Consider the following 144179-nt stretch of genomic DNA (forward strand, 5'->3'; position numbering starts at 1 on the left):
CTTTACTTCTTTTCTGATTTGGATTCCTTTTACTTCTTTTTCTTCTCTGATTGCTGTGGCTAAAACTTCCACAACTATGTTGAATAATAGCAGTGAGAGTGGGCAACCTTGTCTTGTTCCTGATCTTAGTGGGAATGGTTTCAGTTTTTCACCACTGAGAACAATGTTGGCTGTGGGTATGTCATATATGGCCTTTATTATATTGAGGTAAGTTCCTTCTAAGTCTACTTTCTGGAGGGTTTTTATCATATGTGGTGTTGAATTTTGTCGAAAGTTTTTCTGCATCTATTGAGATGATCATATGGTTTTTATCCATCAGTTTGTTAAGATGGTGTATCACATTGACTAATTTGCATATATTGTAGAATCTTTGCATTCCTGGAATAAACCCCACTTGATCATGGTATATGATCCTTTAAATGTGCTGTTGGATTCTGTTTGCTAGTATTTTGTTGAGGATTTTTGCAGCTATGTTCATCAGTGATACTGGCTTGTAGTTTTCTTTTTTTGTGACATCTTTGTCTGGTTTTGGTATCAGGGTGATGGTGGACTCAGAATGAGTTTCGGAGTGTTCCTCCCTCTGCTGTATTTTGAAAGAGTTTGAGAAGGTTAGGTGTTAGCTCTTCTCTAAATGTTTGATAGAATTAGCCTGTGAAGCCATCTGGTCCTGGGCTTTTGTTTGTTGAAAGATTTTTTTTTTTTTAAAGAAGATGTTGGGGGTAGGAGTTTATTAATTTATTTATTTTTGCTGTGTTGGGTCTTCGTTTCTGTGCGAGGGCTTTCTCTAGCTGTGGCAAGCGAGGGGCCACTCTTCATCGCAGTGTGCGGGCCTCTCACTATCGCGGCCTCTCGCTGCGGAGCACAGGCTCCAGACGCGCAGGCTCAGTAGTTGTGGCTCACAGGCCTAGCCGCTCCGCGGCATGTGGGATCCTCCCAGCCCAGGGCTCGAACCCACGTCCCCCGCATTAGCAGGCAGACTCTCAACCACTGCACCACCAGGGAAGCCCTGTTGAAAGATTTTTAATCACAGTCTCAATTTCACTGCTTGTGATTGGTCTGTTTATATTTTCTATTTCTTCCTGGATGAGTCTTGGAAGGTTGTGCTTTTCTAAGCATTTGTCCATTTCTTCCAGGTTGTCCATTTTACTGGCATATAGTTGCTTGTAGTAATCTCTCATGATCCTCTATTTCTGCAGTGTCAGTTGTTACTTCTCCTTTTTCATTCCTAATTCTATTGATTTGAGTCTTCTCGCTTTGTTTCTTGATGAGTCTGGCTAATGGTTTAACAATTTTGTTTATCTTCTGAAAGAACCAGCTTTTAGTTTTATTAATCTTTGCTATTGTTTCCTTCATTTCTTTTTCATTTATTTCTGATCTGATCTGTATGATTTCTTTCCTTCTGCTAACTTTGGGGTTTTTTTGTTCTCCTTTCTCTAATTGCTTTAGATGTAAAGTTAGGTTGTTTATTTGAGATGTTTCTTGTTTCTTTTTTTAAAAAAATATGTATTTATTTATCTTTGGCTGCATTGGGTCTTCGTTGCTGTGCGTGGGCTTTCTCTATTTGCAGCGAGAGGGGGCTACTCTTCATTGCAGTGGCTTCTCTTGTTGTGGAGCACGGGCTCTAGGCATGCGGGCTTCAGTAGTTATGGCACATGGGCTCAGTAATTGTGGCTCTCGCAGCTCTAGAGCGCAGACTCAGTAGTTGTGGCACACGGGCTTAGTTGCTCCGCGGCATGTGGGATCTTCCCGGACCAGGGATCGAACCCATATCCCCTGCATTGGAAGGCAGATTCTTAACCACTGTGCCACCAGGGAAGCCCCTGTTTCTTGTTTCTTGTTTCTTGTTTCTTAAGGTAGGCTTGTATAGCTATAAACTTCCCTCTTATAACTGCTTTTTCTATATCCCATAGGTTTGGGTTGCTGTGTTTTCGTTGTCATTTGTTTCTAGGTATTTTTTGATTTCCTCTTTGATTTCTTCAGTGATCTTTGGTTATTAAGTAGTGTTGTTTAGCCTCCATGTGTTTGTATTTCTTACAGATTTTTTCCTGTAATTGATATCTAGTCTCATAGCATTGTGGTTGGAAAAGATACTTGATATGATTTCAATTTTTAAAAATTTACCAAGGCTTGATTTGTGACCCAAGATATGATCTGAATATTCCATGAGCACTTTAGAAGAATGTGTATACTGTTGTTTTTGGATGGAATGTCCTATAAATATCAATTAAGTCCATCTTGTTTAATGTATCATTTAAAGCTTGTGTTTCCTTATTTATTTTCATTTTGGATGATCTATCCATTGGTGAAAGTGGGGTGTTAAAGTCCCCTACTATGATTGTGTTACTGTCGATTTCCCCTTTTATGGCTGTTAGTATTTGCCTTATGTATTGAGGTTCTCCTATGTTGGGTACATAAATATTTATAATTGTTATATCTTCTTCTTGGATCGATCCCTTGATCATTATGTAGTGTCCTTTTTGTCTCTTGTAATAGTCTTTATTTTAAAGTCTATTTAGTCTGATATGAGAATTGCTACTCCAGCTTACATTTGATTTCCAGCTGACTAGATACGGATAAAGACAGAGGTTTGTTTTGCGTCTATATTGGAAGAAACTACAGTATCCTAACAACATCAGGGGAGAGAGTGATGGAATGTATGAGCAGATACGGGACATAGAGGGTAAAATGTACATAGCCTGTGGGGATGGGCATCGTGGCTAGCCTGGCAGAGCATCAGTTGTCCCAGTTTACTGTTTCCTTTGGCTTTATAACAAAATACCACTGTTTCCTAGGTCTGTTTGTTCATCATTGCATCAACATCACACTGTAACTTTGTAATAAATCTTGTAGTATAGAATCTCCAACTTTGTCCTTCAAATTCGCTTTGACTATTCCAGGTTCTTTCCTTCTCCACATAAATTTAGAACCAGCTTACCGATGTTCACAAAATACCTGCTGGATAGTTGGAATTACATAGACTATATAAATAGATTTGGGAGAACTGACATCTTAACCATTTGAGTCTTCCAGTTCCTCTTTTCTTTAGTCATTCTCCGATATCTTTCAGCAGTGTTTTAAAGTTTTCTTCTTTTCTTTTTTTTTTTAACATCTTTATTGGAGTATAAATGCTTTACAATGTTGTGTTAGTTTCTGCTTTATAACAAAGTGAATCAGTTATACATATACATATGTTCCCATATTTCTTCCCTCTTGCATCTCCCTCCCTCCCACCCTCCCTATCCCACCCCTCTAGGTGGTCACAAAACACAGAGCTGATCTCCCTGTGCTATGCGGCTGCTTCCCACTAGCTATCTATTTTACGTTTGGTAGTGTATATATGTCCATGCCTCTCTCTCGCTTTGTCACAGCTTACCCTCCCCCCCCCATATCCTCAAGTCCATTCCCTAGAAGGTCTGTATCTTTATTCCTGTCTTATCCCTATGTTCTTCATGACACTTTTTTTATATCAGTTCAATAACTTATTCTTATGTATTTGATATTATTTGATGCTATTGTATATGGTATTGATTTTAATTTTATTCTCCAATAGTTTTTTTTATTAGTATGTGGAAATGTACTATATCGAGCTTATAACCAGCAACTTTGCTAAATTCTCTTTTTAATTTTGATAGTTTGGGTTCTTTTAGCTTTTCTAGGTATGCAGTCATGCCATCTGTGAATGACAGGCTTACTTCTTTCTCTTTCCATTATACCATTTATATATTTTTTGCCTTATTGCATTGGCTAGGATCTCCTCTATGATGTAATTAGAAGTGGTTGTGGTGAATATCCAGGTATTGTTTCTGATCTCAGGAAGAAAATTTGCAATAATTTTCTACTACATGTGATATTAGCAATAGTTTTTTATAAATAACTTTTTAAAGGATAGTCCCTTCTACACTTCGTTTGCTGAGAATTATTTTTAACCATGATATGTTGTTGATAAAAAATGCATTTTCTGCATATAATTTCTCTTATTCTATCAATTTGGTAGAATTAAAGCTACAAAGGACAATATTGGGACAACTGAGGAAATTTGAATATGGACTATGTATTAGAAAACATAAATCAATCAAATTTGTTCATTTTGGTAATAGAATTATGTTTATATAATTAGTTTTTAGGAGGTATATGCTAAAGTTTTTATATCTAAAACTTATTTTTTAAATTATTCTGTGAAAATAGTATCTATCTCTATATTAAGAACATAAAAACATACACAATTGTACTTATCTATATACAAATATGGTAAAATGCTAACAGTTGGTGAATTTAGGTGAAGGGTATATGGGATATTCTTTTTCTTTTACTATAGGTTTGGAATTTTTCAAATAAAATTTGAAGAAAAATAAGCAGGATTCAAATATCATGATCAATTGATTTAATATTGAACATTTTACCTTTTCCATGTCACTGTAACATTTACAAAACCATTCATATATTAAACCCAGAGGAAACTCAATAAATGTCAAAACTGAATTCAAACAGACATCATTCTCTTTTCATATGAAAGGAACTGTAAGTAAAAACAATCTCAAATGGTTAAGTAAAATCTGATCATTTTTGGATTAAAGTTTAGATGAAAACTTTAATTATTCAGAAATTTAATGATTTGAAATTCATATTATATCTAGATATGAAAGACAGTCGTATAAAATTATACCAATTCTGACAAGCCAGTATTAAGAAAAAAATTCGCATTTGAAATACTTTGTTTTATTGTTAGATAAGAAAGAATAAATAATGAGCTAAGCAAAATGTTCTAGGAAAGTAACAACAAACAACGTTTTTGCTTTTGCTACTTTAAATTGCTGTTTTCCTAACTATTATCATGCTGCATGATATTCTGTAGCAGATCCTCTAACAATGGACTTCTTGTGTTTCACATTTTTACTATTACAAACAATGCAGAGCAAGAATATTGGCTAAAAATTAATTAGAAATAAAAGGTCAAAGTATAGATAAAAATTGACACTGTATGTGAAATTTAATGTTGAAGGATATATACATGTAGTAGCACCATCCCTTTTGGCACACCCTAACTACCAATAATGGAAAAGAAAGAAAGCATGACAAAGATAATCATGTTAAATCAAATGTTTAATAAAATGGTCCTGTTGATTAGTTTTTGATCAGATTGTTTTCTGATAGGTTGAGGCAGGGGAGATAGTGTGCTACCTACCAAAACAAAAGCAGATTACAAAACAGTACATATGTCTTCATATTTTATATCACATTTTTTTTTCCCCCTGGTACGCTGGCCTCTCACTGTTGTGGCTTCTCCCGTTGTGGAGCACAGGCTCCAGACGCGCAGGCTCAGCGGCCGTGGCTCACGGGCCCAGCCGCTCCACGGCATGTGGGATCTTCCCGGACCGGGGCACGAGCCCATGTCCGCTGCATCGGCAGGCGGACTCTCAACCACTGCACCACCAGGGAAGCCCCACATTTTAAGAGTGGCTGTAATTGTCATTTTTAAGAGTTTTAATGAAGTATCATTGACATACCATAAATTGCATATATTAACATAATACAATTTGGTAAGTTTTGACATATTTATATACCCTTGAAACCATCACCACAATTTCTTTGTGCTCCTTTGCAATCTCTCTTTTCTGTCTTTCCCTGCCCTCCCCTCCTTCTCTAGGCAACCACTAGTCATCTGCTTTTTCTCTTTTTCTCTAGAATTGTATACAAATGGAATCATACAGTATGTATTCTTTTCATTATCTGCCTTTTTTCATTCAGTACAACCATTTTGAGATTAAGCCATGTTGTTGCTTGCAACAATAGTTCATTTCTTTTTAGTGCTGAGTAGTGTTCCATGGTCTGGATGTTTACCTGTTCACCAGCTGATGGACATTTGGGTTGTTTCCAGTTTTAGCTTATGAATAATACTACTATGAACACTGGGAATACGGTTTCTTCTTTTTCCCCCTCCTTTTTTTTTTTGGCGGCACGCGGGCCTCTCACGGCTGTGGCCTCTCCCGTTGCGGAGCACAGGCTCCGGATGCGCAGGCTCAGCGGCCATGGCTCACGGGCCCAGTCACTCCACGGCATGTGGGATCTTCCTGGACCGGGGCACGAACGCATGTCCCCTGCATCGGCAGGCGGGCTCCCAACCACTGCGCCACCAGGGAAGCCCCTCCCCCTCCTTTTTCTTCCTCCTTCTTCCTCCTCCCCCTCCTGCTCCCCTCTCCTCCTTTGTAAATACAGAGGTGTGGAATGGCTATGTCATAAGGTAGGTATATATTTAACTTTTAAAGAAACCATCAAACTGTATTCAAGTGGTTTACCTTGTTTGCATTCCACCGTCAGAGTATAAGACGTCCAGTTGCTTCACGTCCTCACCAACACTTGGTAGGGTCACAGTGTAGTCATTCTAATAGGTGTGTAATGATGTCTTACTATAGTTTTAACTTGTATTTGCTTACTGACTAATGATGTTGAATACTGGTCATTTGCCTATATACCACCCTCCAACAACAGGAGAGGACAGAACCCCTGGGAGCTGTAGACACAGGAGAATTCATATCCCCTTGCAGGCCTTACTGAGTGATCTTGAGAAAGCCTGGGGCAGGGAGAGATCCTGGAAAAAGCCTCCATCATGGTGCTGGTCCATCTGTGGCTATCAGGGTTTCTGTACACTCCTGCTATCCCACTGTGGGACTGTAGTAACTTGTTAAGAATTTCAGCTGAACACTTCTTACCAGCTTGAATGGTTTCCAGTATACACCCCACATACACAAATGCTCGTGTCCTGTCTTTTATTGGACATATCTGCCTTTCTTTGGATTTGGGTGAGTCAGTAGTCTGGTGGTCAGCTTTTTGGTGGGGTTTTAACAGCTGTGATTTTGCAAATTATCTAGCTTTTTTTAAAAGAAGGAGCACAATCTTTCCATCTTTTTACATCCTAATCAGAAGCCAGAAGTCAATAAATATAATTTGGATGAACGTGCGTGTGAAATGAGGAGAGGATGAGAGATGTTTTAAAGTCATATTTCATTACCAATGTTACTCTCCAAAGTTACAAATATGTTAGAAAAAAATCACTTAAGTGGGAGTCTAAATACTTCACACACCCAAACATTGGAATTTTTATAAAAGACCACTTTATCAAACAATCAGCACTGATTTTATAAAACTCTATGGCAATAATTGAGGCAGGATCTTTCACAGTGGCAGTATTTGGTGATGGAATAATCAACCCACATGAAAGTGACTTTTAGTGATGTTAAATTAATTCAATTAATTAGTCTGACAAAGTGCTGCTTTCTTGCTAGTGATGTGGAGTTTTAAAAACTCTGTTAAAATAATTGCATTGTAATTATATGTGCACATGGTAATTCTCTCAGTTCCTTATGCTCTTCTGTTTTTATTGAAGTATAGTTGATTTACAATGTAAATTGTATAATTTACAATGTAAATTGTAAATGTAATTCACAATGTAATTTCTGCTGTATAACAAAGTGACTCAGTTATATACATATATATATACTTTTTCAGATTTTTTTCCATTATAGATTATTATAAGATTGAATATAGTTCCCTGTGCTATACAGTAAGTCCTTGTTTATTTATTTTATATAGTGTGTATTTGTTAATCCCAATTTCCTAATTTATCCCTCCACCCCCCACCCCTTTCCCCTTTGGTAACCATAGGTTTGTTTTCTATGCCTGTGACTCTATTTCTGTTTCATAAATAAGCTCATTTGTATACGTTTTTTTTAGATTTCTCATATTAGTGATATCATATGATATTTGTCTTTCTGTCTGACTTACTTCAGTTGGTATGATAATCTCCAGGTCCATCCATGTTGCTGCAAATGGCATTATTTCATTCTTTTTAAAGGTGTATATATATATATATATATATATATAATATATTATATATATATATATAAAACCTCTCCTTTATCCATTAATCTGTTGATTAACACTTAGGTTGCTTCCATGTCTTGAGTGTTGTAAATAGTGCTGCTGCGAACGCTGGGGTGCATGTATCTTTTTGAATTAGAGTTTTTGTCTTCTCTGGATATACGCCCAGGAGTGGGATTGCTGGATCATATGGTAACTTTATTTTTAGTTTTTTAAGGAACCTCCATACTGTTCTCCATAGTGGCTGTACCAATTTACATTCCCACCATCAGTGTAGGAGGGTTCCTTTTTCTCCACACCCTCTCCAGAATTTGTTATTTGTAGACATTTTCATGATGACCATTTTGAACTGTGTGAGATGATATCTCATTGTAGTTTTAATTTGCATTTCTCTAATAATTAACAATGTTAAGCATCTCTTCATGTGCCTGTTGGCCATCTGTATGTCTTCTTCAGAGAAATGTCTATTTAGGTCTTCTGCCCGTTTTTTGATTGGGTTTTTTTTTGATATTGAGCTGTATAAGTTTGTATATTTTGGAAATTAATCCCTTGTTGCTCACATCATTTGCAAATATTTTCTCCCATTCTGTAGGTTTTCTTTTCATTTTGTTTATGGTTTCCTTTGCTGTGCAAAAGTTTATAAGTTTGATTAGGTCCCATTTGTTTATTTTTCTTTTGTTTCCATTACTCTAGGAGACAGATACAAAAAAATATTGCTGTGATTTACGTCAAAGAATGTTCTGCCTGTTTTCCCCTAGGAGTTTTATAGTATCTGGTCTTACATTTAGGTCTTTAATCCATTTTGAGTTTAGTTTTGTGTATGGTGTTAGATTATGTTCTAATTTCATTCTTTTACATGTAGCTGTCCAGTTTTCTAAGCACCATTTATTGAAGAGACTGTCTTTTCTTTATTGTATATTCTTGCCTCCTTTGTTGTAGATTAATTGACCATATGTGTGTTGGTCTTCTGGTTTTAAGAGACAAACTTTAGGTACAGTTTAATCTAGAACAGTTCAGGTCTCATATTATGAGTAAATAATATTGTGTGTTACAGGGCTCACAAATATATAAATGAAAGTACTACTTAAGTTTTAAAACTCTGTACAAATATAAGAGTTTAGCATAATGATGACTGCCTAAACATAGAGGCTTTTTAGTTAGAAAGTTAACCATTCCTTAGCAAAATAGTAGGAAAACTGACTGAAATCTATTTCAGGTCCCAAATAAAACACCACCACAGGAAGATTTCTCAGATCCTCCAATGACTGTTACATAACACATAGAGAAATTTTAGGAAGTGCGTCTTCCTTCTGAGATTACTTTTCTTTGTTGAACTATGTATACCTCTCTGTTACATGTTGGCACAATTTCTTATCATAGGTAGGTTTGGAGCCCAGCATATAAACATTTTATTTTGGTGGAAGGAATTGCAATTGGCAGAATACGGGTAGGGCTAACAAGATATGTCTTTTTAAAGAAATTAAAATGTCACTGCTGAAACTATAAACTGAATATAGTTTGCCAATCATTGGAATTAATTCCTCTCTCTCATCTGAACTGGCACCTGCTATTAGGTGCAAGGCATGAGAAATGTTACACATTACAACTGACCTTAAACTAAGCTAATCCACATTGACTGCTGTGCTAGGCTTAAGAGAAAACTTAGCAAATCCATTAAATATTAAGTTTGGGACTAATCCTCAGTGTTTTAGGTGGCTAAAATAATTGAATTAGCCAAATGTGCATATAAAGTTTGCAGTTATTAATAATATTTATGAGACAGCTTTTACACAGTAGCAGAGTTTTAGGGAAGGTCATTCATAGCCTTCCCCCAAAATAAGAAGGAAGGATCCAGGACAAAGCATCCTGTTCGGCTCACCCTCAACTGTACCCGGTTAAAATTGTCACTGAGTTCAGCACAGAAAGGGAAATAACAAAACGTGAAGACTGAGAGAAACTTGGGTGACATTTGTGAGAGACAAACCTATTCTTTCCTTCAATATATATTCCTTGAGCATCTCCTTTGCAGAGGTGGTGAATCGTAGAATCCTTTCCTCCTTTACCTAGTAAGGTCACCCTGCCCCTTTCTTCTGTTAAGCCCTTTCCTCCTTGTTGCCATCCTAGGCTTGTGTATCACGGTGCTCCCTCCTCCCAACTTTGTTAACAGAGTTGGTTGTATGTAGCAGACTCTTCCTTAAGTTTACTCCAGCCCTCTAAATACAGATTTTGATTTAGAGGTAGAAAATGACCCTAAACTTGACCTATGAGAACTCTAAGATTTAAGGAACTTTCACTTGGAGACGATGGAGAGACACTGAGCCCTGACAACATTATTTCTGATCCTGGATTCACTCATCTCTGGAACCAGATGCACTTCTGGATTTTCCTGTTACTTAGGCCAAAATTTCCCCTTGATTCTAAATCTGGTTTCATTTGGGTTTCTGTCTCTTGCAACAAATAGACTGCTGATAAGTAAACTTCTTATGAGTCAGGCACTGTTCTAGGTGGGTACTGGAGAAACGATGGTGAACAAGACCCAGAGCTTGTATTGATGGAGCTTCCAGTCGTGGTGTGTGTGTGTGTGTGTGTGTATGTATGGAAGATGCTGCAGAGATTGCTAGAAAGAATGGCCAGAGATCATAATCTACTGATGGCACTTTTCATGGTTCTGACTCTTCCCCAATTTACTTGGGCTGCTGAATCTGAATCTGTGAGGTATTTGCACTACATACGTACGTTTCCAATGCTTGTTTGATTAAGGCAAGTTCTCACAGGTGTTTCATAGGTTTGATCACGAGCCTCTGCTGGGGAAGTCTTGTTCTCCTGCTGGAAGGATGAGTCCAACAGAGAAAAATATAAGACTGTGTGACCAAGAATCTGTGATCAGGAACTATGGTGGGATGATGGAAAATATAATCACCAAATGTAAAATCAGGATGGAGTTGGTGAATGGCTATAAAGGAAAATCACCCCTTTTCCTGTGTTTCTGTGGTCTTACTACTCAGAGGGTCCTCTGTACTCCAAATAAACGTGTGTGGACTTTCCTACATCAAGCAGTGCTGGGACACCCGCTGGGTACCCTGCAATTTAACTCAATTCTGACACTATCTACCTGGTGATAGCGTCAGATTCCAGAGGCCAAGGGCTCAGTTCCACAGTCTGCCCATCCCTCCCCCTCCTCCACTCCAGATGCCAATCTTAAGTGCAGGTGGTCACCTGTGCTTCTGAAAACCACTATAAACTGAAGATTCCCACAGCCCCCTCCTCTGTTTTGTCTTTTTTTTCAGGTTGGTGAATGATTTTTTTTAAAAATCTGTATTGGGGTATAATTGCTTTACCTCTCCCCTGGTTTGATTAATATGCTAGAGTGGCTCACAGAACTCAGGAAAACATTTTACTCCCTAGAGTACCAGGTTATTGTAAAAGAATGTAACTCAAGAACAGGCAGATGGAAGAGATGCATAAAGCAAGGGATGGGGAAATGGGCATGGAGGTTCCATGCCCTCTCCAGGTCACTGGTTTCTTCACATCTCCACCTGTTCAGCAACCTGGAAGCTCTCTGAACCCATACTTTTGAATTTTCATGGAAGCGTCATTAAACAGCCAGGGTTGATTAAGTCACTGGCCATCAGTGATTAATGAAACCTCCCCAGAGGTAGGATGTGTGTTAGGAGAGGGATGGAGTAGAGATGGGGCTGAAAGTTCCAAACCTCTAATCACAAGGTTGATTTCTTTGGCAAACAGCCTCCATCCTTAGGGGCTTTCCAAAAGTTACTGCATTAACATGAACTAAGGTGTGTTTGAAAGGGGTTTATTATGAATAATGAAAGACATCTTTCAGGAAATTGAGGGTTTTAAGAGCTCTGTGGCAGAAACAAGGTTGAAGACCAAATGTATACATTTCTTATTATAAATAAAAATATCACAATGGTAAATTGGATTCTAATGGAAAACATTAATAGAATTTAGGAGAAAAGAATGGGAAAAGTTGGAAGAAAAGAGGACAGAGAAAACTCATATTTAGAGATTTCAATCTAAATTATAATCAGAATCCCAGAAGGAAAAATAGAGCAGATGGAAAAATCAGTAGCAATAATCATAGAAATAAGAGAAATTGACCTGAAATTCACCTGAAACACATACTAATCTACTAATGAAAAAATGGTCACCAAGTGTTCAACAAAATTAATACATATGCACCAACACCTAGAACTGTGTTTCTTCAAGTGTGTTCCACAGAACAATATTTTTATTTGATGCTTGTTGACCTGAAACAAACAGACAGCCAGATACTTCTCCAGCAAAGATGGGTTTATTCGGGGTTGGCAGAGAATTGGAATTCAGGGTCTACAACCAAGGCGAGCCCCACACAGGAAGGGAAGAAGACCCCCCTTTATAGGGAGGAAAAGGAAGTTGGGAGGGCTATAATAGACAAAGAGTCCATGGCTTTTCACTGGCTGAGTCCTTGCCAGGAGAGAAGAGGGGTCTTTCTTGTTCCTGTTGGGCTTGGTCAATGTTGCAGCGTGTGAGGGCTCCCCCTTCTGGTCTCCCAGCTCTATTTAACTGAGGTTTCTGTTTATTAGTTTTTTACATGCTTATTTGGAAAATGGTTTCATGGCCTGAAAAGTGTGAGAGATTTGCATAATATAATGGCTTCTGAAAGGTTCACATTGTATATTTGCTAGTTAAATGAAGTAATCAGAAAAAACAAATTTATAAAAATTCAGAAAAAGTCCAATTTATTTTAACCCAGTATGTCTCTAATTTATATGACCACTTTCCGGGGGTAACACTATCAACAAGTATTGTAATAGTGTTGCATAGAACTTATTTTGATGAAACAGTGGTGTAGACATTTCCTGGCTACACTGTTAACTTTCCATATATCTATATATCTCTATCATCTTGATCTCTACTATCTCTATTTCTGTCTCCATCTATCTCTACCTTCTACACAAGCATCCAGGAAGGGTTTTTTAAAAAAAATATAGATGAGTTCAAACATATTTATTTATTATTTATTTATTTATGTATTTACTTACTTATGGTACGCGGGCCTCTCACTGTTGTGGCCTCTCCCATCGCGGAGCACAGGCTCCGGACGCGCAGGCTCAGCGGCCGTGGCCCACGGGCCCAGCCGCTCCGCGGCATGCGGGATCCTCCCGGACCGGGGCACGAACCCGCGTCCCCTGAATTGGCAGGCGGACTCCCAACCACTGCGCCACCAGGGAAGCCCCAAACATATTTATTGAAGCTGAATAAATGAAATGCCAGAAGACAGGGCCATTTTATCTACAGTTTTTTTTTTTTTTTTTTTTTTTTTTTGCTGTACGCGGGCCTCTCACTGCTGTGGCCTCTCCCGTTGCGGAGCACAGGCTCCGGACACACAGGCTCCGCGGCCATGGCTCGCGGGCCCAGCCGCTCCGCGGCATGTGGGATCCTCCGGGATCGGGGCACGAACCCGTGTCCCCTGCATCGGCAGGCGGACTCTCAACCACTGCGCCACCAGGGAGGCCCTTATCTACAGTTTTTAAAGACAAAAAGTTGACTAAAGTGAGAGTTATTCTTAAAGATGCAAAGACTTAGCCTGTGTGCTATCCATATAGTCATTCTGAAAACGACTATGGCGTAAGAACTTAGACAACGTTAGAATTGGGTCTAAATTATTATTGCAGTTATGGTTATAAAATAATGCAACAATTAAAACGTAACTCTTTTTAAAAAAAGTTTTATTGGGGTATAATTCCTTTACAATGGTGTGTTAGTTTCTGCTTGATAACAAAGTGAATCAGCTCTACATATACATATATCCCCATATTTCCTCCCTCTTGCGTCTCCCTCCCACCCTCCCTATCCCACCCCTCTAGGTGGTCACAAAGCACAAAGCTGATCTCCCTGTGCTATGTGGCTGCTTCCCACTAGCTATATATTTTACATTTGGTAGTGTATATATGTACGTGCCACTCTCCCACTTCATCCCAGCTTACCCTTCCCCCTCCCCGCGTCCTCAAGCCCATTCTCTACGTCTGCGTCTTTATTCCTGTCCTGCCCCTAGGTTCTTCAGAACCATTAAAAAGTAACTCTTAACTCTTAAATGATTAGAAATAATTTAAGAATCTCCAGATTATTTAAATGGAGAGTAGGAAGTTGTGGGAAGGGAAGTGCAAGGGATAAAAATGTGCTAACTTATAATTTTATAAGATGAAAGTCAATAGATAATTTTTCTTGATATGATTTGGGAAAATAAACTAAAGTGTTTAGAATTTAAAAATATAAATATTCATAAAATAAGAAAATGGAATGACTATCTTCTAAACCTATGCATTAAAAAAAAGACAAAACGGGACTTCCCTGGCAGTCCAGTGGTTAAGACTCCACACTTCCAATGCAGGGGCCATGGGTTTGATCCCTGGTTGGAGAACTAAGATCCCACATGCTGGGTGGCACAGCCGAGAGAAAAAAAAAAAAAAAAAAAAGACAAAACACAGAGAAAAGAGTAAAGTGGAGACATCGAGTAGTTATTTCTAGTTATTTCTGAGATTATGAGTGATTTTTTCCCCTTTTCTGTCATTAAAACTTGTTGCATTTTCCTTATACTTGACACAAAATTTATATTCAGTAATTGCAAAAGAAGTAGATAAGTGTATGTATAATACAAAAATATGTTTGAGCATTAAAGTCAACGAATTTTGGCAATATATATCAAGTCTTAAAGTTTTTCATACCCTTTAAGCCAGTAATTCCACTCTAAAAATCTATTCTAATGATTACATCTGAAGCATGGACAAAGAATATAGAAGTCAGTTCATTTCGTCTTTTTAAATGAAGATATAAGTTATACAAAATGTTTTAAAAATTGCCTATTTATATTTCACCATTTTATTGGCTGAATTTGTGGTGGAATTTGGAAGAAAGTATTCTTGCAAATGAATTTATTTGTTTTTTAAATGTTTTTCTTCCCATTTTTTATGACAATAATACATGTCCATTGAATAAAATTACAAAACATCATAAAAACAGAAAGATGTGTCAATGCAGTTATAGCAAAGGACACTTTGCTATAGAGTGGTTAGGTGTGGTTAGGTGCTATGCATATGGCAGGAAATGTTTTTCAAATGAGTGAGTCAGTACATCAGAGAATAGGTTCCGGCTGACTCACAGGTTTAGTGAACTCCTCATGGCTTGGATTTATGATATTTCAATGAAAATGAACATTTAGCATTTATTATCAATAGTTATCCAATATTTCAATAGTTATCCTCTTACAAGCAGTTTCCGTGCAAACATTGTGATATAAATAGGCCTCCCCATAAAGCATATAAATAGCCTTTAATAAGGAAATGAATATTTTATAGCTCAGAAAATTTTATGTTAGTAGTTTTATAATAGAGTGAAGTTAAAATGGATAATGGGGGGACTAGTACCACTCTGTTTTATTCCTACATTTTTAAGAACTGCTCTACAGCTGCTGAACGGCTCAAAGTGTCTCAAGACATTTGTCATTTAGTGTGCTGTGTAAATGAACCCTGGCACAAGCAATAACCGGGAAACTTGAGAATGTCCCGCGGGAGGCAAGACAGGCTTCCTGGTACCAGATGGAAGCCCAGGAAACAGGGGAATCGCAGGAAGCGGCCAGAAACCTGGAACAATCAAAGACATTGGCAGGGGCTCCCGGGGCATCTGTTGCTATTACTTCAGAAGGACAGGGTGGAGACAGGAGGGTGTCAGTCAAAGTAAATTCCTCTTAGGAATTCAGCCAGAAATTTAGATCAGGGAGAAGAGGAACAAGAACAGCCAACTGATGGAAGCTACTAGAGGGGAGTGTGTTAGTCATGAAACGAGAGGATGTAATACCTGAACTTTCCAGGTTTCCAGAGATGTTGGTGGGGCCACTTTAATAAGAAGAGTCCTGGGGTTAAGGTCTCAATGCTAGGTGGTCACTTAAAGCAACATGGATGCTGAGACTTGCTAGGAGCCACAGGATGAAGGAGTGGGGTTTTGGCTGTGAGATCAGGCAGGAAGCCTAGGCATGAAAAAATGAGAGCAGTTATCTTTCCTCCTTACTTCTATACCATAACAAACACGGATGGCCTGGAAGGTTTGTTAAAACAGATGGTTGGGCCTCACCCTGAGCTTCTGATTCTAGGGTGGAGTGGGGACCGAGAATTTGCATTTCTAACAAATTCTCAAGTGATATTGATGATGCCTGTCTGGGACCCACAACTTGAGACCAGCTGCATAGCAGATGCCATGTTATGCAGGAGACTGTGAGGAAAAAGCAAGGATATCAGTCACGAAGTAGATAGAAATGGAGTGAAATGCAAACACATTGGAACCCCCCTGGAGGACACTGAATTCTCATTGGTATCTCTTGTAAAAAAAAAAAAAAAAAAAATGGTGCAGATTTCCAAAGAATTTATGTAGATACTCTACTTCAGGGAGGTGGAGCATAACTCCTCCACTTCTTAAGTGTGGGATGTACATAGCAACTTCCTTCCAAAAGGTACAGAATGGAAAGAGGCTGTCTTAGTCCTTTTGGGCTGCCATAATAGAACACCATAGAGTGGGTGGTGTATAAACAACAGACATTTATTTCTCACAGTCCTGGAAAATGGGAAATCCAAGACCAAGGGCCAGCAGGTTTGGTGTCTGGAGAGGGTTTCCTGGATGTCTTTTCCCTGTAATCTGTAAATAACAGTAGTAATAATAATAATAAAAATTACGGAAACCTCAGTTAAATAGAGTTGGGAGGCCAGAAGGGGGAGCTCTCATACCAATGAGGATAGCAGAACCAACAGGAAAAAAAAGAGCTCTCTCCTTGCCTGGCAAGGACTCAGCCAGTAAAAAGCCATGGACTCTTTGTTTGCTATAGCCCTCCCAACTTCCCTTTCCCCTCTGTAAAAGCGCTCTCCTTCCCTGTGTGGGCACGTGTGCATACATGGGGTTTCAGACCCGGACTAACAATTTTCTACTGATCCTAAATAAACACGTCTTTGTTGGAAAAAATATCTGGCAGTCTATTTGTTTCAGGCCAAGGAGTCTTGCAGGGTAGAAGAGATGAGGGATCTCTCTGGGGTCTCTTTTATAAGGACACTAATCCCATTCATGAGGGTTCCACCCTCATGACCTAATCACTCCTAAAGGCTCCACTTCCTAATACCTTGGGGGTTAGATCTTTAACATGAAGTTTTCTGAGGGGGGAACATAAATATTCACTCTCTAGCAGAGGGGAAAAAGAGTTACTTTACTGTGGAGAAACTGGATAACTGTTCAGCCAGGTGCTTGTGGTCAATGTCATCAGTGAGAAGTCATGTTGAAAGGCACAGACCTTTATGTGGTAGGTTGACGTCCAAAATAGATGCTGAGCACATGAAAGATGAGGATGTGAGGAGAGCAGTGAAATTCCCTTTTAAATTTTTTCAATACCCTTAACATGTGATGACAGCATATTTATTTCTGTGGTCTTCTTTTCCCAAACACATAATCACAGTCTAGGCATGAGAAAAAACCATCACATTGTAAAGATCCCAACTGAGGAACATTCTGCAATATATCTGACACATACTCCTCAAAACTGTCAAAGTCATCAAAAATCAATAAAGTCTGAGAACTTGTCACAGCCAAGAGGAGTCTTAGGAGACATGATGACTAAAGGTAATGTGGTGTCCTGAATGGGAGCCTGGAAGAGAAAAAGGACGGGAGGCAAAAACTGAGGAAATCTGAATGAAGCATGGACTTTAGTTAATAATAATGTATCAATATTGGTTCATTAACTGTAACAAATTTACCATGCTAATCTCAGATGATAATAATAGGGGTAACTGAGTATGAAGTACATTGAAACTTTCTGTACTACCTATGTAACTTTTTTTTTAACATCTTTATTGGCGTATAATTGCTTTACAATGTGTTAGTTTCTGCTGTATAGCAAAGTGAGTCAGCTATATGTGTACATATATCCCCATATCTCCTCCCTCTTGTGTCTCCCTCCCACCCTCCCTATCCCACCCCTCTAAGTGGTCACAAAGCACCGAGCTGATCTCCTTGTGCTATGCGGCTGCTTCCCACTAGCTATCTGTTTTACATTTGGTAGTGTATATATGTCCATGCCACTCTCTCACTTCGTCCCAGCTTACCCTTCCCCCTCCCCGTGTCCTCACGTCCATTCTCTATGTCTGTGTCTTTATTCCTGTCCTGCCCCTAGGTTTATTATGTAACTTTTTTGTTCTGAAAAATGTATGTTAAAAATATATATCCGAAACTTGGAAATGAGGCAATAGAAAGTGGTACACCATATTCCTCCTTGAAAGGGCACAGACCTTCACCTGGCAGGTTGATGTATAAAATAGACTCTAAGCTCATAAGAAGTGATAATAGGAGGAGGGCAGTGAAATTCTCTTTTAAATGTGTTCAGTACATTACATTTCATTTTGTGCTATTTATCATCATCCTTGGAGAACTTTCTCTAATCATCTTATGAGGGATGGTTGTGTGTTTCCTGAGTCACTGATTTTTTTTAAAAAAAGTTTATGGATAGTATGAATCATGCAACAGATGTGTGATCCACCCCAAGCAAATAAGCAGGGCTTTTCAGCATGCACACTGTACTCCAATAATAATCCTTGTTTTATGATACCCTTTTTCTCACATTTTCTTTGAATTTATGTAAGCCACATTTACTCTGTAAGTCAGTGAGTAAATAAATATTTGGTTTGCCTTTCTATTCTTCTGCTTTTCAAATTTTCCATTTAATAAATACAACTGATAAATATTGCTTTTTTGATCCATTTTGAATTACATTCAAAGGAAACAACTTTTACAAGACCAATTTCTATTTTTTCTCTTCTAAAAGATAGTACTTCCCTCAACACTGCTAGTTCCTTAAATTACTATCTTATTTCTGCCTTTCTACCTCTCCAAAAATTCTCCAGAGGATTATTTTATTCATCACACAACTAGTGTGATCTCCTTTTCACCCATTAAAATACTTTTAATGAAATATTTCAACGGCCAAAAAACCCTCATTAAATGCCTTTGGAGGATGGTAGGAAACCAACTAATTCTTAAGTAAAGGGTAAGAATTAAGCATTTACTTTTCCTTCCCGTGCGAAATGTGCCTAAGGGTAACCAAATAGTTGATGAGAAGTTTTTCTTTAAATAAGAGTTTCAGTTAATAAATGAAAAAGGAGTGAAAGCATTATAGAATCACAATTTTATAACCTCTAATTAATTAAAGGATTAGAAAACAATAATCAAGTACTGCTAACATCACAAAAATAGAGAAAAACAGAAATTATGTACTTCTTATGGAAACATACAAAGCCACTGATGGAGTATTCTTGTCAAACATCAAACTGAATCTGATCAGTTCTCTAGATGTAATAACCAATTAGAGCAAATACAGGGGACAGAAGAACAAGTAAAATTGGATGGGATCAGAAAAATTGACTGTGGGGAACCCTACAGGATAGATGATCACAGTTCCTCAATATAGAAATTGCAAGGGAAAAATAAGTGGAGGGAAACCTATGGATTAAAAGAGATTTAAGATATTTTTGTCTTTCTGACTTAATTCACTCTGTATGATAGACTCTAGGTCCATCCACCTCACTACAAATAACTCAATTTCATTCCTTTTTATGGCTGAGTAATATTCCATTGTATATATGTGCCACATCGTTATCCATTCATCTGTCGATGGACACTTAGGTTGCTTCCATGTCCTGGCTAATGTAAATAGAGCTGCAATGAACATTGTGGTACATGACTCTTTTTGAATTATGGTTTTCTCAGGGTATAGGCCCAGTAGTGGGATTGCTGGGTCATATGGTAGTTCTATGTTTAGTTTTTTAAGGAACCTCCATACTGTTCTCCATAGTGACTGTATCAATTTACATTCCCACCAACAGTGCAAGAGGGTTCCCTTTTCTCCACATCCTCTCCAGCATTTATTGTTTGTAGATTTTTTGATGATGGCTATTCTGACTGGTGTGAGGTGATACCTCATTGTAGTTTTGATTTGCATTTCTCTAATAATTAGTGATGTTGAGCATCCTTTCATGTGTGTTTTCTTTCTGTTTCTCTCTGCCATTTTGGTTTGGTGGCTTTCTATGATATTTTGTTTCCTCCTTTTTATGTTTTGTGTCTCTGCTCTAGATTTACATTTTGTGGTTACCATGAGGTTTGTACAAAACGTCTTATAAACAAAATAGTCCTTTTTCTGCTGATAGCATCTACTCTTCATTTACCTATATGGGTTCCATTCTTTTCCTCTTCCCCTCTTGTTTCCTTGTTGTCTCAAATTATCCCTTTTTATGTTGTGAGTTTTTTACTAAATGGAAGTAGCTCTTTTTCTGCTTCCTCCCTTTAACCTTTATGACTTAAAGTGTTTAAAGACCTATCCTAATAAAGAGTTTCAATTTTCTGATTCTGTCTATCTGTTTATCACATTACTCACAGTTTCGTGTACTTTTTTTTTTTTTTTTTGGTGGTATGTGGGCCTCTCACTGCTGTGGCCTCTCCTGTTGCGGAGCACAGGCTCCGGACGCGCAGGCTCAACGGCCATGGCTCACGGGCCCAGCCGCTCTGTGGCATGTGGGATCTTCCCGGACCGGGGCACGAACCTGTGTCCCCTGTATTGGCAGGCGGACTCTCAACCACTGCGCCACCAGGGAAGCCCAGTTTCGTGTACTTTTGCCTTTTTGTTTCTGGTAGCGGAGCTCTTTTAAACATCTCTTGTAAGGCAGGTCTAGTGTTGATGAACTCCCTCAGCTTTCGTTTGTCTGGGAAAATCTTTATTTCTCCTTCATATCTGGATGACAACTTTGCTGAATAGAGTATTCTTGGGTGACAGTTTTAATCTTTCAGTATTTTGAGAATGTCATTTCACTCCCTCATGGCCTATAGAGTTTCAGCTGAGAAATCTACTGTTAGCCTAATGGGGGTTCTTTTGTAGGTCACCATCCTTTTTCCCCTAGTTGCCTTTAAAATTCTTTGTCATTGACTTCTGACATTTAATACAATGTGTCTTGGAGAAGGTCTTTTTGCATTGAGGTATAGGTGTTCTCTTAGCTTTTAATTCCTTCCCTAAGTCTAGGAATTTCTCAGCTATTCTTTTTTTCTTTTTTTTTTAAAATTAAAGTATAGTTGATGTACAATGTTGTGTTAGTTTCTCCTTAAATGAACTCTCTGCTCCCTTCTCCCTCTCTTCTCCTGCTGGGATGCCCATTACCCTAATGTTGCTTGAAATTTCTATAAGAGTTGGATAGCTCTTGTCGGATTTACTCAATTTTTTATACCTTATTTCTCTTTCTTCTTCTACTTGTATCATTTCTAGTTTTCTATCTTCAATTCCACTAATTCTTTTATATGGCCTGCTCCATTTCCAGTGCTTTCTAATGCATTTTTCATCTGGTCTATTGAGTTTTTCAGCTCCAGAATTTCTGTTTGCTTCTTTTTTTAGAGTTCCAATCTCTTTGGTAAAGTATTCTTTCTGTTCATTAATTTTATTCCTGAGCTCATTAAACTGCCTTGCTGAGTTTTCTTGTAGCTTGTTGAGTTTCTTCATGACAGCTCTTTTGAATTCTCTGTCAGTTAGATTACGATGTTCTGTGACTGAAGTTTGGTTTCTGTAGGATTGTCATTTTCTTTTCATGGTACTGTATTACTGTGGTTCTTCATGGGGCTTGATGTGTTGCTCCTCTGCTGGTGCATTTAAAGTAGCAAACACCTTTCTACTTGATTATACTGATTCAATAGGTAAGAAATGAAACACCTTGCTTTTGTTTCCCAGTAAGTGATGCTATAGCCCAGGCTTTTGGTTTCTCTTACCTCAGCTGCCTCTAGTTATACTTGAGACTTAGCACTTTTCACCCTCCATTGCCTCTGTCAGAGGTGTCTCCCCATGCCCTTGTTATCCCTTATTGTGCTCCATGGGTGCCTTGTTACTGCCAGTGCTGCTGGTGTTTGCCTCCAGGGGCACCAGGATGGTGGGCTCTTCTGTCATATCCAGGATCCCTTGAGTTGCAGCCTCTGCTTCTTGCAGGAGGTGGGCAGGTTCGCATGAGTGCTTCTGCTGTGTCCATTATTGTAAGGTTCATGGGCTCTGCCACTGCAGGTGGTGGGGGACAAGGGGCTGGAGTCATGGGTACCTCAACAGCTGGAGGGATGGAGTCCCAGGCCCCACTGCCACTGCTGCCCAGCTACCTGTGGCTATGGGTACCACTGTGGCCAAGAGGCCAGGGTCACCGTGCACCACCTCCCCTGCTACCACCAGGTTCTCTAGGGCTGTGGGCTCAGCTGCCATGGCTGGAAGGCTGGAATTGCAGGCAGCTGTCCTCCGGATTCTGCCTCACTTAGGTGTTCCAATCCACCCAACTTTAGATGTACAAGTGTGTGAAATTCTCCAGCATCTTGCTGTTTTGGGCAGTAGCACCTTTGCTGAGTTGTGGATGTTTTACTAGTTGTAGGTTGAAGGGGACAAAGGGAGCAGTTCTTTCCACCACGCTGCTGACGTCACTCCCAGAAGGTTTAATGTTAGTTAAAATTTATCTATCCTTTTTTTTTTTTTTTTTTTCTTTTTGGCGGTACACGGGCCTCTCACTGTTGTGGCCTCTCCTGTTGCGGAGCACAGGCTCCGGACGCGCAGGCTCAGCGGCCATGGCTCACGGGCCCAGCCGCTCTGCAGCATGTGGGATCTTCCCAGACTGGGGCACGAACCTGTGTCCCCTGCATCGGCAGGCGGACTCTCAACCACTGCACCACCAGGGAAGCCCTATCTATCCTTTTTAAATGATTTGTTCTTTTATAGATTTAATGAATTTAAAGAAAATTCTAAAAGGGGATTGAGACAATTTATATTTGTCTTTCCAGACTAGAAAAATCCAAAATAAGTTTTTTTGGTTGTGGTATTTTGCTGTTTTAATTTTGCAATTATAGTGCAAACACTCTTATTCTTCATGATATGAGAGAATTAATCAAGTAAAGTTTTGGATTTATTTTTGGCTATGAATTTCTCTATCAATAGCAAGTAGTATCAATATATCTAGTATTTGTTCAGCACTGATTATCTCAAAAGAGATAGACTATAGAGATTTGTCTTCAGTGGCTTTCCAATCCAATTGAAGGGGGAGGATAAGATTATTAACACAAAATAACTATGGAACGATGCAAGGATTAATTTGTGTGCTATGATGAGAAAAGCAGATATGCTGTGGATAAGAAAGGAGAGATACATAGAACTGAAGCATTTATGGTATCCTTCATAATATTGCTGGGATTTGATCATATAGATGGATTTGCTATGAATCAGAGAAAGGTGAACACATGGTGGGGTAAAAACCGGTGACAGTGATGTACAGGGTCTCTTGGTATATAAATTGGGACACCAAATACCACGAAGTAGAACATTTGAGACAGAAACCAAGCCTGGATTAATACCATAAACTCGCACCTAGCACAGTGTGGGCACATAGTGACAACTAAATATGTACCGTATTAGTTGAATCATTAAAATAATCCATTATGGGGAGAAAGAGCCGACCTTGGATTTTGACTGCCAGGCCAAAAAAGTTAGATTTTGTGTTGTATGTGATGGGAAGACTTTTTTTTTCTCCTACACTTACTAGTAGCTAACACATTGGTCATATCCTAGGTTAGAAACATGGGAACAGTTGGGTTTGCATCTTGATTTTTCATATGTAATCAACTTTTATCTTTTCCTACTTTGAAGCAACTTAAAAATTTTTCTTTCTTTTCTGTCTTCTCACTGCCAGTACTCCAAGTAAGACCACTATCCAGTCACAGCTGTAGTACTGTTGAAGGTTCCTGGTGATCCTCCAGATCTGTCCTATATACACTTCCTAGGCTAAAATACTGCCGGCATAGCTTCACTATTGCTCGACAATATACAAAAGCTCTATACTTCCTTTAAGGTACATTTCAATCTTCTTGCTTCTAAAGTCTATATTGTCTATTCCTTATTTCTATTAGTTTTCCACATCTCCCTGCAGAACCTCTCCTTTCAGTCATTATGTTTATTCTCAATGTCCCCAGATCATAGGAAAATTTATTCTAGACTAAGTTAATTTAGTCATCATAATATCTCAGTGTAGAATGCTGTTCTCCTTTTCTTCTAGTTAGTTACACTTATCTCATCATTTATTAGTTTTTTCAGCTGGTGCTGCTTCAGTCAAGAAAACAAAAATAATTTCAGAAGGCTTTATCCCATTTCCCTAAACCTAAGTCGTAGGTTTGACATAATTATAGAGTGCTGTTCACAAGATAATTCTTTTTTCAGTTTCATTGTGGCACTTTATCTTCGTCCTTTTTATTCACTATTAAAAATAACATCTATTTTTTCCCTACTGATTACATATGTTCATTGTATGAAAGTTTGAAGTTATAGAAATGCATAATGAAGAAAATAATCACCTATAATTCTGCAACACACTGACTTCCATGGAAATCACTTTTTTGCTTTTCTGTATATTTTAAGTATGTAAGTATGCATCCCTAAATGTGAGTTTAGTTTTTACCCATTTTGAACTGTATATAAATGTAAAGTCACAATATATAGTCTTTTCTAATTTCTTTCCCTCAACACTGTGAAATTCATCTATGTTGTTGTATATAAGTGTAGTTTATTCTGTTTTCGTTGCTGTTAAATATACCAGTGGATGAATATACCACAATTTTTGTTGATGGATATTTGGGTTGTTTCCAGTACTATTATGAATGTATGGAAATTATGGCTAATATAGCTAATTATGAATAGTATTGGTATGAAATTCTTATACATGTCCCTTGGGTGTAAAGTCCTAGGAGTACAGTTGCTGAGTATCCTAATTCTTAAGTTTAAGAGGAGGGGATGGGGCAATGAAGGAGAAAATGAGAAATAGATCAATTTTGAACTTTTGCTTATTGACAAAATAGATTAAGAGGAATAATACAATTTTATTTCACACGTAAAAAAATTTTTTTGAATACTTTATCCCATTTCCCAAACTCCCTGATCTAATTAATATGCAGATTTAAGATATGTAAGGAATGAGGTTCTTTTCCATGTCTTTGTATCAATCATATATCATAAAGAAATAAGTAGTGAGTGGGTGAACAGAGCTGGATTCATCACAGGAGCTTAATATGTTGATTTATGACTGAGCAGAGGGCAGAAAACAAGTCAGCCCCACAGAATTGAGGAAGGGGAGACTTGCACCCACTATTACGCACTGCAGTTAACATTCTATAATAATGACTATTCCACTGCATGAATGGAAAATTCCCATTTAAATATTTATTATATTCTCTAAGAGCAATACCGTAATTGTTTTGAATCTTTCATTCCAGTAATTTTCCCCACTAAGTTTACCATCCCTTTTTCCTTCCTCCTCCCTGATATCTGGAACAGCTTATTGTCGTTCTCATTTGATGTCACCTTTCCTTTATTCCTTTCATTGGTTTAAACTCCATAACTTTTATATTACCTATGATAATCTTCTATCTTTGTTTTTTCTTAATATTGAATATCAGTTTAGCCTGGGTGGTAAAATGTTTCCAAGGGATTAAAAAAAAAAGTTTTGCAATTTTCTTCTGTCAAAATTTTAACTCATTTTCCTTGTTTTGGGAAGGCAAACACTGTAATAACCCAAAGTGAAAAAAATGCCAGCCTGTAATTTACAGACTGTGACTGAGAGTGCTGATGAGTCATGCTGAATAAGGACAATGCTCCTGTCTCATCTCAGCTGATACCATTTCCTGTCAGTCCTCACAACTCTCTCAGTAAAGGTTTGCCTAACCCAGCATACTGTAAAATGTCATCCTAGGTGCAGCCTAATCGCAAATTTCCTTTCTGCATAGGAAACAATGGAGTTTCAACTTAAGCCCTCATCTTATGGGCAGCTTCTTGATAACTAAATGTTCACTTATAAATTTGTTTTCAAAACTCACCTGCTCACTCTTGTGGAGGTATCTAACTCAGTAAAGCATTACTCAGTGAATATTTATAAATATGCAGGAATGCTGCTTACCACTCATTTCTTGGCACCTCCCTGGAGAATAATAAAAATGGTCAGCTATTGAGACCATGCACAGTGCGATGGTAAATACCGTGTGTGGTTGTGAAGCTTTGACACTTAGCTAATAATCTCTCATATCCTTTTGCAGACATCTTTACTCAACAGGGCAACTCTGGAGCATCTAATATCTGAGGAAAAAACCAAGTATTTTAACATTGTTTTTCTAATTATTCAAAAACACATACATATTTTATTTTATTTTTTACATCTTTATTGGAGTATAATTGCTTTACAATGCTGTGTTAATTTCTGCTTTATAACAAAGTGAATCAGTTATACATATACATATGTTCCCATATCTCTTCCCTCTTGCGTCTCCCTCCCTCCCACCCTTCTAGGTGGTCACAAAGCACTGAGCTGATCTCCCTGTGCTATGTGGCTGCTTCCCACTAGCTATCTATTTTACATTTGGTAGTGTATATATGTCCATGCCACTCTCTCACTTTGTCACAGCTTACCCTTCTCCCCTCCCCATATCCTCAAGTCCATTCTCTAGTAGGTCTGTGTCTTTATTCCTGTCTTACCCCTAGGTTCTTAATGACATTTTTTCCCCTTAAATTCCATATATATGTGTTAGCATATGGTATTTGTCTTTCTCTTTCTGACTTACTTCACTCTGTATGACAGACTCTGAGTCCATCCACCTCATTACAAATAGCTCAATTTCATTTCTTTTTATGGATGAGTAATATTCCATTGTATATATGTGACGCATCTTCTTTATCCATTCATCTGATGATGGACACTTAGGTTGTTTCGATCTCCTGGCTATTGTAAATAGAGCTGCAATGAACATTTTGGTACATGACTCTTTTTGAATTATGGTTTTCTCAGGATATATGCCCAGTAGTGGGATTGCTGGGTCATATGGTAGTTCTATTTGTAGTTTTTTAAGGAACCTCCATACTGTTCTCCATAGTGGCTGTACCAATTCACATTCCCACCAGCAGTGCAAGAGTGTTCCCTTTTCTCCACACCCTCTCCAGCGCTTATTGTTTCTAGATTTTTTGATAATGGCCATTCTGACTGGTGTGAGATGATATCTCATTGTAGTTTTGATTTGCATTTCTCTAATGATTAATGATGTTGAGAACTCTTTCATGTGTTTGTTGGCAATCTGTATATCTTCTTTGGAGAAATGTCAATTTAGGTCTTCTGCCCATTTTTGGATTCGGTTGTTTGTTTTTTTGTTATTGAGCTGCATGAGCTGCTTATAAATTTTGGAGATTAATCCTTTGTCAGTTGTTTCATTTGCAAATATTTTCTCCCATACTGAGGGTTGTCTTTTGGTCTTGTTTATGGTTTCCTTTGCTGTGCAAAAGCTTTGAATTTTCATTAGGTCCCATTTGTTTATTTTAGTTTTTATTTCCATTTCTCTAGGAGGTGGGTCAAAAAGGATCTTGCTGTGATTTATGTCATAGAGTGTTCTGTCTATATTTTCCTCTAAGAGTTTGATAGTTTCTGGCCTTACATTTAGCTCTTTAATCCATTTTGAGCTTATTTTTGTGTATGGTGTTAGGGAGTGATCTAATCTCATACTTTTACATGTACCTGTCCAGTTTTCCCAGCACCACTTATTGAAGAGGCTGTCCTTTCTCCACTGTACCTTTCTGCCTCCTTTATTAAAGATAAGTTGACCATATGTGCGTGGGTTTATCTCTGGGCTTTCTATCCTGTTCCATTGATCTTTGTTTTTTGTGCCAGTACCACACTGTCTTGATTACTGTAGCTTTGTAGTATAGTCTGAAGTCAGGGAGCCTGATTCCTCCAGCTCCGTTTTTCGTTCTCAAGATTGCTTTGGCTATTCGGGGTCTTTTGTGTTTCCATACAAACACACATACATATTTTACAAAAGAAATGATTAAGAAAATGTGCCCTGCTAGCTTCCAGAGCTTCTATTCTTCTTTGCTCTGTGGCTCAGTCTGACTTTTGGCAACTGAGTGCCTGGAAGGAGGCCCTGGATGCCAAGAGATGAGTGGGGAACAATGGATAAAATAGTCCTCATTTACTTACATTAAGAAGTGGGCATACTTATCTTGGTCATTTTTTTTTTTTTTTTTTCTGATGTATAGGTTATCTTCTCCATCCTTTTAGGACTTTCCTGGTCAAACAAACAGAAATATGCACCCACCCTCCCCAAAGCAAACCAAATTTCAGTAATAATAGTTTTAGTAAAAAAGTGTGTAGCATATTCACATATCTGTCTTCCTCGACTTAATGATGGGTTATAAACCCACAATAAGTTGAAAATGCTGTTAAGTCAAAAATGTATTTAGGGACTTCCCTGGCATTCTAGGGGTTAGGACTCTGCGCTCTCGCTGCCCAGGGCCTGGGTTCAATTCCTGGTCGGGGAACTAAGGTCCCACAAGCTGTTCAGTGTGGCCAAAAAAATTAAAAATTAAAATAACCCCCCGCAAAACATTAAAGGCCTTTGAATTAAAAAAAAAAATGCACTTGATAAACCTAACCTACCAAACACCACAGTTTAGCTTTGCCCACTTTAAACGTGCTCAGAACACTTCCCTAAACCTGCAGTTGGACAAAATCATCTAGTGGAAAACCTATTTCATAATAAAGTGTTGAAGATCTCCTGTAATTTATTGAATACTGTACTGAAAGTGAAAAACAGAATGGTTTTATGGGTACAGAATGGTTGTATGTGTATCGGTTGTTCGCACTTGTGATTTTGTGGCTGACTGGGAGCTGTGGCTGCCTGCCTGCTGCCCAGCATCACAAGAAAGCATTGGACAAGTCTATCACCAGGAAAACATCAGAATTCAAAATTCGAAGTATGATTTCTACATAATGTGTATCACTCTCACACCATTGTTTTTTTTTTTTTTTTTTTTTTTTTTTGCGGTACGCGGGCCTCTCACTGTTGTGGCCTCTCCCGTTGCGGAGCACAGGCTCTGGACGCACAAGCTCAGCGGCCATGGCTCACGGGCCCAGCCGCTCCATGGCATGTGGGATCTTCCTGGACCGGGGCACGAACCCGCGTCCCCTGCATCGGCAGGCGGGCTCTCAACCACTGCACCACCAGGGAAGCCCTCACACCATTGTAAAGTCAAAAAATTGTTAAGTCAGGGAACACCTGTAGTGAAGTCTTTTGCAGCCATTAATAATCACATTTCCCAGGTATATTTAATGATGTTCAAAAATGTTTACCTTGAGTAAAAGAAGCATTATCTCAATTTTGTAAATATATATGTTAAATCCTACCTTTTGTTCATATGCATGCATAGAAAAAAATTATGAAAGATATCCAATGTTGACAGGAGTTAATTCCATGTGGTGGGATTGATTATAGGGGATTTAAATTTTTTTTTCTCATGCATTTCTTTCTTTTCTAAAATAAGTATGTGTTTTTGAATAATTAGAAAAACAATGTTAAAATATTTGTTTTTCCTCAGATGTTAGATGCTCCAGAGTTACCCTGTTAAGTAAAGATATCCCTAAAGGACAAGTGAGCTTATTAGCTAAATGGCAGAGCTTTATAGCCATGTGAGGCAGCTACCATCAAAAACAGAGCTCTTGTAAGTCCACATGTGAATCCTTGAATCAGTTTTGGGAACCACTGCGTTACGTGTATAACTTTATTAAACTTTTGAGAGGGCCAAGTCCCAAATTCATGGAGATGTTCAAAGGGGGGTTTGGAGAAAAAAAAGAAACCCTAATTGCTCCACAGCTTCATCCACGTTGCCTAGTTTGTTGAGAAATTGGTATAAAACAATGTAACTATCCAACTGGGGGCTACTCCGAGACTAGAAAACATTTTCTTTCCATGAAAGCAATACACAGTTCTACACAATCTTGCTACACACACTTAGTACCTTAAAGATGGTGACAATTCATATGAGTCTGTTGTGTCCCAGCTGAAGCTTAGAGCTTCACTGATTGCTCAGTCTCAGAAACTACCCTTAATGGAAATTTTTGGATAACATTATCTTCACCTTTTCATCAGTGGCTTTTGTTTGTTTTTCTAAATTATTTTAATGCTTCTCTTTTATAGTTGTCTTCTACTGTCAGCTTCTTCTAACTCTTTTTGGAAGTTAAGAGAGATACAAGCAACAAATATACAAGCATATGCTCAGTATTACTTGTTTTGTTTCTTGTATATAGGATGTATTTTTATATAATGATAGCCTGTTCCATAAGAATGAAATAAGTATAAAATATAATATTTTAATTTTTCCAATTTGGCTTTGGGTATTCAATTTTTGCATTAAAATGTTATCACCATTTTAAGTTCTTTTGATCCTTTAATTCACTGCTGTTTTATAATTTAAGGCATACATAAATTAGTTTCTCTAGTTTGCCAAGAACATTTGGAGCATTAATTTGCATTTTTATTGGTTAAATAAAAGCAGAAATTAAATTCTGCTAATGAGTTCTTGATTTATAGAAATGAGCTGTGCTATAAGAAACACAGATTTGTGTTTGGAGCTTAATGTAGAGAAGGTAAAAATTTAAAGAAAAATTTATAGCTTTTATATTATTGAAATATACATATTGTACGTTTTTATGCACTCTATTTGCTGAAATTTGTGACATCCTAAAGTATAATTAAAGAGTTGTTAATTTAGATATTTAGGTATGTCTTAGTCATCTCAGGCTACCATAACAAAATACCATAGACTGGGTGGTTTAAACAGTAAACATTTATTTCTCACAGTCTGGAGGCTGGGAAGGTTAAGATCAAGGTGCTGGCAGATTCAGTTCCTGGTAAAGGCACTCTTCTTGGCTTGCAGATGGCTGTGTTCTTGGTGTGTCCTAACATGGTGGGTGGGAGGTGGGGAGTGAAGAGAGACAGAAAGAGAACTTGGTCTCTTTACTTCTTCTTATAGGGACACTAATACCATCATGGGGGATCCATTCTCATGACCTCACCTAATTACCTCCTAAAGCCCCACCTGCTAGTACCATCACATTGAGCGGGTGGATAGAGCTTCAACTGAAGAAGTCTGGGAGGACCCCAACATTCAGTCTGTAACAAGGTACTTATGCTCTAGCGTGGGGACTCTAGTCTTTTTGACAAGTCTACATAGCACATATCTAAGTGAAAGAATCATTGTGTTTGTGGGAGTTAGAGTGATGAGAGTTGTTTTTTTGACATAGTGTGGACAAAACCCTTTTTCTTTCAGAAATACCCTTGAAGAGAGAAGGATCAGTAGATTTTAAGGGGCAATTGACCATAATGAGCTTCAAGATCAAGGTGAGAGATAGAAATCCCCTTGACACTATCACTGAGCAACTGAATTAGCCATTGAACAACTTAATATTGCCCAATTGAAAGACTCTCTCCACATGGATGAGATAAGAAATGGTCTTATCTAATCCTCTAATGAATTTGTTATTCTGTTATGTGTAGCCCAAAACATCTTAAATATTACACAAACACACAGTCTGTCTTTCTCTCATTTAATAAATTAATTTTTTCTAAAACCAAAATCCTAACAAACATAGTATTTCAGGTTTTGTCAACCCAACAGTGGATCATGGACAGATTTCTGCATGAATAAGTTTATTCCTACCCATTATTTAAATGGTTATATAATATTCTATCGACTTAATGTGTGTATAATCAATCCCCTAACTTTGTGTATATAGGTCACATTATATTTTTCACTAATATAAACAGCATGTAAAACGTGATTCAGGTGGCTACCTGCTGGCATGAATACATGCTTATTTACTTTGCATCTATTTCAATAAGTAGAAATGCTAAGGCATATAATTGTGATGTTAAAGTAATGATTCTTGAAAGGATTATCTATATTCACTGTTTTCTCTTTAAAAAGAGAAACATCCTTTTTATTTCCTGGACCACTGAATTTTGATTTCCGTCTGAAATTTTTCCACTGAAGCTCTTCTTTCTAAGGCTAACTTGATGACGTCCCAGTTTTTATCTTACTGGGACTCATTGTGGCATTTGAAATTGTTGACTACTTCTTGAAGTTATTTCTTTTGCTTTCTGTAAACCACTTTTCCTTGTTCACTTTCTGTACTTTGGATTGTTCTTTCTAAGACTTCTTCCTTGGCTTTTATGCTACTCTCCATATTTTACAATGTAGAGAGCACCAAATGTTCATCTTTGGACTTCCATTCTTTTTACTCTTTTCATGCTGTACCTTAGGATGGACAGGTGTGGGGCTTATGTGGCATGTCAGCCTTCAGATCTCCTTCTTGCCTGGGGAAGTCCCCATTTGTATGAGTGATGAGGTAAGATCTGGATAAAGAGGATAATCCCTCTTCTACACACTGATAGACAGGACATGGATGAGTGACCTCGACTTAGCAAACTTGGTGTTTAATTCTGGGTCTTTGAGTAAGTGGTGTAAAGGTGGAGGAATGGTGATAATCTATCCACGATGCTAGAAGTGGTATTCAGGGGCAAGGGCGGTGTCTTGTTTTGACATTAGGATCTGGCAGGATTGGAGGTGGTAAAAGATCATTGCTTTTATTTCCTCTTTCTTGGGCCTCTGTAGTCCCCTTGGTTCTCGCCCATTTTTCGATTTTGGTTTTCCAAACTCCAGTGAAAATTGTGAGTCCTTGATAGAGGTTCAGCAAGGTCCTTTTCTTATTAAGTTAACTAGAAATTCTTTTGCTTATATTCAAGAACTCTTACTGGAGGAATTCCCTGGCAGTCCAGCGGTTAGGACTTGGTGCTTGCACTGCTGGGGCCTGGGTTCGATCCCTGGTTGGGGAACTAGGATCCTGCAAGCTGTGTGGCGTGGCCACAAAAAAAACAAAAAAACAAAAAAAACTCCTACTGGAATAACACAGACTTTTATTGGTGACTTTATCTATACCCATGGCTTAAACTACTACTTGTTGATGACTTCCAACTCATAACTCCGTAAATCTCTACTGAGTTCCAGGTCACTGCATCCAAATGTGTACTGTATATTTGTATCTAGATACCTGTGGACACCACAACTTGTTAAAAAATGAACTATTTATTTCTCTTCCAAATCTTCTCTGTTCTTCTATTCTCAGTCTCAGAAAGACAAGGGAAAAGAAGTATAATAGAGAAGAATAAATATTGTCATAAGATAAGCGCTATGAAAAATAAATCAGGGAAAGGGTAATTGAGAATTTTGAGGAAGGGGGTAATTAACATTTAAAAAGAGTAGTGAATGTAGGTCTTACTGGGGAGTTAACACTTAAGTAAAGACCTGGAGGAGGGAAGGGAGTTAGTCAAGCAGATGTTTGAGGAAGGAACATCCCAGGCAATGAGACCAGTCAGTGCCAAACCCCAAGGCATGCTTGCAGCGTGTTAGGAATAGCAAGAAGGCCAGTGTGGCTGGTGCAGAGTGAGTGCAAGGGACAGTATTAGGAGATGGAGTCAGTACTTGAGGAACAATAGCAAAAGGTGCTGAACAGAGAAAGTGACAAGATCTGGCTTGAAGTTTAAATAGGTTCTCTTTGGCTGTCACCCAGGTGGAATTCTGGAAATTACTTTTGACTCTTCCTTTTCCCTTAACTCATGTTTCCAAACTACCACACTAGCCATTCCAGTTCTTTCTTCTTAACATCTCTTGGTTTGGCCATACTCTGCATCTCCACTCCCACTGCCTTATTCACCTAGCCCCTCTTTCCTAGAGTAGTGCAATGGACGGACAGTGTGATGTACTCTTGCTATTGCTGTAGTGAATGAACGCGTTTTATGATATGTTTCCGTTTCAATAGTACTTTTTCATGTATGCAATTGGAATTATCTTGTATTTTCCAAAACATGAAAAGAAACAAGGTCATTAACTGCCACACTTTGTGTGTCATCCTTGTCAGAGTGATGAGGTGATCCACTGACACTTAGAACATACTGGGAAAAAACTTACTCAGATTTCTGATCTTCTTGCCTATTAAAATAGACAACAAACAAAGATGGTCTACTTTCCAGAGGAAAACTCGTCTCTGTGTGCCATGTGGTTTTCAAACTATATAGTCACTAACACTACAGAGTTCCGGTTTATCTCATAGCACTTCTAAGGGAGGTATTCTAATATAATATCTTAATTTATGGGGTTTTCAAAAGGAAACAGAGTAGCAGAATCTCAGATTTAAAATTGTGGCATTGGTACTCATAGCATATTGTAAGAATACATTATAAATGTCATTAATTTGCCTTCCTTATTTAATTAGAAGTCTTAGCCTGTATTTCTTCCCTATCTCCTCAAATTTATATTTTCCCTTCTTTGCAGCTGAACTAGTCTAGTTAAAAGGTTTTAGCAAAATTGTTCACTGTTGTCTCAACAAACCTTAAGGACAACCTCTTGTGTTTGAATCTTCTAATCTTATATACAACATAATATTCATGGGAATAAGGACAGTCTGGGGTCGATAATCCATCAATCAAGAGCCATTCATCCAGGGATTCCATGAGTTAGTGCTTTGAAAACATATATTCATGTTCTCTCCTTCTCTACCTCCCCCTGTGTTACTCCGTCTCTCAGTCTCTCTCCTTCTCAGTTTCTCTCTTTCTGTCTCTCTCTTCCCTCCCTACCTTGAGTCCACTCCCTTTTGCATTTGTCTTTCATCTTCCACGCAGCTCCAGGTGATTTTCCTTGTATGTGGCATTCTCTTTTCCCAGAATGTCCTTGTTTTTCAAGACCAAACTATTTATCCTTTAAGAATACAGATCTTCCTCAATTTATGATGAGGTTACGTCCCAATAAACCCATTGTAAGTGCAAAAATATCATAAGCTGAAAACGCATTGAATACACCTAACCTACTGCACATCGTAGCTTAGCCTTGCCTACCTTAAACATGCTCAGAACACTTCCATTAGCCTACAGTAGGGCAAGAGCCTATTTTACAATAAAGTATTGAATATCTCATGTAGCTTCTTAAATTTTGTACTGAAAGTAAAGACCAGAAGGGCTGTATGAGTATAGAATGGCTGTGAGTGTTATCAGTTGTTGACCCTCGTGATCGTGTGGCTGACTGGGAGCATCATGAGAGAGGGCAGGAAAAGATCAAAATTCAGAATTTGAAGTATGACTTCTACTGGATGAACGTTGCTTTTGCACCATTGTAAAGTCGAAAAATCCTAAGCCGAAACATCATAAATCCCAGACTATCTGTAAGATCAGACTAAAACAATTATTCTTCCATGAAGAGTTCCCAGCCTTACCTGCCCACTGCTGCTCTTTTGCCACATCTGGGGCATCTTTCTCTATAAATACTTGGTCATGCCAAATTCAGATCTGCTTCAGGAGAATCTGTCTTATTCATTTCTGAAAGCTCACTCTGTATCCTGGCTCAGTGTATGTTGGTCAAATAAATGAAGTGTTAGTGAAGAAATTTCGTGAATGGTTGATTATCCAAATTTTAGTATTGTCAACAACTATGGCAAATTTTGATTTCTAAAATGACTTTTCTTTGCCATTTAACTTGATTTTAGATATCTTATCAATTTCTGTGGTGTCATGGAACACAGAGTAATTTTGAATACAGATATTTAATATGCTTTAATAGAAGCATACTAAAGGTAAAATTAAAGGAAAAAATGTTCTTGCTTCTAAATTACTGACTCATCAGTCTTCTGCATATACTCTCAGATCTGTGGTCTGGCTTTATTCTCAGTAAATGGCAGGTCTGGGACTCCCAATCTAATATCCTAGATGAGGACCAAGCTGATTTGGGGCACAGATATTTTGCTATTATAGTTTTTAATTTCTCTTTCACTTAATTAAGTCCAGTTTAAGATTAATTTTAGAATTTATTGATTGTTGACCCCTTAGACTTATTATTAAAATAAATTTAGAATTTATTATCTTTAATTCCTTGGAATTTATTGTTTTTTTTATTACTTAGATAAAAGCCTACGTGCCAGTCTTGATGACACTGATTTATATTCTAGAGTGCATGTGCTCCAAAGAAACTTTTATTGTGATATTCCCACACAACCAAGGTGCAAGGAATAGAGCCTTGAAGATAAAATTCCAGAACTAAGTGTTATAAACAGGGCTGCATCTTAGATCTCCTTATTTAAAATTTTTGTTTTCAAAACTCAGGCCAGTTTTTAGAAGAATTGAATATATGTTCGTCGCCATATTACAGCAAATGTTTATTTCTTTAAATTACATATTTTGAGTACTGGAAAAGATTCAAACCAGCATGTTACATGTTCTCCAGCAGTCCATCTTTTAAAAAAATTAATATTTATTGGAATATAGTCACTTTACAATGTTGTGTTAGTTTCTGCTGTACAGCAAAGTGAATCAGCTATACGTATACATATATCCCCCCTTTTTTTGGCTTTCCTTCCCATTTAGGTCACCACAGAGCATTGAGTAGAGTTCCCTGTGCTATACAGCTGGTTCTCATTAGTTATCTATTTTTTTTTTTTTTTTTTTTTGGCATTACGTGGGCCTCTCACTGTTGTGGCCTCTCCCGTTGTGGAGCACAGGCTCCGGACGTGCAGGCCCAGCGGCCATGGCTCACGGGCCCAGCCGCTCCGCGGCATGTGGGATCCTCCCGGACCGGGGCACGAACCCGTGTTCCCTGCATTGGCAGGCGGACTCTCAACCACTGCGCCACCAGGGAAGCCCAGTTATCTACTTTTTATATAGTAGTGTCTATATGTCAATCCCAATCTCCCAGTTCATCCCACACCCCCAATTCCCCCCTTGGTGCCCATACGTTTGTTCTCTATGTCTGTGTCTCTATTTCTCCAGCAGTCCATCTTACTTCACAGATGAAATGGCCTTTCATGTATGTAGGAAAATAAATCAAATTATTTGGTTTTATAGCTACATATGAACTTTGCCAGTTAGATATCTGGTAGCTAACATAATGTATATGGATTTATTCCTAATCAGTAGCCCTGAAAGGTGAAAGACCAAACTTTAAACTTGGTTTCAGGTACCTTTTTTGCAAAGTAAATGTATCTACTGGCCTAGCAGCTTAAAACAACCACCATTTAATAATTTCTCAAGACTCTACATGTGGGCTGGGCTCCACCAGGTGGTGGTTCTTCTCTACATGATGTTGCCTGGCACTGGAGTCCTAACAGGGCTCTCCTGGGCTGGAATCTCAAGGTGGATCACTAACATGACTGCTAGTTGGTCCTGGCTGTTGACTGGATCACCTTGCTTCTCCTCCCTGTGGCTTCTCTTTGTGGCTTGGTTTTGTCAGAACATGGTAGCTACATTCCAAGAGGATGTAAGTGGGAAGGTGCCCATCTTCTTAAGGCCAGGACTAAAAAGTTCTCTTCCATTGCATTCCATTGGTCACAGCACCCAGGTACAGGAGAGGCCTCTTTACAGGGCAGGTGAAATCAACTCTACCTCTCAGTGTGGAAGTTGATTTACAATGTTGTGTTAATTTCTGCTGTACAGCAAAGTCATTCACACACACACACACACACACACACACACACACACACACACACACATATATATATATATATACATAAAATATATTCTTTTTCATATTCTTTTCCATTATGGTTTATCTCAGGATATTGAATATAGTTCCCTGTGCCATACAGTAGGACCTTGTTGTCTTTCCATTCTATATATAATAGTTTGCATCTGCTAATCCCAAACTTCTAATCTATCCCTCCTGCAACCCCTCCCCCTTGGCAACCACAAGTCTGTTCTCGATGTCTGAGTCTGTTTCTGTTTCCTAGATAAGTTCATTTGTGTCATATTTTAGATTCCACATATAAGTGATATCATATGGTATTTGCCTTTCTCTTTCTGACTTATTTCACTTAGTATGATGATCTCTAGGTCCATCCACGTTGCTGCAAATGGCATTATTTCATTCTTTTTTGTGACTGAGTAGTATTCCATTGTATATGTGTACCACATCTTCTTTTTCCATCTGTTGATGAGATATTTAGGTTGTTTCTGTGTGTTGTCTATTGTGACTAGTGCTGCTATGAACATAGAGGTGCATGTTTTTGAATTATAGTTTTGTCTGGATATATGCCCAGGAGTGGGACTGCTGGATCATATGGCATTCGTTGTGTTATTTTGGATGGATTATTTAACTTCACTAAGCCTCAGTTTCTTAAATTTATGAAATGAGCATAATAATATTTGTTTTTCATAGGGTGCTGTGAGGCTTAAACAAAATGATACATGTAAAGCTCTTAGCACAGGGCATGGCACAGAGTAAGGATCCAATAAATACTTAATTATTGTTATCAATATCATTCTAAGTAGGTCAGTGAGTACCAAAAGGAGTAAACCCATGACCTTGGATTCTCTGAGCTCAAACTCACTATTAAATTAGATCACCAGAAATCTACAGTCTTGGATTAAATTACTGAAGTCCCTGATTGAAGTACTCTAACTATGATAGAATAGGATACTTTCAGGTTGAAATCAGGTGTTTATATAAGAAATGGGCAGGAAGGAAGTTTCATATACATATGTTCCAACCTAACTTTTGGAAGCAGTGTTCACTGTGGGTCCAGGCTAAGGTGGAAACATACGTTGGAGCTGTGTCTCTTGTCTGTTGCTTTCCCACTTGCCCATAAAAATTGCTTCCCTCCTGGATGGCCTTTTTGCTTGTCTGCCTGATCCTCTGTTCCCTGTTCTTTCTTGTCTCCTTGTTTCTCCATTCACTGGGTCTTTCTTCTCTGATTCTTACCTACTTGAATACTCAGGCCATGATACTGAAACTTACCTGGATGTGTGCTTTAGGATCGCTAATCCTGCCCAGGCCCAGTGTATCTGTCAATTAGGGAAGCAGAACCACTATGAAGGTTATGGAATAAGGGACTTTTAGGAATAGATTTACTGGAAAAAAGTGGGGAAATAAGTATCCAAAGGGGGAGTTAGAGGGTTAAAAAAAAGTTTCTAACCAGTTCTTCTGAAACATTGGGAGGACAAGTTGGAACTCACAAAGGACTCTGGGAAGCCAGGCAGGGCCAGCTGCTGGGATGGGACCTTGGAGGGGGTCTGGTCCGGTCAATAGAAGGCTGTTACCTCTGTGTCTGGTGGTGGTTCTGGGGTGGATGTTGATAAGCAGGCTGGCAGGTGGGAAGAAGAGATGAACTTGGATTGGAGGAGAATGGGGAAGAAGCTGGAACCCACCAGCACCTCTGCTTTGTCTCTCCCCACATCTATCTACACTGACCTTTGGGGAGTCTGGGTGCTAGTTCACTTCCAGCATCCAAATCTCAATTTTTCTTTGGACCAAATATAAGAAATCCTATAGGGAAGGGGTTCTGGGCGATTTGGCTCCAGTTTAGCCAAGTGCTAAGTACCATCCTACTTAACTTTTATTTTTTCTCATCTGTATATTTTCATGTACTCAGAACCCATCCCCAGGCTTTGCCCTGTGGGGCCCATACTTTCCTAGTGAGGAAATTGAACAATATGCTTCTGGTTACAACTAATGCTAGTTATGTAGCTCATCTTGTGTTTCTTCATCCTTTGACTTCCAGGGAATTCAAGTAAAATTTTGTGCCAGGAAACAGTAACTTTTTTTTTTTTTTTTTTAGTACTTTCCTCTCTATGATTTGTTCTCATAATATGGCTTTATGTTAAAATTTTTACTTTGTATATTTGTTATTACATATTTAAATATATAAAGATATTTATATTTTAAAATTCTTTACTTTTAAACATAGGTAATCACATAATTCAAATATCCAAAATTATAAAATGAATATACAGTGAGACATCTCCCTCTCATCCTTGCCTCTATGTATTGAATTTCCATTCCCCCATTTCTTATTGCTCTTGCCAGAGTCTTTTAATGTCTATAGAAGAATAGATTTATTTTAAATGTGTATATATTTTATAACTACATACATACAAAATAAATACCTACAAATGTATTTTATTTCCACCTATTTTTTACTCACATGATAGATTGTCAAGTATATATTTGGAGACCATGGGAGACCTTTCCATATATATATATATATATATATATATATATATATATATATATATATATATATGTATGCACATACATAAGAGCTTTCTCTTCCTTTGGAAGTAGGCTGAATGTAAACCATAAACTGATACATGATGAGTCAACTATGAGACGTATTCCAAAGTTCAATCAAATAATTTTGTTTCATTTGTAGTGTTGAGTGGTATATACCATCATTTTCCTTTTCCTCATCACAATGTAATTAGCTATATATTTTCCTCTAGAATCAATGGCCATTCATTTATTGCTTCTGGCTCACTCATTATCCCTCTGCCCCAGTTCTCAAGTCAATCCTGAAATATGTAAGATCCATCTTCAAAAGTAAATGGTCTCCAATGACTAAATCTCCTATAGGCACAGTTGTCAGTGTGACTGGGGTAAATCCTCAGAACCAAGGAAGGCTAGCCTTTCTCTTTTTTTTTTTTTAAATTGGAGTATCATTGCTACACAATATTATATAAATTACAGGTGTACAATATAGTGATTCACCATTTTTAAAGGTTTTACTCCATTTATAGTTAGTATTAAATATTGGCTATATTTCCTGTGTTGTACAATATATATATATATATTAACATCTTTATTGGAGTATAATTGCTTTACAATGGTGTTAGTTTCTGCTTTATGACAAAGTGAATCAGTTATACATATGTCCCCATATCTCTTCCCTCTTGTATAGCTTACTTTGTACATAATAGTTTGTACCTCTCAATCCCTTACTCATATCTTGCCCCCCCTTCCCTCTCCCCACTGGTAACCACTAGTTTGTTCTCTGTATCTGTGAATCTTCTTCTATTTTTGCTATATTCACTAGTTTGCTGTATTTTTAGATTCCACATATAAGTGATATCATACAGTATTTGTCTTTGTCTGACCTATTTCACTTAGCATAATGCCCTCCAAATCCATCCATGTTGCTGTAAATGGCATTATTTCATTCTTTTTTATGGCTGAGTAATATTCCATTATATCTGTCTATCTATCTATAAATGTCAATGGAAATTTAGGTTGCTCCCATGTCTTGGCTATTGTAAATAGTGCTGCTATGAATAGTGGGGTGTGTGTACCTTTTCAAATTAGAGCTTTTCTCCAAATATATGCCCAGGAGTAAGATTGCTGGATCATATGGCAATTCTTTAGTTTTTAAGGGACCTCCATGCTGTTCTCCATAGAGGCTGTATCAATTTACATTCCCACTGACAGTGTAGGAGGGCTCCGTTTTCTCCACACCCTCTCCAGCATTTGTTATTTGTAGACTTTTTGATGATGGCCATTCTGACTGGTAAAGGTGGTACCACATTGTAGTTTTGATTCGTATTTCTCTAATAATTAGCGATGTAGAGCATCTTTTCATGTGTCTTTTGTCCATCTGTATGCCTTCTTTGGAGAAGTGTCTACTTATGTTTTCTATCCATTTTTGATTGGGTTTTTTTCTTATTATTGAGTTGTATGAGCTGTTTGTGTATTTAGGAAATTAAGCCCTTGTTGATTGCATCGTTTGCAAACAAACATTTTCCCTCAGTCTGTAGCTTGTCTTTTCATTTTGTTTATGGTTTCCATTGCTGTGCAAAAGCTTATGTGTGATTAAGTCCCATTTGTTTATTTTTGCTTTTATTTCTATTGCCTTGGGAGACTGACCTAAGAAAACATTAGTACGATTGATGTCAGAGAATGTTTTGCCTATGTTCTCCTCTAGATGTCAGAGAATGTTTTGCCTATGTTCTCCTCTAGGCGTTTTATGGTGTCATGTCTTATATTTAAGTCTTTAAGCCATTTTGAGTTTATTTTTGTGTATGGTATGAGCGTGTGTTCTAACTTCATTGACTTACATGCTGCTGTCCAGCTTTCCTAGGGGGCTTCTGTTCATTGTACAAGAACAACCCTAATTGGTAATACAGGTAGTATAGTCATAGATGATACTAAATGGAGATCTATTCCACATGTAATTTGAACAAACAGAGCCTCAAATCAAGGACAGTATGAGCTGAGGATTTCAGTTAAAATAGAAACAGATGACTTCATGCTTATATTCCAAAATATTCTCTATTAATTGTGTATGTACTTGGAAGATGATGTGTACATTTTATAGCCAAATTTGCCCTTTTTATGATTTCCCCTCAATGTTTACTTAATTATAAGCAATAGTTTTTTTATATGCTATCTATAGCAAACTGTTCCCTTTAATTATTCAAAATATTATTTCCTTCTTTATGCCCATTCAATAGAAAGATGAAAGTGATGTTTCTTTATAGAAGGCACAAAATTTGTAAAGACATATCTTTCTTTTTTTTTTTTTTTTTTTTTTTTTTTTTTTTGCGGTATGCGGGCCTCTCACTGTTGTGGCCTCCCCCGTCGCGGAGCACAGGCTCCGGACGCGCAGGCTCAGCGGCCATGGCTCACGGGCCCAGCCGCTCCGCGGCATATGGGATCCTCCCAGACCGGGGCACGAACCCGTATCCCCTGCATCGGCAGGCGGACTCTTAACCACTTGCGCCACCAGGGAGGCCCCAGGAAGCAATTTTTTAATTCATGGCATACAATTAGAATTCAATGAGGAAAATCAGATACAGTGATTCCAAAGTAAAAGAAGTACCTTGATTTTCCAAATCCTCAGCTTTTTGTTAGCACTCTTATAATTGCTGTTAAAAAAAAAAAAAAAAGGAATTTAGTTCTTACAAGTGCTGTGAGCTAATGCCCTTGTTAGCTGAAAGGCATGGGCCTGGAGTCAGATAGTGACTGTAAATTAGTTTAGGCAGGTCTCCACTAGCAATCCAGGCTGTATTCAAGACTCAGTGAATTTCAGCTGGCCTGTTCATTCACAGGGAAGTCTGGTTTCCAGACTTCCTGGAAGGCTAGGAAGATATACCTGAAGTGCTCACGGCTTTCCCTTCTGCATGCTAATTGAGTGCAAAATCACAGGCTGGGCTTGCACCACAAAGATGCTGGTTCTCACAGCAACCCTTTGCATTTTCTGGGTCCAGCTTCTGTATAAAACCTCGAGGTGTGTGATTAAAATCCTCCTTGGGGAAAAGAAATGTCAGACAAAAGTTACATGCAGAGAGCAGGTTTGAAGAGTAGCGGTGGGTCAAAGATGGATACAAGGGAGAGGCAACTTGGATTTCCTCCAAGTGCAGGGGTGAGGACTCCACAGATCGGGCTCCAGGTCACCTGCTCTTCTCCTCGTGCGGTGGCTTTGTCACCCTCTCTCCAGTCAAATCAAAAATTGTTTTCTTCAATAAGGATTTTATGTGCAACAGATTTCCCCTAAACACCCAGCACTGTGATGACGGCTGTCATGGGATAGCAAAGAAATCTTAGGTGCAGCGATTAATCCTCAAGTACATTGCAGGCTTGTTGAAGAGATAAGACAACTAAAAAATCTGATGAGACAGGTTGTAATAAAATATTTAAATGATGTAGGCTGGATGGAATGTATCACAGGAATTTAGACATACTGTTAGATGAGTTGTAGGTGATGGGGTTATAGACTAGACTTTATGGGATTTTTGTGTGGAGAGAGGATGAATAAATAGGGTGGTTGGGTCCCTGTCCCTACATCCCTAACGTCCAGCCCACTGATCTTGCCTCCTGTGAACACAGCCCTGGCCCAGTTTCTGAGCCACCCTGAGAGGAGCATTTCTGAGGTTTTATCAGCTGCAAGGTTTTCAGATCTCCTTTGCTGCTGAGCAGGTCCAGAATATGATGTCCTAGTGATATCTAGAACACTCCCTTATTTCAAGGTTTGCATATTTTGTGTGTTAAATTGTGTCCCCTGTCCCCATCTGTCCAAATATGTTGAAGTCCCAACCCCTGGTACCTGTGAATGTGACCTTTTTGGAAATAGGGTCTTTGCTGATATAATCAAGTTACCATGCGATCATAATGGATTAGACTAGACATTAAATCCAATGACTGCTTTCCTTATATGAAGGAAATTTGGACACCGAGACACATAGAAAAATAAAAAATGCCACGTGAAGAGACAGAATGACACAGGGGAACACCTTGTGAAGACAGAGGCAGGGATTAGAGTGATGAAGCTGCAAGCCGAGGACTGCTGGCCACTGCCAGAAGTGAGGAGGGAGGCAAGGATCCTTCCCTTGAGCCACTGGAGAGAGCATGGCCTTGCCAGTACCTTGGCCTCAGACATCTAGTCTCCAGAACTGAGAGAATAAACTTCTGTTGTTTTAAGCCACGCAGTTTGTGGTAATTTGTTATGGCAGCCCTAGGAAAGTAATACATATGAATTTTGAGAACAGTCAAGAGTTTACTGCAAGTTTTTTCTAGCACTAACCTATTTTTATTACCAAGATTTCTTTTTGGTGGCTCTTTGCAATGATCACTTTATATACCATTGATGAGGTCAGGAACAATCAAAACAGTAGACTAGTTAAAGGAATGATAGTTTCTCTCTACAGTGTTTGCTACGTAATCATTAAAATAGGTAGAGAGATATATTTCAAGTTATGGAAATGATATATCTTTGAGTGGGAAAGGTAAGCTATTAAACAGTATGTATTATAATATTTCTTATTTTAAAATATACATGTATATAAAGATACTTTTATAAGTGTGGAAAGGAATATGTCAAAAGGCAAATAGTGGTTACCTCTGGGTCATAGGATTATAGGTAATTTCCATATTCTTATTTACTAATATTAATTTTCTATTTTTCCCAAAGAACAGTTATTGTATGATCCAAAGTTATTTTAAACATTGTTTCACAGCAAAGTAATGCAGTTTATACTCAGCTGCATCTTTCATGTGCTAAGCTTTTCTCTTTGGCTTTGTTTTAAGCACAAAACTATGCCTTAAATTGGATTATCTTTTACTTCCTCCAGCCAAAAAACAGGATATCCACTCTACTTGTAAAACAAGATTGTTTCAGTGACCAAATGAGAAATATCTGATGGAAATATAAGCATGCATGTCATTTGCTGTTGCTATTTAAACTCGGAACATTTGAAACAAACAAAATTATGCTTGGAGCCTTCCCTGTTAAATTGGATTATGTCGGCAATCATCTTCTCTCCTTTTCTTAGAAACCACTACACAATGAATTGTTCCTGAGCACAGATCTCATGGAATGAACTTCCTCAAAACCTGAAGTATCATTTCCCAAGTCCTTGATCTGGAATTTGGGTTTTGCTAAGACATGGGCTCAATCTACTTCCATTTATTTCTCTGCAGGAGGGAACCCCCCCGACCCTGGCAGGACGTGGGCTCACTGTTCAATAACCCACCTTTTGCTTTTGTTTCTTTATCTTGCTAGAAGTCTCCTTTCCAAGCCTCCTTTCTCACCACAGTTATTTTTTTCCTCTTTTTTAAAATTGAAGTATAGTTCATTTACAATTTTGTGTCAGTTTCAAGTGTACAGCAAAGTGATTCTGTTATACATCTATCTATCTATTTTTTCAGATTCTTTTCCATTATAGGCTATTACAAGATATTGAGTATATCCCCCTGTGCTATATAGTAGGTCCTTATTGTTTACTTATTTTATATATAGTAGTGTGTATATGCTAATCCCAAACTCCTAATTTATCTCTCCCCTCCACATTTCCCTCACCCCTGCTATTCCCTTTCCACCACAGTGGTTCTTAACCTCTTCTGAGTCATGGAGAGTTGAGAATCTGCTAAAGACCATGGGCTCTTTCCTAGAAAAATGTTCAGATGCATGAAATATTCACGTACAATTTCAGGGCCTTTCCATGCTCCTTGAAGTTTGCTTTGTTCCCATGGCCGCTGGGTTAAGACCCTCTAAAACTGACTCTCATCCATTGTAGCACTCAAGTCACATGTAAGTTCCCCTGCTGCCCTGAGATCTGTCTGTCTCGGTCGGTCCAGATCACATGAATCCTTTCTCCTCATACATTTTTGCCACTTATGTTTGGTAGGACTTAGTACTCATATTGCCTTATCCCATTTGTAATAAACCCTGTGTTTGCCTCGATTCTCTCCTTGAAGATGAGGACTCTCTATTATAACTCTTTATATTCCCTACAGTGTCTGGAGAAAATGTCCTTACCCGTGACAGCTTCTTTTCAAATATTTGCTAATGCAAAATTCCCTTCATATCTAATTTTTCTACTCTAAGTTTGTAATTTTATTTTTGAGGTTTTAGATATGATTTTACGATGAAGCCCAAAGATTTGATAAATGTATAATTTAGATATTCATGTAGTAGGGTGATATAAACATCTAGTTTGGATGCAAATGGACCAGGGTTTAAATACTAGCCTTGCCAGTTACTAGCTTTATGAGCTAAAAATCTTCTTAATTTCTCTTAATTTCCTTTCTATGTGTAGAGAGAGTAATATGCACACAGTTTACACGGTAAAGATTAAATGACTATTTAAAGAAACTTGCACAGTACCTCATGTGAAGGAGGCTCTGAAAAAACAATAGCTATTATGATTCTTTATAAAACATGCAGTTTCATTTTGCATTATGCAGTTGCTCTTTCTGACTGGTAAGGGGGGAACGAAGCTCATTTTTTTTTTTTGTATTCCCAAGATCACGTCCAAGAATAATGTTTATTTCCAAAAGCTAAATACATTTTCCTAGGCTGTCTCTAGTCATTTAGTTATTAAAAAATCTTCAGACAATACCTGGGTATTCATATTTCTTCATTGAAAGGAAATTATTTTCTTCCCATCATCTGGCAAGAAGTGAAAGTCATATTCCCTTTATTATTTTTTTAAAATTTATTTACTTATTTATTTTTGGCTGCATTGGGTCTTTGTTGCTGTGCATGGGCTTTCTCTAGTTGCGGAGAGCGGGGGCTACTCTTCATTGCGCTGTGCTGGCTTCTTATTGTGGTGGCTTCTCTTTGTTGCAGAGCAAGGGCTCTAGGCACATGGGCTTCAGTAGTTGTGGCTCGCGGGCTCTAGAGAGCAGGCTCAGTAGTTGTGGCGCACGGCTTAGTTGTTCGGTGGCATGTGGGATCTTCCCGGACCAGGGCTCGAACCCGTGTCCCCTGCATTGGCAAGCGGATTCTTAACCACTGCACCACCAGGGAAGTCCCTTATATTCCCTTCTTTAATACGAGAGACAGTACAACACAAGAAAATGAGATGAAAGCAAAAGCTGACTAAAACGTACACTTTATTGGCTTAACTCTAAATATTTCTGTAACATACTTTTTAGTTCCACAAGTCATTAAAAAAAAAAGGGAAGATTTACAATGAAGTGAATATGGTACATGGAAGTTAAAATACCAATAAAGCTCATGGGGCCTTGACTACTGTACTTTGTCATTGTTGTTTATGTATCTGAATACATTTTATTTTTTGGTAACAGTTCAGTCCCATTACAGAAACTAAACTTTGGAAGAACATGCATAGAAATAACTTTGTTTTTTTTTTGGAATTGAGCCACAGATGCTGCTCAGTGTGCATGACTTTTGCTTTGCACACAGGGATTTCCTTGTCAAGGACGCCAGTGTAAGCTGGTGGACAGGACTTGATATGAAGAACTCGCTTCTCTGGGCATGAAGTCATTGCACCAGCCCAAGTCCAAGGACATTCTTTGGTGCTTCCGTGGGATTCAAATAAGGAACAGTGAGTTCCCCCATCAGTCTACTGGTGTCCTTTGTTGTCACTACCAAATCTAACCTTTGAAACTCCCGTTGTTTTTAGTGTTAAAATTAGGAAAGGAACTGTATGAAAATTGACGAGCTACAACTTCACTCGTGTTTGTTCTGTTTCTTATAACAAGCATTCTGATAAAGCTAATAGGGCCCAATTTTGATTCTCCAGATAGGGCCTGTGGAGTTGAATCAGGGTCACTGTGTCAACTCCCCTTTAAGTCCCTGTGATTTTTTTTTAAATTACATTATTTTTATTAAAAATTTTATTAGTGTATAGTTGGTTTACAATATTGCATTAGTTTCTGCTGTACAGCAAAGTGAATCAGCTATACATATACATATATCCACTCTTGTTTAGATTCTTTTCCCATATAGGTCATTACAGAGTACTGAGAAGAATTCCCTGTGCTATACAGCAGGTTCTTATGAGTTACCTATTTTATATCTGGTAGTGTGTATATGTCAATCCCAATCTCCCAATTTATCCCTCACCCAGCCTCTGCTTTCCCCCCTGCTAACCATAAGTTTGTTTTCTACATCTGTGACTGTATTTCTGTTTTGTAAATAAGTTCATTTGTACCGTTTTTTAAGATTCCACATATAAGTGATATCATGTGATATTTGTCTTTTTCTGACTTACTTCACTCAGTATGACCATCTCTAGGTCCATCTATGTTGCTGCAAATGGCATTACTTCATTCATTTTTTGATGGCTGAGTAATATTCCATTGTATATAGATACACATATATCTGTCAATGGACATTTAGGTTGCTTCCATGTCCTGGCTATTGTAAATAGTGCTGCAATGAACATTGAGGTGCATGTATCATTTTGAATTATGGTTTTCTCTGGATATATGCCCAGGAGTGGGATTGCAGGGTCATATAGTAATTCTATGTTTAGTTTTTTAAGGAACCTCCATACTGTTCTTCATAGTGGCTATATCAATTTACATTCCCACCAACAGTGCAAGAGGGTTCCCTTTTCTCCACACTCTCCAGCATGTACTGTTTGTAGACTTCTTCTAACCCGTATGAGGTGATACCTCATTGTAGTTTTGATTTGGATTTCTCTAATAATTAGTGATGTTGAGTATGTTTTCATATGCTTTTTGGCCATCTGTATGTCTTCTTTGGAGAAATGTCTATTTAGGTCTTCTGCCCATTTTTGGATTGGGTTGTTTTTTCATATTGAGCTGCATCAGCTGTTTGTATATTTTGGAGATTAATCTCTTGTCAGTTGCTTCATTTGCAAATATTTTCTCCCATTCTGAGGGTTCTCTTTTAATTTTGTCTATGGTTTCCTTTGCTGTGCAAAAGCTTTTAAGTTTCATTAGGTCCTATTTGTTTATTTTTGTTTTTATTTTCATTACTCTATGAGGTGGATCACAAAACAACTTGCTACAATTTATGTCAGAGAGTGTTCTGTCTATGTTTTCCTCTAAGAGTTTTATAGTATCTGGCCTTACATTTAGGTCTTTAATCATTTTGAGTTTATTTTTATGTATGGTGTTAGGAAGTGTTCTAATTTCATTCTTTTACATGTAGCTGTCCAGTTTTCTCAGCATCACTTATTGAAGAGACTGTCTTTTCTCCATTGTATATTCTTGCCTCCTTTGTCATAGATTAGGTGACCATAGGTGCTTGGGTTTATCTCTGGGCTTTCTGTCTTGTTCCATTGATCTATATTTCTGTTTTTGTGCCAGTATCATACTATTTTGCTTACTGTAGCTTTGTAGTACAGACTGACATCAGGGAGCCTGATTCCTCCAGCTCTGTTTATCTTAAGATTGCTTTGGCTATTCGGGGTCTTTTGTGTTTCCATACAAATTGTAAAATTTTTTGTTCTAATTCTGTGAAAAATGCCATTGGTAATTTGATAGGGATTGCACTGAATCTGTAGATTGCTTTGGGTAGTATAGTCATTTTCACAATATTGATTCTTCCAATCCAAGAACATGGTATCCATCTGTTTGTGTCATCTTTGATTTCTTTCATCAGTGTCTTATACTTTTCTGAGTACAGGTCTTTTGCCTCCTTGGGTAGGTTTATTCCTAGGTATTTTATTCTTTTTGATGCAATGGTAAATCGGATTGTTTCCTCAATTTCTCTTTCTGATCTTTCATTGTTAGTATATAGGAATGCAAAAGATTTCTGTGTATTAATTTTGTATCCTGCAACTTTACCAAATTCATTGATGAGCTCTAGTAGTTTTCTGGTACTATCTTTAGGATTTTCTATGTATATAGTTATCATGTCATCTGCAGATAGTGATGGTTTAACTTCTTTTCCAATTTGGATTCCTTTTATTTCTTTTTCTTTTCTGATTGCTGGTGGCTAGGACTTCCAAAACTATGTTGAATAATAGTGGTGAGAGTGGACATCCTTGTCTTTTTCCTGATCGTAGAGGAAATGCTTTCAGCTTTCACCATTGAGAATAATGTTTGCTGTGTGTTTGTCATATATGGCCTTTATTATGTTGAGATAAATTTCCTCTATGTCCAGTTTCTGGAGATTTTTTATCATAAATAGGTGTTGAATTTTGTCAAAAGATTTTCTGCATCTATTGAAATGATCATATGGTTTTTGTTCTTCAGCTTGTTAATGTGGTATATCACATTATTGATTGGCATATCTTGAAGAAACCTTGCATCCCTGGGATAAATCTGACTTGATCATGGTATATGATCCTCTTAATGTGTTGTTGGATTTGGTTTGTTAGTATTTTGTTGAGGATTTTTGTGTCTATGTTCATTAGTGATATTGGCCTGTAATTTTCTTTTTTTGGTAATAGTTTTGGTTCTTAGTATCAGGGTGATGGTGACCTTGTGGAACGAGCTTAGGAGTGTTCTGTCTTCTGCAATTTTTTGGAAGAGTTGCAGCAGGATACGTGTTAACTCTTCTCCAAATGTTTGATAGAATTCACCTGTGAAGCCATCTGGTCCTGGACTTTTGTTTATTGGAAGTTTTTAAATCACAGTTTCAATTTCAATACTTGTGATTGATCTGTTCATATTTTCTGTTTCTTCCTGGTTCAGTCTTAGAAGGTTGTACCTTTCTAAGAATTTGTTCATTTCTTCTCGGTTGTCCATTTTATTGGAGTATAGTTGCTTGTAGTAGTTGCTTGATCCTTTCTATTTCTGTGGTGCCCATTGTAACTTCTTTTTCATTTCTAATTTTGAGTCTTCTCCCTTGTGATTAATTTAAAAAATTTCATAATCATTTTTTATTGAAGTATAGTCGATTTACAATGTGTTAATTTCTGTTGCACAGCAAATCGATTCAGTTATACACATATATACATTTTTAATATTCTTTTCCATTATGGTTTATCACAGGATAATGAATATAGTTCCCTCTGCTATACAGTAGGACCTTGCTATTTATCCATTCTGTATACAATAGTTTGCATATCCTAACCCTAAACTCCCACTTCCCTCCCACTTGGCAACCACAAGTCTGTTCTCTATGAGTCTGTTTCTTTCGTAGATAAGTTCATTTGTGTCATATTTTAGATTCCACATATAAATGATATCATCTGGTATTTGTCTTTCTCTTTCTGACTTACTTCACTTAGTATGATAATCTCTAGGTCCATCCATGTTGTTGCAAATGGCATTTCATTCTTTTCATGGCTGAGTAGTAATCCATTGCATAGATGTATCCCATCTTTTTTATCCATTCATCTGTTGATGGCCACTTAGGTTGTTTCTGCGTCTTGACTATTGTGAATAGTGCTGCTATGAACATAGGGATGCATACTGATGATGGTTAATTTCATGTGTCAGCTATGACTGCCTCGTGGGGTACCTAGACATTTAATCAAATACTATCCTGGGTGTGTTTATGAGGGTGTTTCTGGATGAAATTAGCATTTGAATGGGTAGATTGAATAATATTCAGGTTTCAGCTCTTCCACAAACAGGGAATATGTTCTATCACTGGTGAGAAGCCAGGAGGAGACTCATTTCCAAGACTCCTTCCTATGGAGAGTTTCCAGCACCTGTTGACTAGATTTTTTGAAGAAGTTAATAACATTATTGTAGACCACCCAGATTTCAAACTCAGTGTATCATTCTAAACTTGAGACCTCTTGGGAATTCCCTGGTGGTCCAGTGGTTAGGACTCCACCCTTTCACTGCTGAGGTCGGGGGTTTGATCCCTGGTTAGGGAACTAAGATCCTGAAAGCCATGTGGCATGGTCAAACAAACAACTTGAGACCTCTTGATTCTTCTTTCCTTTTCTTTGGACTTGATGTTCCCTTGATCTATTTTACAGTGGCAACCACAGACTTTTAGCCTTGCTTTTATGAGAGGCAGTGTTGCATGGTGGTTATGAATGCAGACTTGGATTGCCTGTGTTCAAATTCCAGCTTTATCATTTACTAGCTGTGTGATTTGAGCAATTTACTTGACTCCTCACTGATTCCATTTCCTTATTATTACTTTCTATCAGTACAAATAAGAGGGATATATCTTACAAGGTCCATACTTGGAAAGAACTTAAAACAATGTCTGGCACACTCCATAAAGATGAGCTAGTATCACTCTTCTGGAAAAGGTCTCCTATTTTCTAGACCCATAATATCTTTCAGACATCTCTTACCTAGCTGGAGTTTTGATACTTCCTCTCCACCCCCATCATCTCTGCCACTTTGCTGCTGCTGCCCTCGGGTGACATTTATTCTATTATGGTCTAATCTTGATGGGTCAATCAAAAAGGGAATATATTTACTATCACACTAAAATCTTATTTAGACATGGTCTTTCTGTTTTCCAGCAATGGGAAAAAAAGGGTCAGGGATCAGTTTTACCACATGCCTTTAATGAAGAAAATCGTAGAATCCACATTTCACAATCCTCAGGCTGGCACTTTAAATTATTCTGCCTCTCAGAATCTTTATTAGTATTTGTTCCTTAGGGGCAGACACTGTGTACTGCTTTTATATTTCCAGATAGGGGTGAGAAATATAACATCGCTGCATTGTTCTTACTGAGCATTTGTACAGATGAACAAAACAATTCTGATAAGAAATCAGAGAAGAGAGTAAAGCTAAACGAAAGAAAGAAACTAAATTCTTCTGAAGTAAATGTCAGTGGCTCTGATCTTATTTCAAACCTTCAATTACTGTTCTGCTGTTTCATTTATGGGGGAATGTCTGACAGAACTACCCGTGGATAATACAATGGTAGGTTTTTCTATTTTGAGTGTCAACTCAGGCACACTCTTTTAACCATGGAACGTGTGCAGTTGACATCCTCAGTAATTGTATATGTTTTTCATTCTTCTGTGATAGTATTCCTCTTCAAATTTCCATGATTCCCAGAAATACTTCTCAACTATCTTGATCATTTACCCTTCCTAGATAACTTGTTATGGGCTGAATTGTCTCCCCCTCCCCCAAATGCATGTGTTGAAGCCCTAACCACCGGTACCACAGAATATGATTATATTTAGAGATAAGACCTTTAAAGAGGTGATTAAGTTGAGATGAGGCCATTAGGATGGACCCAAATCCATTCTGACTGCAAATCCATTCTGATTGGTATCCTTGTAAGTAGAGGAAATTCAGACACACAGAGAGACACCAGGGGCTGGTGTGCATAGAAGGAAGACCATGTGAAGAGGCAGCAAGAGGTTGGCTCTCTGGGAGGCAAGGAGAGATACCTCAGAGGAAAAGAGCCCCGCCAATACCTTAATCTCTAACTTCTAATCTCCTTGATCACCTTCTTCTATTTGTGATGAAATATATTTCTATTGTTTCAGCCACCCAGGCTCTGGTATTTTGTTACGGCAGCCCTGAAACACTAATACAGTGCCCTATTCATGAAATTGCTAACTCTTGCACAGATTCAACTGGTCAGCCAAGCTCTGTCTCAGTTCATACTCAGCCTTGATGACTTACCTGGGCAGAGCTTCCAAGTCCAGATAATCCCACAGCAAGATACCAATGGCTACATTTTGCTAGATCACATCAACTTTCTGGAGTCCACCTCCCACAGTCAGCAAATCTTGAAGAACAGGCGAAGACCCTGATTTATTTAACTTTCTGATTTTGGGGGGTAGCAGTCTAAAATGACCATATTAATTTAAGCAGATTTTGATTATGTTTCCCTTGATCTCAAACACCACCTTCCCAATGCTGTTTTTACCTAACTCTCAAATGTCTAGAGATATTTGCAATGGATCAAAGAGCATCTGTTCTGAATTGTTTGAAGAAGCCAATGGCATATGTGGTAGTGTTTTAGGGCTGCTGTAACAGAGTACCACAAACTGGGTGGCTTAAAACAACAGTAATCTGTTCTCTTACACTTCACAAGGCTGGATGTCTGAAGTCAAGGTAGCAGCAGGGCTATGCTCTTTCTGAAAGCTCTAGGGGAGAATCTGTTTATGCCTCTCTCCTAGCTTCCAGCACTGCTGGCAACCTTTGATGTTCCTTCACTTGTAGACACATAACTCATCTCTGCCTCTGTCACCATGTAGCTGTACGTCTCTCTCTCTGTGTCTCTTCTCTTCTTCCAAGGACACCAGTCACATTGGACTAAGCGTTCCCCCTACTCGAGTATGAGCTTACCTAGTTATGTCTGCCACAGCCCTATTGCCAAATAGTCTGAGACTTCAGTAAGAATGAGAAACCAGGATAGCATTTAAAAAGAGCAGATACCCATCCCAGATATTGACAGATGATTGACAAGATCTGAGATACTTTTTCTTTGCAGTATTTGAACAACTGTGAGTCTTGTTTCTCTAACTCTAGGTTTGGAAAGATCACAAAAAGCTAAACAACAAAGACTGGACAGAGAATGAGGCAGCATTTACAGTTAAGAAAACAGAAAAGAATTTGTTCAGGAAATGACTGTAGAAAGTCTTCTGTAATCTCCTTATTTAAAAAAAATTCTTTACACATGAATTATAAAAGTTAGCCCTCGCTGAATTGTTCAGGCTAATTATTAAGGTCAATTTGGTAGCATTTACCTGCTAAGTCTTACGTAAGTGGCAGTGCAAATCTCCACTGACCTGTGGGTGACATTTTTTCCCCAGCGTCAGAGGCCTGGAGCAACTCATTGAAATTTTCTGAGCCCTAGGACTCTCCCTGAGAACTACTAACCCATCCTTCGCTAACTGAGTTAAATTCAGCAGATGCTACTGGAAAGTTTATTTTTCTTTGCAAAATGTTAAACTAGTTCTAAATAGTACATCTTAATCCTTATCAAAATCATTCATCTTGGACAGTTATTATACTTGAATGTCTTCTAACTTAGAAACAGCCTTCCTCTGAGCCAACATCTACCTTAAGCAAACAGAGTTCAGGGATCATAGAAATACTTTAAGCATGCATATAGAAGTTTTTCAGTGGCCCCTTAAAATAACATGCATTTGCTAGCAAACTGTTCACTAGAACTTTCCTCATCACACATACAAATAACTGTCTTCAGTTTCTGTTACAGAAAAGCCTTCCCCAGTCCAACTCATGGAATGGTTCTTGTAGCAGGGAAGAGACAAATCTGACTACATGTTGGATTTGTTTCTTTTACTTTAATCTTTGCTTCTCATTGCTTTTGTTCACTAAAAGGATACTGTCTATACATAAAGGCCTGCTTTGGGGAACCCTGCCCCTCTGCCTGAATGTTAAACCAAAGTGCCTTTGTTCAGGGAAACATCCGGACCCTGTCCAGCGGTGGATGGCTGCAAGAAGGAAGAAATGAACACATCCCCTCCCTGAGGCTGGCCATTCCAGAGGATATTTGCAAAACTTATGGCCTTTTTACTTTACTTCCTCATCTCGTCTCCCTCTCTGTGCTATAAAAGAAACTGGCATCCAAACCCTGATAAGATGGTTATTTAGAGACTTTGGTGTGCTGGCTTTCTGATTAAAGTCATCTTCCTTACCTCAGCACCTTGTCTCCGATTTACTGGCCTGTCGTGCGGCAAGCAGAGAGAGCTTGGACTCGGTAACATTTTCATTGCTTGGTTTCCTACTTTTTTAGTAGCCAGCCCCCTTCCATTCTATTAATATTTTTCCAGCCATTCTCTAATCCATTCTTTTGGACAATGTCTATGCTTAGCAATTACTCTTTTTAATGGGTACTAACTCAGGCAGAACTGAACTAATGTACCAATATGCTTTCACCAGAGGGAACCTGGTACCACTATATTCCCTCTTGTATCACCATGTCACATAAACTGTCCTTACAATATCTACTTCCTCATTCCTCACTGAAATCCGACATCTAATCCAAGTGGGCAACAGAAACTACCCTCCCACTGTGTCACTTAATGCTGTTGAAGGTTTGCTTCATTCACGTCTCCACACCATATTCTTTTGGTTCTCCTGAGCTCTTAGTTTTCTCCTCAGCTATCTACTCTCTATTTCTCATGCTCTTAAATAATGGCTCAAGGTATCCATTAGTTCAACATGTATTTATTAAGCACCTACAATGTATCCTGTATTTTACCGGATACTGGCAACAAAGCAGAATAAGACATACACTGTCCCAATTCTTGTGGAAATGAGAACTTCTAAGACTCGGCACACTTCCTAAGTGATTTCCCATAGCTTTAGTTACTTCCTATGAATTAATAATTCCTAGATTAACATATCAAGTCTTGCACAAACCACTATTGAGAGCTAGACCCATACTTATACGTGCTTGGAAAATCCTCTAATTCACTTGTCTCAAAATTAACATATTTTTAGTATCTACCCTAATAACACCTATAGTTAATGGCACTATTAACAAAGGAAGCAGTCCCCTAAATTCTACACTCACGCTAATCTGCACATATCTGTGGCTGTCAATTCCACCTCCAAAATAATACTCCAGCTTGCTTCCTCCCATTAAGAGATTAAACTCTACTGCAACTGTTTACTTTCAAGCCTTCATAATCTGTATTTTTGCAATTGCTTTTAAACTGGTCTCTCATCTCTGGGTTCAATTTCTTCTGATGACTCCGTATCTAGAATCAGAATAAAGTCTAAATTGTAAAAAGGACCTTGAAATATAAAACCAACCTACATCACCCATTACAAAGCAAAAACAGTCAAACAAACCAAAAAAATAAATAAAACACCACCATATTGAAGGTGGGAAACAAATGAACTATAACCTGTGAGAAAATTTTTGTGACACATAAAATGGGCAAAAGATTAGTATTCAGAAAACATAAAGAACTGCATATCCACAGGAAAAAAGTAGCTTCATATGAAATAGTAAAAAGAATTGGCCAGCAATTTCAGAGAGGACCACCAATGACCAAAATCATATGAAAAGACATTCATTCTCATGGGTAGTCAGGGAGACAAACCACAGTGATTCCATTTCACCTTTCCCATATTAGCAAACAATTTAGGCTAATTAATGCCAAGTACATTTGCATAAGAAACAACATAAATCCTCACCTCCGCTGGTGGGAGTATAAATTGATTTAACTACTTAGAAAAAACAATTTCCTAGGAAAATTGACCTTGTGCATAACCTCCTTCCCTTCAGCCACTCCAGTGTATACTTTAAACTCTTGTACATATGTAAGAAGATCATGAATTTTTCATAGAAATTGAAATAACCCAAATGCACATCAACTGTAAAATTATGAAACTAATAAAACTATATCCTTACAAGAGAATTCTACTCCTTAGAGTATATCCTTACAAGGTAATTTCAAAAGCATATTATTTATCAATTAAAGCAAGTCACAAAAGACTCCACATAATTCCATTTATGGAACTTCAAAAGCAGGCAAAAGCAACACAAATTTAGGGTTATGCACTTGGGAGATGAACACCATATTTAAGCATTCTGGTTAACTCTGGGATAGAGGAAGGAAAATGCAATCGGGGGAGCAGATAGGGTATTTCTAGGGTGTGGTAGTGTCCATTCTGATTTAAACTCTATGCAGGTGATTCCATTTAATTTGCTATAATGCCAAATTTTTCAGTGGAAAAAAGTAGATCACCAGCTTCTGTTCTCTGTATTTCCTGTCACCCTAAGATCTACAGCCATGAGCTATATGCCAGTTCCACAACAAACACACACACACACACACACACACACACCATGGTTTACTCCCTTTTATGACAATTTTTCATTATCCAAAAAATTATTTACTTTCAATCTGCTCTGATTTTGCACCTGCTACTCCTTTTTCTTAGAATGTCTCTTTCTCCCCATTTTCTCACTATTGGGGAAGTTAGTTTAAATGGCATTGTCTCTGTGACACTTTTCCCAATCCCAGCAGGCAGGGTGACACATTCCCTCTTTTGACCTCCATTGCACTGTTCATTTTGCTTTTACTGCTTTCCCTAAATCATGTTAAAGTTATTCATGTGGCTTCTTCATATCATGAGTACAGAGATATTAACTGTTGTTTCTCTTTATAAAATTCTCATTTCTACTCTGGCATTTGTGCATGCAAAAATTATTTTATATGAATGAAGAGAAATGAAAATTATTGCAACATCTGAAACATAATATCATCAAGTTCTTTGCTGCATAGTGATACAAAATTCACTATTATTTACAGGGGAAACTTGTAAAATACACAAGCAGTGTATTTAGAATAACAGAAATAAGATTACAGAAACATAATGTCAGGGACCAGAGTGCTTGGCAAAAAAAAGAAAAAAGAGTTAGGAGATACATGATCACAATCTTACTCAGAAGACAGAGGGAAACTTGAAAAGGTCAGAGATTTGGTACTTTCAAGTACACAATTACTGCTTTAAAATAATGGCTCAAGACATACTCAAAGATGACAAACTCTAGAACATTTTCCATAAAGACTGGGATTGAATTTTTGATTGCTTAAAAACTAAAACAAAAAGAAAAGAAAAAGGCATAAAAGAGTGTATTCTTGAGGAAGGCAGTGAGTAGTGTTGAGATAGTATCGTGTTTACAGGGAATGTGAGTCCCCATCAGCAGTAGAAATTACAATTTGCCCAAGACCAAGAGAGCAAGTGTTTCCAACTCTAATTCTAAAGGAATACTAAAGAGAAGGAATTCTAAAGGACATTCTACACACCTTCAGTGGAATGGCTGATGCTTACCTCATCACAAAAAATCAAAGCGTCAATTTTATGATGTAGAAAATTGAATAACTTTTACATAATGCAACACAAAAGTAGGACACTGGCTTAATGGTTGCCTTCCACTATATGACAGTATTCCAGCTCCTAGAATTTACACTATTTGATTTTCCAATATTGTGTCTATTTAATTCAAAAGACTTTGTTTCAGGTGACTTAACAACCCACCTTCAAAACCTGAAGATTTGCTACAGAGGAGGATGTTTATTTTAATTTACATTTATTATAAAAGCAATTCGGAACTAGAAAGTTCCCAAGTATTTCTGTAATGGCAGCATTTTTAAGCACTCTCTTTTCATAGGAAACAATACTAATTTGATACATTTGTTTAAAAGCAGATTTGCTGCTAAAAGAGTACATCTTAAAAGTTCTCATCACAAGAAAAAAAATTGTAACTTATTGTGTGGTGATTGATGTAAATGAAACTTATGGTAATCATTTTGCAATATATATTTATATCAAATCATTAAGTTGTACACCTAAAAGGAATACAATGTTATGTCAATTATATCTCAAATAAAAAATAAAACTTAAAAAAGGAGACCAAAAAAGCAATCTGTTTCATGAAATCATGTGATATTTTTAACATCTCTGTTGGAGTGTAATTGATTTACAATGGTATGTCAGTTTCTGCTGTATAACAAAGTGAATCAGCTATACATATACATATATCTCCATATCTCCTCCCTCTTGCATCTCCCTCCCACCCTCCCTATCCCACCCCTCAAGGTGGCCACAAAGCATATGATTTTAAACAGAGGTAATTTACCAGTGATAAAATATGAGACCTATAAATGTCTTTTAATTCATTCCCTTTACCAATCTACTTGTCCTCAACATGAACAATATGCTTCAGTATACTGAGTAGTAATGAAAAGAAAAACCATAAGTATGAGTATATTATGCTCAGCTGACTTCCTCAATGCATTTTCCAGTGGTATCTTGCTTTTGGTAGCATAGATTAGCAATGAATCCACACCAGGCAAAGGATCTTCTTATTCATAACATAAAGTGTGCATTTGGTGTGGGGACACACAGCATCAGTGAAGGCCTCATAAAATAAGGGCTTGCTATTCTTTAGGATTTCAGTCAGTGCACATTAAAAAAGTATCTGTAGTTGCTAGCACTTTTATAGCCTCTCAGTGGACGTTAACAGTGGCCAGAAGGGACTAACTTTATTTTGCTTTTAAAAGAGGGCATGAGGGCTTCCCTGGTGGTGCAGTGGTTGAGAATCTGCCTGCCAATGCAGGGGACATGGGTTCGAGCCCTGGTGTGGGAAGATCCCACATGCTGCGGAGCAGCTAGCCCCGTGAGCCACAATTACTGAGCCTGTGCGTCTGGAGCCTGTGCTCCGCAACAAGAGAGGCCGTGATAATGAGAGGCCCGCGCACCGTGATGAGGAGTGGCCCCCACTTGCCGCAACTAGAGAAAGCCCTCACACAGAAACGGAGACCCAACACAGCCATAAATAAATAAATAAAATTAAAAAAAAAAGAAGGCATGAAAACACGTCCACCAAAACTCATGGACCACATCTATAGAGCTAATAAGGGACTAGTTTAAAAAAAAAATTCAACACCTTATTGACAAGGCTCTCAGGGAATTTAACCAGGAAGTTATTCTCTTTTCCTTTCTTAGTTCTTTTTCTTTTACATTCTGAGACTTATAATCAACAGTTCAGTTTGATCCACTGAATTTTAGCCACAGGATTAATTTCTAACATTCTCACTGGAGTGCCCAAGAGACCTGTGGCCAAGAGCAATTTGGTGTAACTACTCATATCATCAAAACCTCCCAAAGGCACACTTGCTTGACTGCTCAAGACCTGATAAATAAAACAATCTGCCTTAGTTTTAAACAGTGATGTTTTGACACTCCATCCAAATGGGAGGTTGGATCATTCAGCACTCTAACTCAAAATATTATTCCATAGCTACAGACAGCTTCCCAAACCCCTACATGCCACAGACACATTAAAAGGATGACCAAAAGGCTAAGTAGAATAGATATGACAAATGCTTACCTGGTATTGTACAACTTCCAATAGAGTTGTAGGTAATTTGTGGCTGCTTGATAAATATTTAGTAACTACTGGTGCATATATTTGAACTTAAGATTTAAAGAGAATACTATTGATGTGAAATATGCAGAAAACTTGTCATGCCCTGTCTTCATTGTAGTTTATATGCTGTGTTGGGTTCACTGATTCATTCTTATAGAAATTTTGTCTTAGTTTGTTCTCGGGCTACTGGTGGAAGGGCAAAAGGGTCCATCTACATTAAAGAAATGTAGGCACCTAAATTTAAGTTCACTGTTAATGTAACTGAGTCAACCCACTGATATGTAGACTATCTCCAAGGTATACTTTATATCCAGCTGGGATATAAAACATTAAAAGTATTTTATAAGATGTGATGATAAAATAATAAAAATCATTCTTCTTAAGATAGTGTCAGTTTGCTACACGAGAAATTTGAAAGCTGTTTTCTTACCTCTCTCATATAATGGACAGGTTGGAAGAACAAGAGTTTTACTAAATTTATTTGAGCAATTTGGTCTAATTTTTCTGGAAATGTGCACAGCCTCAAAGATTCAGAAGTGTTTCACATTAGTTAGAATTCTGGATTGCCTGACTTCTACTTTTAAAAGATGGAGTAGAAGTGCCTTTCCCTATTCTTCCCACTAAGAACAACTAAAAACTCTGGACATCTTATATATATAACAAGAATAAGAAGACTTTGAGAGGTGGAGAGAAGTCAGACCAGCTAGTGATCTTGGGTCCCAAGAAATGACATAGTGGTGAGCTTCCTGGGATTTTGGTCTCACGTATCCTAGATTTGGAGCTGAAGAAGCAACTCAGAAACATGGATGAAATTAGACGTTTATAAAGCCCCAACAAGGGACTTCCCTGGTGGTCCAGTGGTTAAGACTCCACGCTTCCACTGTAGGGGACCTGGGTTCGATCCCTGGTCGGGGAACTAAGATCCTGCATGCAGCACAGCTGGCCAAGAAAAAAAAAAGTTTCTCTCAAGCCAATGTACCAGGAAAGTGGCTGCCTAGCAAGAAGGAAAACTTTTAGACAATCACTCGTCCCACATCCACAGCACCAGCTATAATGAGTAATAAAGAACCCTCCTCCTCCCTGCTGCTGGATGTTGTCAAGAAAGCCTAATGGAGAGCCAAGACTTCCACCACCATCCAACACTAACAAGGCCAGTCCCTCTCCAACCCCCTCCCCCTCCCCCCTAGTTAAAAAAAAAAAAAAAAAGGTACCCCTGCCCACTTCCAGCTGGGGTGGTATCAGCTGAGGCCTACTGAGGAGCCAGAATTCCCAGCCCTGTCCAGCAGTAATGAAGACATCCTCTTCCCATCCCACTCCAAAGCCCTCATGCCATGGAGGCCAAGTGGAGAATCTGGACCTCTACCCTCACAGGCAGTAAGCCCTTGCTGCACCGCGCCCCTCATTCCCTGCTGGAGGGCTGTCAAAGGAAGCCACATAAGACAGAAGATGTAAATGAGATCCAGAGTTCCATGCCATAATACCCTTACAGAGAACCACGAAAATCACAACTTAAACGAGCAAGAGACAGTCAACAAATGCCAACACCAAGATGAGGGAGATGCCAGAATTTCCTGACAAAAATTGCAAAGCAATTATTATATTGAATAAAAGTGCTTCAAAAAGCAATTACCAACACACTTGAAACAAGGGAAAAAATAGTCTCAGCAAAGAAATAGGGAACATAAAGAAGAACTAAATGGGACATTTGAGAAGTGAAAAATATAACAATTGAGATTTTAAAAACACATTGGATGGGCTCAAGAGTAGAATGGAGAGGACGAAAGAATTAGTGAACATGAAGGACAGAAGGATATATCCAATCTGAACAACAGAGAGAAAACATACTGAGAAAAAATTAATGAACAGAGCTTCAGGGACTTGATGGACTTTAAGAAAACATTTAACATTCATGTCATTGGAAATACAGAAAGTGGGGAAAAAGAAGATTTGGCTGAAAGATATTCAAAGAAATAACGTCTGAAAACTTCCTCAGTTTGGTTCTGTAAACACTTTTCTTTTCCCTTATATGACAAATAACTGATTTAACTAGATTATTCTAATTTCATTTGTTCCTTTTGAAGTTAACCTCACCCTGTCTCAGACATAATATTTTCATGGTGTTCTTTCTCCTGCCTAAGCCTCTTTGATTCAAGATGAGCTATGCTTATGGAATAGATACAAATAAGAAAGTAATGTTTATGGAATACATGCAAATTAGAATGTAGAAGTCTACTGATAGACAATAATATATTATAGAAACTTAAATGGATTTGGAAGTACAAGAAAAAAACCTAAAACAAACAGAAAAACCAAGGCAGAAGTAATGATGTAGAAATAGCATACCTATGGCTCGGAAAAAGTTGAAAATTTAGAATTGCAATAAAACAAATATGAGATTGTTATTTCTACAATATCAAATAAATGTCTTTACATATTTTTCACAATTTTGACCAGCTGATTGGATGTTATATATAGTAACTCACTGAAAAAACTTGTTAAGGAGAAAATAACAAGCACAAATCAATAATAATAATAATAATAATAATAATAAGTATTTATTGAGCTTTTCCTATTACCAGGTACTCTTTTAAGTACTTTTATTTACCTAGTCCTTGCAACAACGCTATGACATACTATATCCTATTTTATGGATGAACAAGATGAGGCAGAGAAAGCTTAGGAATCCCTGCCATGATTACAAAGCTAGTAAGTGCCAGAGCTGGTAATCCAGGCAGTCTCACTCCAGAGACTGCAAATATAACAGTAAGATATAACGCATCTTGAAAGAATCAAGGGATATGGAACACCAAAGAGCATTTTTAAGAAATCTTCTCACTAGTAAAGATACAAAAAAGTTTAAAAAAAATATATCTGCTTTAAAGAATAACTCAAATATTATCATGTGTTCATACCCAAGTAATTGAGAAACACATTACTGGATCTAGTAGCCTAGAAATATCAGCTATAAAACTGTAAAGTGTCAAAGGGGTAAACAATGCTTTCTTTTGCCCCTCAAACTCTTACTTTTGAAAGCAGGTATGTTGCTATTCATTTCTTCAGGTCAAACATGCCATGAATATAGATAACAAAGAGACTAATACCGCATGTAGCAGCTCCTAGGATAATTGATGATCATTTCCAAAGTGACTAGGGAAATTGACAGAGGAACTCTTTTCATAAAAGGTATTATTATAAGGTTCATCTTATGACAGTTGCAACATTCTGTTATATGAAGAAACATTCTATGCAAATTTACTCTTGAGACTTTTAGTATTCAGGGATGCTGCCAGTTGAAGAGAGAGAGCACCGTTATAACTTATTACCCTATAGAGATGTTCTCAACATCATATGACAGAGTTTGTCTTCAAGAAAATGGCCTGTATCCAACCACAGAAGAATTTAGGATTTTCATGTGTTCAAAACCCTCCATGAAACTTATTTTTTTCCTCTCTAGTTCATACTAAAGTGTGCATGACTAATAGAATTCAAATGTGTTACTTCTCTCAGATATATCTTCCTTTTTGCTAGACCAAATTTTGAAAAAAAAAAAACCTCTAGTTAAAATAATGAATATACCAATGTGAAATGTAAGACACCAACCAGCAGATAAAAGAGAAATTGGGGGAATATCTCCAGGAGCCCTCAAGTCACAATTTCAGAGCATTCATGATTTTCTGTGTAAGGTCGATATACATACCATATAATTGAGCTAGAGGAGTATTTTCCAAGAAAGATGAGGCAAGAATAAGAGTAAATCCTCAGAAAAAAAAAAGAGCTATATTAAAGTTTACTGAATTAGAAGAGAAGACACAGAATAATTTTTGAGTTCTTTGTTGTAATTTGGTATTGACACATCTTGTGATTATGCAAATCATTGTTTTCTTCATGCATTATCTGAGAAATAAAATAATGGTGGTAATGTCGATTTAGGAACAGTGGATAATACGGATAAGTCATCCACTTGTTCAGCAAAGACTTACTGGACACTTTCCTATGCTAAGAAGTTCATGAGCTGTATATATGTATGTATATATAACTGAATCACTTTGCTGTATACCTGAAACTAACACAACATTGTAAATAACTATACTCCAATAAAATTTTAAAAATCCAACAAATCACCCTTAAAAAAATAAAAGGCAAATATAAGATTTAAAAAAAGGGAAAACAAACAATCAAAAAGAAGCAGCTCATGACCAAGACGAGCAAAGATAAGTAATTGTTTAAAATAGAAACTTTAACAATGTGATAATCTCTATGGAGAAAAAGATGTATATGAAGTGCAATGGGAATACAAATAAAAGAGAGATGAATTCTGCTGAGTTGCAGATTCAGAGAAAACAGTAATGAAGATATGACATCTGATGTGTGTTCTACAATGTCTGCTGATTAGACAAATTATGGAGAAGAGTTTTTCTGACAGAATAACGTGGGGAAGGGCATAAAGGCGTTAAAATCCTTGAAGCAGCTTTAGAATCATAAATGACAACGTAGTGTGATGGAAACACAGGGAGTGTCCGACTCAGGGCAAAAGGTTGGAGATGAGAATAGAAATATAGGTTGTAGGCACTTATTTAATGAAGAGACTAGTGTTCTCTGATGAGCAATTCGATCTTGATTCTGCAGTTGTTGGAAAGATCATTCATGACAGTACAAAACAGATAGAAAACCACAGTCTGCAGGTCCAATCTGGCCCACCACCTGTTTCTCTGCAACCTGTGAGCTAAGAATAGTTTATATGACTTTAAAGGGATTTTTAAAATGGAAAGAAGAATATTTTGTCACATGAAATTTAACTTCAATGCCTGTAATGAAAGGCTTAGTGGGACACAGCCATGCCCATTTCTTCACACATTGTCTATTTCTGCTCTCATGGTACAATGGCAGGGTTGAGTAGTTATGACAGAGACTATAGGGCCACAAAGCCTAAGGTGTTTACCATCTGGCCCCATATAAAGGATGATGTGAAGCAGAGAAGAAACTGAAATCGGGAAAAACGTTGTAAGAAAGCTATTGCGATATTTATGGGAGTTGGAGCCTGTACCAGGGCAAGTGGCGGGGTGGGCTGGAGGAAGCACGCACTTGAGAAACTTGTAAGTACCACAGTCATCACGACTTCTTGATGGATTGGTCAGAAAATGAGGGAAAGAGTTGAATCAATGATGACAAAGGATGCCTAGATAGATATTGCATGGACCACAAATGTATAGATAGCAATGACATATCCAAACGAAACACAGCAAGAAGAAGGACTGATTAAGGAAAAGAAAAGGAAGAAAATGAATTTAATTCTGTATATGTTAAGTATGGAGTATTTATGGAGGCATCTTTCTTTACCTTTTATTCTTTGCATATCAGGTGAATCAGGAATTGTTAACCAAATTTGTCCCTCTCTCAGTTATAAAATCTTGTCACTGGCTGACAAGGTCTGGGCTCTGCCAGACCTATACAGTGTCTCAACCAAGATACCCAGGGCTTGTCCATTTATAAAGGGTTTCTTTCCTACCTGGAGCCTGTCTACACCCTAAATTGAGGTGGCCAGCTGCACAGAAGGCCAGAGCTTCCATGCTGATCTCTCTCCGCTGTAGGCTGGCTTCAAGTAACTGGTTTTCAGTCCCTGCTCCATAAAGCTGAAGGGGGTCTGGCTATGAATGAACATTATGGGTGTGGATTCTGACCAAACCCAACTTTGCACCTTATTCATATCAGGCGCTTCCTCTGGGTTGTGCCACACCTGGGGTTCTGCATTTCCCTGGAACCCCAATTTTTCTGCCAAATGACATAAAACACCAAGATACTCTATATAATTATTACCTCAATTGCCAACTTTAAATCTACATTGAAAGATGACTGTTTATTCAATTTCAGCATTTTTTTCCTGTTTTGCTCAATTACTCATTACTGAATAAATACTTTCCCACTGATTATTATAGGTAACTAACTACATTTCAGGTTTCATTGGACTATATAACTCAGGAGTCCAAGAAAACTTTCTGACCCCAGCCTCATCTCCCTGGGCTTGGTTAAAAGCCCCCCCTCTGTGCTCTCATAGTTCGCTCTGTACACGAGCAGAAGGCTTCTTCACCCTTCACGCATTTCTCTATACCTGTCTGTCTCTCCCACTAGACTGTGCACAGCTTTAGGCCAAAGATGAACCCTTTTCTGTCCTCAACACCCAACAGGTCCTGACAGGTAGACACTTTCCTTTTTTTCCCCTTTAATTAATAACAACAACCATCATAACTAACGTTCTCTTAGGGCTGACTATGGATCCAGCTCTGTGCTAAGCATTTTTCATGCATCCACTCATTCAGTTCTGAACAAGAACCTTATGATATAGGTACATTCATTATTTTCATTTTATATATGGGGAAACTGGTGTTCCAATAATTGCATCCTGAAGCAACATGCCAGAATGCCTCTCTTGTTATTGCCATTCTAATTAAGAAGTGGGATGGATGGACAGAAGGATGGACAAACAGGTCTACCTGGGAACATAATATATGAAACATATATTATAGAATATATGGAAAGTTATAGAATATGGATGAAATCTACAGTAATGAAAACATGTTTACTCTTTTCAATGCACTTGAGGAGAGAACATGAAATGGACACAAATAATCATAATACAAGTTAGAAAGTGATAAAATAAATTAGAAAGTGATAAATATAAAACGTTAATGTTAGAGTGAAGCTACTTCCAACAAGGACAATTAGGAAACGCTTGATGAACACCACATATTGCTTATTCACTCAATTATTCATCAACAAACATGTACCCAGTGTATAGTATCAGCTGAGTATATGCTGGAGATAAAATCTAGCAAATTTTTCTGAGCCCTTGATTATTAAAAAAACAAGACAAAATTACTTTTTCTGAATGGCTAAAAAGCAATTTATTTCTTGTGACTTCTCAGGTCAGAAAAGCCCATTTCCTCTTTGCTCTCAGGAACCACTCTAGCAAGCACTTGGTAGTTTTGCAACCATGAGTCCCCTTTTTCTGCAGTTTTAAGGTAGCTCTAAACACTGGTAAAATAATCCAGAGCTTCAGATAGATATGCTAACTATTCTGTAAAGTTTCTCTTCAGTGTGTCAATTAGTGGGGATACAGATGGCAGCAGATTTCTGAGACGTTATGTCAACTGTTTTTTTTCTTGTTGGTTTATTTGTTTATCAATGTGCCTGAAAAAGGATGAATGGGGATTGGGCTTGGGCTTCAAGAACCAAGGGCAGGATTGATGGGGATTCCCAACAGGAAAAGAAAAGTGGGTCACAGAGACGCAAAAGCAATAGAAGATGGACGTGAAGAGGTTTCAGTGAACACCCCGTGACAGGCATAGCAAGTGGCCTCTAGGAACACGTTATCTGACACCCAATTTAAATATTCCTTTTCTGCAGTGTTATGGTCACTAACATTTGCTCAGTCTCTATGGCCTCTTGTTGGGTAACTGGTGGTGCTGGGCCAGTGTTTAGGGGAAACTTACACAGCGACCTGGAGTGGCAGACCAGAGAACAAGCAGCGACCTGGACCAAAGGCGCTTCCCCGGGATGCTCTGAGTAACAGAGATGAGGCTGGACCTCACGGTCTTGCTGGGGGTGGGGGTAGGGGGGGAGTCTTGCTTTTATATTTGCACATTAAAGGAAAGGATGGCTCCAATGAACTGGAAAGCTGGGGACACTTCAGTTCCCATAAATGAATAAGGTATATTCTCTGCTCTCAAAGGACTCACAGTTTGGGGTTTTGATGAATGAGTAGAATTCAAACTTGTTCTAGGCAGGCAGGAAATTATGAGCAAAGGCAAGAAGGTGGAACATCCCCAAGCATGTAGTGTTTTTTCCTTTTAATTGGAAGAAGAAAAGGGTTTTCTCTGTTCCAAAAATCTTACTTAAAATGTACTTTTGGAACCTAATCTGTTTATAAGCTGGGGACTTCCTGAATAGGTTAGAAGAAAAAAGTGCACTAAGTCTTCACAGATGCATGGCCAGAAAGAGGTATTTCTACTTGAGAAATTAAAGCATGAACAATTATTTTCAGTTCCTAATTTGCAATCAGTAATGAGCTAGCGTATTTTAACCCCATAAAAATCCATCATTATCAAACACCATTTATAGAATATTTTACTACCAATATCCTGTTTGATTCATCTGATTTCAGCAAATCTTGTCTTTTTATTAATCTGCAAAATTTTAAAGACTCTTCTAATGCTAACATTTGCCTAAAAGTAATGAAAACATAAGTATGATAACATATTTGCACAAATATTACTTTTAACAATTTTTCAAGCATTTGTATATATGGTTCTAATAATGTTCAAAGGTCTCCCTCATTATATTCTCTCAAAATCTTTACAAGATACATTGGGCAAGAGACATCTCCATTTTTCAAAAGAGGAAACTAAGTAATAGGGATTAAAAGATTGGCTCAAGACTACAAAACCACTTACTGTTTTTTATCTCCCAACTCCTAATCCAGATCTCTGGCTACTATCTCAAAATGCCTCTCTTGTGTCTATAATAATCCCAGGTTTATAGGGTCCCCTGCATAAAAGATCCCTAATAACTAATCAGATCGCTCATATTATGAGTTGAATTAATTATACTTTTTAAGAAATCAAGCCTGTCTGATAATGCTCACCTGTCACTTCAAGCAATGTAATAATTCTGGGAGATAAGCAGAGACTGGGGACAGACATACAATCTGGAAGAATTAATCTGTTGGTATCTAATAAATACTTTTTATATTCCAAACTCAGTAGTGTTTGACATGCTTTATTAGTTACACATAGAAGAAGAAACCACACATTTAAAACATTGCCTCTAGCCAAAACAAGAATGTTAGCCGCAATTTTTTCAGTTATATTGTATCACAGGTGAAATCAATATCTCCAGAGGCTGATGATATAGAAGGGAAAATGTAAACTGAAATTGATTTAACAGAGGAAATGAATGTAATTATGATGATATGATAAACCCAAAACTGGGAAGAAACTTGTCAGATAAATTTTCTCATCAGCACACCAGCTTCATGCTCTAAGCAACATGACCTACACCAATTGGGGCCACTGTTCCACAGCAAAGGAATACTGCTATATTTTTTAAAAAGAGGAAATTGTGTCGGATATAGGAAGTGGATATAAAAGAAAAAGTCGTAGTTGCAGAGGCCACATGTAAATACACAGAGGATATTGCATATTTAGAAATAGTCACTTTTAAATTGAGAATATTCTCTACTAGGAAGTGATGCTCTTGAGAAAGAGAATTAAGTTTAACACATGCTTTTGCTAAATGCAAGAGTCTGTTTGACAGGCACACAAGAACACCAGTCTCCAACACAGAGGATGAGATAAGAAGTAAAATACAGTAAACTTTCTCATTTACAGACTTCTCACCCCTCACAGGCAGGGGCCGTGTCCCCACAGTTCTGTATCACAATGTCTTACCTAAGAGTTTGTCATTTAGTAGACACCTGGTAAATAATTTTGAATGCATGCATAAAGTGTTCTGGTGGACTGAATTTCCTGACTCATTAAGATTTATATTACAAACCCTATGTGGATTGCCAGTTTTCAAGGAATTAGGCTCCGCTGAAATGGCATTTAGCCCCTAAGCGTTTCTTGACCATTTTCTTTTATCATTTGAAATACTCATAAAAATCTTCAGAATCACTCAGTGCCTCAGGGCTGCTTTTAGGGACAGCATGATTGTACAGTGCTGAAAATTTTTTTTTTAATGTTTGGGTTATCTATGAGTTAATAAGTTCTTTGGCTAGATCATTAAGTTATCTACAAGTTATAGGTTCTCTATAAGCCACCTTAGATTTGAATAAATTGTTGGCTAAAGCATCATTTCTGAGCGAGGAGTGTTTATATTTGGTATCTGAGTTTACTCACTTTCTTCTCAGTAACTTGACTCTCTTGATTTCATTTCCTTACATAAGAAGAAACTAGCAGGAGTGGTTTGTTCACTTAATGGCTATATTCTTGCTGAGCCCACTTTATGTGCCAGAGGTACAGCAGTGAAGAGAAATACCCCCTGACTTCACTGGGTTTACTTTCTACTTTAAAAAGATAAACAGTAAATAAGTAAATTGTTAAAATATGTAGTTTGCCAGAGAGTGACAGAGGCTATAAGGAAAGTAAAGTGAAGTAGGAGGATAGGATGTGTATGATGGAAGAGGGTGCAATTTTAAATAAGACAGAGAAGGCTTCGCTGAGGTACTGTGTGATCTCAGACCCCAAGGAGGTGAGGCAGCTGACCATGCAAACAGCTGAGAGGAAGAACGTTCCAGGAAGATGGATCAGAGAATGCAGAGGCTCTAAGTTACAAGCATGCCTGGTGTGTGTTTAAGAAACAGGAAGCAGGCAGCAAAGCTGGACAGAGAGGGTGAGAAGGAAAATGGTTGTGGAAATAGGCTTAGGAGGTGAAGTCACAGAGGCAATAGTTGTGCAGCCTGTGCAGTGCTGAGAGGCCGTGGTATGGACTTTGGCTTTTACTCTATGCGAGGTCTGTAGCCATCAGAGTGTGGAGCAGGGTAGTGACTTGATCTGACGTCTGTTAGAAGAATTGCTCATGATATTGTGTTGAGAGCACGCAGTGGAGATAAGAAGGGAAGTAGCAATAACCCAGACAAGAGATGATTAACCAGTTGGGATTAACCAAGGGAGTCAGGAATATGGAGGTCAAACTATCAGCATTGTTGTTGGTTAAAACTCAGCTGGAGACGGTGAGGACGACAGTGAGTTTCCTGGTACCGAATCCCATGTCTACCCGTCCAGTCACAGGGAACACTGGTCAACCACAGTGTTCTAAACTAAGCCTGCAGGGTAGGCAAGGGCAGACCAAAACACATGCTCTCCTCTAGCAGACAGATGGTAAGGGGAAGGCAGAAAAGGGCTAAGCCAGATTCCTTGTCCCAATGATAGAATTTACTCCTTTTCCTCTGGAGAGGAGTACAAGAGGGGTTGAGAAAAGCCAGAAAGGTGCTGTGGCAGTGACCCCTCCACTTGGAATCAAGAGAAGGGAAGAATATATTCCTCCCCACCCCACCTGGCTTTTGGTTCACTTAATGCATTGAGTTTAACCATTAAACCTACGATTAAGCAACAACATGGGTCATCTTACTGGACGAGAAGGTCAGGAGCCTATCAGAGCAGTCCCGTTCCCACCTGCATGAGGCTATGCTCCCCAGACCAACCCCTGCTCCAATGCTCTGAAGTATCTATCAGTTAAATCAGTTCAGGAGGTTCCTTCCCAAGTCTGTTCTATTTATTATTCTAAATTATATTTATAGCCACACTGCCCAATACTCATTAGAATTACTGCAATGAGATAAAATGCTAATATAAAGATATCTCGTATAATAAAAGATAGCAAACTCAAGATGTTCCAAATATGGCTATAAAGCCCATTCTATCAAATTCCCATGGAAAAAATAAGATCTGAAGATTAAATCTGTTTGCAAGTTAAAGTCCAAAGATATATAAATCCCCAAAATATAAAGCCTGAGCTTAAATTATCTTGCCTTTGTGAGTTAAAAATCTAAAGAAATGAGTATCTTCCTTAACTTCTTACCCTGTTCAATCTCAACAGAGGGGATTTTTGCAGCCCATATGTATGGGGAGGGTGGCGGTTCTATGAGCAGTTATGTCCTAAATTGTCCCTCCATGAAGTGGGTTTCTTCAGGTCTTAGTGGTACTAGTTCAATATTAAGTCTCTCATAAACCTCACTTTTAAGGAGTTCAAAGTGTCCATAGCCCACTGAAGACTACCACAGCTTGATCCCACCCCCTTGACATTCCAGGCAAATCCAGTTCCTGGAAGCCTGTACTTAATGTTGCCAAAGGCCACAACAAACGTTCAGTGGTAGCAGAGGGAAGGTGAGAGGACAGAGTCAGTCTTCTTGGTTTCCAACTTTCCAGGCTGCCAACCAGTTTATGTTCATTGTAAAGGGTCCACAGCAGAAGTAAAAATACACAAACGGGACGACAGCAAATTACAAAGCTCTGCACAGCAAAGGAACAGTCAACAGAATGAAAAGGCAACCTACGGAATGAAACAAAATGTTTACAAACTATATATCTGATAAAAGCTTATTATCCAAAATATATAAGGAACTCCTAAACTCAATAGCCAAAAAAAGTTTAAAATGGGCAAAGGACTTGAATAGACATTTCTCCAAAGAAGACATACAAATCGCCAACAGGTAAATGAAAACATGCTCAACATCACTAATTATCAGGGAAACACAAAACTGCAATGAGATATTATCTCACACTTGTTAGGATGGTCATTATCAAAAAAAAAAACCCAAAGATAATAAACGTTGTCAGGATATGGAGAAACTGGAGAACTTTTACGCTGTTAGTGAGAATGTAAAATGTACATCTACTATGGAGACAGTACGGAGGGTCCTCAAAAAATTAAAAATAGAACTACCATATAATCCAGCAATCCCATTTCTGGGTATTTATTCATATGCATTACCCCATATCCATTTCTGGGCATTTATCCAAGGAATTGAAATCAGGATCTCAAAGAGATAATCTGCACGCCCATGTTCACTGCAACATTATTCACAATAGCCAAGATATGGAAACAACCTAAGTGTCCATTGATAGACGAATGGATAGAGAAAATGTGGTAAATACGTACATGGAATATGATCCAGCTTTCAAAAAGAAGGGATTCTGACATATGTAACACCATGGATGAACCTGGAGAGCATTATGCTAAGTGAAATAAGCCAGCCACAGAACAAATACTGCATGATTCCACTTATATGAAGTATCAAAAATAATCAAACTCATAGAAACAAAGAATAGAATGGTAGTTGCCAGGGACTGGGGCGGGGGGGAGGAAATGCAGAGTTGTTCAATGGGTGCGCAGTTTCAGTTATGCAAGATGAATAATTTCTAAAGATCTGCTGTACAATACAGTACCTGTAGCCAACAATACTGCACTGTGCACTTAAAAATGTATTAGGAGGGTAGATGTCATGCTAAGTGTTATTACAGCACACACACACACACACGAAACATGACACAAGGATACTTTTGGAGGTGATAGAAATGTTTATCACCTTGATTGTGATCGTTTCATGGGTGTACACATAGGCCCAAACTCATCAAATTGTAGACATTTGAACATGAAGCTTTCTGTTCAAAATACGTGAAGCTTTCTGTATATAATAAAGCTGCTTAAAAATATTCAAGGGTAAGGGCCTCCCTGGTGGCGCAGTGGTTAAGAGTCCTCCTGCCGATGCAGGGGATACGGGTTCGTGCCCCGGTCTGGGAGGATCCCATATGCCGCGGAGCGGCTGGGCCCGTGAGCCATGGCCGCTGGGCCTGCGCATCCGGAGCCTGTGCTCCGCAACGGGAGAGGCCACAACAGTGAGAGGCCCGCATACCGCAAAAAAGAAAAAAAAAAAAATTCAAGGGTATTATTTGCACAATTAAACTCACATAATGTAGTAGAAGGGAATGAGAGGGTGAATGCAGGTGTAAGTAGGTATGTATATTTGATATGGAGAATAAAGGGGTTTCTATTTGATGCCTTCTATTTTCTCTGAAACGTAGAGTTAGATGAAACTGCTAAGAATATGGAGTAGGATGGATTATGGAGTTTGGAATGTTCAAGAGAGTAAAGGAAGTTTGAAATAGTCATCTTGGAAATTGGAGAATACATTAAATAGTAATTTAGTTGGATTGTCAAGAGAGTGAAAAGCCTATTAGAAATCACTGGAACCTGAATATATTGGAACTTTCTCCAGAAGCACTCAGAAAATGACAACTGTGCTCAGGCACAGAAGTAAATGAAGAGCTAAGTTCATCCAGGATTGGGGGAGAAAAAAGACAGAAGGACTAGGCATTTAGGGTTTCTAATTAGATCAGGAGAGAAATGAAGAAAGTAGGTGGCAGAGGAATTGGGAGGAATTAGGTCAGTGGCTGATGGCTCAAAGAGAGCGGAGGATGATTAGAGTGGGGTTGTTTGGGCAAGCAAGATGGAGAGAGAGAGAGAGGCTGTGGTCAAGAGACAAGCTGATTGAATTAGTGATTTTGAAAGTGGAGCAATTCCTCATGATGACAAGATCCAAGGTATGACTATGGGAATGGAAGTTCAAGTGAAGGATAAGATGATTGGAGAAAAGATGAGAGAACAGAGGAAAAGTAAACTTTCTCCTATCCCCATGGTTTTACAGCTAGGAGCATGGCAAGATTACATTTCAAAATAATTGTTCCCAGGTCCTTGAGAAAAACATTCCCTGGCAAGAAATTTTTAAGATTTATTCATTTCAAATGGAGCAGAGAAAGAATTTATGACTACATCTTTCCTAAATAAATGCTCTAGGGAGTTCCCTGGTGGTCTAGTGGTTAGGATTCGGCACTTTCACTGCTGTGGCTGGGTTTAAACCCTGGTCAGGGAATTGAGATCCTGCAAGCTGTGCAGTGCAGCCAAAAAAATAAATGCTCTAAGAGAGGGCGGGTGCCTATAGTCAAGAAGAAACTTGTCTAAAATTTTGTCAAATGAAGGGAGCATTAAGGCCATCTTGATCAGCTGATAGCAAAGGACAATTTGAAAAATACATCTTAGTCAAGGTGTACATATTTATTTAAAAATAAAAATTCAGTGTTTGTTAAAATTTCCTCCATGAACCTTATTGAAAAAAATCTAATTCTAAAATAATATTTACATAGATCGCCTTTTAAAGAAATTTGATAATTAACTACAGGTCTTGTAAAGGAAGAAAATGTAAGAGCAACCAAGGAGAAGTAATATTTAGTTTTTGTTCCAGTTTTCTAAGTGATGCCTAATATTATAAGTAAAAATGACTCACTAGAAATATCCATCTAAGGGTCCACATAAGTCAACAAAAAAAATTATGTTTTTTGGAGAAAGCACGGGCTTTTATCTGAAAGATACAAGATATACGTAGGCCACGAAAGGGTTCTGTTTCAAGCGAGTTAAAACAATATCGCCGCCCTTAGTCTAACTCCTCACCTAGGTCTCTCCTCACTGCAGAAGCATGCGAACTTATGGTGCCTAGGCTTGGTTCAAGTACTTATCAATATTCCAAAGAGGGAAAGGGAGGATGGAGGGAGTAAGGAAAAGCAGAGGACTCACAGGGATCACAGATGACAACGAAACACATCATCCTGTTCATGGACTAACGTCTTTCCCTACACTCTCCAAAAAAGAAGCTACCTCCTGAATCCCTAGTGGCTATCACGCCATGTAAGGCATACTCTACTGACTCACAAAGAAAGCCCTGCTAAAGAGGATTCAAATGAAAACCCACATAGCCAGAAATTATTTCTTGTTTACAAAGAGGAAGGACTTTGGTGACATGCTTGTTATTAACCATTCCTACTTGAAAATTTTCTAATTCAAGTCCATTTCAAGAAGAGTTATTTAGGACTTCCCTGGTGGCGCAGTGGTTAAGAATCCACCTGCCAATGCAGGGGACAAGGGTTTGAGCCCTGGTTGGGGAAGATTCCCACATGCCGCAGAGCAATTAAGTCCGTGCGCCACAACTACTGAGCCTGCGCTCTAGAGCCCGTGAGCCACAACTACTGAGCCCACATGCCACAGCTACTGAAGCCCGCGCGCCTAGAGCCTGTGCTCCGCAGCAAGAGAAGGCACCGCAATGAGAAGCCCACGCACCGCAAAGAAGAGTTGCCCCCGCTCACCGCAACTAGAGAAAGCCCGCGCGCCGCAACAGAGATTCAATGCAGCCAAAACTAACTAAATAAAACCTGTGCATTAAAACCAAAAAGAAAAACAAACCCACAACTTTAAAAAAAAAAAGAGTTTTTTTTTTTTTTTTTTTTTTTGCGGTACACGGGCCTCTCACTGTTGTGGCCTCTCCTGTTGCGGAGCACAGGCTCTGGACGTGCAGGCTCAACGCCCATGGCTCACGGGTCCAGCCGCTCCGCGGCACGTGGGATCCTCCCGGACCGGGGCACGAACCCGCATCCCCCGCATCGGCAGGCGGACTCCCAACCACTGTGCCACCAGGGAAGCCCCCCAAAAAAGAGTTTTTAACAAAACACTTCCCCATTCATATCACCTTAAATAAATTTCCCTTAGGCACAGTCGGCATATTTCTTCAGTTGGAAGAAACTGATCCTGACTCACTAGTGAGCAATGGGCTTTTAGTGGAAAGATACGGATGGTGTTCACAGAGTAGCTGAAAAATTAACCCAGGTCAAGGGCAGAAATCCGAGAGGCTCAGACCTCTCAGGAGAACAACAGGATGGACTTTTTTGCTCAGCCTCCCTACCAAACAAGTCACATCCAACTGCTTGTTCTTTCAATGTAACTCTAAGAACATTTTCAAATTCCTAGGAATGGGATCTGCTTGTTCCACCATGGGTTGTAACAAGTGTCTCTATCATTACATACACCATTCATGACTAGCTTAGTTTGCTGGGGCTGCCATAAAAAGCTGCAACAGACTGGGAAGCTTAAACAGCAGAAATTTATTCCTCACAGTTCTGGAGTCTAGAAGTCCAAGATCAAGGTGTCAACAGGATTGGTTCCTTCTGAGGTCTCTCTCCTTGGCTTGCAGATGGCTGCCTTCTCATTGTGTTCTGGCACTGTCTTTCCTCTGTGGGTTTCCACCTCTGGTGTCTCTCTGTGTGTCCAAATTTTCTCTTCTTATAAGGATACCAATCAGCTGGATTAGGGCCTAATGGCCTAATTTTGGTCACCTCTTTAAAGACCCTATCTCCAAATGCAGTCACGTTCTGAGGTGCTCAGGGAGAATTCAACATATGAACAATTCAATCTGTAACAATGGCCAAGGGACAAGACATGTAGCATGGATTCAGAGGCTAAGGGAATCCTTGTGATCTGGGCAGCCAACCCAGTTTTTGTCTAGCAGACAGTAATGTGGTATCTTTAACACTGGCAACCTTCTAACAAACTCAGCCATCCAGGAAATTGTTCTAGTACAATAAGTGAAAAGAAATATGGACATTAAAAAAATAGCTATCGGGGCTTCCCTGGTGGCGCAGTGGTTGAGAGTCCGCCTGCCGATGCAGGGGACACGGGTTCGTGCCCCGATCCCGGAAGATCCCACATGCCGCGGAGCGGCTGGGCCCGCGAGCCATGGCCGCGGAGCCTGTGCTCCGCAACGGGAGAGGCCACAGCAGTGAGAGGCCCGCGTACAGCAAAAAAGTCACATTTTCCTCTAGGAAAATTTTAAGTCCAGCTTTAGACAGACCTAGATTTATATGCTGAATATTCCAATTGCTAGCTATGTGATCTTGGCTAAATTACTTAATTTTTTTGAGTTTGTTTCAGCAGTAAAAATTCTTTTTTTTTTTTTTTTTTTTTTCTTTTTGCGGTATGTGGGCCTCTCACTGTTGTGGCCTCTCCCGTTGCGGAGCACAGGCTCCGGACGCGCAGGCCCAGCGGCCATGGCTCACGGGCCCAGCCGCTCCGCGGCATATGGGATCCTCCCAGACCGGGGCACGAACCCGTATCCCCTGCATCGGCAGGCGGACTCTCAACCACTGCGCCACCAGGGAGGCCCAGCAGTAAAAATTCTTGATAAAAATATTTACTCCCACGAGTCCTTTTAAAGTTGCACATATTTACTAAAATTATTTAAGTACTCACTACATTTTATCAAGCACATTTTCCTTTGCTTTCTTTTGAATTGTGTATAAAATTAAGACTAATGACATAAAACTTATTTTTAGCCTAGCTCCAAAGAATTTTGAAGAGAAGGAATAAGGTCAGAGGCTTGCTCCTACCATGAAAAAGAATATTATAAAGCTGATATAATGTTGTATTACACTTGAACAAATAGACCAATTGTACAGAAGAGAAAGCCTAGAAACAGGCCCAGATCTCTATGAAGACTTGATGAAGACAGCAGCAAAGATTAGTGATAAAAAGGTAGATTATTCAATAAATGACACTAGGCTAACTGGGTAACCATATGGAAAAAAAAATTAAAGCTTGAGCCCTACCTCACACAATACACAAAAATCCACTCCCATTGGATTAAGATCTAAATACAAGAAGCAATTTTTTATTCTTAGAAAAAACACAAGAAACAAAAGCAAAAATAAACAAATGGGACCTAATTAAACTTAAAAGCTTTGCACAACAAAGGAAACCATAAACAAAGCAAAAAGACTGGGAGAAAATATTTTTGTTCCATTTAGACCCGTGATATATTGGATGATGCCCACTCACATTGGGGAGGGCCATCTGCTTTATTGAGTTCACCAGATCAAGTGCTAATCTCTTCCACACACACACTCACAGGCACACCCAGAAATAATGTTTACCAGTTATCTGGGCATCCCTTAGCCTAGTCAAGTTGACATAAAATTAGCCCTCACAAAGAGTAATTTGGAAAAAAAAATGCTGTTCACAGAAGAGAAATTGCAAATGACTGATAAAAAAAGTAAAAATATTTTGAAGTCATTAGTAGTCTAAGAAATGCAAATGAAGCCACTAGATAATGCTACTACACACACAAGTCATATAAAATCATGCATTGGACAGGATGTGGAGTAAAGGGAATTCTTATACTTTGCTGGCCAGTGTAAATTGATATAATCATATTGGTGAGCAGTTGTGCAATGTCTCATGGAAGTTGAAGATATGTATACTCCATGCTCCAGAAATTCCACTTGTATGTATATAGACAAACACAATTCATACCTGTGTGTTCAAGGCAGTAATTTCTGTGATTGAAGAAGTGAATCTGAAAAGAACCTAGTTATCCATCAACTGAATAATGACAAACTTATAATGCCAGTGAAAATAAGTGAACTAGAGATACAAGTATCAGCATAGATGGATCTCACTAAACTAATATTGAGTGGGAAAAAAGTAGCATAAGAGGAAAAATATATCGTATTATTTATATAAAGTTTAAAAACATGCAAATCTAAGCTGGATGTATCACTTAGAAATGCAAACCTATATAGTAAAAATCTACTTAAGAAAGAACATATGGCATGATAAACTATTGATTCTGGATTATGAAAAGGGAGAGGAGCATGTTGGAGTAAGAGGATGAATGGAACTTCAAGTCACTAGTAATGTTTTGTTTCTTGAACTGTAGAGTACAAAGAGATTCACAGCAGCATATTTAAAACTTTTTCTGTATGTATTGAACTTGTCATAGTATTATTAAAAAGATTCCTACCTGCGCTCATAATTACAGAAATGCAAATATTACAGGAGGTTTAATTTCCTAGAAAATGTATTCATGTGGAAGCCCTTATCCTTTCAGGCATTTCTTTTTCCAACCCAAGGAAGTAAAGCAACACGTGCACTTCACAAAGCTTCTGACACACAGAATCTTAATTTGCAAAGATCCATCAGCATAAATGAAAAAAGAACAATTAGTTCTGTTCACAAAGGTCATTATTCAAATACAGTGGGCTTTCCTATCCTGTGATGAGCACACAGCATGGACCTGCATAATTTTTTCAGGAAACTTACAAATGTAACTTAATGTGATAATGATACAATCAATTGATTCAGTAACACACAATTTAAAATATATACTATATAAAGTGTAGTCAAATTTTCACAGATCAATGTTTCAGCACCTATACTGTATAGCCCAGGTGTCCGAGTTCAAAATAACCAGATAACAGTGATCATATACTCTTTTTTTTTTTCTTTTTTTTACGGTACGCAGGCCCCTCACTGTTGTGGCCTCTCCCGTTGCGGAGCACAGGCTCTGGACGCGCAGGCTGAGCGGCCATGGCTCACGGGCCCAGCCGCTCTGCGGCATGTGGGATCTTCCCGGACCAGGGTACGAACCCGTGTCCCCTGCATCGGCAGGCGGACTCTCAACCACTGCGCCACCAGGGAAGCCCACATATACTCTTTTAAAAGATAATTCTAATGAGATATTAAAAAACTTAGGCTAAACAAAGAGAACAAAGTAGTTTTTTTCATATGAGTAAATCATCTAACGTTTAAGGGATGGTAAAATGAAGGTAAACCAACATTGCTGGATACAGAGTAGGCATAAGAAATAGGTCTTATTTTTCCCACCTTACAAACAGACAAAAAAACCCCTGAGAATTAGAGAGGTCAGATAATTTATGTAATGCCAAATAGCCAGAAAGGAGCCAAACTAGGGTATGAATTCCATTCTTCTTCATTCCAAATCCCATACCATCCTTCCTGGGAGACAGCTAGCTAATAAGCAGAAAACAATGCCGATAAATAGTTTCTCTTACCCACATTTATGGCATTTTTCAGACAAGACATCAGAGACGACTGTGTGGGTGTATACTTAAGACTATACAATTTAAAACTGATTTTTAAAAATAGAGGTGATAATATCCTTCTTAAAAGGGTTATTGGTGGAGCAGTAAACAAACTTAGAATTTAAGAAAATGGGCAACTTCAAGCACACATTCGGAAAAGTATTGGCTTAGGTTGTAGAAGACACATTCATTCTGGACTCTGCCACCACTTGGGTGGCTGAGATCGAGCCACATAATCCTGTCTGAGGAGGACAACAGAAACCACTCAGAATACTTATGAAAACATGAAAAAACAGAAATAGAAAAAAATATTCATTTATATTGAATTACTCTGTAGTAATCACTATCTATAAATAAAATTATGATACTTTATATAGTATTTTAGAGTTTACAAAAAATTCTACTATTGTCAAGGTAATAGACTACTTTCTTTTGAAACTAGGTATCAGATATTTGGGGGTTGCTTGTTTGTTTTAGGACTACAAGTAGATGCTGAAGTCAAAATGCTTATATTCAGAAGTAATTTATTATTTCTGAATTTCAGTTCCTCTTTTTGTGACTGCTATTCTTACCCATTATTTTACAATGAGGTTGGAAATGAAGGCTGTATATAAGACATATTAAAGGAGAACCTTTAGGATCTTATGCACTGAACAGATGAAGGAAGCAGGAATGGAAAGGGTCACACCTAGCATGACTTCCAGGATTATTGCTTGGCTGACTGATTGAATGGTGCTGCCATTAACCACGGTAGAAAGTGGAGGGGTAGAATCAGATTTTATGAAGAGATGACAAGTTAAATTTTGGATATGTTGAATTGGAGGAGCCTATGGACAAACTAATGTCCCTTGGATGTCCATTTCTCTGGACCTCAGTAGGAGGTTGTAGGCTGGGCACCAAAGAGCCTCCATTATTTTTGAACAAATATCTACTTTATCTGTCAGGCACAGAGCTAGAGTCTGGTGACTCCAAGTTGAATAAAACAGAGCCCCTACTATCATAGGCTAGTATACAAGAGATGTTGTAAAGACAAATAATAATATATACGTGCCGTGGTATGGGTACATTAAAGGCATGTGGATGCTAAAGAGAAGCCTGAATCTTCCTGGAGGCATCAAGGGTATTTCACAAAAATAATGGTTGATCTCTGTCTTGAAATGGGTGTTAAAGTTTCAAACCACAGATTTCAAAGTTTTCTTCTTGGACTTGTAATATTATTTAGAGGATTGTTGGGTTTAGCAAATAAAAACATCGGACTCCCAGTGTGATTTTATATTCAGATAAACACTGAATCATTTTATACTATAAATATGATTATTTTTGTTAATCTGAAATTAAATTGAATGGACATCTGTATTTTTTCTAGCCACCCTAATTATTTATCAGTATCATTTAAAGAGTAGTGTGGAGAGAGACAAAATTAGTTAAATATCAAATGATATACTTACCATTAGAAACTAGACAATTAAAAATTTCGTATAAGAATAGACCATGCATATCATAAACATTATCTTTTCCAAATGTTTCTTATAACAGAATATATGACAATTTATTGATGCTTTTAAAAAATATCTCTAGGGCTTCCCTGGTGGCGCAGTGTTTGAGAGTCCGCCTGCTGATGCAGGGGACACGGGTTCGTATCCCGGTCTGGGAGGATCCCACATGCCGCGGAGCGGCTGGGCCCGTGAGCCATGGCCACTGCGCCTGCGTGTCCGGAGGCTGTGCTCCACAACGGGAGAGGCCACAATAGTGAAAGGCCCGCGTACCGCAAAAAAAAAAAAAAAAAAAAAAATCTCTAAAATCGTTGAGGAAAAATCACAAACATAAATTAGGCTTTTGACATTTGCATTACTGACACTAGTAAGGATAAGAATCTCCTTGACCTTAATAACATTCCGAAGACTACTACTTTTCTACTCTCACATAACTTCAGCAACTTATCAACTATGACATCTGGTTCTCCAACATCATGACAGCTGTGCTTCTTTGCTAGAAAATGTTACTGCCAATTTCATGGGAGTCATATTGGTGAATCTGTTTTTGAAACTATATACAGCCCAACAGTATTGGTAATAATGAGCAAAAGAGGCTACAGAAATCTTGACATCCACCATGGTATGTTTAAAAGTTACATTTTAACCAGTAATTTTAACATCTCTCACCTTCAGACATTTCCAAAGTGGCAAACAAGAGAATTAATCACCCTGGAATTTTATTACCCTAGCAATGAAATGTGATGGTTGAAATAAATCATCGCTAAATGCTGAAAATCTGTACTTCTACAAATCTGTTTTTAAAATGTAAGCTTGAAGTCATTTAACAACAAAAATACAGTACCCAAAACAAGAATGAAAGTCAAATTATTTCTATAAAATCTTCTTAGTACACTTAGTAATTTTTATTACTAAGAGACACATCAAACACATGACTAGAGGTCTAGTCAGTAGTTTGTTTTGATATTATTGCTATCATCTCATTATTGAAATATTATTAAAAATGCTCCCCAAATCTGGAAAGTTTGGGTCTAATTTTATCAGTGTAAAGTAGATTCCATAGAATCAAATAAAGCAAGTGTATCTGACTTTAACAAATACTCATATAGTAGTCAGTATGTACCAAGAACTATTTTTAACATTCTGTTCTTAACACTAACTCACACTTTATTTAAAATACTGATGGGAGAACAGTGGCCCAGAGAGATTCACCACAATAAAATAAGCTAGAGCAGGCACAATGGCTCCAGAATAGGGCTCTTGACCATAATTGCAGGCTGGCTCTCCCATAGCAAAATGTTCATAGTATTAATTTACAATTGTATTCAAATGAATCTAGGCAACTATTAAGTGCTGACCATGTACCAGACACTGTACCTAAATGATCTCAAATCTTTGGCACGCCACTGGGAGGGAGTTTTTATCATCTTCAGGTCACTGGCAAAGCTCAGAGGTTGAGACTTGAAACCTGCTAGATTGGAGGTTTCAATGAAGGTCTCAATGGCTTTAAAGTCCAAGTACTTTCTGTTCTCCAAGACTGCTTCCTTATGGTGCCTTGGAGTTGTTACTGGGGGCTCTTAAATTCTCAGAAATCTTTTCCCCTAGGATATATTGCATTGAAAAAAATGCTACAAGAATACTCATAATTAAATAAGACAGATCACCTACAGTTTAATCTGTAGGAATAGGTTCTTCAGCTACGAAAGAGTTCCCTGGGAGGAGGAACTACAGCCGATTTATCCTGTGTTCTCAGAGTTGGAGACAGTGGTTGGATAAAGTTGGTGCTCAGTAAAATTCTGGATGAAATAATGACTGAAGGCATACCCACACTCCTTTAATGTAGGAATTTTTATTTGAGATAAATTTCAGGAAACACACAAGTGGAATTTACTACATAGCTGTTTCCAGGATGAGGGAACCACTGATAACTTGGTTACTAAATTCAGGTTCTGGTAAAAACTACAACTCCTACCACCACCTTCTCACAACCCCCAAATCAAAGCTATATCCCTTCAAACCTATCAGTTAATAAATCCAACTTTGAACAACAGCAAACTAAGTTATCATTAGGACAGTCTTCTATCTACATTTCACTTATACTTACTCTGAGCTAAACATCCTCTTATCACTTTAGAAGTTTATTCCCTTCATGTTCCTTGTAAAAAATTAATAAACAGAAACCTCAATTAAATAGAGTCAGGAGACCAGAAGGGGGAGCTCTCACATCCTGGGACTTAGGCAGAGCCCAACAGGAAGGAGAACCACACTTCTCTTTCCTGGCAAGGACTCAGCCAATGAAAATCCATGGACTCTTTGCTTAGAGTCTATAGCCCTCCCAACTTCCTTTTCCCCTCTATAAAAGTATTCTCCTTTCTTTGCCATGCTGGAACTTGCATGGCATGTGGCTTGCCATGGTTACAGACCCCCAATTCCAATTCTCTGCTGATCCTGAATAAACCTATCTTTGCTGAAGATACATCTGGCAGTCTATTTATTACAGGTCAACATATTGCAGATGAAAGAATAAATGTATTTCTTAAAGTAACTCAAGGAAATTAAGAATATGAGTGGTAAATTAAAAAATCAAAATAACATTTTAATTCAAGTGGAACTAACTACAAAGCACCAACTAAATGTCTTACTTCATATCTTTGTCAACATGAACCATATGAACATAGATATTTCAGAAATAATACATTTTTATTTATAAAAATTATATACACACACACACTTGTATTTATACAAAATGCAGATTGACCATATTGTGTCATACCATGGGTGTGTGTGTGTACATGTGTGCATATAGCTAAGGAGGCCCTCAACTTAAAAATGGTCTGTTCTAGGATAGAAAGCGCAGAGATAAATCCACGCACATATGGTCACCTTATCTTTGATAAAGGAGACGAATGTACAGTGGAGAAAGGACAGCCTCTTCAATAAGTGGTGCTGGGAAAACTGGACAGGTACATGTAAAAGTATGAGATTAGATCACTCCCTAACACTATACACAAAAATAAACTCAAAATGGATTAAAGACCTAAATGTAAGGCCAGAAACTATCAAACTCTTAGAGGAAAACATAGGCAGAACACTCTATGAGATAAATCACAGCAAGATCCTTTTTGACCCACCTCCTAGAGAAATGGAATAAAAACAAAAATAAACAAATGGGACCTAATGAAACTTCAAAGCTTTTGCACAGCAAAGGAAACCATAAACAAGACCGAAAGACAACCCTCAGAATGGGAGAAAATATTTGCAAATGAAGCAACTGACAAAGGATTAATCTCCAAAATTTATAAGTAGCTCATGCAGCTCAATAACAAAAAAACAAACAACCCAATCCAAAAATGGGCAGAAGACCCAAATAGACATTTCTCCAAAGAAGATATACAGACTGCCAACAAACACATGAAAGAATGCTCAACATCATTAATCATTAGAGAAATGCAAATCAAAACTACAATAAGATATCATCTCACACCGGTCAGAATGGCTATCATCAAAAAATCTAGAAACAATAAATGCTGGAGAGGGTGTGGAGAAAAGGGAACACTCTTGCACTGCTGGTGGGAATGTGAATTGGTACAGCCACTATGGAGAACAGTATGGAGGTTCCTTAAAAAACTACAAAGAGAACTACCATATGACCCAGCAATCCCACTACTGGGCATATACCCTGAGAAAACCATAATTCAAAAAGAGTCATGTACCAAAATGTTCATTGCAGCTCTATTTACAATAGCCAGGAGATGGAAACAACCTAAGTGTCCATCATCAGATGAATGGATAAAGAAGATGTGGCACATATATACAATGGAATATTACTCAGCCATAAAAAGAAACGAAATTGAGATATTTGTAATGAGGTGGATGGACCTAGAGTCTGTCATACAGAGTGAAGTAAGTCAGAAAGAGAAAGACAAATACAGTATGCTAACACATTATATGGAATATAAGAAAAAAATGTCATGAAGAACCTAGGGGTAAAACAGGAATAAAGACACAGACTTACTTGAGAATGGACCTGAGGATATGGGGAGGGGGAAGGGTAAGCTGTGACAAAGCGAGAGAGAGGCATGGACATATATACACTACCAAACGTAAGGTAGATAGCTAGTGGAAAGCAGCCGCATAACACAGGTAGATCAGCTCAGTGCTTTGTGACCGACTGGACGGGTGGGATAGGGAGGGTGGGAGGGAGGGAGACACAAGAGGGAAGGGATATGGGAACAGATGTATATGTATAACTGATTCACTTTGTTATAAAGCAGAAACTAATACACCATTTTGAAGCAATTATACTCCAATAAAGTTGTAAAAAAATGATATTATGTACATATTTGAGCCTGGGAATGTAGATTTACTTTTTAATAAGTTAAAAAAATCTAAATCTTAACCTACTTGTATGTTCAGAGAGTATTCTTGTACTAAATTGATTATATAAAAATAAAGAATAAGAACAACAACAACAACAAAAGTCTGTTTTAGAAGTCTGTTTTTAGGCCAGCTTTTGGTGTTTAGATCATACATTTCTTTGAAATCAACTTGATAAATTGGTACTGTGGGAATGGAAATATATGAGGCACAGTTTCTGTACTACAGGGAGACAATGATATATTATCATACAGTAGAAAGGACAAATATACATAAATAGTATTAGGAGGAATACAGAATGGGAAAAGGAAGAAAGCTTCCTTATGTATACTGGGCATGAAGCACACAGCACGCAACTTAAAATTGATTACTGGCCTTATAGTTCAATGGATCAATTTAAAGCCTCATTGCAGCATTGTGATCAATCACAGAGTCCTCTGAGAGACTGAAAAGAAGAGAGGTCACACAGAGGGGTTCCCAAACCCAGCTCAGAGGATGCATTAAGATAAGCTCATCAAGCATTGAATTTGCAATGAAGAGCATTGCAGAAAAACACCCTAGTGCTTCATTCATGGAAATGATTGTTATGACAGTTAAATCTTCAGTGGTTTCTCCCATCATTTTTTTTTTTTTTTTTTTTTTTTTTTTTGCGGTATGCGGGCCTCTCACTGTTGTGGCCTCCCCCGTTGCGGAGCACAGGCTCCGGACGCGCAGGCTCCGGACGCACAGGCTCAGCGGCCATGGCTCACGGGCCCAGCCGCTCCGCGGCATATGGGATCCTCCCAGACCGGGGCACGAACCCGTATCCCCTGCATCGGCAGGCGGACTCTCAACCACTTGCGCCACCAGGGAGGCCCTCTCCCATCATTTTAACTTTCACTATTTGAGATGTTCCCCTCCACCCTCAAAAAAAAAAAAAAAAAACCAAAACAAAAGCCAGAACTGAAATAAAGTAATCCGTAACCTTTACAAAAGTAAATAATGAAACACTTGAAATCATATCTTACTAAGCACAGCACTGAGTATCAAAAGGAACAGAACAGAAAGTCCAGAAATAAACCCATGTACTTTTGCCAATTAATCTGTGACAAAGGAGGAAAGAATATACAATGGATAAAAGACAGTCTCCTCAATAAGTGGTGCTAGGGAAACTGGACAGCTACAGGAAAAAAATGAAATTAGAACATTCTCTAACACCATATACAAAAATAAACTCAAAATGGATTAAAGACCTAAATGTAAGGCTGGATACTATAAAACTCCTAGAGGAAAACATAGTCAGAACACTGTTTGACATAAATTATAGCAATATGTTTTTGGATCGATCTCCTAAAACAAAGGAAATAAAAGCAAAAAATAAACAAATAGGACCTAGTTAAACTTAAAGCTTTTGCACAGCAAAGGAAACCATTGACAAAATGAAAAGAGAACCTACTGAATGGGAGAAAATATTTGTAAATGATATGACTGATAAGGGGTTAATAGCCAACATATATAAACAGCTCATACAACTCAACATCAAAAAAGCACCACACAATACAATTAAAAAATTGGCAGAGAAACTGAATAGACTTTTTTCCAAAGAGGAAATGCAGACAGCCAATAGGCACATGAAAACATGCTCAACATCACTGATCATCGGGGAAGTGCAAATCAGAACTACAATGAGGTATCTGTCAGAATGGCTATTGTCAAAAAGAACACAAATAACAAACGTTGGTGAGGATGTGGAGAAAAGAGAATCCTTATACACTGTTGGTGGGAATGTAAATTGGTGCAGCCACTTTGGAAAACAGTGTGGAGAGTTCTCAAAAAACTAAAAATAGAATTACCATATGTCCCAGAAATTCCACTCCTGGGTGTATTTCCAAAAAAACCCAGAACACTAATTTGAAAAGATACATACACCCCAATGTTCATAGCAGCATTATTTGCAATAGCCAAGATATGGAAGCAACTTAAGTGTCCATCAACAGAAGAATGGATAAATAAGATGTGGTGCATATTTCTGTATCTATATCTCTATCTATCTATCTATCTAATACTACATAGTCATAAAAAGAATGAAATAATGACATTTGCAGTGACATGAAAGGACCTAGAGATTATTATACTAAGTGAAGGTAAGTCAGAAAGAGAAAGACAAATACCATAAGATATCACTTATATGTGGAATTTAAAATATACAACAAACTAGTGAGTATAACAAGAAAGAAGCAGACCCTCAGATATAGAGAACAAACTAGTGGTTACCAGTGGGGAGAGGGAAGGTGGGAGGGGCAGTATAGAGGTAGGGGATTAAGACATACAAATTATTATGTATAAAATAAGCTACAAGGATATATTGTATAACATGGAGAATATAGACAATATTTTAAAATAACTATAAGTGGAGTATAACCTTTAAAATTGTGAATCACTGTATTGTACACCTGTAACATAGAATATTATACATCAACTATACTTCAATAAAAAATGAAAAAAAAGAATGACTATAGAACTGAAGCATGATTCTAAACACCTTCTATTTTCCTTTTAGCTATTCTGTTTTTTTAAAGGAAATAAATATTTAAGAAAATTCAAAATAAATAAAATAAACAAGGTAGATTTGTGATACATGGTTGAGTAGTTTTCAGTTCAAGCTGAACTTCCCAAAAGCTGCTGTGCCACCAATTTGAAAGAAGCACGATAAAAAAATTTTTGTGTGTTTGTGTGAGTGAATGTATGTGTGAGTGCAAAGCAAGAATGTGATCTTTACGAAGAAGCAAAGCTGATTCAAAGCTCTATTTCATAGAGATGATTCATTTTCTGTACCTTTTCATCCAACTTGCTTACCCACAGTAACTGGCAGCAAGAAACAAATTCATGCTGTTTTAAGTCTAGTCTTAAAGGATTTCCATTTGCATGAAGTATTTAATCTATGTTTCAGCAATCTATATTCAAAATCTCTTTTGTCCATTTGGATTTCTGCCATGATAATAGGTACTGCTGTTAATATTAGGACAGCTAGTCATCAATATCATTAACAGAACCAAAGTGTGTTAAACTCTCTTCACACCTGTGGTGTTCTTTTCAAGGCTGTGCAGAAGTGGAAAAACATTACTTCTGTGAGCAATCCAAAATAGGTAATATTGTCATTACAATTGCCTATGATGAATAAAAGTGATAGAATAGAAATTAATAAATTTATATTTTAATATCACCCCCATAACTAAGTTGCTGTGAAACCATGGAAAGTGCTCCTTTTTCTCTGCCTCTGTTTCTCTGTTTGAGGAAGTTAAGACTGAGCTGTGGGATCGTTATAATCTCTTCTATAGCTAACATTCTATGACTTTCAATGGACATCATATATCATTACATGGGAAAAACCATCCACGTACTTCTGTACCAAAAGCATTCATCGTTTGGCTCAGTGAATCAGAGATCCTGCAGACATCAGTGCAAACACTTAATGTAACTGATTGGCAGGAGAGCCATTTTAGAAATCAGCACATCTAATCCATCCTTCTTTTATGCACTTGGATTACAACTGTCAGCTGCAGAATGTGCAGCAAATTGCATCACTTCATAAAGAGACTTTTCACTGCCAAACTCTTAACACTCTAACCATCCTTTGAAAGGAGTTATTCAGCTTCAGATGACATCATAATTCCCTTTATTATCTCGGTCTCCTGACCTACTTTCAGTGCTCCATGCTGTTCCCTGTACCTTGAAAGCTCTTGACTTTTCCCTTTGTTTAGTTAATTCCTTCTCATCCTTCAGATCTCTGCTCCAGCATCACTTTCTCAGGAAAACTTTGCTGGGACCATCGGTCTTTGTCCAATACCCACAGCATAGGCACTAATATTGACACGAACCTCTTGGTTACAGGTGTCATAAGAACCATGTGAAACTTAATGCTTCTTCTCCCACAAGGCCATCAACACTATGAGAGCAGAGATCAAGCCTGGTTTTGATTATCATCACCTAGTACAGTGGCTGTTAAAGAATGGACCCTGAGAGGTCCATAAGTATTTTTAAATGGAAGAATTATTATCCTTAATAATACTATTAAAAAACAAAATATAATAACTTTTATATTATAATCTTACTGTCATTAATATTTTTTTATTTTTCCCACAAGCTCTTCCTAAAACTTAGTAATGAACTAAAACAGAGCCTTAAAATTCTACTTTTAGAAACGGTATAAATCCATGAATCACTAAGGCTACAATTTTTACAGATACACTCAATTTTCAATTGTATGACTCTAACCATCATCATCTCTGGAGTGTTATTGCCCTGCATTCCTATAGTTAAGATGAAAGAAAAATATCACTGAAACCTGCCAGTTTATACAGGTGATCAATTTAAAACTATTTAGCTTAAAGTTGAGTCCGTTTCAAAAATACTGTTGAAAAATAAAATGTCAGGTTAAAGTGAGAAATTTTTGTAGAGTGATTTTGACAGAGGTGATAAGAAGACATAAAATTAAATACTTCTTATAGGTTACCGAATCCAATCTATAGTTTTATTACCTGTTTGTAATGTTTTATACCACTGCAGAGTAACCTTAAATTTCATTCAGGCCTCCTCCACCCCATTCAACACATACCTCAGTGATCTGGCTGAAGTGCATGCATGTTTTGGAATTTCAGCCAGCAATGCAGGGCAGAGGTGAATGTCACGTTAATGATAAAATTTTTCTATATTCCTGTTCTTTCTATTAGGAAGAATAGTTTTGTTCTCCTTTGTATAAAGCTGATTTCTTTTCCCCTGAGGCCTCTTCCCTTGGTTTGCAGATGGCCACTGTCTAGCTGTGTCCTCACATGGTTTTCCTCAGTGCACCTGCATCCCTGATGTATCTTTGTGTGTCCTATTTTCTTCCTCTTATAAGGACACCAATAAGCTGGATTAAGGCCCACCCTAACGGCCTCTTTTAACTTAGTCACTTCTTTAAAGAGACTATCTTTAAATACAGTTGCATTCTGAAAACAGGGTTAGGGCTTCAACATTTGAATTCAAAGGGTAATTCAGCCTATAACAGCCCTCTTCAGTGGAGGACTCAGCCGGGAGTCTCTCCTGCCCAGGTCTATAGGCAACACTCATTTCATTTTAAAAGCTTTTGATTATCCCCATTTTACAGATAAGAACATTGAGGCACAGAGTGGTTAAGTAACCTTGCCAAGATCACAGAGGTAGTAAGCAGGAAGTCCACCTCCAGAGCCTGTGCTTTTAGCCACAACCCTCTAAGATACCTCTGTAAAGGAGGATCGCATGACCCCAGGCAAACCAATGAGACTCTCTTCCTAGGAGTCTTTGACTCTGAGCTGGGGAAAGACTGTCCTTTCCTTTCTGATCCCAGAGTTGAAAGCTAATGAGCGTGCTCCTGGACATTTCCACCACCAGTTGGAAAACTTGCTTAAAAGAATCCTCATAGGAGGACGCACAGAAAGGAGACGTGGCAAATCACGATGGTGCTGCAGACACTGGTCCTGGTTGGCCTTGCCCCTTTTGACCTGGGACCAATTCTCCCTTTGAATATAGTGCTAACCAGCATCCTTCTGGGAAATTTTTTTGTTTATGCTTTTTTAGCCAGAGTCAATATTTGTTGCCTAGAACCAAAATAACCTTGACTGACACCCAGGCAATACAGGGAGCCATGATATCAAATTAAATTTGCTTTGGTGATGACCTCTCTTCATTCTTTAGATCTGATGGACATACTTAATAAATCAACCTAACAAGTTGCTTCATTTAAATTAGTCTTTTATTCTAAAAACCCTGTTTTTCTGATCTCTGTGTTAGGGAGTCAATTAAAGAACAGGAAGCCTATTCCAATGACTAGCGTGGAACTGTTTTGGAAACCAGTTCTGTTCTCTCCAACCCTCAAATGTTCACTCTTACTATTATTCTCTTTTATCATTATAGTGTGGCACGCTGAGACTTTAAGAAGGAATCATTAAGCTGTAATAATATGTCATTTGGAAAGAAAGACTGAAAACTACTCTGAAATTCGTCAGTACTGCAAATGACTTGTAAGATATAATGAGCAATGTAAAAAGCAAACTGCAGGTAGTTGATTTTTAAAATCCCCAATACCTGTTGTGGAAAGAGATATGGTAGCAGCAAAAAGCGATAAGTAGTTGGTACATAAGTCTTGGTGAGACATCATTCAAATTCTAGAAAATAATACTAAATTAAAATGCTACCCACTGTGGCTACACATTTTTAACTGGGATCAGTCAATTTAGGCAAAAGTTATCAACCTGGCTGGAGTGAGAACACAGCTTAAATTAAAAGTGCTTCCATGTGGCTGAAAATTCACTTTCATAGTCATGCTGAATAAATGATTGGAAATTTTAGAAATTTAAATTTAAAAATTTAGATTTAGAAATTTTAGAAAACCGATGGATCAGTTTTAGAAAACTGATGGATCAGTTTATCTTTGCTCTTAGTTAGAATGAATAGATTTATGAATGTTCTTTGTATCCTTAACACCATACTCTCCATTACCAGGGAATATAAATCAGTAGAAGATACCATTCTTGCAGTGAAAGAGGGGAGAAAACCATATGGGTAAAAGACAGGTGGAGGACAATTTTTGCAGCATCAAGCAAAACAGGAAATCCTTTAGCCTCCTGAGCATTTAGCCTTACTATAAATACATATTATGTTCTCAAAAAACAAATATCGATCGATAAATAGACATGTGTGAGAATATATGTTATAAAGTTTACTAAAGTAATTTGACTGAGATACATGGTAAAAATTTCAATATGCTGATCCAAAAGGAGTTTATGAGAGTAGACAGGGGAAAAAGCTTAATTTAAAAAAAGCAAATATTAATTCATAAGTCAACATACATAACACTGACAAGTATTATCAATATAGGAATATATCATCTCTAAGGTTATACAGTCAACACAGTCTCTGCATCGATTCTCAACGTCAAACCTAACACCTTTCATTTGTCCTCGACATGTTTATCTCCCAAACCACGTACTGAGACTTGGGACTGGGGGATGGGGAAGCCATGCCATTTCTTAAGGGCAGATGGATAATCATGGCGGCCCAACAGCAATCAAGACAAACTAATTTTTATTTATTTATTTACTTTCATCATTTTATTTTCACATCTTTATTGGAGTACAATTGCTTCACAATGTTGTGTTAGTTTCTGCTCTACAACAAAGTGAACCAGCTACATGTATACATACATCCCCATATCCCCTCCCTCTTGAGCCTCCCTCCCACCCTCCCTATCCCACCCCCGTAGGTCATCACAGCACCGAGCTGATCTCCCTGTGCTATGTGGCTGCTTCCCACTAGCTATCTGTTTTACATTTGGTAGTGTATATATGTCAGTGCTACTCTCTCACTTCGTCCCAGCTTCCCCTTCTCCCACCCGTGTCCTCAAGTCTGTTCTCTATGTCTGCATCTTTATTCCTGCCCTGCCACTAGGTTCATCAGTACCATTTTTTTAGATTCCATATATATGTGTTAGCATATGGTATTTGTCTTTATCTTACTTCACTCGGCATGACAGTCTCTAGGTCCATCTGCCTCACTACAAAGAACTCAATTTCGTTCCTTTTTATGGCTGAGTAATATTCCATTGTATATATGTGCCACATCTTCTTTATCCATTCATCTGTCGATGGACACTTAGGTTGCTTCCATGTCCTGGCTATTGTAAATAGTGCTGCAATGAACATTTTGGTACATGTCTCTTTTTGAATTATGGTTTTCTCAGGGTATATGTCCAGTAGTGGGATTGCTGGGTCATATGGTAGTTCTATTTTTGTTTTTTTAAGGAACCTCCATAGTGGCTGTATCAACTTACATTCCTACCAACAGTGCAAGAGGGTTCCCTTTTCTCCACACCCTCTCCAGTATTTACTGTTTGTAGATTTTTTGATGTTGGCCATTCTGACTTGTGTGAGGTGATCCCTCATTGTAGTTTTGATTTGCATTTCTCTAATGATTAGTGATGTTGAACATCTTTTCATGTGTTTGTTGGCAATCTGTCTATCTTCTTTGGAGAAATGTCTATTTAGGTCTTCTGCCCATTTTTGGATTGGGTTGTTTGTTTTTCTCCTATTGAGCTGCATGAGCTGCTTGTAAATTTGGAGATTAATCCTTTGTCAGTTGCTTCATTTGCAATTATTTTCTCCCATTATGAGGGTTTTCTTTTCGTCTTGTTTATGCTTTCCTTTTGTGCAAAAGCTTTTAAGTTTTAGGTCCCATTTGTTTATTTTTGTTTTTATTTCCATTTCTCTAGGAGGTGGGTACAAAAGGATCTTGCTGTGATTTATGTCACAGAGTGTTCTGCCTATGCTTTCCTCTAAGAGTTTTATAGTGTCTGGCTTTACATTTAGGTCTTTAATCCATTTTGAGTTTATCTTTGCATATGGTGTTAGGAAGTATTCTAATTTCATTCTTTTACATGTAGCTGTGCAGTTTTCCCAGCACCACTTATTGGACAAACTAATTTTTAAAATACATTTTAGAAGAAAATATGTTGAGAGTCATGATTTTTTCCCTAGCAACCCCCTTTAAGCCACTTCTTAGAAACATAATGGCACACAGCACGGGCTCTCAAGAGATTCAGTCATTCCTGGCTCTGCCACATAATAGGTCTATGAGTTTGGACAAGTGAGATAATATCACTAGACTGAAATAGCTTCAGATAGTGAAAATAATGGTGATAATGATGATAATGACAATACTGGTTCCTATTTCATAGGGTTCTTTAAAGGGTTTAGATGAAATAATCTATATTATTAGTGTTAGAACAATGCTTGACATATGATAAGAGCTCAACAAATACCACACCTTTTGACAGTGGTGAAGTAAACAGTAAGGACCAAAATATAAATCAAAGAGTGGAGTCATGATCATCAGATGGAAAGGGAGCTAAAGCTAAGGCTTGAAGGAGGTGGATCAGTCCTACCATGTGACCTCAGCTTCTTTTTAAACTATACCCAATGTGCCTGGCATACAGTAAACATTTAATAAATGTGGAATTAAGGAATAATCTTTATTGACTGAATCTGGGGTATTAAAATTGCTTCAACAGAAAATTGGCAAATTTTTGAGATTCCAGGCCAGGAGGCAGATTTCCTAGCAGCAGCTGATCAATGCTGTCTCTTAATATCTAGCAGTGACAAAAAGATGGGAGTACCCAGAAAGTCCCGATTGCCCTCTGTTGTGAAGTGATAGACCCGGGGTCCCCAACCCCTGGCCTGTTAGGAACCGCACAGCAAGAGGTGAGCGGCAGGTGAGCAAGGGAAGCTTCATCTGTATTTATAGCCGCTCCCCATCACTCGCATTACCGCCTGAGCTCCGCCTCCTGTGAGCATTCTGGTGACTTGTATAATTATTCCCTTATATATTACAATGTAATAATAATAGAAATAAAGTGCACAATAAATGTAATGCGCTTGAATCATCCCCAAACCACTGCCCCCCCCAAGCCCCCGGTCTGTGGAAAAACTGTCTTCCACAAAACTGGTCCTTGGTACCAAAAATGTTGGGGACCGCTGTGATAGACTGAATCCCTGATTTCTCCCTCTTTACATTATTTGCTTCTGATCTCTCCATAGCAAATCCAAAAGCAGCCTATTTGGCCCTCTACCTTCACAATTCCCTGCCACCCAGTGTGTCCTGGCAAGAAAGACAGGAAGATGCAAAGCTACGTTCACCTTTCTGAAAGCCGTTCCTTTAAGCAGAGCAAGGCTACTTTTTCTGTTATCTTATTTTTAGTTTACTTGAAGCATTCGGGAAAGATTTCTGTCCTTATTTCTGATGAAGTTGGCCAATTTCTATTGTTCTAAAGCATCAAACCTCTTTCTGAAACAGAGGCAGGAAGAAACCATCCAGGGTTCCTGACCAGTCTGCAAGTTTCTAATAGGCAGGATAGCCCAGGCAGAAAGGCTAATACCATGAGATTTGCTTTATAGAGGCCACAAGTTCCTGTAACACATGCCTTCTTTATGCCACTCCAATGGAAAATGAGAGATTCATAGATTAAAACCTGCTTCAGAAAAGGATTGAATAACTTCATTCACTCTAAGATAGAAACTGCCATCAAAAATAAATTCTGGAGATATACATTATGGTAACTATAGTTAATACTGTATTGTATACTTGAAAGTTGCTAAGAGAGTAAATCTTAAGTCTTCTCACCACAAAGGAGAAATGGTAATTATGAGAGGTGATGGAAGTGTTAACTAACCGTACCTTGGTAATCATTTTGCAATACATAAGTGTATGAAATCATCACCCTGTACACCTTAAACTTGTACAGCATTATATGTCAACTCTATCTCAATAAAGCTGGAAAAAAAAAAAGAAAGAAACGCAAAATGCTTGGAAGGACTATATTATCTTATTTAATTCAAATGGATCCTTTGGGTTAGGAATTATCAGCATTCTCACTTAAGAGCTGAAAAAAAACCTGAAACTAAGAAAGAGTAAGTAATTTTCCAAGTAGCAAAAGCAGGAAAAGGCAGATGGATGAAAGAAGCCTCGGTCTGTCTTTGGAGACATATTGTTGTTCCCTCACACCACCTGCCCTTACCTAAGAGAAATTACACCTTATTCACTTAAAGCTTTCTTGGGCTCTAAAGTCTGAGATGAGTTAAGAATTTTGTTGTTGTCTTGTTTTATTTTTCCCCTTCCCTAATCCATTTTGTTGTGTTTCTTGGACGTACCTGAGTTTTAAAAATGATTTTTTATGAAAATTGAAATAGAATTACATCAAATAAAAAAGTATTTTCTTCAAAAAAAAAAAAAGCCCATTTTGCCATCAGGCCCATGGAGTGGCATATGCCTGACAGATGTCAAGGAAGGGGGGTGTATGAGTGGTATATATGTGCAGGGGCAAGACAGTGGGGGGACTGTCCTCATGGTAATTATAAACATGATAAGTGATACCTGCACAAATTAACCTTAGGGTAAGAGATGCTAATATTAATCCTAATATTCAAATAATCTCTAAGTCTAAGGATCATGTAGACAAGTCCTTCCCAGACCATGCCAGGTCATGAAATCTAGCTGCTCATGATCAGACTTTTCCCTACAGCCTGGTCTCTAATTCTTCACTTTCCTGTGCTGCCGCTATGAATTTCTTCCCATGTTTCCTGTCCTTCAGCACCTCCTCCTTCTTTCATTAGTAATAAATACCCAGCCTGACCTCATTCCAAATTATAAAAGGATAGTCCTGCTGCAACATAATTTTGTATTAATTTGGCAACCAAATCAAAACAAATTAAACATCTAATATTACAAAATGTACATCACAGGCCTTGGCAAATAAAATGACGCATAATTTTAGGGTCTCTGCGAGAAAACTCAATTCAAATCAGGGGAGCAGGCTGTGGTGGAAAAGCAATAAATATGATACAAAACGTACAGCTAATTCTTCAGATAGCCAGAATGCAAAATCAAAACACATCGATAGAGTGATGGTTAGAAACACGAACAGGCAAAAAGACTCTAGGATTCCACTCTTTCCAAAAGTCAGAGCTCAAATAAATGAGGAGGGATGACTCTTCTCAGTTATGCTTACAAACTTTCTTAAAAACAGTAGGTATGTTTGGTGGACTCATGCATTATGAACAATCATCAAATTTTACCTCCTGCAAAAAGTGATTGTACTCCCAAGGCTACATTAATAGTAGTACAAGGGCCAAATCAAAGGACATAACAGAATCCCTTTATGCTGAACCAAAACACTTGCAGTATTTTGGGTTGTTGTTTCATGGTTATTGCATATATATTTCATATTTTAGAAAAAATTAGCAAAGTAAACCCTAGGATCCTAGAAGGAATTCAGCACTATGTTGAAAATTCTCTGTCTTGTTTATTACAACTGAAGATCTGTGAATGTTTGACCTTAAAAAGATTAGGAGCCATTATGGGAGCCATCACACCTGACTCTATTTGTCCTTGGAGTATTACAAGATGGGCTTCTGGTTACATGTGTTTATAGGATATATTATTTCAATTATTTTAACTCAAATAATCTTCACAATATGGGCACAAAGTTTAAAAATATGCCTATGAAGAAACCATAGGTGACCGATAAAGATTTATAATAAAAGTACATGAGAAGAACAAGAAAATGTCAGAAATGACCCTTTTCCTACTACTAAAACAAGCTCTTCTTCATCCATTTGAGGGTTAATATAATGATAATCTAATGACATCAGGCAAGAGCCCCAAACTGATATCAACAACAAGACTAATTTAAAGTATGAATTTGCATCCTGTATAATGATGTCTCACACTAAATACATATTCTGCTAAATACATATTCAACTAATAGTCTATGGTAGCATGAGGTTGTCACAATGAGCAAGACATTTAAAAAGTAAACCTCTAGAACAGCATTAATAAGATTTTAGTGGGAGAAAATGATTCTATACCGTAAATTAATAAAAAATAAGTTAAATATTAGGTTTAAAAATTTTTCTCTTATACTTTTAAAATGTCAATATTTGCATATGTTTTAAAAAACTGTATTAGTATAAAACGTATATAATTTGTAGATATACATATAATATATACATGCATATTATATATAGATACTAAAGACAGATATATATACTTATGTTGGGGTTCAGGACATCAGTTGATAAGGAATATAAATGTCACATAGATATGTATAAAAATATATTTGTGTGTGCCTGTGTGTGTGTAATAACCATTTTATTTAGAAACTTGTGGTTTACCTATAAAATGTTCAGTCATTTCAGGACTCTGAAAGACTAGTTAGCCCTTGGGGCACTTAGACTTACTTTTCAAAGGATACCTTTTTGTACAATGTTTATATTCACAGATATTTGACAAATAAACCAGATAATTTGTATTCTAAACTCTTAATGATTATGTTTCTATCAGTCAAGTCTCTCAAGTCTGAGACTTTAATTTTATGCTGATGCAGTTCCAATGGCTATTTCCATCAGAAGAATACCTCTGGGCCAAAGAAACAATCTCGTCTGTATTCATTATTGTCCTAAATTACAGATATTAAAGATACATAAACCATGAAGCCACGTGGTGATATTTCCATGTAATACTTCCCAACTGACTCAGATAGGTTGTGTTTATACATCTGATTAAAGAATTGAAAAAATAAACCAGCACCTGATACCAATAAAAGATAACTACTGTATTTTGGCGTATCATGATTTATTCATACTTCATTTTGTGGTAGTTATAACTAGGTCAAAGTTGAAAATAGCAGTTATCGGTGTCTTTGACAGTGGTAAAGTAATCAATGAAACCATTTTTACTTTTGTTAATTCCTGCACAGCTTAATTTAAAGCATTTTCAAAATAATTAGACAGCAAACTGAAGTCCTTCTATGTTAGTTGGGTTTTATGTTTTTGTTTTGAGTATTGTATTTGATTGTTTTAGTATATCACATTCTATACCTATACTAATTACTTTCTTTTTTAATAGACTTCAGTTTTTAGAGCAGTTTTGGGTCCACAACAAAACTGAGCAAAAGGTACAGAGATTTCCCATATACCCCTTACCTCCAGAGATGCATAGTCTCCCCCATTATCAACATCCCTCACCAGAGTGGTACATTCATTACAACTGATGAAAGTATGTTGACAAATTATAATCACCCAAAGTCCATAGTTTACATTATGGTTCACTCTTCGTGTTGTATATTTTACAGGTTTGGACAAATTTATAATGACACGTATCCAACACTATAGTATCATACAGAGTGTTTTACTGCCCTAAATATCCTCTGCACTTTGCCTTTTCATCCCTCCCTTCCCCCTAACCACTGGCATCCACTGCCCTTCCTACTGTCTTCATAATTTTGCCTTTTCCAGAATATCATATAGTTGGAATCATATAGTATGTAGGCTTTCAGACTGGCTTCTTTCACCTAGTAATGTGCATTTAAGGTTCTGTCATGCTTTCATAGCTTGATAGCTCATTGAGTTTTGGCACTAATATCCCAATGTCTGGATGTACCACAGTTTATTTCTCCATTCACCTATTGAAGGACATCTTGGTTGCTTCCAAGTTTTATCAATTATGAATAAAGCTGCTGTAAACATTCGTGTGCAGGTTTCTGTGTGGACATGCATTTTCAGCTCCTTTGGGTAAATATCAAGGAACACAATTACTGGATCGTTTGGTTAATGCTACATGTAGTTTTGCAAGAAACTGCCACACTGTCTTCCAAAGTGTCTGTACCCTTTTGCATTCCCAACAGCAATAAATGAGAGTCCCTGTTGCTCCACGTTCTCTCCAGCATTTGGTGTTGTCAGTGTTCCAGATTTTGGCCATTCTAATAGGTGTGTCATGGTATCTCCTTGTTTTAATTTGCACGTCCTTGATGACATAAGATGTGGAGCATCTTATATGTTTATATGCCATCTGTATATCTTCTTTGGTGAGGTTTTATTTTTTAAAGAACACTCGAATAATTTTGGGTTAAAATTGTTAAAATGAAGTGATTAAGATCTACAGAGAAACAACAGAAGTATGCATCAGGGAGCTTTCTGCCCCTAAGCTGCACAGAAAATCCCATTATAAAATTTATTAGCAGGTTTTCTAATCAGCTCAGCCTTAATATTCAAACTTTAATGAACACTCATCCAAATTCAGAAGCAGCCTCTCCCCTCATATCATTATCAGTTTGTTTTCCCATCTTTCCCTGCTTCTCCTTAAGTATACTTTCTTTTATCCTAATACTAATTACAATGGCTCAATAACAAAGAGCTCGATATAAAGAGTACATAATCAGTTTAATTAAATTCTGATGATATTGAAGATTTGCCCTTGAAATGGTCTATCTAGTTTCCAGAAGAATCAAATTAATTAACACTTTTAAAATAAAGGCATAAAAGCCCTTGTACAATCAAGTATTTAGTCTAAATTTAGGTGCTCACTGAAGTGTTGCTCAGAGTAAAATATCAAGTAAAAAGATATTTTGAAAATCCACATTTGAAAGAAAATACGTGCCCAGTTTCTCACCCTAGTAACCAAATGAGCACTTATTTTTTTCAGAGAAAAAAAAATCACGTATTTTAAAAAGGAGAGAGACAGAGAAATCTGTTTACAGATTCTGGCTTTCCCATTCACTAGCTGTATATGTGGTGGGTTGTCTAATCAAGGTCCCTTCATGCATACGTTGAGGTAACAGCACAGACTTATGCTGCTGAACATAAGTAGCAATCCTGCTGAAGATGACTTCCGACGCCTGAAAAAATTGTACAAATATAATTTTGTACTAAAAATATTTTTCTTCTCATCATTCCCTCTGGCCAACATGTAATGAACAAAACTCATTGTTTTTGTTCAATTCATTTTTAAAAGTATATTTGCTATGGCTCATTTTTCTCAGGGTGTTTTCTCCAGTTTCTGGTCACCATCAACCAGTTTTTTCCTTCTCAATAAATCTTCTCACATTAAGGCCTTTGAACTTTAGGAACACTAACAGATTTCCTAAATATCTTAAAAGAAATACTTCAGGAAATAGAACACAAGACAACTCACTACCAATCAGCAGCCAGTAAAACATATTAAATATACCAAGCTAAGATGACAAGTGGTGGAATCAAACATCACATACATCAACCAAACACATGCTCTCTGCAAGCTCATCTTCAGAATCCTTGTCTTTCAGCTGCCTTTGAAATATTTCAAATAAAGGAATGTCCACTGCTTCTAAGAAAGCCTAGTCTACTTCCCAATTGCTTTTTGTCCTTTCTTTAAAAATATTGAGCCTAAATTCTCTCTCTATAACTATTGGTTCCAACTCAGCTTTGTAAAGCAATTCATAAGAATTTGGTGCCCCCATTACATATGGCCTTTCAGAAACAATCTTGCTCCATAATAAAATCTTGCTCCAGACTTTTCTCCTTTCAAGGTTGGTCATATTCAGGTACTCTCCTTAAGACATGTTTTTAAACCTTTCTCCAGAAAATACACAGATGGAATAACATGGCTACCCACATGAAACTAATTCTAAGAAAGCTAATAAAATGTACTTAAAAAAGCCAAAACTGCAAACTACAAAGCTGATAATAATAGACAGTGAGAATGATAAAGAAGGCTTTTATCATAGGACTAGATGGCTTTCTTAAAGCACATGAGACCATTTTTAGGAAGCTCTGTATCACAGTACAATTTCCAATAATAGTAAATATTGCAGCTTCCTCCTCTATCACTTAAAAATAAGCAACATTAATTGGCCAGATAAGGGCTGTCCTACACATAGTTGGGTGGATAGTTGTTGATGTAGAGCCTTCCAACCAGTGTGGCTACTGGTGAGCTTAGATGTTAATCTTCTCCTTTGCCCACCATGCATCTGAGGAAATTTACATGGCCAGAGCCCCAGGCTGGTTGCTTCTATCCATGGGCAGTTTTCATCTGATTATACCACTGTGATAGGCAAATAACATCCTTTCCTGTTGGTGCCGTGACATAAACATGTTTGGGGGAAAGTGGTTTATTTCATATAATATTAAAATAATTAGAAGTTCACTTCCTATGAAAAGGACAAAAACCGCTACCCAACATCTACTCATCCCACTAGATATTCCCACCACTAGACACTCTCTTGGGTTAGTCACTGTAGGCTTTTTTGAAGTTACATGTTATATCTGTAAGAGCTTACACTTTGAGCAGTTATAACAGTTTCTTGGGTATATCAAACGAACTTCTATAAAGTTTTTGGGAAATTAGAAAATAAAACGACGACTAAAAGATAAGACCAGAAGTCCATGATGCTACTAATGACATAAAGTGAACAAGAAGGGTGATCTGGCAGGTCAAAGTGCAGCAGGAGCAGAGCTTTTGGAACTTAGGAGGAAAAGGAAAGAATAGAACAGAGGCTGGGAAGAATACTCCCAAAAGGAAGAAAGAGACAGCCACCAGGAGGTCATGATAGGTCTTCTACCCTGGGCTGAAGCGGTCTATGGGCTCTACTTCAAGCGCCCTAGGAAAGGAGTGCTCTCAGTATAACACACCTGGTGAATAGCCTGCTACAACCTCTCCCAGCCACTTTTATGTAAGTAATAGATTTATAACACAGGTCACCTTGTGAAGCCCAATGCTCTGCCCAAAAATTGCCAGAGAAATCTTACGTACAAGATCAGGCTAGAATCTCCATGAAAATAATAACTTTTGAAAACAACTGGGGTAAAGATAAAGGTGTAAGTTTCTTGGAAGTGTTGTCAGTTATTTTAGGGCATTAGTGGCAAGTAAGAGAAGAGCCGTAAGCATTTGATTTTCTAATAGCTCGAGTACCGGACATCCAAGGAATTCTGAGGAGAGGTTGTCAATCCCTGTCCTCTGCCAGCATATCATTGGCAAGAGGGGAAGAGGTGGGTTAGGATTAGAAATGTCAATCCATACCCCACAGGTCTGATTGCTAGTGTAGGTCAGGTCCTGAGGTCACGGTGGAGAAGGGAGTCTTGTCCATCCCCCATGGATCTCTGCTTGGGATTTGGCTCAGCCCATCATAGGTACTGAAGTTGAGTTCAGTGTCTACTGTCTGCCCAGCACCATGCTGAGAAGGACATAGTATACACCTTCATAGACAAAGTCTGGTAAGGACGAACTTGTCAACAAATAAAACTGCACTGTGTCATGCACCAAAGAGCAAATTCTATATAAGAACACAAGAGGTACCATGGAGAAAGCAATTAAGAGAGTCTGGAGGGCTGGGAGCACTTCATGTAAAAGTTAATGCCTGCACAGTGTTTTAATGATCGGCAGGGATTTTCCAGGTGGATAGGAGGGAGACGTGCACTCTAGGAAGAGGGAAGAACATGTGCCTGGTGTGTGGTGAGAATTAAAAAGAGTTTGCGAGGGATCAAACATCAGTATGAAAGAGAGAGAAGAGGCTCTAGGGAGGGCCCAGATTATGAAGAGCTTTGAATAGCACATAAAAGAGCTTTGGCTTCATCTTCTTGACACAAGGGAGCCATAGAAAGATTGTAAGCAGTGCACCATACACAAAAATAAACTCAAAATTGCTTAAAGACTTAAATAGAAGATACGACACCACAAAACTTCTAGAAGAGAACATAGGCAAAACATTCTCTGACATAAGTCATACAAATGTCTTCTTAGGTTAGTCTCCCAAGGCAATAGAATTAAAAACAAAAATAAACAAATGGGACCTAATCAAACATAAGCTTTTGTGCAGCAAAGGAAACCATAAACAAAACAAAAAGCCTGGGAAAAAATATTAACAAATGATGTGACCGACAAAGGACTAATTTCCAAAATATACAAAGAGCTCATACAACCCAATAACAAAAAAAACAAACAACCCAATCAAAAAATGGGCAGAAGACCTAAATAGACATTTCTCCAAAGAAGACATACAGATGGCCAATAGGTATATGAAGAGATTCTGAATGTCGCTATTAGAGAAATGCAAATCAACCCTACAGTGAGGTACTGCCTCACACCAGTCAGAATGGCCATCATTAAAAAGTTTACAGGGTTTCCCTGGTGGCACAGTGGTAGAGAGTCCGCCTGCCGTTGCAGGGGATGCAGGGGACGCAGGTTCGTGCCCCGGTCCGGGAAGATCCCACATACCGTGGAGCGGCTGGGCCTGTGAGCCATGGCTGCTGAGCCTGCGTGTCCAGAGCCCGTGCTCTGCAATGGGAGAGGCCACAGCAGTGAGATGCCCGCGTACCGCAAAAAAAAAAAAAAAAAAAAAGTTTACAAAAAACAAATGCCAGAGAGGGTGTGGAGAAAAGGAACCCTCCTACACTGTTGGTGGGAATGTGAATTAGTGCAGCCAATGTGGAAAACAGTATGGAGGTTCCTCAAAAAACTAAAAATAGAGTCTTCGTATGATCCAGCAATCCCACTCCTGGGCATATATCCAGACAAAACTATAATTCAAAAAGATACATGCACTCCTATGTTCATAGCAGCACTATTCACAATAGCCAAGACATGGAAGCCACCTAAATGTCCATTGACAGATGAATGGATAAAGAAGATGTGGTATATATATATACAATGGAATACTACTCAGTGATAAAAAAGAATGAAATAATGCCATTTGCAGCAACATGGATGGACCTAGAGATTATCACGCTAAATGAAGTAAGTCAGGGAAAGAAAAATACCACATGATATCACTTATATGTGGAATCTAAAATTTGACAAAAATGAACTTATTTACAAAACAGAAACAGGCTCACACTGAAAACAAGCTTATGGCTACCAAAGGGGAAAGGAGGTAGGGGAGGGATGGATTGGGAGTTTGGGATTTGCAAATGCAAACTATTATATATATGTATAACTCAATCACTTTGTTGTACACCAGAAACTAACACAACACTGTAAATCAACTATACTTCGTTAAGATAAATGAAAAAAGACCCATCTAAACTGAAAAAAAATATTGTGAGTGGGAGATTATGTTTTGAAATTTTAACTTTAGAGAACTTACTCCAGTCAGAATGTGAAATATAGTTTTGAAGGAATAAGACTTGATGTTATGAAATGAATGAGGTGGTTATTGAAATAAAAGGGAAGAAGAAAGCAAGGAAGCTGGGGTTAAGCACGAGAGACCCTAACCAGCAGAATGCAAAATTGGAAGGCAGAAGCAAATGGGCAATCGCGAGGTAAACCATGGCAGACCAAGAGGGTAACAGAGAGCATGTCGGTAAAAAACTGATTTGAGGTTAACTTTATATGTAGGAAGGACCCCCTTGTCATTTCGCTGATGTATGATTAGGTGATTCTTTTTACTTTGGGGTCATTTCTTAAAGGATAACACTGCCCTGGGATCTAGTGACTGTGGCTCTGGCAGCCACCAGTCTCCACGGGAGGGTCCAGAGCAGCAGCAGTGACAATGGCAACACCATTCAGGAAGGTCAGAGGTCAATGAAATAAAGAAACCCAAAGGAAACTTAAACACCAAGCACTGTGCTTACCTAGAATTTCTCTTTCTCATACTAAATATCAGAGGCTATAGATTTTGTGATTTTCATACTCTAGTCAAAACTTAGCAGACTCAGTGTGTTAAGAGAGAAACTGTGAGGCTCTTTCCTAGCCCAGCACAGATGTAAAGAGACCAGTGGAGCATGACAGGGTCAGTGCTCAGGTAACAGGATGTATACACGTGGCCCTTGCCTGGCACCACTCAGCTTGGCCCAATAGCACCTGCAAACTAGTCTGATCATGACAGTCATAAGAATCACCTGGAGGTTCTGATTCAGTAGGAATATTCCCCAAGTATCTGTATTTTTTTTTTTTTTTGCGATACACGGGCCACTCACTGTTGTGGCCTCTTCCGTTGTGGAGCACAGGCTCCGGATGCGCAGGCTCAGTGGCCATGGCTCACGGATCTAGCCGCTCACGGCATATGGAATCTTCCCGTACCGGGGCACGAACCCATGTCCCCTGCATCGGCAGGTGGACTCTCAACCACTGCACCACCAGGGAAGCCCAAGTATCTGTATTTTAAAGAAATGTCAATTGATACTGACAACCGGGTATGTACTGGAAATATTGGTCTAGTTCTAGGATTGTAGATCAATAAAGTTAAGTATGGAATATTTAAATAAAGTACATAACACTCAAGATTAGAAATTTTCCACTTCACAAATGAGTCAGCAGGATTGAAGACCTGTAAAACTTCAAACCTACACAACAAGGTCAAAATGTTTTGATTTTGAACATCAAGGCAGAGTGGAGTACAAATCTGTACGAGCTTGGCAAGCTATTAAACCTACCTTCACTGTGGGTACCATTTTTGTAATGTGGGAATATTCACATATGGTGGTTGTGAAGATGAAATAAAACAGCTTATCTGAAGTGACTAGCAAACACCCAAGATAAAGCAAAACTCACTAAATGTTGATTCTCGCCTACCTCCCTTAAAAGCAAAATGTGAAATAAAATACACGGAGAGAGCTTCACATCATTAAAAAATACATAAAGATGTGCTTAGTAACAGATGTTATGAATTCATAAAAGGAATGGAAAAGAGTAGGTAAGAGACAAAAGCATGAATATTTCAAGCCATGGAACCAAATATTAACTACAGTCTGGAATCATGCACGTCCTCCGTACTTAGCCGTCACATTGTTATTTCATCGCAGCTATTCCTCTGGCTCAGCATCAGGACCGTCATAACATTTTATCTTCTCTTCTCTCATGTCTATGGCTCAGGGATCTTATATTCCTTAATCAGGCAAGCCTTATATCAATAGTATCTGTGTCATGATTGTATTTATTTATTTGTGCTTGCTTTCCCTTCATTCTTAATTTGAATAGAATCATCTGTTTGATGTACTAAAAGATGCTTCCTTTTGTTTTAGTATCAATTCAGTTTCATGAGGCTGGACATGTGAAGGAATAGAAAAAACTGAAACCAGAAGAGGAACATTAGAAGTGTTGAAAAATCACAAATCTCGCTCTGCACTTTTTACGTATAGAGAAAAAAATCTTTTGGCAGGATAAGTTGTTGACTTATTGATCTGTTGAAACATTAATACTAAAATGGTAATTCATTTAATGTTAATGAATGAATTATTTTTCCCTTGCATCCCCACTCATTTCAAGGTAGCTTGGCTTTTTAATTTCTTGTGTCCAGGCTTTTGGAATGCACAGATATTTTTTTTGTTTTTAAAGTGTAAGTCCTTTGTAAAGTTCTTTTAAAAATCTCAATTCTTTGGAGAGAAGTGGGAGGGCACCTCTGAAGCATTACGCGAAGTCAAGAGAGGCTCCAGGGGCTCCAAAGGAATCCAAGTCTGAGGCTCCACAGGGAGCGGAGGTCTGTGAGTTTGGGGAGTAGTGTGAGCCTGTGCCATCTCCCACTGCACACCCCATGTGGTCAAACCTCAGTGCTGTGGCTTCGTGGGGCACCCATTTGAGAATCAGCATCGAGCACCTAGGTTCCTAGACATGCCAAAGATGACCACAAAACCCAAAGAGACCCAACAGGCAGGAAAAATGAGGTGTCATCAATGATCAGTAGGGCCCCAAGACTCCTCCTTGAAGTTGTGGCCCTTCCCAAGCCCCAGGACCTTAGGGTGGCCCTACCAATAGGAACATATGCCCGTGGGGACCCAGAGTCAGAATTAGGACCATTTAAAGAACATTTTAATATGTGCTTTTCCAACTGAGCTTGTGGATTGAGATTTGTACTCACTGCAACTCTATTATTATGGCTTCTGAATAGCTTTTCTGTAGTTTAATTTTTATAGTGATAAGTACATTTAAAAAAATATACTCCCAGCTGAAAGAATTTAGATGCTGAAGCAGAACTTTAAGATTCAAAATATAATAGTAATGATGTGTATATATAAACTTGCTAGAAGAGAGCCAAAGACTGCCTTTTACATATGATTTCTATCCCCTTTCTTTATTGGCTCACGGATTTTTATGTTAATAACATTTAGCTTTGATGGATGGTTTAGTTATTTGAAACGATGAAGGGTTAAGAAATTTAAACCCTGTCGCTTGGTACAAGACATAAACTGTGAAATGTTCCATCTCAGTTAAGGTTGCCATGAACTAAAATAATAATAAACAATCTGTGGCTGCTATATGCACAGTGCCTAGAAAAAGAATTTATTGCCCAGAATTATTTATTATTAAAAAATTACTGTAACTACTCAAAGAAGAAGTTAATGTTGGGTCATTCCCCACAATACGGAGATAATAAACGCTTGCTAATCAGATAATATGAAAAGAGTATTACAGCAATAAACATTAGATCTGTGCAATCCCTCACCAATATCCACAATTATACCATTCCTAGATGTCAGATTAATGGAGTTAACACCATTTAAAAGAAAAACAAATGGACAAAAAAAAAAAAAACCCAAAACCCAGCACCTGCCATATGAGAATTTATTTTTAATGAACATTTTATCTTAAGACAGTCTATATTACCAAGGAGCTAGATATTAAAGGGAGGGCAAAAAATGTTACATTATTTGATCACAGTAGCAAAATTGTTTTGAAAGGAAAAGCAATGAACTGAATAGCACCTTGCTGAGTCAAGAGCTATTCTATCCTGATTGTTGTCTTGCAGATGCTTATGCATTTCATCTTTTCCTTTACTTGTCTTTTTATCATTTTATTTCTTCCCCAGTTTTTAAATTGGGGTGCCAGGCCCATTTTCTAATTGACATGTTGCTATGCAAAAGCACAGACAGTTTTGGCTTGGCTTTTCCTCCTGCCCTTGGCGATAGTTAAGTCAGTAAATTGCCTCTGCAGCTTGTTACAGCCCTGCTGTTCCTTGTTCTTCCCCTTGCAAGTTAGCCCCTTAGGAAGACACTGATATTTGGACTTAGAAATGATAGTGGAAAACTACTCAGACTTTTAGACATAAATTGAGAAACATTTCTAGATGAAGTTTCATATTCATTCATTCATTTAAAAATTAATTCTTTCACATGAAGGGGTATGGCTTTATGAACCACTGGTAGATCTTTGGGAGCTGAAAGAAAGCTAGGAGAGTGACAACCAGTGAAAATTTATGTTTGCTATTAAACTGGTTCAAGCAAATTTACTTTTTATTTCAATAATACTCTTAAACATATGAACACAAACTGGATACAAATCCAGTATCAATAAACACTCTGAATATGAATATGTATTTAACCAGCTAAGTAAATGTGAGTATAGGTATACCTTTGTACATGCAAGTTTAGTCACTTGCCCAGACAAATCTCTGTCAGGCTGAAACAGGAATGATGGTTCAGATCAGTCGTGTACAAACTAATGCTGATTCTTGACAGCCTATTAAACTATGCAATCACCTCCCAAAATAATAAGAGGAAGAAAGCAAGGGAGAGGTAACATCAAATTGAATGGTTTTATTGCAATAATTCTAACATCGGGTACTGAGAACTTACACAAGGATGATGACAGAGCCTCAGGGGACAGATGCGGTGTCATATTTATATGTGTATCGTTATACCTGGCTGGTTTATAGTGAGTAAATCCAGAAGCATGTGGGAAAAAACAAGAGCAAGAGAATTTAATGGATTATTTAACAAAGAATCTTAAATCAAGAATTTTCAAATTTTTGAAGTGTAAAAATTGGAAAGTTAAAGTTGGTTCCTGGGGATAATTTGTTAGTATCTGTAACAGTCAGTTTTATGTGTCAACCTGGCTGGTTTATAGTATGTATTGATTCAATCAGACCTTAATCTAGGTGTTGCTGTGAAGGTATTTTGTAGATGTGGTTAACATCTGTAATCAGTTGACTGGTAAAGAAGATCATTCTCAGTAATGTGGGTGGGCCTCATCTGCTCAGTCAGAAGGCCTTAAAAGCCAAGCTAAGGTTTCCCTGAGAAGAACATTCTGCCTCAAGGATGTAGCCTCAACTCCTATCACAATTTCCAGCCTACCAGCCTACTGTACAGATCTTGGATTTGTCAGCTCCCATAATCACATATCACATAAGTCAATTCCCTGAAATAAATAGGAGATATGAGCGTGTGTGTGTGTGTGTGTGTGTGTGTGTGTGTGTGTGTGTGTGTGTGTGACGCTTAGGCATAAATAACCCCAATGTCCTTTAAAATGATAACATGGCTACTTTTAATTTTCAAACAATAGCCTTGACACCTAGACTAAAAGGTGTCACCTTGACATGTAGACTAAAAGCACTACATTATAAACCAGTTGCAACAGTCAGCTTTATATTTAAGGCATTCAAACTTCCATGAATTTAGGAAAGAGTCCAAAGACCAAAGAGAGATCATTTCACTATAAAGTAGTATTTGCTTGACAATGTCAATTCCCAAAAGGACACTGTCACAGAAATTCTTACTAAGACACGATATCAGGGTTCTCCAGAACAACCTTAATCCAACTGGTTTGGGGCATGCCAATTTTGGACATCATCTGTATGGAGATTGCTGTAGGCCATGAAAGCTCCAGCACTAAGCTGAGAGTGACATATCAGGGCTGATATCTGGGAATAGGTCTGGGAATTATTAACAGGGCTGACGATATTTGAAACAAAGAAGGAATCTCTCAAAGGACACTAATATCTCAATCATGAGTGCTTACTACATGTCAGGCCTTGTGCCCAGCATTCCTTATAAAGGATGTGATTTAAGCCTTACAACTACTTTCTACTGTAAATATTACTATATCCTTTTCACAGATGAGAAAACTAAGACTGGAGAGGTCAAATAACTTGCCCAAGGTCAAAGATCCAGGATTCCAACACTGGTTGTTCTGACACTGGATCTGGTGGTTTTCACCACAAAGCTACTGCATGACCTGCCGTATATTATAAACGAAGACATTGAATTCACAGCCACAGTTAAGGGATGGGGAGAAGAATAAGAATAAGAAAATTTGCCAAAGAAAGAATAACCCCAGAGTTAGGAAAAGATTTTGGATAATGTTTTAAGTTTCCAAAAGAAGTGGACAAAAAAATTAACCCTTAAAGAAGTGAGAAGGAAGTGAGAAATACTGTACATCAAATAAGTGTAAAGAATAAGATAAGGGAGATGGTCTTTTGTCTAAAGTCACTGAAGGCAGGAATGGCGAGAAAAATAAAGGCAGTGGTTAAGAAATTCAGAGATTTAAAAGATACAAAAAAAATCTTAGCTAAAAGGCAAATAAAAGTTAAACAGTTGTAAAAAAAAATAATAATAAATAAATAAACAAACAGAAACCTCAATTAAATAGAGTTGGGAGACCGGCAGGGGAAGCTCTCTTGCCCTGCAAGGATAGCAGAGCCCAATGGAAGAAGATAAACTCTTCTTTCCTGGCAAGAGCTCAGCCAATGAAAAGCCAGGGACTCTTTGTTTATGGTCACCCTCCCAGCTTCCTTTTTCCCTTTACAAAAACGTTCTCCTTCCCTTGCCCTGCAGGGATTTGCACGTGTCTCATCATAATCGCAGACCCCACATGGCAATTCTCTGCTGATCTCAAATAAACCCATCTTTGCTGGAGAAATATCTGGCCGTCTATTTGTTTCAGGTCAACACAGTCACACAGTCTTTTGTCAGGTGGCTCAAAGAAGACACATGGAAACAATTTGCCTCAGGAAGTAGGGAAGAATACCTAGAAAGGAAGAGAGAGCTCCAGGATGATAGGTGATAGATGATGTTAGCTAGGTAGCAATATGACGGGGAGGGGACGGGGTGGGGGAGAGAGAAGAAGGGAGAGAGAAAAATGAAAATTCTCATCCTTCAGATGTCAGTATTTAGTTGGTGTCTTAAGTTTTCCAGGAGGTCAGCTGTTAGGAACATGATTCACAATTTCCTACAGAAATGACGGTCTATGTATTGGAGGTGGTTCTGTGACTATCTCACAAAGATCGATGTAACTCATAAAGAAAAAATAGCTGTGATCCTTGCCTACTGTGATACTTCTCAAATGAACACAAATATGACCTTTAAAAGAAAATGAGCAGGTTCTCGCTATGGTGCAATACCCAATATAAACCTTAACAGAACCATGCAATTGAATGAGTTTCTTTTTAAATTTAAATGCTACCCAGTTTAGTTAGAGGAGACAGAGCTGAGAGAGATTAAGGAAGCACTAAGTAGGTGCTTAACCTAGTCAGCTGCGGCACTCTTGAAAAGATAAAGATAGCTGAGCCACCACCGGCTTGGAGGAGGGGGGAGGGGGAGGAGGGAGAGAGAGAGATGCAGGAGTGATGGGTGAATCCCAGAGTCTACTTTTTAAATTTTTTTTTTTAAACAACCTGCTCATTTCCAAAAAATCAATTTGAAGTAGTTCCCCCTATGACTGCTTAGTTGGCTAGCCTGCTTACCTTCTGAAAAAACTGGCTAGAAATAAAGCAGACAAGAGGAATGAAAATGTCTCAGTGACAAATTAGTGATGACCCATTTATAATAACAAGGAAGAGAAAGGGAGCGAACATTTATCAAACAAGATTCAATATTTACTGTGCATTAAAACTATATCTTCTGGGCTTCCCTGGTGGTGCAGTGGTTGAGAATCTGCCTACTAATGCAGGGGACACGGGTTCAAGCCCTGGTCTGGGAGGATCCCACATGCTGCGGAGCAACTAGGCCCGTGAGCCACAACTACTGAGCCTGCACGTCTGGAGCCTGTGTTCCGCAACAAGAGAGGCCGTGATAGTGAGAGGCCTGCACACTGCGATGAAGAGTGGCCCCTGCTTGCCACAACTAGAGAAAGCCCTCGCACAGAAACGAAGACCCAACACAGCCAAAATAAATAAATTAATAAACTCCTACCCCCAACATCTTCTTAAAAAATCAAAAAAAACAAACAAAAAAACAAACAAAAAAACTATCTTCTAATTGCTATGCCACGGGTTCTGTTTGTATATATTAAAAAAAAATTACTACATACCACCTTTGTGGCCACTACTCAATGTTCAGACAGCATCTTGTCCTCTGTGCTCCATTCCATTCTCATTTCATTGTGTTTATGCTGCCTGTCCACCACTAACTAACTAGATTGTATGAGTATAGGAGTGAGTATTTGCCTCTCCACAAGACTGTGCGCACCCTGAGGTTGGGACGATGTAAAAAGTAACTTTTAAGATCTCCAGCACTGAGTAAAGGGTCCAGAATTTGGTGGACTGTTCAACATTAAGATATTAAATTGAATTATGCTGAAATTTAACTCTTGGAGATTAACGATGCAGAACAACCAGAATGGAGAAATTTCAGGTAGTGTAGCGTGGTTGGAAGAGCATATCAAAATGTCAATGACTAGGGGGTTATCCATGTTCTTTTCCATAAATCCATAACCCTTAGAATATTGAACCAATTCTTCAAGTCTCCAAATAATATGGGAGTACTAATACCTTAATGACTGGAAGCAAGAAGCTGGACCAGCTGACAACCTGAGATTCTATCCAGCTCTACGAGGCATGTTTCCATGAAAACAGTGTAGTCACATACAAGACACTGTGAAAAATAGACAAAGATATCAATGTATGGGTATTCATAGTCTTCTTTCCTCCCCATCTTTAAAAAGGAAGGAGTATTTGTTGCTTTGGAGACTACTGGGCTTGGTATTTTGGGTATATTTGTCTGGAAAACCAATAGCCAGGAGAACTGGAAAAAGTCCAGAAAGGCTAGATTTATCTACATGAGTAAAGGGAGGAAAGCTCAGGAAAAGAAAATGGGATTCTGAAAGGGAAAGTGTGGAATGATCAAGCCAGCAGGGAATCAGTCTGGGGTGAGTTTGTTGAGGCAGAGGCAGGGGACTTTCTGGAAGCAGCTTCCATGCTTTTTGAGCTACTAAGAGAGAAAGAGAGAGAATAAGAAAGAATTTTAAGTTTGTCTATAGTATTTTGAAAGGAATCTCCCATTCTTGTGTCACACAAAGGTTTCAATATTTTTTCAGTGTAAGACTAGTAATTCTTTTCATTGCAATGCTCTGCTGAAATAGGTCATAGAATGAGCCAACTATGTTCAAATAATGTTGTTTTCAAATTTTGGTTAGTTTTGCAAGACATGTGATTTTCACAAAGCTACTTCAATCCCAGATGCTGAAATTCTACTCATCAATAAAGCTCTAACTCAAATGCCACCTCCTCTGTGAAGCCCTCCCTAGTCTTTCTATTATGATACAATTCTCCTTTCTTTTTTTTTTTAATTTTATTTATTTATTGCTGGGTTGGGTCTTCGTTACTGCATGTGGGCTTTCTCTAGTTGCGGCGAGCGGAGGCTACTCTTCGTTGCGGTGTGCGGGCTTCTCATTGTGATGGCTTCTCTTGTTGCGGAGCACGGGCTCTAGGCACGTGGGCTTCAGTAGTTGTGGTGCATGGACTTAGTTGCTGCACGGCATGTGGGATCTTCCCAGACCAACCAGGGCTCGAACCCATGTCCCCTGCATTGGCAGGCGGATTCTTAACCACTGCGCCACCAGGGAAGTCCCTCCTTTCTTTATTGTAGACATTAGAGATGTTCACAAACATTTTGGTTCTCCACCTTCCAGGCCCCTGGTATAATTGCACTTGCTCATCCCTTTGAAGTCAGGCTGGCCATGTAACTTGTTTAACCCAATGGAATGTGGGCAAAAGACTATAAAAGCCAGCACATGATTTTCATGTTTTCCCACCCTCACCATTTACCCTGGAATACCAGTAACATTCCAGATGCTGGAACATCCCTCAGGCTGGGTCCAAGAGCGAGAAGACATGGAACAGAGCTTCTAGTAGGACCATGACGAGCACATAATGTGCATGAAAAGTAAACATTTGTCATTATAGGCCATTAAGATTTAGGGGCTGTTTGTTATCTTAGCATAATCTAGCATCCTCTGACATAAGCATAATCTCTGTGAAGCCCTATAACTCAATTTATCACTCTCTTTTTCATAATTAAACTTATTGGCAAGCATTTCTTATCTCAAATTCAAGACTAAGCACTTTGAGGGCAGTAGTATTATCTTAAAAATGTCTTATTATTTCTCATTGTGGTGAGCACATCATATTGGTAAAAATTAGTGAGTGGATAAATATGTAGTAAAGATATTATTATAGCTATTACTTATAGCTATCTATGATTACTCTGACAACAAAATCATGGTAAATTAAAACTCTACATAAAGTGTTTTCTTAATTTCTTGAGTCTTTCTAACTAATGCTCTATAATTATGAACCACCATGATTTTCATTAAAAAATAGTTGCTGAAGTCACCCATTGAACTGATCCTTACTGAGACAACCTTGCAGAGATGATGATGCTACTGTCCTAGCATACATAACAGCAATCAAGGAAAAGCCATTTTTAAATAACTCCTAATGAACAGAAGAAATGCTCACTGAAGAAAAAATCTGTAAGAGCCTCCAAAGTGTGCACCAAAAATAAGAGCTTTGAAAGAAAACACGAATGTAATAAAATTCACCAATGTTTCAGTGGTTTTTGAGAGTGTGATTCAAACATCGGATTTAGAAATTAACACAGTTTTTGGTAAATAACATAAAATTGCTAAATTGAACCTAACTTGATTATTTTATTACAAAAATAAAATTTTAGTGATGAATGTCATGCATCAGCTAACTAAGTTTTTTCCTTTTCTTGCTGAATAACTCAATTAAAACCAAACCAGCAGAAAATCACAGAATAGCTTAAGGTCAAAAAGTAAAATTTTTCCTTTACTTAGTCTGTTTCATCAACAGCCCTCAAAAAAGACAAAAGTTCCTCATATTAAAGGTAAAACCTGGAGACTAGACAAAAACAATATGAGAAACAATCATTTACTATCTACAGTTTAATAACCCCAGAGTCACTTTTTACTTTTCTGAAAGAGACATATTGTGTTGGCTAAAAAGTCGTTTGGGTTTTTCCGTAAGATCTTATACCAAAACACAAACGAACTTTTTGGCCAGTCCAATAAATAGATTAATATTCTGATAATCATTACTTTGAGCGGATTTTTTCTTAAATTATTAAAGTCAAGTTTTTAGTTATTCTATAACTTGCAATAAACAGGAGAAAGTTTCAAGTGTTACTGAAATTAAAAAAAAAAAGATGACCAGACATCATCCTCCAAAAACATATATTATTATAAATGAGATTCCTCTCCTCAGGTTCCCATGAGTTAGTTGGTCATCCCAAAGAATTTGAAGTCAATTTGGGAGTATTAGATCTCACTTCATCTGGTAGCCAGTTTTTGTACCTGGCAGATGACATGGTAAAAAAATGATCTCCATCTTCAACCAACTGTCTGGTGGCATCTATTCAGCCTCATCTGGAAGCTGCTGGAGTGATAGATAGTCTGAGGGGACAGTATGAAAACACTTATTAAAGCCAGCCTCATAGAAATCAGGCCTCACTGTCAAGACCCTAGCCAACTCCACAAGCTGAGTATCTATACAGTGGAACCTCTCCAGAAGCAGGTTCTGTCTGCCTCTACTGCCAGTATAGTTTGTATTCAGCAGAAAAACAAAAACACAAATTTGGAAGAAAAAAAAAAGAGTCAGAGAATGACACGGGCCTGGACTTTTTAGCCACACATGTCATCCAGGGTGTTCAGTAGAGCTGGCTCCGTTTAAGTGGTTGATGTTAGGTGCTCAATGATTGAATGCTTGATTACCCAAAACTGCATAGGATGAAAAAAATGAGATGTTGTCCAGATACAGGAGGGGTTTGTAGACTCAAAACAAAAACAGAACTAGCTATAGAGTTTCAATATTTCCTAATTTCAAAAGGTTGCTCTTGACCAATTTTTAAGCCTTGAGTAATTCATCAAACTGGGGAAGAATCAGCAGTAGCTGCAAAATAAACAAATGGCAGGATTTCAAAAGAAATGGGATTGTAACAATAAGATGCCAATTGTGCTAAGTTAAGATTTTAAAACTTATTAATTTTTTACAGTAATGGAAAAATATATATGTATGACTATTCCCTATCCACTGTAGTCCTACTAGTCTAAAATAACCCAGTGCTATTGAGAGTGATACCTATGGACCTTTTTTCCTGGCAAGTTCAAGGTTCAAGTACACACATACACACACACGTTTCTTTACCAAAGTGTGAGTGTGATTTTTATGCTGTTAGTTAGCTGACTATTTTAAGATAACATTAAATGGATATCATCTCAAGCCAAGGTAAAAAAAAAAAAAAAAAGTCAAGATTTAAAAAGTATCTTTTTTTTTCGTTTCTGTTTTCAGTTTTCTTATGAGTCATGGGCAACCTACTGCTTTGTGCCAGAACTTTTCCTGTATTTCTTCTATTACTTTTTATCAATTACAAACGGTCCCCTCAGAACAAATAAAATGCATTTAAAAAAATTCTTCCTTAAAGAGCCAAACAAAAGATGTTTGAAGAAAAATTGTTATTCTTAGTAGAATGAATTGAGGTTCCTTAGGATCTTTTCTTTGTATTCATCTTTTCCTGTAACGGCCAAATCATGATTGTTCTTGGTAGTCTCCTTACACCATAAATCAGAGAGTGGAAATTTACATCTGAGTCTGCTGTGTCATTGCTATTACTTCCTTGTCCAAGAAGGGCTCTGGTCATCAGTTTTTCTTATGTCCTATAATAAAGTTTAAAACATACGGCTTTTTTTTTTTTGCAGTACAGGGGCCTCTCACTGTTGTGGCCTCTCCCGTCGTGGAGCACAGGCTCTGGACGCTCAGGCTCAGTGGCCATGGTTCATGGGCCCAGCCGCTCCGCAGCATGGGGGATCCCCCTGGACCGGGGCGCAAATCCGTGTCCCCTGCATCGGCAGGCGGACTCTCAACCACTGCGCAACCAGGGAAGTCCCCAACATATACGGCTATTTTGACTTCATAAGCAACAAACAAATCTCTAAAGACATCTACTTACTGGGAAGGAAAAACTAAAAAATATAAATTTGGTAGCACAAGTTTCTTTTTATTTCCTTAAAATCAAATTTCTAAATATTCTATAGATGCCTTTCATCCTCATTACTTGCACTCTGAGATATTTTTCTTTAAATCCCAAAGTCAAATGGCTGTTTGAAACAGAGAGGTTAAATCAAAACAATTTGTCTTCAGTTTTAATTGGAAATTTTTTCATAAAAGAAATATTAGTAAAAAAGAATAAGTATATTTTCCTAGATAAATATTGTTAAATGACACCTTTTCTTTCTCCTTCAAAAAAAAAAAAGATTTAAAACGAAAACTTAAGTGACAAATCTGGAACAGCTATGAATCTAAATTTTTTTTTAAATACAGAAGACAGTTACTACCATCAAAATATATTTCAAATCAATTCATTCCATTTTTGAAATCAAATCTTAAACTATAGAAAACTCAAGTCTGTTGACTTGAAAGATATACTAGAAGATTTCACAAAATTCAGAAACTGAGTTTTGAAAAATATAAACAGTGGATATGTATATAATAAATGAGCACATACCATTTGAAAAGAAGGGAAAGCTGTTTCTAAATCTTTATTTCTACATCATATTTATAATAAAAAATTAAGGTATTTTCATTATTAAACTATTTAAATGTTTAGATGAGACTTTCTTTTGTGTTCTCCATAGCTAGGCCAGAATTTCTATACAATTACTATCTGAATAAAATTCATTCAGTGAGTGAAAGAACAACCAAATAAACAAATGACCTTATAAATAAAAATCATGGTACTATGGTAACTAAGGCCAGCAAACCAAGCCCTCCAATCAATTTAGTGAAGTGGGTTTTAAATGTGTTTAAATATGAGAATCCATTAAAAACAATTTAATTTGAATTAGTGAGTTTTGTTTACTTCATTAAAAAGTCTGACTTAAAAAAAAAGTGAACCTGGTGCTTCTGGCCTTGAAAGAGTAACAACATATTTCCCATTCTAAACCACTAGAAAACTGGACAGAATATATGAAGCAACTGTTTTCTAAAATTAGACAACAGACAACATGGGGCAATTGTCCCTGGGATAACGTAAATAAATAAGATGAATCCTAAGATAGTCTTGGCTTTTTGCATTGAGATAACTTCTAGATCATGAAGGAGAAGCCCAAGCAGAGCTCAGCAAGGTCTTGCTGATTTGAACAGACAACTCAAAACAACTCAGACAACTCCAGAACAAGGAGTTCAGGGAAGCCTAGATAACCAGAATTTGTGGAATAGATTTCTAGAGAGGAAACAATTATGACATGCAAGAGTCCCAAAAATCTATTCAGGAGTCCCCATGAGTATTTGGCTAAATACCAATCTGAGTATGTGTAGAGTAAAACCTCACAAGGCTGGAGAAGTGCAAAATCTAAGAAAAGAGCAATTACTGGAGAACTGCAGGCAGAAAATGGGCTGCAAATAGACTGAGTTTTCAAGCGCCAGAGTGGAGAGACCTCCTTGAATACACAACACATTTAACAGAGAGTTTGAAAGGCTCATACCTCAGTAGCAGGGCTAAACTAGCCCTAAGGTATCCTTTATACCTGCCCTATAAAAAGCTTCAAGTCCTAATATAAGCACAAAAGAACCAACCCTACAAGTTAACTGCCTGCAAAACCAAAATCCAACATTCTTTAAAGGAATGCAAAAAAACACAGAAATTAAAGCATCAATTCATATCTAGAATCCAATTAAAATTTATTACCTATGTAAAGGAGGACAATTATCAGAAAAAGAATCAATAAATAAAATGAATCCAGAAATGACAGATAATTTGTAATTATCTTGCAAGCTTGTTCAAACAGCTGTTATAAATATGTTCAACATGCATAAGTTTTTAATTATATGAAAAGAATTACAGATTAAAAAATTCATGAAATGGAATCTCTAGAGATGGAAGAATGTAACTATCTGAATTCAAAACATCAGTTGATTAAGGGCAGATTAGATATGACACAGGAAAAGATCGGTAAACTTGACATAACAATATAAATTATCCAAAATGAAACTCAAAGAGAAAATTGACAGAAATTAATGAAGAGAATATAAGTGATACTGACATTATGTAACTGGAGTCTCAGAAGGCAGGAAAAATATTTGCAGAAAAATGGCCCCTAAATTGATAAATCTGCTGAAAACTATAAATCCACAGATCTGAGAAACTCAATGAACCCTAAACAGAATGAACCTAATGAAAACCATGCCAAAGTAAATCAAATGGCTGAAAACTACTGACAAAGAGGAAGTCTTCTAAGATAGAGCCTGAGAAAAGAGATTACATTATCTAGAGGAACAAAGCTAAGAATTATTAGAAACATTTTCAGAAACTATTCAAGCTAGAAGACAATGGAACAACATCTGAAAGAAAAAGAATGTTAACAAGAATTCCATACTGAGAGAGAAAATAAATTTCCAAATTAAAGGTAAAATAAAGCATTTTCAGACAAACAAGTTCTGAAAGCATTTGTTGCCAGTTGTCTCCACAAACAACAAATGTTAAAAGTTCTTGAGGTAGAAAGAGATCCAAATAAAGCCTGGAGTTTAGTTGGCAGTAATGTGCCAATGTTGGTTTTCTACTTTGACAAATGTATCATGATAATATAAGATGTTAACAGGAGGGGAAAGTGGGTGAGGGGTATACAGGAACTCTCTGCATATATCTTTGCAACTTTTCTGTAAATCTGAACCTATTCTAAGATTTAAAATTTATTGGAAAAAATGAAAACATCTGCCCTTTAAATGATACTATTAAGGGAATAAAAATACAAGTCACAGAATGGAATAAAATATTTGCAAAACATATATATAATAAAGGGCTTGTATCTAAAATTTTAAAAACTCACAAGTCAATAATAGGAAAAAACAACTCAGTAAAAATGGACGAGGGAATTTCCCAGCGGTCCAGTGGTTAGGACTCTGTGCTTTCACTGCCGAGGGTCCTGGTTCAATCCCTGGTCAGGGAAGTAAGATCCCACAAGCTGCTCAGTGCAGCCAAAAAAAAAAAAAAAAAAAAAAAAGACAAGATATTTTAACAAAGAAGAGACACAGATGACATAACACTAAAAACCAGTGCTCAAGTCAGTAGTTATTGGGAAAATGCAAATTAAAACCACAATGAGATGGCACCACACACCTAGTAGAATGGCTGAAAATTTGAAATCTGACAGGCAAAGATCTGGAACAACTGGAACTTTCACTAACCTTGACAGTGTAAGGTAAAAGCCATTGAAAGTGTATTACTTTGAAGGAAGTGGTTCAATTATCAAGAATTGTGCTAGGGTAAGAAGGTCTTTTTAAGTTTGAAGTGAAAGGCAAAAACAATAAAAGTAAAAACTGAGAAATATGAATATCAACATTTAAAACTGGCTTTCAAAATTATGAAAAATAAAATGAGAAGTTAAATGAGAAACTGAGAAAAATGTTAGCAAACTATGAAATTGACCAAGAGTTAACATATTAAGGACTTCCATAAAATTATAAAACAGAATAACCTAGTACAAATGGAAGCAAGGGTTATGCACTGACAGCTCAGAAAAGAATAAATCAAATGTTCAAAGGACAATAAAAAATTTTTCATCTTGATTAGTAATAAAAGGAATGAAAATTTTATCTATCAATTTGGCCACAATTTTTAAACAAAAATCATCCTAATGGTACAAGAACATAGACTAAAACATTTTTGGTTGAAATGCAAATACTCTGGAAAACAATTTGGCAATATGTATCAAAATCTTTAAAATGTACATTTTGTTTAACAAAAAGACAATCTGTGGAATGGGAGAAAATTTTTGCAAATGATGCGACTGACAAGGGATGAATTTTCAAAATATCCAAATGGCTTATACAGCTCAATATCAAAAAAAACAGACAATCCAATCAAAAAATAGGCAGACCTAAATAGACATATTTCCAAAGAAGACATACAGATGGCCAACAGGTGCTCAACATTGCTAATGATTAGAGAAATGCAAATCAAAACCACAATGAGGTATCACTTCACACCAGTCAGAATGGCCTTCATCAAAATGTCTACAAATAATAAATGCTGGAAAGGGTGTGGAGGAAAAGGAATCCTCCTACACTTTTAGTGGGAATGTAAATTGGTGCAGCCACTAAGGACAACAGTACAAAGGTTCCTTCAAAAACTAAAACTAAAGTTGCCAAATGATCCAGCAATCCCACTCCTGGGCGTATATCCAGAAAAGATGAAAAATTCGAAAGATACATGCACCCCCATGTTCATCACAGCACTATTTACAATAGCCAATTCATGGAAGCAACCTACATGTCCATTGACAGATGAATGGATAAAGAAGATGTGGTATATATATACAATGAAATATTACTCAGTCATAAAAAAAGAATGAAATAATGCCATTTGCAGCAACATGGATAGACCGAGAGACGATCATACTAAGGGAAGTAAGTCAGACAGAGAAAGGCAGATACCATATGATATCACTTATATGTAGAATCTAAAAAAATGATACAAATGAACTTATTTACAAAACAGACTCACAGACATAGAAAACAAACTTACAGTTACCAAAGGGGAAAGGGGGAGGGACAAATTAGTAATTTGAGATTAACAGATACACACTACTATATATAAGACATAAACAACAAACACCTACTGTATTCCATAGGGAACTATATTCAATAGCTTGTAATAACTTATAATGGAAAAGAATCTGAAAAAGAATATATATATGTTTAATTGAATCACTTTGCTGTATACCTGAAACATTGTAAATCAAATATACTTCAATTTTTTAAAAAGTACATTTTGTTTGTCTCAGCAATAAGTACTGATATATGCAAATATTTAGCTACATGGATATTCATCTTGGTGATAATTCTGAGTTGGAAATTACCAATGGCAATATTTAAACAAATTGGGTCATACAATGAGATGACTATGCAAATATTAAAATAATGCTGTATTATGAGATATTTAATAAGAAATGTGGAATATTACAGGGCAAACAAAAAGATTTGATTTCATTCATTAATTTATTTAAAAATGAGGAGCTGAAAATATACAAGGTAAGATAATTCTGGAACATTTTATCATCAAGAAGCCAAGAAGCTATTAAAGACTACTAAAGTCTTTATAGTACTTTGGAACAATATGGAAAGGACACTTCCACTGGCAAAATATGGAAAAATTTGAGCATAAATAAGTATAATATCTGCAAAGGATTTAAAGATACCAAATATGTTTAAATCTATGAGTCTGCAATGATACTCCAAATAGAAAAAAGAAAATCTCATTGGATAACTTTACATGAGATTAGGAAACCAACTTATTATTTTCTGAGCTGGCAAATAAGGTGGAAAAATCAAGAATTTATTCTCTTTCCTATGTAGAATATAATTCAGTGTATCAAAAGATTGCTATACAGAAATAGAGACACAGACATAGAGAACAAATGTATGGATACCAAGGGGGAAAGGGGTGGGGTGGGAGGAATTGGGAGACTGGGACTGACACATATACATTATTGATACTATGTATAAAATAGACAACTGGTGGGAACATACTGTATAGCACAGGGAACTCTACCTAATGCACTGTGGTAACATAAATGGGAGGGGAGTCCAAAAGGGAGGGGACTGATTCATTTTGTTGTGCAGTGGAGGCTAATACCACATTGTAAAGCAACCATACTCCAATAAAAATTAATTAAAAATATCTAAATATAAGATTGCTATAAGATACTTCTATACATATATGCACTTATAGTACTTATAGTATGTAAATACTTATACATATAAGTACTTCTTTGTAGAAGTACTCCATCTAATAAATGAAGAATGATAGAATTAGAATATCATTATTTTGCAATATCTAATGATTCATTAATGGATCTAGGCAATGATCACTGATGACTGCTAACATCATTTATATGTGAAGTCTAAAAAATCCAACCAACTAGTGAATGTAACAAGAAAGAAGCAGACTCACAGATACAGAGAACAAACTAGCGGCTACCAGTGGGGAGAGGGAAAGGGGGGAGGGGCAGAATAGGGGTAGGGGATTAAAAGGTATAAACTATGAGGTATAAAATAAGCTACAAGGATATATTTTACAACGCACAGAATATAGCAAATATTATAACTTTTAAAAATTGTGAATCACCATATTGTACACCTATAACTTAGATAATATTATACATCAACTCTACATACACACACACACACATATATATACACACACACATATATATACATATATATATATACAGAATCAAATATCATGTACTAATTTAAGAAAACACAAAGGAGAGAGAACTACATTGAGTAACACTGTGGGGATACTATCAAAAAACCCAGAATATAAGAAATCTACATCAATAACATTTTCAACAAAGAAATCGAGAGGAAAGAAAGGAAATGGAAGCAGATCTTATAGATTAAAAGACAATTAAGATATAGCCACCAAAGAGCAAACCTAATCTGGATTCTAATTTGAATAAACAAGAAAAACAAGAAAAAAGTAAAGGAAAAAAAGTCATGAAATTCCATGATATTTGAACACTGACTAGATATTTTGTGCTATTAAAGTATTACCGTTAACTTTGGAATGTGACAATGGTATGATGATTATGGGTTTGTAATGTCCTTATCTTTTGGAAGTACTTATATATTTATGAATGAAATTGTCTGATGCCTGGAATTTGCTCCAGAACAATTGGTGGGAGGAGGGATGGTGGTACTTGAGTGGGGATAAAGATAAACCCATGTCAGAATTAAGAATTATTGAAAATAGGTGATGGAGAAGGTTTATCATACCATTTTCTCCATTTTCCTGTGTAGTTGAAACTTTTACTATGTCTTGTTCTTTATTATAAATGACAGATTGTTTCAATTTCCTTCTATTCAATGTAAAAGTGCTCCTTTACTGTCAAGTTGTCTTGCCACACAGCCTATTTTTACCCATTTGTGGCAGAGACCACTGGTCATCCCTCAATTTTCATTTTCTCTTCTTTCTTAGTAATAAAACTTTCAGCTTAGAATTCTCCTAGCTTCCCTTGTAGCTGGCCACACGACAGATTTTGCTAATAAAATGTAAGCAAAAGTGATCTGTGCAACTTCTGGGTTGCACCCAGCCCTTCCCATCCCCCTTCCTGAGGGATGGAACTCAGAAGTTGTGGTCAACCTATAGGGACCACACAGACAAAGGCAATACCCCAGGAGGAGCATCTTTTCCTGCCGAAATCACTCTTCATTACTAACAGTATTTTCCTGGTGTTTGAAATAGCAACTTCTTCAGTTGCTTCCCCTCTGTACTTCTGACAGTTTTTAAGTTGAAATACACATCACTGAGGTCTCCTGTCTATATCGGGTATATGGGAGGCTTACCTCCTTGCATATGACTCAGTGGCTTTCTCCTTTTTGGAAAAATAATGTGAATTCTCCCTCACATATCATGGTAGAAGGAGCAGAAGAAGATGTATAGTATTGGCTCTTTGTTTCTTTTCCAAATTGTTCTTCAGGGATAACACAAATATGATGTGACCAGAATATGGATTTGACATAGCTTCGTAAACTTGAATATATTTTATTAACTCGATTATAGATATTTTAGATAATTTAGTAGATTGGGCATCTAAATAGGGCCACAAATTGTTACCCAGATCATAAGCAAAGTCAGGCAGCCATGAATTGTTAACATTAAGAGAGATGATGGTGGTTAGTAGTAAAGAACAATCTCTGAAAGTCACTGAGGAAGAAAAGCCAGGACTCAAAATGGAAAAATTGGCCTCTGATAGAACAAGCTCACACTTGAATACTGCCATAAAAATATAAAACATTAATAAAATATATCCTGAAGCACAATAAAGGAAAAGTCAACTAGAAAAAAAAATTCTGTAGATTCTGAAGCTCAACTGCCTGCATTTAAATCCCAGCTGTTACTTTCTCTCTGTGTAAGATTGGGCAAATAACTGAACCTCTCTCTGCCTCAGTTTTCTTATATAATTATTGGAAATAGCAATAGTACCTGCCTTGTAGGGTTAGGTTGGTTACTGTTATGAATTTTGTCCCCCCCCCAAATTGATATGTTGAAGTCTTAACCCCTAGAACCTCAGAATGTACCTTATTTGGAAACAGGTTTGCTGCAGATGCAATTAATTCAGATGACCTGCCCCACGCCAGTATGATTGGTGTTATTATAAAAGGAGAAATTTGAAGACAGATACAGAGAGAGAGAACATCATGTAAAGATGAAGGCAGAGATTAGGATGATGCTTCTACAAGCCAAGGTATGCCAAAGATTGCCAGCAAACCACCAGAAGCTAGGGGAGAGGCATGCAACAAATTCTTCCTCAAAGCCCTCAGAAGGAGCCCACCCTGCTGACACCTTGATCTCACACTTTCAGCCTGCAGAACTGAGACAATAAACTTCTGTTGTTTAAGCCACCCAGATTGTGATGCTTTGTTATAGGGTAGTCCTAGCAAAGTAATATTTACAAGTATTAAGAGTCATGACACGTAAAGCATTTAGAACAGTATCTTGCACGTGCCAAGTGTTCAGTAAAACTATTGTTATTTAAAATTATAAACTTTTCATATATGTTTTATTTACATAACTCTGTACAGCACCAATAACTAAAGTAAATGGGAAGAATTAAACTACAATTAGGAAGTTGGCACACTTTACAAAGACTAAATGATTTCTACATTTAAGGAACTGCCATGGAATTATGGCAATGGGTATAAAACATTAAATTAGCATTTAGTTATAAATTATGCCATTTTCTTGCATATATTTTTAAATGAAAGCATGATAAACTAGGTTGCATTAAGTTACAAGATGATTAATATGAAAAGCAACAGGGGCTTCTCTGGTGGCGCAGTGGTTAAGAATCCACCTGCCAATGCAGGGGACACGGGTTTGAGCCCTGGTCCGGGAAGATCCCACATGCCACAGAGCAATGAAGCCCGTGTGCCACAACTACTGAGCCTGTGCTCTGGAGCCTGCAAGCCACAACTACTGAAGCCTGTGTGCCTAGAGCCCGTGCTCCACAAGAGGAGCCACCGCAATGAGAAGCCCACGCACAGCAACGAAGAGTAGCCCCCACTCACCACAACTAGAGAAAGCCCACATGCAGCAACGAAGACCCAATGCAGCCAAAAATAAATAAATTAAATAAATTTAAAAAAAAAGAAAATCAACAAAAGAACCCCAAGATAACTCTTAAGATCTCATTTATGGTAGTCAATTTATGCCCTGAAGAATTGTAAATTCTTGTATACTAATTTATATCACTTTATTATATTTATCTCTGGCATTCTGTTATTTACTTTTTACAAATATAATTCTGATTTTTTTTCTATACATGCAAATAAAGCCACAGTGTGTTAAGAGTTTTATGAGGAACTGAAGTTATCCTTGACTTTGATCATTATTTCTTTAGAGAAAAATGGCTTAGGGTTTTTTTTTTGTCACTTTTCCATTTCACAGGTTTTTGGCTATTAGCTAAAATTTTAAACATCAAAATTAAATACTTGGATCAAAGTAAAAGTATTAGTATTCTAGGCAATCATGCCATTTATAATGAAACTTAACAAAAATTTTTAAAAATGAATATTTGTTTAGTACAGAATAATGTTTACTTCAAGGGGGGTGAAAGCTTTGGAAAATGTGTTTGAATCTGATGAATTTTGAAAAGGTTTCTAACATTGTTTTAAAAAGCTGGCTAGAAAAGTGAAAATTTCTTTTTGTTCTTTTCTTTCTCTTTTTTGTTGTTGCTGTTTTGTTTTTGTTATCTTGTTTCAGTTTCTCCAAGTATGTAAGACGACTAGGGCTACGCAATGCCAAAACCCCATCATTTAAAATAAAAGTCAGTTGGTTAGTGAGTACCATTGAAACAAGAGAATTTGTAAACTGAGTGCTTATTTTGACTTCACATAGACAGAGACTGAATCTCAAACCACAATCACATAATCATTACACAGAGAATATATCAATATGAGTTGGAAGAAACAGCTGTCATAATTTTACATAATTTAATCCAAGAACAAAAGGCACCCAAAATGTCAGATAACATTACAGGGATAGTGCAGTGATATTCATCTTTGACAATTCAGAGGCAAAAGTTACATCTGAAATCAATTCAAATGAGTGGAGATTTAAACAAATATTTAGATACAGTGTTGCCCTTCCCTCTTTTTTTTTTTTTTTTTTTTTTTAGTGAAGCAGACCAATAAAATCAGGTATGTAACAATCTGTAAAAATATGTATTAAATGTTTTTCAAGTGCAGAAAAGTGTTATAAAATAGATACCATTAGTGTAAAAGCCTCTTAATTGCTCAGATGTGCACTGAAATCTCTGGAGGGATTTCCAAGAATCTGAGGAAGAGAACTGAGTCACTGATAGCCAGCAAAAGGAGGAAGAACATCGTCTTGAAATTTTGTATTTTCACAGTGTGCCCTGTTAACTAATCAAAGGTTAAATGAAGTAAGATAGTTTTTAAATTGTATTCAGGGATACAAGGTCATCTTGATAATTCAAACAACATGGGAAATAGCCTCATTCTCCCAGCCATTAATCTACAAATGATTTGGCAAACTTCCTTACACAGATCTAGGAAAACTCTTCTAAACAAACATAACCAATTTCCCTCCCACTACATAGCTTCTGAAATTCTTCTCATGAAATTCACAAGAAAATGCAGTGGATTACCAAAGGGGAGAGGGAATGGGGGAGAGGGAAGGAGGGAGAGACAAATGAAGGTTTGTATCTGTTAACAGGTACAAACAAAATAAACACAAACTACTATATATAAAATAGATAAGCAACAAGGATATACTGTACAGCACAGGGAATTATACCCATTATCTTATAATAACCTAAATATAAAGGAGTGTAACCTGCAAAAATACTGAATCACTATGCTGTATACCTAAAACGAACATAATATTGTAAATCAACTATACTTCAATTAAAAAAAAAGTAGCTGTAAAAATAAATGCAGTGGAGATCCTATTTATAATTCAGCAAGAGGGTATTTTTACAAAGTGGAACATCATATTTGAACCTCCTGGGTTCAATTATAAGAGGATTTAATTCCTTCTTCATATAAAGGTCAATGTATCCCTGATCCTTTTTTATTTGCTTAAAGCCTGAACTAACCAAAAAATCAAATAAGCAGAAATTGGGTGAAATTTATGTGCAAATTTTGCACAAAATGAGATCAGAGATTTTTTTAAAGGGGCAACTCAAACTTCAGACTTCTAACTGCCCTTTTTAATAGACTTTATTACTTAGAACAGTTCTTCCATTTCTTTTATCATTTACTTATTGTTTATTTTTATTCACATAACATAAAATTCACCACTTTAACCATCTTAAAGTGCTAAATTGTGGGGAATTTAGTACATTTACAATTTTGTGCAACTATCACCACTATCTAGTTCCAGAACATTTTTATCACCCCAAAAGGAAACTCATTAAGCAATCGCTCCCCATTTCCTCTTTCCCCCAACCCCAGCCCCTGACAGCAAGCAATCTGTATTTTATCTCTATGTATCTGCCTATTCTGGATATTTCATATATCATTTTAAAGTATTGATATATAATTCAGTGGTTTTTAATACATTTCAAAATGTTATGCGCCATCACCACTACTTTCCAGAACATTTTCATCACCTCAAAAACAAATCTTATGCCCAGTAGCAGTCACCAACAATACTCCCTCCTCCCAACCCTTGTTATCTACCAATATGCTTTATGTATCTATGGATTTACCTTTCGTGGGTATTTCACATAAACAGATTCATACAGTATGTGGTCTTTTGTGCCTGGCTTCTTTCACTTAGCATAATGTTTTTAAGGTTCATACATGTTGTAAAATGTACCAGTATTTCACCTCTTTTATGGCTGAATAATATTCCATTGCTGCTATAAAGATTCCTGTACAATTTTTTGTTTGAACACCTGTTTTCATTCTTTTTGGGTATATACCTAGTGGTGGAATTGTTTAGCTTTTTGAAGAACCACCAAACTGTTCTCCACAGTGGCTCCACCATTATATATTCCCACCATTAATGCACAGAGATTTCAGTTTCTCCACATCCTTGCCAACACTTATTTTTCCTCTTTTGGTTACAACCACCCTACTGGATATGAAGTGGTTGCTCACTGTGGTTTTAATTTGCCTAATGACTAATGATGTTGAGTGTCTCTCTGTGTGCTTGTTGGCCATTTGAATACATTCTTTGGAGAAATGTCTATTCAAGGCCTTAGTCCATTTTTGAATTAGGTTGTCTTTTTGTTGTTGAGCTGAAGGGGTTCTTTACATAGTCTTGATACCAGACCTTTACTAGATATATGACTGGGAAATATTTCCTCCCATTCTGTAGATTATTTTCCCGTTCTTGATAGTGCCCTTTGACACACAAAAGTTTTAACTTTTGATGGAGTCTGTTTTTTGTTGCTGTTTCTTGTGCTTTTGAACCATTGCCAAATCCGAGGTTGTAACGACTTACTCCTATATGTTTTCTTTTAAGAGTTTTATATAGTTTTAGCTCTAATATTAGGTCTTCAATCCATTTTGAGTTAATTTTTATATATGGTATGAGGTAAGGGTGCAATTCATTATTTTGAACGTAGATACCCAGCCACTTGAAATTTGTACTAATAAAGGTAAAAATCAACATCGTGAAAATGACTCTACTACCCAAAGCAATCTACAGATTCAATGCAATCCCTATCAAACTACCACTGGCATTTTTCACAGAACTGGAACAAAAAATTTCACAATTTGTATGGAAACACAAAAGACCCCGAAGAGCCAAAGCAATCTTGAGAACGAAAAATGGAGCTGGAGGAATCAGGCTCCCTGACTTCAGACTATAATACAAAGCTACAGTAATCAAGACAGTATGGTACTGGCACAAAAACAGAAATATAGATCAATGGAACAGGATAGAAAGCCCAGAGATAAACCCATGCACATATGGTCACCTTATCTTTGATAAAGGAGGCAAGAATATACAGTGGAGAAAAGACAACATCTTCAAAAAGTGGTGCTGGGAAAACTGGAAAGGTACATGTAAAAGTATGAAATTAGAACCTTCCCTAACACCATACACAAAAATAAACTCCAAATGGGTTAAAGAACCTAAATGTAAGGCCAGACTCTATCAAACTCTTAGAGGAAAACACAGGCAGAACACTATATGACATAAATCACAGCAAGATCCTTTCTGACCCACCTCCTAGAGAAATGGAAATAAAAACAAAAATATACAAATGAGACCTAATGAAACTTAAAAGCTTTTGCACAGCAAAGGAAACCATAAACAAGACCAAAAGACAACTCTCAGAATGGGAGAAAATATTTGCAAATGAAGCAAATGACAAAGGATTAATCTCCAAGATTTACAAGCAGCTTATGCAGCTCAATAACAAAAAAAAACTCAATCCAAAATTGGGCAGAAGACCTAAATAGACATTTCTCCAAAGAAGATATACAGATTGCCAACAAACACATGAAAGAATGCTCAACATCATTAATCATTAGAGAAATGCAAATCAAAACTACAATGAGATATCATCTCACACCAGTCAGAATGGCCATCATCAAAAAATCTAGAAACAATAAATGCTGGAGAGGGTGTGGAGAAAAGGGAACCCTCTTGCACTGTTGCTGGGAATGTAAATTGATACAGCCACTATGGAGAACAGTATGGAGGTTCCTTAAAAAACTAAAAACAGAAATACCATACCACCCAGCAATCCCACTACTGGGCATATACCCTGAGAAAACCATAATTCAAAAAGAGTTATGTACCAAAATGTTCATTGCAGCTCTATTTACAATAGCCAGGACATGGAAGCAAACTAGGTGTCCATCATTGGATGAATGGATAAAGAAGATGTGGCACCTATATACAATGGAATATTACTCAGCCATAAAAAGAAATGAAATTGTGTTATTTGCAGTGAGGTGGATGGACCTAGAGTCTGTCATACAGAGTGAAGTAAGTCAGAAAGAGAAAAACAAATACCGTATGCTAACACATATATATGGAATCTAAGAAAAAAAAAGGCATGAAGAACCTAGGGGTAAGACGGGAATAAAGACACAGACCTACTAGAGAATGGACTTGAGGATATGGGGAGGGGGAAGGGTAAGCTGTGACAAAGTGAGAGAGTGGCATGGACATATATACACTACCAAGTGTAAAATAGATAGCTTGTGGGAAGCAGCTGCATAGCACAGGGAGATCAGCTCGGTGGTTTGTGACCACCTAGAGGGGTGGGATAGGGAGGGTGGGAGGGAGGGAGACGCAAGAGGGAAGAGATATGGGAACATATGTATATGTATAACTGATTCATTTTGTTATAAAGCAGAAACTAACACACCATCGTAAAGCAATTATACTCCAATAAAGATTTTTTTTTTTTAAAAATGGTAGCACATATCAACTTGTACTGTATTTTATGAGTACTATATTTGATGTTGTAAGATATCTCTTAGTAGTTAATTTGGAGTATGAGACAAGTTGGAATAACCAGGGAATGAAATATATAAATTAATTCCACATTGGCCCTCCATAATTTTCATAATATTAGTAAGTGCAAGGAAAATTTATAAGCAAATATGTGATTATTACTTCCATTTGCCACACTGAAATTCACATAGGACGGTCACATTGAAATTGTACATAGTATGTAACTTAAAAGACAATTAATTGGTATGTTAGTTTATTGGAATAATACTAAATTTTAGCAGTGAAATGTTTCTGTGTAAAAGAAGTCACAGTGACCTTGTTTATCTGCTCTGTGCAAAAATTTTTTTTAACATAAACTAGATTTAAAAAATGGGGATAACAGATTTCTTTGGTGAGGATATTCATTTTATTTATTTATTTTTATTTTTATTTTTATTTTTTGCAGTCCGTGGGCCTCTCACCGTTGTGGCCTCTCCCGTTGCGGAGCACAGGCTCCGGACGTGCAGGCTCAGCGGCCATGGCTCATGGGCCCAGCCGCTCCGCAGCATGTGGGATCTTTTCGGACCGGGGCACGAACCCATGTCCCCTGCATCGGCAGGCGGACTCTCAACCACTGCGCCACCAGGGAAGCCCTCATTTTATTTCTTTTTAAAGTTCATACCATACTGGTGATTCAGTCGTCTATCTCAAAGCTAACTGCCTGCTATACACCCTGTTGAATAAAAGCAATATGAGATGTAGAATTTTAAGCAGATCATTCACTATTATTTAAGACTTTCTTTCTGGTTACCATGACAATGTGATCATAGAGCTAAATGGGCTTGGAGATATTCTAAAAATCTTTCTAGCAGGGAAGATATTATTATCATTGTTTTCTAGTCACATATTTTACTAGTCAAATAACCAGCAAGTGGTGGTGGAAACACTAGAACCAGATCACCGATCTATTTTTCTTATCATTGCAATATATTTTAAATGACACTAGTACAGCTTTTTGTGGGATACCTATCCTCATATTCGGAAGTTTTATGTCTACTCGGAGCCCTGATTAGAAGGTACATTGGGGGCTTCCCTGGTGGCGCAGTGGTTGAGAGTCCGCCTGCCGATGCAGGGGACACGGGTTCGTGCCCCGGTCCAGGAAGATCCCACATGCCGCGGAGCAGCTGGGCCCGTGAGCCATGGCCGCTGAGCCTGCGCGTCCGGAGCCTGTGCTCTGCAACGGGAGAGGCCACAACAGTGAGAGACCCGCGTACCGCAAAAAAAAAAAAAAAAAAAAGAAAGAGTTTGTCACTAAGTCTCCTCTCTGCCTTCCAGAGGTTTATTCAGGCACTACCAACTCTATTCATTTGGAGCAAGTGCCCATCGTGACATCTAATCAGAAAAGGACAACGTGTGCACACTGGAGACAACTGAGGAGCTTTAAAACATATCGACGTCCCAGTCCCAGCTCAGAGATTCTTAGATCACTATTTTAAAATGTTTCTCAAGGGATTCTAACAAATAGCCAAGGTTGAGAACCACTGAACTTGGGTTGCTCCCTACTTTTCCTTGATTTCAGCTCAGCTGCCCTGGAGGAGAGGAGCCCTGTAATAAAGTAAAACTTAGTCTCCAAACCAGTAGCATGAGCATTACCTGGGAACTTGTTAGATGCTAATGCTCAGGCCTCACCTCAATACATCAGAAACTTCGGGAGTAGGACCCAAAATGTGCCTCTTAAAATGCCCTCCATTTGCAATTAGCAGATACAAACTACTATATATAAAGCAGATAAACAACAGGTCCTACTGTATAACACAGGGAACTATATTCAATATCTTGTAATATACCATAATGGAAAATAATAAGAATACACACACACACACAGATATATATCTGAATAACTTTGCTGTATACCAGAAACTACCACAACATTTAAATCAATTATGCTTCAATAAAAAAATAAATAAAATTTAAAAATGCCCTCCAGGTGATTCAGATGCATGCAGAGGTTTAAGATATCAATGATAGTAAGGATTTTTCAGACGTTTAAAGTCCCACAGCAGAGAGACACACAGAGCATCAAAGCTATGCCACATCCTTTCTGGGACTGGAGATTCAGGAAACAGGCCGATGCTGTTTCTTAGTTCCCTGCTCTCTGTATTGTTGTCCGTAAAAACACCTATCTGAACCCCATATCTGCTCGATCCTTTATAGAAGTTTTTGGTGCCCTTGTGAGATTCTTTTCCCCCATTTAGGTATTTTAACGGACAACACGGTAAGACGTTAAGTAAAGGGGTTTGGATCCTCCAACTCAGGTATCTTCATTCTCCAGAATTGTTAAGGTGGATTCTTTATGTGAAATTAAACAAGTACAAATGGCTCAATGTGGAACAGTTCTTTCTTTGAAAGTCTGAAACTGAGGTTGGCAGCTCAGACATGACTTGGCAGTTGGAAACCATAATAAAATAGCATTAGGGCAGGCTAACTGTGAATCAACCATTCTTGTGTTTTAAAAAAAGCAAGAAAAAGAAGCTGACAGAAAGCTTTTAAATCCATGCTTGATCTGTTTCTTTATTTTTTTCTCATCCTTCTTTGGACTCCCTCCCTCAAGGGGATTACATGACGACAGAAAGGCCTTTTAAAAGGGTCAGTGGGAGAGATGGGTGGTTGATGGATGGCCTCAGTTTCTTTCAAGTGGCAATTACTCAAAACCAAATAGGTCTAAAAAATGACTTCTTGAAACATTTTGGAATCAAGAGGAAAAGTTAGTAGATGCTGTGGCTGAGTTGTATCTTCTCCCCCACATTCATATATTGAAGGCCTAACCCCCAAGGTGACTGTTTTTGGAGACTGAGTCTGTAGGAGGTAATTAAGGTTAAGTGAGGTCATAAGGTGGGAGCTTAGTTCGTAAGACTGTAGCCTTATCAGAAGAGGAAGACTCTCTCTCTCCCACTCTCTCTTTCTTATTCCCTTCTCTTTTTCCTTCCCTGCCTCCACCAGGTAAGGACACAGCAAAAAGGCAGATGTCTGCAAGCCAGGAAGAGAGCTTCCACCAGAAACTGACCCTGCTGGACATTAAAAAGGGACTTTCAGCCTCCAGAACTGTGAGAAAATAAGTTTCTGTTATGTAAGCCACCCAGTCTGTGGTAGTTTGTTACAGCAGTATGAGTTGGCTAATACATTAGAAAATTATAAAAGAATAACCACAGTGCACATTTACACAGTAGTGGGCCTCATTTAACAAAAAACAAACAAAAAAAAGGATTTGAAAGGATCCAGTTTTATGGTTGCTTCTTTTACCCAATAATTTTATACTGAATGTACACACTGCCTTCCTTAAAACAATCTCAACATACAAAATATCCTGGGCAAGCATGTGGGTACTGAGATAAGGCATAAAAAAGATTCAAAAGAGCAACAAAGAAAAGAGGACAATAGCAGCTGTTTATGTTAAAATTTGAATTCAAAGTGATATTCCTAAAAGGAAGCCAGTAAAAATTCACTCCAAGTAAACCTTATTAACACCTGTGTCTACATTCTGCACGTCAGCTGCTTTCTGATCTATTATCAATGGAGAATCTTCCTATAATTCTAATTTGCATTATCAAAATTGGGAGCTGGTGGGTTGACGAATATCTCATCCCTTCTAGGTGAAGCCACACATTATGGTCCACTCTCAGGTCATGAGGCCACATCAAGTCCACTCAGTAAGCCATTCCTGGGGAAAGAACAGCCTGGGAACTGCTTCTCTGAGCAGGGAACACAGCTGGGGAAATTTACACCAGGAAGAAAAGTGGGGAAGATAGGTAAATTCATAGACATGATCCACAGAATATCATTGCTGATATCTAGAAAAGCCATATCTAGAACTCAGGCCACCTTAAACCAAGAAATTTTCCAAAATTACTTCCAAGGGGCTTCCCTGGTGGCACAGTGGTTGAGAGTCCGCCTGCCAGTGTAGGGGACACGAGTTCGTGCCCCGGTCTGGGAAGATCCCACATGCAGCAGAGCGGCTGGGCCGTGAGCCATGGTTGCTGAGCCTGCACGTCCGGAGCCTGTGCTCCGCAACGGGAGAGGCCACAACAGTGAGAGACCCGCGTACCGCGAAAAAACAAAAACAAAAAAAACAAAATTACTTCCAAAAATGTAATTTTTCTTCAATTCTAAGATAAGCTAATATCTTAAAGACAAGAAAATAGCGTAAACACAATGCCCGTTTCCTTATATTAGCATAATTCAAGGTGTGTTTCATGAAAAACGTGTTGTATTAGAGGCTAATAGGAATTTCTTGAAAAAAATTAATGCTGGGGGTATTATTTATAAATATTATTTAAACACATATATTTTATATTTATAAGTACATGTGAATATATATGTAAAAATTACTAAACATGTATGCATGTGTAGGGAAATTACTAGGCATGTAGTATTCAATGGTTTTTTTGTTTGTTTGTTTGTTTGTTTTTTTTTGCGGTACGTGGGCCTCTCACTGTTGTGGCCTCTCCCGTTGCGGAGCACAGGCTCTGGACACACAGGCTCAGCAGCCATGGCTCACGCTCCGCGGCATGTGGGATCTTCCCGGACCGGAGCACGAACCTGTGTCCCCTGCATCGGCAGGCAGACTCTCAACCACTGCGCCACCAGGGAAGCCCTATTCAATGGTTTTTTTTTTGTTAAATGACAAGCTGCCTTCCGGAAATGGCATGGCATGTAACCAAATGCCTGAAAATTGCACAAGCTTAAGATGTTTGATCTGAATATTTATTCATAAACAATACTAACCAAGAGTCCTTCGATTTGCAAGGCATCTCTATGGTTACCTTTGGTAGATGTGCTTTTTTTTTTTTTCAAATTACAATATATAGTTGTAATATTATTTGATATTTCTTGGCCCTTAACCTCACTTCAAGTATGCATGGTAGCTTTGCAGCTACTATTGGTGTTCTCTTGATTCATTATAACTTATAAAATGCTCCCTGGTCAAATATCTTGGGGAAATGTCCTCAGTGATTCTTCTAGCTTGGAGAAAGAAGAAGAAATGGAGACTGTTACAACCAGCACATAGAGGCACATTAAGTACTCTGATAAATAATGTAAAGAGAACAGTATCTCCATGACATTTGTGCATCTGCTTCATATCCAGGAAATAGGACTCAGCCATCCTCACAGCTTCACAGCCACTGCTGTTGTCACCGGGGTGATGGTTGGCCAACACTTAATTCTCGTCTCCCAAGAAGTATGCATGGCCTTTTGCGCCTGCTGTCACCACTCAGCTATCTCTAGCACCCCTCCTTCTTCCTCATTAAGAGTGAAGCAAGGGCTTCCCTGGTGGCTCAGTGGTTGAGAGTCTGCTTGCCGATGCAGGGGACACGGGTTTGTGCCCCGGTCTGGGAAGATCCCACATGCCGCGGAGCGGCTGGGCCCATGAGCCATGGGCGCTGAGCCTGCGCATCTGGAGCCTGTGCTCCGCAACAGGAGAGGCCACAACAGTGAGAGGCCCGCGTACAGCAAAAAAAAAAGAGTGAAGCAAGCTGGAGCTACCTGGGGTGCAGTCACGGCAGAAGTAAGTCAGTATGAGAAAGCACTGCAGCGGCCATTCCCTTGAGCCACAAGTCGGCTCGGGTGGAAAACAGTGAAGTATCATGGTGCCTTAGGGGAAGACAACACTGATGAGAAGGGGGAGGCAGCCTGAATACAAATGTAAGAAAGTTAAAAATTCGAATTCTTAAAAAGAAATGGAGCCTGCTGAGGAACTGCAAAAGCATATGATATTGGTTAATAAGATGATATTAGAGAGAAAAACAAATGCAGGTCCTTGTGGAACAGGGTACTCAGCCAAGACCTCAGATCTAGAAGGGAAATGTGAAAAAATTCTACCTTGAAAGTGGAACATAGTTGTTTTCAGAGAAACAACTAAATTCACCTTTGAGATAGATGGTCCTTAATTTTGAGAATATAACCCAAGTAGACTCTTTAGGTGAACAAAGTAAGTATTCACCATTCTAGGGGGAAACTGTGAAGTCATCTTTAACCTAAAAGCAGATGATTTAGACTGAATGTGTACCATGTGACTCATTTAATTGTTCTTCCTCATTATGCTGTAAGCCCCGCATTGGTGAGAGCCAAAGTGTCTGTCTGGCTCACCATGCTCCCTTCAGCTCATACAGCACAGGGACCAGCACACAGTAGGCCCTCACATATGGTGGATGGATAAATATAAGAATAAAGCATAAACCACTGGTGCTATGATCATAACTTCTAAAGTGGGAGGGCAGAACTAATCAATCAACAGTGCTTGTTGTGGAGTTGTTAGTTCCAATTAGAGACGTATTCACTATGAAGGATTTTCATATATGATAAAATATGAAACAGATGTTTAAAATATATCTAGTATAGCATTTATCTAAGAGATTAAACTTTAAGTTATCTTTGTTTCTCTCTTATATTAAGTTCAAGAATAATCACTCATACTTCTATTGTACAGTAACATCTATTAAATGCTACTGTACAATAGAAGTATGTTGTACTTCAGTTGTTGCCTCACAATAAACCCTTTTATTCCCTTTTGTTAGACTCAGAAAACTCTATGAGCTGGCTGCAAAGTGAAAGGGCACTTTGTAATTAAATTTGGACACGTACAAGGTTTAATAAATCAGGGCAGATGACAACAGAATAAATATAAGTGAATACAAATAAATATCTTCTCTTACCATCTTTCCCATGATTTCTAAGAATATCTTTCATCAGAAGTCATTTTTATGATCACCTGGATGATTTTATTTTTCAAAATAAAAATTTCAGAGGTTGAAATTGAGCTATTTTCTTATGCAAATTCCTCTGAGTTCTAGTGTACCAGGAGAGTGGATCAGATTCCAGCTTGGCTATTTTCTAACCTAGGACATGCCATTTAACCATTAAGCCTCAGTTTTCTCATCTGTCAAATGCAAGCTAAAAAAAAAAAATCTATTTTTTTTTTTTTTTTTTTTTGCGGTACACTGGCCTTTTACTGTTGTGGCCTCTCCCGTTGTGGAGCACAGGCTCCGGACGCGCAGGCTCAGCAGCCATGGCTCACGGGCCCAGCCGCTCCGCGGCATGTGGGATCTTCCCAGACCGGGGCACGAACCCGTGTCCCCTGCATTGGCAGGCAGACTCTCAACCACTGCGCCACCAGGGAAACCCAAAATCTACTTTTTAAAGAGGTATTTGGGGATTAAATGATATGATGCTTATAAAATAAGTACAGAGTGCGAGCATCTTGAATGTGTTCAATGAGCATTAGGTGTTCCTGATAATGATGACCACCTTCCCACTCCTTAGATCCAGGCATTTACATAGTGCCAGGTACAGTTCTAAACAACTGACAAATTTGACTCATTGAATCCTCACGTCACTCCTTTCGAGTAAATACTAGTATTATCTCCCATCTGCGTAAGAGGAAACTCGGGCACAGAGAGATTGAATAACTTACCCAGACTCACACAGCTAGTAAATTGCAGACTTGGAATTTGGATCCAGGCAGTCAAGCTCAAGATTGTATGCTCTTTATAATTTCACACTAGCCATTCATGTGGCCTAGTTAAAACCAGATCACTTTTCCATATACAGAAGAAATATACCTGGTCTATTAGCTTAAATCAATATGTATGGTAAGATCCTAACGAAATTATAGCTGTTACCTATATAAGAGAGAGAAAAGAAATGGCTTGATTTTAGAAAAGGTCTCTGCATCTGCCTTTTTGCTTGTGAATAGCCATCCATTCATTTTTTATTCTGTCATATTCAACTCGCCTATTTCCATGTAATTATTTAAACGCAGTGGACTTATAATCTTCTTTAAATCTATATCTGCCATTCGATTGTTTACGCAGGATGTTCTCTGAGTGTCATTAAGGTTATTTTCATTTAAGCATCTAGCTCAGCTTGACAGTGACTGTTTGGGAAATTTGTTAGTGCCATTTTCCTGATAGCTTATGATTTAAACCATGGAGTTGCCTTCACAGGGTAAAATGTGTAATCAATGATTGCATTATCAACAGAGGGACTACTGGAGACATGTTTATACGGAAAATGCTTAAAAAGGTAAAGCCATCAAAGGTCTCATGGCAACATGCTAAGAGTTTGGATTTTTATACTGAAGATTATGTGATGCCATGTAAGAATGTTAAAGATGGGAAACCTCTTAATTGGATATAAATTTCAATAAAATTAGTTTGTCTTTGGGCTACAGCAGGGAAGAATGTGGGTTAGAAGGGAAGATGTTGGCAGTTTGAAGTGCTGTTAAGAGGGTCTGCAATGAATAATCAAGGCAAAACATCAGGAATGTCTGAACTTGGGCAGTGTCGGAGAAATGGACAGAAGGAGGCGGATGACAGAAATATCTAGGAGGCACAATCAGGACTGGGAATGGATTAGATGCAAAAGATGAAAAAGAAGACTTACACAACTGGGTAGATTTGAGGATATAGGAATAAAGGAAATGAAGCAAGCATGGGGTAGGTTAGTGCAAAGAGGAGAGAAGGTTCATTTCCATTTGGAATATCTGAGTTCGAAGAATCCATGAGACAACCAATAAAAATGCTTAGCCAGTAATAATTGGATACATGGATCTGGAGCTCAGTAGAGAAATGCAAACTAGAGAGCAAGATTTGGAAGCCATCGATTGATTTAGGCTATAATTGCAGACAAGACAGCACACGAGATTGCATAGTGAAGATGAGTAGCATGAGAAGTATGTCAAGAACCCAATGAATCCCACAGGACACTAATATTGAAAGGACAGACAGGAAAGAATAGGCTGAGAAATTTTAATGAAGAAACAGCACAAGAAATCAGAAGGAAACCCAATGCACATGCTGCCAAGAAGCTCTCCCCACTTGGCTTCATGAAAGAAAGGGGTAATTAATCAACACTGGCAAATCCTACAGCATTTTAAGAGATCCAAAGGATTAAATTTTCTTCTCTAAGATTACTGAACACACAAAGAATAGAAGTCTTGTATGCATGGTCTTGCTTTTCCTATATAGGGTGGCCCCCAAAAAGTGTTCTTCTTTCCTCCAGATGGTGGACATGGATTGTAGCCCAGGTCTCGCTGGGCAACATGACACAATGAGGAAGATTCTTGCACCAGCGAGAGATGCAGGCTCGCCTGAGAGCCAGACAAGGTTGGCATCCCCTCCTACAGTTGTCCTTCCCATCCTTCTTCCACACAGGAAGGGCCAGAATCCAGAGAAAGGTGAAAATACCTGTCCTCATTTCCCCAGCTTTTCCTCAGCTAGGGATAGAATATGTTCCAATCATGGCCAATAAACATACAGGAAAGTGATGAGAGAGGCCTTTGACAAGAGATTTTCCCCTGTGAAGAGAAGAAGGCACACGTGTGAGCCTCTCCCTGATGCAACTTCCCACTCTGATCCTTTGAATCCTGTCCTTTTGCCTGACTTGGAAGACAATTTTATAAGGACGTGATGCTGGGAGCGGCTGCAGTCACCTCGTGTCCATCTATGCCGATATCACTGACATATTGAGGATGGCAGAGCTCACAGACTGAAGGAAACTGGGGCCTGGATAACATTATTGAATGCCTAAAACAGACTAAAACTCACTCACCTCTGGACTTCTTGTTATGTGAGAAAATAATCAACCCACATAGTTTAAGTCAATTTAGTCAGATATTCTGTGACTTACAGCCAAGAGCATTCTAACTGATATACCCTATATACTCAAGTGCCTAGATAGTGTTATTTAGACATAAATGGAATAAATCTACTTTCTCTGAACAGGAATGATATAAGATTACTTCTGAAAAAAAAATTAGACTGCAAAAGTGTCTAAACAATATGATCATTTAATATATTTTCCTACTAAAATGGAAATGCCTATTTAGACAAAGGTAGCTGAAGCATACAACCTGAAGTACCCATCATGCTCATAAGAAGCTTAAGATGAATGTTTCCGGGAAAATCTGGGAAAGAGTTGAGATGCAAGTCAAAAAATGAATCAGCTATGCACATATCTGAACAGAATGGTATGTCAGGAGGGCAGATTAGGACATGCAAACAAAATCTCCCCTGCCTCTTGTGCCTCAACTTGAGCTTTGAGACCAGGTTTTTGTTTGTGTTTTTTAAAATGTCCAGACACAGTGCCTTGCACTGATTAGCCGTATGCATATCTATACTAATGCCCTTGTAGATTGCAGCAAATGAAACCATCAGGTCAGGATTAAAAAGAATGTAGAAAGAACTCAAGCAGAGGCACATTATTAGAGCCAAAGCCTGTCTCTGGCAGGTATCCTCCAGGTAAACACTGCATGAAACAGGCAGGATCTCTTTCATCTTTGCCACATGGTTAGACTCTCTCAGAGCAGTGGGAGGAGTCTGCAGTTGTCAACGGTGCCTAGGGACGTTGCTTTTCATTCCTAAAAATTCCCTTTATTCCTCTGACCTATAAGATTAACAAGGAGTGACCTGTGGGTGCAGAAAGAGTTGGCAAATATTACTGGTACTGACCTATTATCTCAGATTCAGCAAACAAGAAAGTTCTCATCAAAGAGGTTAACCTGAACTTTTTTCCATATCAAAGATACAGACTTAACCCGAATATATTCTTGTGATGACTGCTGTGAATTTTGTAAAGCAACTAGGATGGTCCCCTACAGATGTGGTGGAAAACAAAATCCCTTGAGTGTGTTCTAAATCACAGAAAGCCTTCCCTTGCTCTCCTTTGGCCCCAACATAA

Source organism: Mesoplodon densirostris, chromosome 15 (genome assembly GCF_025265405.1).
Source record: "Mesoplodon densirostris isolate mMesDen1 chromosome 15, mMesDen1 primary haplotype, whole genome shotgun sequence".
Lineage (NCBI taxonomy): Eukaryota > Metazoa > Chordata > Mammalia > Artiodactyla > Ziphiidae > Mesoplodon > Mesoplodon densirostris.